Source organism: Panthera uncia (assembly GCF_023721935.1).
Source record: "Panthera uncia isolate 11264 chromosome B2 unlocalized genomic scaffold, Puncia_PCG_1.0 HiC_scaffold_24, whole genome shotgun sequence".
Classification (NCBI taxonomy): Eukaryota; Metazoa; Chordata; class Mammalia; order Carnivora; family Felidae; genus Panthera; species Panthera uncia.
The window spans coordinates 97,624,233-97,768,411 of NW_026057580.1; the positions used below are offsets into that span (position 1 = coordinate 97,624,233).

At 40.3% G+C, this 144,179-nt stretch overlaps 3 protein-coding genes, 1 non-coding gene and 2 pseudogenes across 5 annotated transcripts; 3 read left to right on the forward strand and 3 right to left on the reverse strand.

Moving 5' to 3' along the window:
- Positions 1–44,402: 44,402 nt before the first annotated feature.
- ADAT2 (adenosine deaminase tRNA specific 2) lies at positions 44,403–74,689 on the reverse strand. The gene is made up of 6 exons (XM_049653025.1): positions 74,497–74,689; positions 54,772–54,876; positions 51,632–51,782; positions 50,034–50,140; positions 45,276–45,348; positions 44,403–45,142 (listed from the first exon to the last, which is right to left on the reverse strand). The coding sequence occupies exons 1-6, from the start codon at positions 74,593–74,595 to the stop codon at positions 45,099–45,101; spliced, it is 579 nt and encodes a 192-aa protein (XP_049508982.1). The 5' UTR covers positions 74,596–74,689; the 3' UTR covers positions 44,403–45,098.
- Positions 72,481–74,490, forward strand: LOC125938010 (40S ribosomal protein S21-like; annotated as a pseudogene).
- A 56-nt stretch (positions 74,690–74,745) lies between the features above and the next one.
- Positions 74,746–106,969, forward strand: PEX3 (peroxisomal biogenesis factor 3). 2 transcript variants are annotated; one of them, XM_049653018.1, is made up of 12 exons: positions 74,746–75,073; positions 80,674–80,805; positions 85,037–85,118; positions 91,479–91,522; positions 93,040–93,164; positions 93,558–93,624; positions 93,726–93,780; positions 94,363–94,531; positions 97,192–97,262; positions 99,253–99,375; positions 104,315–104,411; positions 106,756–106,969. In XM_049653018.1, exons 1-12 carry the CDS (start codon positions 75,001–75,003, stop codon positions 106,837–106,839), a joined length of 1,122 nt encoding a protein of 373 aa, XP_049508975.1. In that variant the 5' UTR covers positions 74,746–75,000; the 3' UTR covers positions 106,840–106,969. The 2 variants fall into 2 exon arrangements, with proteins under 2 accessions (XP_049508975.1, XP_049508976.1); XM_049653019.1 differs by lacking the exon at positions 104,315–104,411.
- Positions 106,970–112,666: 5,697 nt separating this feature from the next.
- FUCA2 (alpha-L-fucosidase 2) lies at positions 112,667–132,344 on the reverse strand. The gene is made up of 7 exons (XM_049653009.1): positions 132,015–132,344; positions 128,250–128,437; positions 124,652–124,991; positions 122,086–122,296; positions 121,655–121,842; positions 115,227–115,335; positions 112,667–113,237 (listed from the first exon to the last, which is right to left on the reverse strand). The coding sequence occupies exons 1-7, from the start codon at positions 132,245–132,247 to the stop codon at positions 113,097–113,099; spliced, it is 1,410 nt and encodes a 469-aa protein (XP_049508966.1). The 5' UTR covers positions 132,248–132,344; the 3' UTR covers positions 112,667–113,096.
- LOC125938168 (ceramide glucosyltransferase-like) lies at positions 125,694–126,508 on the forward strand (annotated as a pseudogene).
- On the reverse strand, positions 128,885–129,010 carry LOC125939236 (U6atac minor spliceosomal RNA). Its single transcript, XR_007462988.1, has one exon. It is a non-coding gene; the product is annotated as a U6atac minor spliceosomal RNA (small nuclear RNA).
- Positions 132,345–144,179: the final 11,835 nt, after the last annotated feature.

Below are 144,179 nucleotides of genomic sequence, written 5' to 3' on the forward strand. Positions count from 1 at the left end.
CAATAGTTATCAAGTGCCTACTTAATATGGAGATAGAAAAAAAAAAAAAAAGACACTGTCCCTCCACACAGTCCCTTCTTGGACTGTTGGAGATGACAATCAGACAATTTTGGTAAACTATTGTCAAGGAAATGCTAGAGAAATGTATATGGGATCATGGGAGCCAGAGGAAGGGTACTGATCCCTCCTAGGTGGATGTAGGTGTAGAGATCAGTGGGAATGTCCAAGCTGAGTCAGATGGACAAATAGGATTTGACCAAGCAAATGGGGGCTGGAGGGAGAAAGGAAGATGGTGAGAAGGGCATTCCAAGCAGCAGGGATGGCAGAAAAATAGCAGAAGCACGAAAAACCATGACTGGTGGTGAGAGTCAGACAGACAGGGATTGCTGGAGCACAAAGTACTGAGTAGGGCATAGTAATTCCCATGGCTTCTGTAACATATTACCACAAACATGGTGGCTTAAAACAACATAAATCTATTTTCTTTACAGTCCTGGAGGTCAGAAATCCACACTCAGTCTTACTGAGCTAAAGTCAAGGTGTCAGCCGTGTTGGCTCCTTCCAGAGGCTCCGAGGGAAGAATCTGTTTCCTTGCCTTCGTCTTCTACTGTGGGTCTGCATCTCTTGCCTTGTGGCTCCTTCCTTCATCTTCAAAGCAAATGTCTCCAATTTCTCCTTTTGTCATCATATCACCTTTTCCTGTGACTCTGACTTCCCTCCCATTTCCTTTTTCCTCACTGACCTGCTTGCCTCCCTCTTGAAAGGACCACTGTAATTACCTGAGACTCACACACGTAATTTTAGGATAATTTCCCCATCTCGAGATCCTTAATTTAATCACATCTGCCAAGTCCCTTTGTATAAGGTAATATTCAAAGGTACTAAGGATTGGGACGTGGACATATTTGGCGGGGGGGGGGGGGGCGGGGACTACGATTCACTCTATCACATAAGGAATGGCAGGAAATGAGTTTAGGAAGCAAAAGGGGATCCAGTAAAAGAGGGCACTATAAGCCACATAAGGAGCTTGGATAGAATCCTGTGGTCACTGGGGAACAATTATAGGGTCATAAGCAGGAGAGAAGACAGCACAGTAGAAGCTAGACTGAGGGAGACATGTTGGAAGCAGAAAGACCACTTGGGAGGGTACTGTGAAAACTCATGAGGAATGCTGTTTATGCCCAAAGGTGAAATAGTGGCCCCCACCCACACAGGTCCCTCAGAAAAAGCAGAGGGACATCATATCTGAATCTTTATAAATTCTTATTAAGGGAGTTCTCTCACTTACTTTAGTTGGTACAACACACTGGTACTTGATGATATGATTAATTATCTGAACTGGTTTTATTGACAATTACACAGGGATAACATGTTAAACTAGGACTGTCCCGGGCCAACTGGGCATATAGCTGCCCTCTGTTTGGAGAAGGCACATTGGCCTGAAATGACTTGAATCAATGCTAGTCTGGGTTCTTAGAGAAGTCTTCTAACTCAGTTGAAAAAAATTTTAAAGGCAAAGTCAATTAATAGAGAGGCAGTAATTTTTCCTGGGATTATGACTCACAATTCCAAGTGTTAGATGGTGTTACAAAAAAGCAGCTGAAAGGTTACTTTAAAACAAATGTATTAAGTGATTACATAGAGAGGATTACAATACACAGTTGAAAAAACCAGCTGTTTCATGAGTTCTTGTGATATTTAGGAAATGTTTTCAGAGACAGAATCACATCTGGATTCTAAAAATGCCATGTCTCCAACACCACAGAACTGACCATGATTTGCTCTAGAAAACCATATTAATTACACAAGTGGCTCCAGCACCACAAAAAGCTTGATGTTAAAATTATGCATGAAGAGTTTAAATAAAACTTTAATGAAATATGTGTGAGGATATTAATTTCTAAAGTAATATCTGGTATTTTATGTGTTATTTTTTAATTTTTTTTAATGTTTATTTATTTTTGACAGAGAGAGAGACAGAGCATGAGCAGGGTAGGGGCAGAGAGAGAGGGAGACACAGAATCCGAAGCAGGCTCCAGGCTCTGAGCTGTCAGCACAGAGCTCGACATGGGGCTCGAACTCACAGACCGCGAGATCATGACCTGAGCCGAAGTCGGACGCTCAACCGACTGAGCCACCCAGGTGCCCCTTATGTGTTATTTTAAATATGCATGTGTAACTAATAATTAAAATATAGATAGACATTTGACTACATATCAATTAAATTAGCCACCCTCAAGAAAAATGGTTGAGTTTTGGCAGGGGATGATCTTCTAATTGAAAAAAACAGGGGGCTCTATTCTAAATGCTTATTCCTTCTATTCTAATACACGCAGTATTTTGAGAGTAAATCCTAGACGACTTGATAGATAGGATGTTGAATGAAACAAAAGGATAATTCAGTTGGATTGGTGGTGGTGTTACCAACTGAACTAGTCAATGGCAGTGACATAGGTTTGTAGGGGGTAGATTGGGCAAGGGGATATTAAAGGTCCATCGTTAACCATGTTGAATTTGCGATGTCCCTGGAGGCCTGCAGAAGATTTTGGGATATGGGACTGGTTAAGGAAATAGGGAAGTTTATTTGCATTGGAACTGCAGAAGAAAGACAGCAGCAGAAAACTAGAATAAAAGGGAAGAAGCATACAGACAGAGCATGATGATATAGGAGAGGTCATATGACTATAGGGTTTTATGTTTGGGGAAGGGGAGGTCAACAAAGATACCTAAAATGTATGGCACAGTACCATCAAGTAGCTTCGGGATTTCTAACAGCACCAATCTAAAGGAATTCATGGAAGACATGAGCTAAGACTCCACTAATGTCAAAACCTGATACGGCCAGCACAGGGTACCTGGTAGGCTGGGGCAGAATGAGGCCAAAAGACAGCAGGGGCCCTATCTGTAGGTGTAGGGGATAAGGTGTGCTCAGGCATCTGTGACTTCTCAGTTCTCAAAACAGGTGTGACAAAAGAAATGGGTAGCACACTCACATGCACACACACACACACACACACACACACACACATTTGACAACAAGTTTGATTATTGTTATAGACAGAATGTTTGCCCCCCCCACCACCACCAAATTCATATGTTGAAACCCAGGCCCCCAATATGACTGTATCAGGAGGCAGAACCTTTCAGAAGTGATTAGGTTTAGATGAGATCATGAGCCCCCATGATGGGATTAGTGCCCTTAGAGGAAGAGACACCGGAGGCTCCTCTCATTACCATGTAAGGATACACTGAACAGGCAAAAGTGGACATTTACAAGCCAGGAAGAGGGCCCTCCCCAAGAAACAAATCTGTCAGCACTTTGATCTTGGACTTTCCAACTTCCAGAACTGTGAGAAATAAATGTTGTTTACACCACCCAACCTTTAGTGTTTTGTCGTGGCAGCACAAGATAAGACAACTGTCCTTCAGAGGAATTGTTTGATGAGAGGGATTTCCACTGGCATTCTCAGTGTGTTGAAGCATCCCAGTTGCTAAAGAATGGGGCCAGAAGCTTGTGGTTGTCAGGAGCAAATATAGGTCCACGCCCATCCTCACACCTCTCCACTTCACCATCTGTGAGGCTCAGTGTGATTGATCATTGGGGTGCCCCGCTCCCAGCTCCTCCCCTCCTACCCAGAATTGGGGGAGATCTTGCCCTTGCTGGCTGGTCAGAATCATACAAGCACCAAGACCTGGTTATGGAACTGATTCTCCCTGAGCACTGTCCTGAGGTCACTGGCCCTCCAGACAGGCACAAGCATCTTCTCTTTCCACAAACATCTGTCCTGTTGGGCCTCCAAGTGGGAGGGTGGGCACTTGGTGGCTGCCTGGCTTGGAAAGTACCCATTATGAGCAGTGGGTCATCTTGCATTCCATTAAGCATGTGATTACAGCCAGATGCTGTGGTGATGGGCAGACAACAACTCCCTATAATAACCGTAATTATGATCCTAGTGTTTCTTTAGCTCAACATACTCTGAACTTCTTAAGTCAGAAGAAATTTGGAAGAATTGCTTATTAGGGGCTGCAATCAAATGAAGCTTTTTTTTTTTTTTTTTTTTTTGAGAAGGGGGGAAATTCCTCCCTGACACCTTGGCTTCTGACCAGGCTGCACTGACATCCTGTGGTGTGGTTCTGGAGTCCAAAATGGACTCGGCTCTGGCTCCACACTCCTGCTCTTGTTTCTCTTCCCTGCGCTTTGCTCTGCCCCACTCCCCACTCCCACCCCCTGGTTCCTTCTCAGCTGCTTCTCCTGGCAGGGAGAGAAAAAACAAACACCTGCTTGCCCATCATCTCACATTCCCCCTGCTGTGGGGGCTTGCTGAGAGGGGCACCTCCCCTGCCCACTTGGGTGAAGTTCTTGGAATACCCAGGGAGAGGGGGTCATTCGAAGCTAAAATTGGCTGCTTGCTGTGATGACTAACAGCCACCTGGGCCTGCCATTCTCATGGATCCATCTATTTGTGGAATATGGAGCTGTTTAGGGTGTATTTGTGTACATGCGAAGTCTTTACTTATAGGAGCACATTTAAAAGAGCTGGAAACCCAGTCTGGGAAATGAAAAAATATGTTATATTCATTTTCTAGAGCTGCCATAACAAAAAAAAAACCACACACCGGATGGCTTAAACAAAAGAAATACTCACCTCACAGTTATGGAGGTTAGAAGTCTGAGATCAAGGTGGGGGGTTGGTGGGGCTGGTTCCTGCCCAGGGCTAAGAGGGAAGAATCTGTTCTAGGCCTCTGTCCTTGGATCGTAGACAACTGCCTTCTCCTGTGTATCCTCACATTATCTTCCCTCTGCGTATGTCTTTCTCTTTACATGGCCTTCTTTTTATAATGTTATCTGCCATATTGGAGTAGGGGCCCACTCTGCTCCACTATGACCTCACCTTAAACTTAACTAATTACATCTACAACAACCCTATGTCCAAATAAGGTCAGATTCTGAGGTACTGCAGATTAAGTCTTCAACAAATGAATTTAAGGGGAGACATAATTCAACCCGTAGTAGGTGTTGTGAGCTTACCACATGCCAAGCCTTGTGATGAATTCTGGGGACACACTCTTGAACACGAAAGGCAGTTTCTACCCTCCCAGAGCTTGGTCGAGATTACAAAGAGTAAGAAGGAAAACTACGCAATCAGTAAACGATGCTGCAATAGGGCCCCAGGAGGGACTGTGGGAGAACACGGAGGAGCGCTAAACCCAGCCACGGGACCCAGGGACGCTGCGCCGCGGAAGCAAGGTAGAGGCGGAAGCCTGAAGGACAACAGGAGCCGGCCAGGGAAAAGGTGGAGTGGAGCCTGTGGATATTCCAGGTGGAGAGGACAAAAAGAGGAAAGTCCCAGAGGGGAGAAAGACTGTGGCCAGCAGGGAGAACTAAGAGAATTTCCTCGGGGTTCGAGGATGGCGTGTGAGGGTACATCCTGAGTGTTATGCAGAGGAGGAAAGTGAGTGAAGGCAGAGATGACGCTGGCAGGGGAATGATGCAGGGCCTTGCAAGGCTGCTGAGGAGTCTGGACAGAAACCTGAGGGTACTTGGGAGCCGCTGAAGAATGCCATAGAGGAAAGGACACAATCACACTCTAAGATTTAGAAAAACCCCGTTGGCTGCAGTCTGAAAAGGAGGGGTACAGGGAGGAGGACCACTTACAGGGACATCTCTGTGGTCCAGATGAGAGGTGACCATGAGAGTGGCAAGAGATGGAGCCCCTGGGTCATGATGCTTGCTCATCCTTCACATCCCAGCCAGGCTTTACAGACCTCACAGGCCCCTGCCTTCTCCCAGGGGTCACTTCCCATGTTCGTGTGAATGCTAAATGTCCATCTTCTCAAACAACTTACACGATTACATGGTATTTACCATGTGCCAGGAACTGAATTAGACATATCAACCCATTTATGTATCAACAAATAACTGTGGGGGCACCTGGGTGGCTCAGTCGGTTGAGTGTCTGACTTCAGCTCAGGTCATGATCTCATGGTCCGTGGGTTCGAGCCCCACGTCAGGCTCTGTGCTGACAGCGCGGAGCCTGGAGCCTATTTCAGATTCTGTCTCTTTCTCTCTGCCCCGATCCTGCTTGTGCTCTCTCTGTCTCTAAAATAAATAAACGTTAAAAAGATTTTTTTAAATAAAAAAAATAATAACTGTGAAGCAAGTGTCATTATTATCCCTGTTGTACATAGGGAGACAAGAAGGTCTTGCCCAAGGTCCCCAAGCTAATAGCTAATGGGTGGGAGAGCCATCGTGTAACCCCTGGCTTCAGAGTCCATGCTCTTACTCATGACTTTCTAATCTCTCTTACAAGCAGACTTCCATGTTATCATCACACTCAGTAAAGTGCCTGGCATATAATAGTCCCTCAGTAAATTTGTGTTAAATGAGATATATGCACCCCTATGAGACATATACACCGCTACATTTATTGCAGCATTATTTACAATGGCCAGGATATGGAAGCAACATAAGTGTCCATCAATAAATGAATGGATAAAGAAGATGTGGTAGACGAATATCATGGAATATTACTCAGCCAAAAAAAAAAAAGAGTAAAATCTTCCCTTTCACAACAACATGGATGGACCTAGAGGGTATTATGATAAGTGAAATAAATCAGACATTAAAAAAAAAAACACCACTGTATGATTTCACTTATATGAGGAATCTGAAAACAGAATAACAGAACAAACAAAACAGACTCACTAATACAGAGAACAAAGCAGTGGTTGCCAGAGGGCAGCTGGGCAAAATAAGTGAAGGGAATAAGGAGGTACAAACTCCCAATTATAAAAATAACTCCGTCACGGGGATGAAAAGTACAGTATAGAAGATAGTCAATATTGCAATAATTTTGTGTGGTGACAGATCTGACGATACTTGTGGTGGTGAGCACTGTATAATGAGTAATACTGTCTAATCGCTATATCGTGCACCTAAATGTACCATTGCAACTATACTTCGATTTGGTAGAAAGTTCTTGTTGAACGCATGTTGGCGATGATCAGGTGTATATGGTGAAAATGGCAGGTGGTGGAGGTGAGGGGTGGGAAGTGAAGCCCTTCATTGAGTTAAGGATCCCAAAGGGGAAGCTGTGACCAGGCACTGCAGAGAGAATGAACTAAGAAAATCTCCACCAGAGACCTCCACATGGTGGGGCAATTGGAGCGGCCCGATGGGACACATCTGTTCCCAATCCTCCAGCATCTGGAGCCTCAGCTACCCCTCGGTAGCTCCATGCCACCCGCTGCCCAGGTAAGAATAATAGCAATCTGAAGCTTTTCAGGCCTTACCCCATAACAGCTATTAGCTTTGGACTCTAGGCATTTTTATGAGATCTTAGTTCCAGGCCTTGAGGTTTGGCAAAAAGAGCATATTATTCACACACAAAACAACTGCATTAAAATAGCATTAAGAGTCTGGCTTCCATTGACAAAACCTAGGAAATTCAGAAATGGTGCAAAGCCTGTCCTGAATTCACCCCCACCACCAGGCCTGGGGTTGCTCTTGTTGCCAAACCATTAAGGGCAGAGAGAATGGTCCCCAGTGAGCAGAAGGAGACATGCTGGGGAAATGCAAGGCAGCCCAGGTGAGCAGGGGAAGAGGGAGGAGGAGGACTTGGAGGAAAGGCCATTACAGCAGAGGCCAAGGTCCCTGGGCCAGGCCCATGTCAGGGAGCCTGTATGGTGATGCGGCCACAGACCCTGGCCCCAGAGGCTACTCCTCTGATCCCAGGGTCAGACAAAACTTGTAAGGAGCAGCCTCTGGCTTTTCTAGTCTCGAGACCTCCTTTCTACACACTGCTGCTGCTGAGACATACCCCCCTTTGCCCCATGGAGCAGAAAGCCTCATTGAAATTTCTATCCCTCTATTCATCTTGGACTCAGAGACAGCTAACAGGCAGATACTTTGCTTCTCACTTAATTCCTGGTTTTTTAAGGAATTGAGGAGAAAGGAGCTCGGTCATGGGTGAATAAGCATTAGGAGATCACTGTTAAGAAAATTTGGGAATTTAAATAATTTTGATTTGGGGTTGCATTGACAGGGAGAGAGATGAGGAAAAGAAATTTTCTCCTCTTGGCCAAAAAAGATCTTTGCTCATTTCAGATGAGGTAGAACCATTTATTCTCCCCCCACCCCCGCCTTACAGAGATATCATTGACAAATGAAATTGTAAGACTATTAGAGTGCAGGGCGTGATGATTTGACGTACGTATATATTGTGAAACGGTCTCCTCCAATGAATTGATTAACACAGCCATCACCTCACATATTTACCTTTTTTTTCTCCTTTTTTTTTTTTTTTGGGTGAGAATGTTTTAGTTCTGCTCCCAGCAAATTTCAATTACATAATACAGTGTTATCAATTATAGTCATGGTATTATATATTAGATCCGCACCCCTTATTTATCTTCAATCTAACAGTTTATAGAACTGGTTCTTCAGGTGTGGTTTGGGAAGAAATTTCTGTAAAGTAATCCTAGAATTTCTAGGGCATTTTCAGTAAGAGCTTCCCCCAAGCTTTGAAAAATAGTTAAGTGCAATCCAAGAACTCGAAACTGGACCCAGTTTGTTGTAGATATGGTGAACATAATATAACATCATGGCTTTACTCATCATTCTGATCCAGAATGATGTTAAATTAGTTGACCGAGTTCACACATACAAGTGGTGCAGCTGGAATTGGAACTTTACCTGTTCCGTTTCAGAGGCTGCCCTCCTAACCACCTCTTGAATTCTGCACCCACCACCACCATATTTGTTTAAGCCAGGCTTAGCCATGATCCCACCCCAGACCTGAACCGTCTGTTAAGTCAACTGGGAGGTATCCGGAGCCACAGAGCTCATGATTTTTCTAGAAGTCCTTATCTTAGTTCCAAAAACCCAATTCCCTTATTATGAGGGACAGAAAAAGTCATTGTGTTCATTTCTAAATTGTTCACAATGACTCTAAAAACCATGTCTTTTGGAAAGCACATTCAAGGTTGATTCCATTTACCTCTCTTCTTAAATGTGAAAATTGAGAGGGTTCTATTCTCCCAGGTCAACAGGTGAGCTGGTGACAAAATTCAGTCTTTAGAAAGTGACCTGGAAATCACTTTTCTTTTCTTTTTTTTTCCAACGTTTTTTTTATTTATTTTTGGGACAGAGAGAGACATAGCATGAACGGGGGAGGGGCAGAGAGAGAGGGAGACACAGAATCGGAAACAGGCTCCAGGCTCCGAGCCATCAGCCCGGAGCCCGACGCGGGGCTCGAACTCACGGACCGTGAGATCGTGACCTGGCTGAAGTCGGACGCTTAACCGACTGCGCCACCCAGGCGCCCCTGGAAATCACTTTTCTAATGTGCTATAAAATGTTAACAATTCTGGGTAACCTGACTGAAAATGCTTTGAAACAGCTGGCGGTTGAGAGAAAGTCCTTTCTGTGCCCCTCCTAAACTGTCATTTACCAAAGCAAGAACAACTCTGGCTCTGTCACGGAGTGCTACTATTTAGATGTCACAGCCATGGTTCTGTGACACTCCATCAGAGGGCACTAGTGATACCTCCCTCTTTTTTGTTTGAAAGAGACACATGAGAAATCAGTCAAATAAAATGACTGAGGGTGGAGGGGTGGAGAGGCAGTGTAAACAGGGGCTATAACAAGTTCAGAAGAACACTCAGGACACGGTGACATCAGCAGAACCAGTGACAGACAGCACATGGCAGATTTCTTGCAGAGCTCTAGATAATTCTAGTCTGGCTGCAATCTTTATTTAGCAGTCTTGATGAGCACGTTAAATGTGACTTAACTCTAAGTTTGAATGAAAAGCACAAGTATTCAACATGTTTCTTGGCAACACCGTTTGAAAAAATCATGCATTTGTCTCTAGTTTTGTACTAGAGTTTCTTGGTAGGGACTCTCTTGAATTAAAGCATCCTCTTTACAGGTAGAATTTTAAGTCTTGTTCTTATTCTCCCCATCCCATGGGCCTCCATGCCTGAGCACACGCGCGTGCACACACACACACACACACACACACACACACGTGAGTGCATAGACCCTTCAATCCCAGGTGAGGGTTTTTCTCAGCCTGGGTGTGTGCTGCTGGCCTGAAATCACTGTATTCCCAGCAGACTGAAGCAGTGAAGCCCCATGGGGACAAAGACAGGAGGTGTGAACCCATCTATGTCCCTCTCCCAGTGAATGTTTTCCTTTGATCATGCCCATTGATTCTTTTCCTTGTCTGTTCTCTCCTTGAGCTGTGAGGTCTCAGTGAGGAGAAAATGGTAGAATGAGAGACGCTTGGGTTGCAGAAATAGGGGTGCTGAGAAATAAAAATGATTTATAAGGGTTCACTAGCCTCTGCTCTTTCTCTTTCTCTCCCTCTTGTAGTTCAAAATCCCACAAGTGTGAACACAGTGAAATATGTACCCTTGTCTTATCATTTAATTAGATACAACACCTCAGTTTGAGTCTGGTTGAGTTAGAAAACCTAAGGTTCAGAAATTCAGTTGAGGATGTGGGGGAAAAGCCTGCTGTATAAAGTCACCAGATTCATCCTCCTGGCACTAGAGAAGGAGGACGTCACCTCATGACCAGCTTCTCCTGAAGATTACTAAACCCACACAAACATTTCAGTTCCATGGAAACAGCAGGAATGTGGGTTGGTCTCTGAGCCTGGGAGAGAGAACTGAGCATCCCCCGTTGGTCTGGCCCCACAACCGACTTCCTGTGTTGTCACTTCATACCACAGTCACCACACCACGGGTTCTGCCTTGGGAAACACCGGAGAGAGTGTGTGTATCTTGTAAAAGTTCTCTACTTGACTACAGTGGGTTCGCTGTGTTGCTGCTCAGAGACAGGGGACAGGACGAGATGACTAACCCTGAGATCCTCTGATTGTGTCACACCAGCTGAGTGGCTTCACTCAGGGTCTCTCCTGGGTGGGAGGCTGGCAGAGAAGACCTCCAAAGTCCTTCAACCCTGTGATTCACAGGACTCAGAGTCCTGCATGATATTCCACTGTCAAGGACCATGGAATTGCACGTTTTTATTACTGGAAAGGATGAGACCACTGACGAATGCACTCATGGGGTGTTTTAAATTTTAGGCAGTAGACAAACATGACTTTGTTGTTTCTCTCAGGCAACAAGCTACCTTTCTCAAGATGACAGCAGACCCAGTTAACAGAAGACCCAGATGGCCTCTTCCATCAGAGTAAGAAAAGTTCTGGAAAAAAAAAAGCACAAAGCTTTCCTTTCAAATACCTGAAAATCCGATTGCAAAGTTCTCTTGCCTGTCCCCTCCCCACCGCTGCACACCTGGCTGAATAAAGTAACTCTTCTAGGGAAGGGTATAAGCCAATGCCATTTGACACAACAGATGCCATCGGAAGTGGGAAGGGAGGCGGAGGGCCAGGCTGCTGAGAAGGGGGGGCGCTCTGGATCCAGCACCTTCTGGGGGGCACTCTGGATCCGGCATGAGAGGAGCCGGGGAGGCTGGCAAGCAGAAAGGGAGCTCCAAAGGGACAGGATGGAAGCCATGGATGCGGGAATGTCTACAGGATAATAGAATTACTTTTTTCTCTCTCCAAAAGCAAAGTGATATGAATCTACCAGGAAACGCAGATTTACAACACGGTAGGGACAACTGTTCAGAAGAATTTTTCTCATTTGTCGTAGATTAGTTTGTTGTTCTGACCCTCAAGACATAAAGCTCACTTCGCAGCTAGCACGTGTATGGTCACTGAGTCCGCAGTGTGTGTCCAGCCACTCCTCCGTGCCTCTTCCAGGAGCTGGCCTAGGGCCTGGAACAACACCAGCATTGTTCCTGCCGCCATGGAACTCACACTCTCCACTCACACTCTGCTCACGCTCTGCTCACACTCTGGCAGATGGGCAGCTATCAAGTCAATCAACAGAGGTCAGTCCTCAGAGTGATACATGTCTCAAGAAAAATCAATCATTCGTGTGATGAAGTGATGGGTACAGGGTAGTATTTGATAGGGCAGTTAGTAAAGGCCCCTCCACAGTTATGACATTTGTGCAGAGACATGAGTGAAAAGCAGCCGACCTTGAAGAGTAAGATGTGCATTCCAGGCAGAGGGAACAGAAAGCGCAAAGGCCATGAGGAAAGGAGGTTGGTGTGTGCCAGGAACAGAAGGAAGGCCAGGGCGGCCAGTGGAGGAGAGTGATAGGGAAGGAGAAGGAGAGGAGAGGAGATAGGAGATGTGGCAGGGGCCAGATCACAGTAATTCATAGCAAGGAATGTGGCTTTACTGTTATATGTAATAGGAAAGCAAGGGGGGGTGGGATTTAGGTAGAATAGGCTTATAATTAAACATGTAAACATAGTGTACAAACTAGGTCTTAGCAGGCAATCCCAGAAGCTGTCCGTGTACCTGGGACATGCGTGAATGGTTGCCTAACTGGGGATCACATGTGTACCTGCGATCTCTAGGATGGGCAGATCCACACAGGATTTTTTTGGATCTTGTACGAGACTCCTGTCCTTACAGAGAGGAACTTTCACAACTATACACATTGAACCATGAGTATTCAAATAACATATGTATACTCTGTTTCCTAAACATGCGTGTGGTCCTGAATGATATCCAACTTTAAAATACAATGAATTCCATGTATTGCATACAGTGTTGTCAGTGGCTCTTCTAATCCTTGTCTGGTGAGCATGCCGCGAACACAGCCTGAAAGGGAGACAAGGAAACCTTAGGTCTCACTCCAGACCAGCCCCCATTGTCAGGAGGCCCCCAGGACCCTTGGGAAGAACCAATCTGCCTGCTCTCATCACTGTGACAGAATCACGGGTTATCAGTCATCATTTCAGGACCAGGATTTTTGTCTCCAGACTGTACCTCGCTCATCTCTGACAACATGTTGAAAGTAAAGCGTGCCTCCCTGTCCTCCTCCTGACTTTTAAAACTCACGAAGTTTGCAGTTTGGTTAGGAGCAAAAGTTGCTCAAGATTTTAGGAAGGAGATATTCCTTCACACAGTGGCATGCAGATGGCAAGATCTAAAGGGGCAGAAAAAATATTAAACATAGATCATCATGGAACATACAGAATGAGATTTAACCTTTTTGGATCAAGAGGATTATAAAATTCAGACAGCACAGCAAACGCCAACCAGAGCCCAACTGGCCAGGACTGTGCCATAGCTGTTCGTATTATTCAATTTTGATGGGTCCTGGGCCCCAGGAGACACACCACCTCATGCTCTATTGATTAACAGATGCTGGTTAAAAGGTTACTATGCAGAAAAGTTGGTCCCATCTCTAATCTTGTCTGCCTTGTTCCATCAAGTCAGGGTTGAGGAGAGAGGGCCAGGTAGTTTGCTCTGTCACCTTATCCTGATACCTGATCTCAGGATAGCATTCGATCTGGTATTTGCTATTTGGCTATCTGTCATGAGTCCTGCATCTTAAAGGACTTTAAAGAGAAATACACACACACACACACACACACACACACACACACACACTCACCTAAAAATGTTAAGCTAGAAGAATCTTACTTTCTGTTTTAAATCTTTCAATTTACAGTTAAGGAAATACATCCAGGGTGAATAGTTAATTTTCCGAGGTAGCAACAGAACCAGAATAGGAAGTCACGTTTTCTTCTGCCAAATTCCCCCAAAGCTACCCAAACTGGCTGTGTTATACAGTCCCCCAAGTGTCCAGGCTTGGCGATAGCTGTCCTAATGCTCAGCCACTTGGCATTAAAGCAGGATAGGGATGCCCCCTTAGCGGTCAGAGTAGAACACAAACTCCAAATACAATATTGCCTTTGCCATATTCATCTCATTCCTTCAAATTATGATGATTCCTAATCTATCTTAAGTTAAATTACACAAAACCCTCATCTACACGAAACAGCTCAAGATCAGGAAGTCAGCAAAAGGGCATCTCTAAGGCAAAAATAGCGCCCCTTGTGGCCTACAGTAAAGATGTTGGTGAGTCCCCATGGGCCATTGTTGGTGAATTGGACTCCAGTTTAATAACTTTAACAAGCTTGTCTGAAGGTTTTTCAAGCTCCCAGAAGACTGGGAACAGCAAGCAGATAAAGAGAAAAGAAGCTTCGATGGGCCAGGAGCCACAGGCCAGATCCTGGTAGTTCTAAGGTGCCCCGGAGAGCAAAGCCTGAAACACCACCAAGAAAGCAGACACACTATTCAGAAGGATGATCTCTGGGCTCTCTCCCAAACCTCCTGGGGCCCTGGTACAAATTGTGCCAACGGCTCAGTGCAGCCATTAATGCTTTTAAAGTTATCCCTGATTGAAACATCAAGAAAGGTTTTATTTTGTTCATCATGCTTTGAGGAAACAGCAAAGTGTGACCCATCTTAGCAAGACTGGCAAGGCTCTTATTTAATGTGGCAAGAACTGTTAAGACCATATTGTTTAAAGGGTGTGAACACACAAAGCTCCTCAGCTGTGTAAAATCCCCAGAGGTTTCGTGTGGCTGGGTGCTCCTGATGCTTGATTCTCTTCTCCTTAGCCTCCCCTGAATATCCAGCCCCAGCTGGCCAAGGAGATTGTGTGCTGACTCCTCTATTTTTACAGTAAGGAATGTCGATAACTTGAGAAAACAGCTTCAATTACACTTCACTGAAATTTACAAACGACCTGGACCGTGAGCATGTCCGAGGCAATGCTCATCACAGCTCTGGCTCTATCTGTGGCATTCAGCAAAACCCTGATGGGCAGGCTGATCCTTGCACGGTTTCCATTTAAACCACATACCTTCTGTACACACCATTCTCAACCCCTTCACCCTGAAGAGTGCTTTGTTTGGCACTGAGATTTTTTTTTTTTTTCTTTTCCCAATGTCCGGGACCATACGGTTGGGCTAAAGCATTGTCACAGCTGTTTTGTTAAAGTATGCATCGCTCTCAGGCTCCCTTTACCCACTCCTCCTCACAAATGAATATGTTTTTTATGGTTTCTCCTCATAAAATGTAACTTGGACACCAAAAGAATATTATTTTTAAAATAAAGCCTCTTTAAAAGAAAACACTTTCTCCTGAGGAAATCGTTGCTCTCCACCAAAGTTACAAAACAGCAAAAAGTGGCTCAATGTAACCCTGGGGAGACTGAGGTACGTTTGTTTGTTTGTTTGTTTGTTTGTTTGAAGCTATTTACAAGCAGGGCTGTTGTTCAAACCCTGGTGTCTGGGTCACAAAATCTAAGTGTGTAGGAAAAGCTTCTGTGCCCAAGAGGAGTCTGGCCTGCAACAAGAACGCATCAGCAATTGTTCTAAGGTGGAAGACAGCCTCCAGGGAAGAATGGTATTGAAGAGCTCTCTTCACTATGGCTGTCTCCAAACAAAACCAGTTGCCCAAGATGGCAATCTGTAAGATATCAGAATAAAATAGAAAAAATATGGCACGAACTAATTTGGATTTCCGCATTCAACTCTTTACTTATCTAGCCAAATGTAAACTGGTCTTTTTCCCATCAAAGTGAACAATCTAGTAAAAGAAAAATGTAAAACAAGCAGGAAAAAAAAAAGCCTTCAACAGAATTGGCCTTTTGTTAGGGACTAGTGTCTTCTTTCCCCCTGCCTCTCGCCGAGATGGACACACAAGCAGCCACAACCTAACTGAAACCCTTCCACCAATCCTGCCACCAGCCGAGAGTTTAGCTAAAATACTCATCCCAGTCAACTGGAATTCTGAACAAGTAATGCATGGTTTGGTGCTGTTTACTGGAAATGGGTGAATTATTCCATGATCTAAGTGTTGACCCCTTTAGTTTGCTTTTCCAGCAGCTGTGTTCTTGAGAAAATTGAAAAAAAAAAAAAAATACCAGTACAGGAACTGAAGGCGACTGGGAAACACTGTGAGGCACAAAAGTCAAGGGAAAAGTGTTTTTGAACAGTATTGTGTCACTGCAGCAATCTCAGAACCTGCTCTCTCGGTGGAGATTATTATGACTAACGGAAGCCAATCATGCGTGAGTGAGTGAGTGAGCGAGTGATCACCGCAAGGAAGTGTACAATGAAAGACAATTTCAAGTAAGTCATGATGTTATGCTTCCGAAATTAAACTTCCAGTTAAACATGGTGGAGGAAGGAGGGATTTCATTTTACCTCCTCTCTTAAAACTCACTGAAACAGAGAAATGACCAGGCTTCAAACAAAACTACAGAAGCCCCTGCCAAACAGCTCTAAAGCCCAGACTGAGGTGGCAAAGGAGGCTGAGGGCCATACCCTAGGGCTCAGGCAAAATGCCAATTTGCCAAGTGACAGACCCGAAAGACAAATCCGGCATCCTCGACAGGGCTTCGGGTAAGCTTGTGTGGGCAGTGCCCTGCGAAAGGATGCCTGGCCCAGGGGGTGACTGGAGGGAGCTGGAATCAAGTTCTCACTCTATTCCACAAACAGAGATCAACTCTTTTCCAAAATCACACAAAGACAACATCTGCTCACCAAGTACTGGCCAATGGGGTTACTCTCATCCAAAGTGATGCCTTCTTGGAATTCACACAGGGCCCCGGGTGGGCTAGTGACAGCCCTGTGTCCAGTTAGAGACTGAAGATCCAGGAGTCCGACAGGCCATGGATAAAGGGGAGAATGTCTGAGAAGAACCTGATTCCATCTCCTAGAATGACATTCCAGCCCTGGTGGGGGGGGGGGGGGGGCGGAGAAGGGGGTCTCCCTCTAACTGCTAATTCCTTTCCTTGGAAATATATCTTATTTATTTTCAGGCTCCAAGAAGGAGGGTGGCTCTCAGCCAAGTCCCTGAAATAAAAAATAACCCTGTAGATGCTTCTCTCTCTCTAGGCCAGTAAGCATAAAAAGGACACAGGGAAAGCAGGTGAAGAGCATACATCACAAGAATGCTCTCCTAAGGAAACAAATTCCAACTAGCAAGATTTCTAAAGATAAAAACAAAAAAGGAAGCTCTCTCTTTGCCCCTCCCATGCTCATGTTCTGTCTCTCTCTGTCTCTCAATAATAAATAGACATTTAAAAAATTTTTTTTTTTAAAATGGGTGCCTTGGTGGCTCAGTCGGTTAAGCATCCGACTTCAGCTCGGGTCATGATCTCGCGGTTTGTGGGTTCGAGCCCCACGTCAGGTTCTGTGCTGACAGCTCAGAGCCTGGAGCCTACTTCAGATTCCATCTCTCCCACTCTCTCTACCCCTCCCCTGCTCATGCTCTGTCTCTCTCTGTCTCTCAATAATAAATAGACATTTTTAAAAAATTTAAAAAAACAAAAAGAAAAAAGGAAGCAAGTGTGATGGTTAATTTTATGTGCCAATGTGACTGGGCTAAGAGATGCCCAGATGGCTGGTAAAACATTATTTCTGGGTGTGTCCGTGAGAGTGTTTCCGGGAAAGATTAGCATTTGAATACGTAGACAGGAAGATCCACCCTTACCAGTGTGGGTGGGCATCACCCAGTCTGCTGGGGGCCTGTATAGAACAAAAAGGAGGAGGAAGGAAAAATTTGCTGGTTTTGCTTGAGCTGGGTCATCTATCTTCTCCTGCCCTTGGACATCAGATCTCCTGGTTCTCGGGCCTTCAGACTGACCAGGAGTTACGTCTCTGGCCCCCTGATCCTTGGGGCTTTCGCTCTCAGACTGAATCACCCACTGGCTTTGCTGGCTCCCAACCCTACAGATGGCAGAAAGTGGGACTTCTTGGCCACCATGGGTCCGTTGGTTCCTGTAATAAATCTCATATAGATCTAGATATCTAGATATAGGTACAATCTCTTATTGATCTGTTTCTCTGGAGAACCCCAACCAATACAGAAAGAAAGAAAAGATTTCAAAAATCGTTAGAAAATCATTACCAAAAGTGAACTAAGTAAATAAGCGCATGTCAAATTTTGACCAACGTTCTTACTTGGACATCCAAAGATGTTCATCAATATTCACTCTCATCAAAATGTAGATCCTCCCACATCCATGCTGCCTTTGGATGTTTTCAATCTTCTGAATTGTGGTCATCAGTCGGATGGGGGAAGAAAATGGCTTCTCAATTTTAATTAGCACTTCTCTGATGATTTGTGAAGTCAGGCATGTTTACATATATTCACTGGTCATTTATATTTGGCTGCCCCTCGAAGTATACTCCTGTGCTGGGAAGAATCCTCAGAAGAAATGTGAATGACATTCTCAATTAGGAAAAAACAGACTCAGTGTTTTTGAGGTCAGACTTTGCTGGAATTTTAGCTGTAGAGTCAGCTTGGTCCTTAGGGACAGACTTACTTTTGAGAAAATCTAGAGGGCCAAATTATGTTATGAGGTTTTCTAAATTTGGGGTCAGCCAAAGGCACAGAAAAGAGAAGAAACAGAATCAAAGAAGTCAGAGAAATCTTACTCAGGGTCAGACAAGACAGTCTGCTAAGCTCAGTGATTGGGATAAAGGGATAAAACCAAAAAAAAACCCCTTCATCTACCAAAGTATCCTTGCTAGTGCCTGAAACTTTGAAAGTTATGATTTGGGGGTTATGCTTTGAATCTCTGAAAGTCCACGATCAACCACAAGGTTTTTAAGTACCTACTATGCACTGAACACTGTCCTAGGCTTTGAGAAAATCAAAAGGCACCATAATTCAGCATGGGTTCTGGATCAAACAAAGGTGAGAACATAGCAGGACTTTTGCTCAGAGTCATGACACCAAGGCTTTTCTTTTCAGAAGCAACTTTATTCTTGCCGGCACCACTCAGTTGGGTTCATACCTGAAGAACTGAGCCCCGAATGCCACGTGGCTTAGTTTCTTATGTATTTTTTACTTCTTTGTCTCCCATATATGGTAACACACCAACATGCAGTTTGATTAAGTGGTTTCATGTTACAAGGTTGTGAGGGATGTTGTCAGGTATGCGTATGGCCAGGTTGCCTTCACGTGTTTGTGTTTTTGTTTTTGTTTTTCTTTTCTTTTCTTAGGGAGAGGACACAACCACAAGAGAAAATCCTGGCTCAACTAATGACACAGTGAAAAATGATGGTAAAAATGCCCCATTCAAAAAAAATTGTTTTGAAGAAAGAAAAAGAAACCTTTCCTTACCAACTACTTAGTTGCTTGGAATCGTTTGTACAAAGGCAGGATAAACGATCTCTTCTTTTTATTTGCTAGCTTGTAAAAAATAAAAATAACTACTCAGCCCATAGGAAGCTAGGATAAGTAGAAGAAACAAGGTATTTAAACAGTTTTTGCTTTGGACAAAGTCGATGCTCTGCACATATTAATCCAAGGTACCACACTCAAGACTATTTAAGGAAAGGAACCCTTTGCCATCTCCACAAACTCTGAAATAGCCCCAAGTGTGAGGATTTGCATCAGCTCTTGCTGTTATGCAAATCAGAGAGCGGCTGGTAGGGTGGCCCTGTTTATTTTCGTAAATGTGTGGGTAGGGGAGGGAAAGTGGCTGTTTAAAATTCATTTAAAACTTTTAGTTTCAAATTATCGAACTCTGAAAGAAGGGACTTAGATTTCCCCGGAACAAAATAAAACAAAGTTTACTTCTGAAATATGTCAGGCATAAATACACTTAAACAAAACTCTTTAAAGCCACATTTTTGACTGTTTGAATAAGAGAGTTGAGAATTTTCCTACCAAATGGATAATGTAAGTTCAATTCATCTGCAGACTCAGAACTTATAGGCTCCCATATCAAACCTGCTAGCTCTTTGCCACCACTGTAAAAAGTCATGATTCCCTGACCTCTTCTGGGCCTGACCACTGCTTCTGGAGTTCATATCTGATGCTCTAGGCAACTGTGACTTCCAGAATGGAGTCTTACCTAGGGTTTGTCTCCCACATCTATGACATTCCTCATCCCATCTAGGGTCTAATACCTAGTACTCAATCTTCTTCCAGGGCCCAGGTCACTGCCGAAGGCTCCCATTGGCTGAATTATTAACTGTTAATGCAGATGTACCTCTGAGCCTCTAAATTGCTTCCTCAATGTGTTAGGATCACATAATCGAATCATATTAACTGTCAAGGACTAGTCGTTATGAATGTTAGTATGGAAAAATAAACATACAAGAAGAGCTGAGAAATCAATTAAAAAGCACAACTGTAGGGGCATGTGGGTGGCTCAGTCAGATGAGCATCTGACTTCAGCTCAGGTCATGATCTCAGGGTTCATGAGTTCGAGCCCCACCTCGGGCTTGCTGCTGTCAGCCTGTCAACCTGTCAGTACAGAGCCCACTTCGGATCCTCTGTCTCCCTCCCTCTGCCCCTAGAGAGAGAGGGAGAGAGAGAGAGGAGAGAGAGAGAGCGAGAGTCCTGCTTGCACTCTCGCAAAAACAGTAAAACATTAAAAAAAAAAAAGAAGCATGACTGGGGGAAACTACCTCTACCAGACTATATGGTGCTCTACAGCCTGTCTATCTAAAACGGTCTGGAACTGGCACAGGATTAGGCAAACAGACCAGTGGGGTAGAATAAAAAGTCCCCAAAGAGACCTAAGTACATACGGAAGCTTAGTGTGTGATGAAGGAGGCATCTCAAATTGCTGGAGCAAAGAGAGAGAAAACTGGGCACTTAGTGAAAAGAGATAAAAATCTGTATCTCACATCATACATAAGAAAAAACTTGAAAAGGATCAGGAATCCAAATGTAAGCATTTAAATTATATAAATACTAGAGGGCGCCTGGATGACTCAGTCGGTTAAGCATCTGACTCTTGATTTCAGCTCAGGTCATGATCTCATTGTTCATGAGCTGGAGCCCCACACTGGGCTCTGCACCAACAGCACAGAGCCTGTCTGGGCTCTCTCTCTCTCCCTCTCTCTCTCTCTGTCTCTCCTCTGCTCACACTCTCAATCTCTCTCAAAATAAATAACTAAAACATTAATAAATGAATAAATAAATGATATAAATATGAGGAAAAAACATGGGTGAATTCCTCTTTGATCTTGGTACAAGGAAAGTCTTTCTAACCACAACTTACAATCCAGACAAAATGAAAGAATAGATCAATACATGTGACTACATAAAAATATAAAAACATTTGCATGGCAAAAGCACCATATATACAAAGTCAAAAGACAACCGACACACTGAGAAAAATGTGTGTAACTTATACCATAGACACAGTGCTATACCCTCAATATTTAAAGAATTCTCAGAAAGGAGGGAAATAACCAAAATCAACAGAAGAATGGGAAAAAGACAGGAACAGAAAATTCACTTAAACACATATAGATGGCATTTAAACATGTGAAAAGATATTCAAATAGCTCATAATTAAAGAAACACAAGTTAGAACTACACCATTTCTCACCTATCAGATAAGCAACAATTTTAAAGTATGACAACACATCCTGTTGGCAAGGCTGGGGAAAACAGGCACCGTCATGCATGGCTGGTGGGAATACAAATTGGCACAGCCCTTTGAAAGGGGAACTTGGCAATGACTAACAAAGCAATCCATGGACTTACTTTTCAACTGAGCAATCCCACTTCTAGGAATCTACCCTGAAGATACATCCCCAAAAATACAAAAATACATATGCACAGATTATTCACTGCAGCATTCTGCAGAAAGAGCTTATGTACCCATCCTCTGGACAACAGTTGTATAAACGATAGTACACTCAGGCCATGGAGTATTATGCAGCTATAAAAAGAATGAAAAGGTTCCTATGAACTGGTGTGGTATGCTTACTAGGATATATTGTTAAGTGAAAAAAAAGCAAAATATAAGAGTATCAGTAGGATGCTTCCCTTTGTGGACAAGGAAATAAGAAATTATGCAGGTGTCTTCTCAATAGTGCAGAGAAGAACTAGTGAGATAGAAACAAGGAGTAGGTGGAATGAGTTGGAAAGGATGGGGGAATGAGAACAGGATAGAATGGATGGTAAGGACAGGGGAGTGGCTTTTCTTAGTAAGTCTTTTTATATAGTTTGGACTTTTGGCGACCAGAGTAGTGATTCACTTACTCAGGATATGTAGATAAATAAAATCAGCAAGGATGGGAAAGAGAATCCAATATGGAGTGTGTATCAGTCAGGGTCAAATCAGGAAGTAGAAATCATGCAGTGATTTGAACAGGGAAATTTAATATAAACTCCAACTGTAAAGGTGTAAAGAGAACTCTGAAGAATGCTCTAAGGCAGAGACAGCCTGAGGAATGAACAAACTTGGAAGGGGCCTCTCCCCAAGGGTGAATGAGATTCAGATCTCACTGGAGAGGGTGTGGTAGATGGAGACATTCAGTGAATGCTAAAAATTAGTGGGTTGCCTGGGCCAGAGCAGCTCCACAGTCACCAAGCAAGCAGGAAATACCCTTCTGGGGTGCAGGCAGGCCGAAGCTGGCAGGAAGGAATTGCAGCCAGGGCCGACAAGCCAAAAGCACTCCCCTGGGGTAGATGTGGCCAGGACAACAGACAGGCACACAGAAGGTGTTGGGCTACTGGAAGCCTACTCACCAGAAGAACAGCATGAGGCCCAGGGTGATGTCCATGTTGGGAACGCCACAGTGAGGTGGTCACTGGACTGGGGCCAAGGCTGTGAGCTCACCCAGTGACTATGTGGTCTGGACAAGTAGCTGGGGCAGAGCAGCACTGGATTTTTCCACATGCTGCTGGCAGCCACGTGGTAGGAGTGAGGAGATAACAAAACAGCAGCACAGTAGAGCCGGGAGGAGAAGCACCTTTCACCTATAATGTCCCTCCAGTGCCCTTACCTGGGAAATCATAACATCATGCTCTCTGTGAAGGAGAAATGCTTAATTTCCAGCTCCATCATTGCAGCGTAGGTAACAAAGCGTGAATTTAGGTAAGGGACAATATATTAATAACTGGCAAAGAACACAAACAATAAACCTGACTTCACAGTAACAAATTCCAAGCAATGAGTGCACCTGGTGCCCAGATCTGGGTCTCTGAATACCATTCTCCAACAAAAGGAACCAAGGCTTGGTCATGCCATGGCAGAGCAGAGAATGTACAAGATGAGCCTAGAACATCTTGGGGTGCCAGAAAGTAAGTGTTTTAAAACAAATGATGGGAAACATGTCAAAAGGATCGCAGCCAAACTTGAAGGGGCTCTTTTGGCCAAATAGGGGACAATATGAACAAACAAAATAACCAATGATGTGAATACACCCCACAGAATACAGTAGATATCCATGAGTCCATGCCTATATAAATAAATAATTGGGTAAACAGGGAAGAAGAGAAAGCTATTCTTTACAATGAAAGTCTAACTAATACATGTATAAGTAATGATGGAAAAAGAATGCCACCGTTTTAAAATACTATAGTAATGACAGTTTTCGGCAGGAATTATCGATGAGTGGTAAAAATTCATGGCGAAAGTATTATTAGAAACAGGATATTTACATAGTTGCAAAGTAGTCCCCTAGAAAATACTTACTAATTAAAGAGGAAAATAGTTACTTCATAGTAGGGAAATCTAGCAGATACCACCTTAACCAAATGATCACAGTTAATACCACCAGTCATGTGACAAATCATGTGCCTCTTGGTCTGACCCACAGAGAAGAACACAATATAACTTCCATCGTATTCTTACCAAAAATGCACAACCCCAATTTACTTATGAAGAAACATCAGACAAACCCAAATGAGGGACATTCTGCAAAAATAACTGACTAGTACTTTATTTTAAAGTGTTGAGGTTATGAAAGATGAAAAAAGACTAAGGAATTGTTCTAGATTGAAGGGATGAATCAAGCAAAGTGGCCAGGATGCCAAATGGGAAGAGATGTTCCTCTCAGGGTCGTATGAGTACAGGGCTGGCCGCGAAGGAGACCGAGGAGACAGGACAACTGAATACAGCATGTCACCCTGGGTTAGATCCTGGACATTTATGGAGAAACTGGTGAAATTCACGTAAGGTCTATGGATTATGTAATAGAATTGTATCAATGTTAATGTCCTGATTTGGGTCATTGTGCTGTGGTTATGTAAGTTTTCACATTTGAGGACTCTGGATATACAGGAAATTTTTTGTACTGTTTGTGCAACACTTTTAAGCTTAAAATTAATTTAAAATAAAAAGTTTAAATGTTTTTAATTAAAAAATATTAAAGGGGTGCCTGGGTGGCTCAGTCGGTTAAGAGTCCGACTTCAGCTCAGGTCATGATCTCGCGGTTCGTGAGTTCAAGTCCCACGTCAGGCTCTGTGCTGATAGCTCGGAGCCTGGAGCCTGCTTTGGATTCTGTGTCTCCCTCTCTCTCTTCCCCTCCCCCACTCACATTCTGCCTCTCTGTCTCTCAAAACTAAATAAAACATTTTAAAAAATATATTAAAGACAGAGGTACCTGGGTAGCTCAGTAGGTTGAGCAACCAACACTTGATTTCGGCTGAGGTCATGATCCCAGGGTCATGGGATTGAACCTTGCATTGGGCTCCTCACAGAGCACGGAATCTCTCTCTCTCTCTCTCCCTCTCTCTCTCTTTTTTTTTCCTGCCCCTCACCCCCACTCACATTCTCTCTCTCTTCCTAAAAATAAAGAAGAAAGAAAGAAAGAAAGAAAGAAAGAAAGAAAGAAAGAAAGAAAGAAAGAGAGAGAGAGAGGGAGGGAGGGAGGAAGGAAGGAAGGAGGGAGGGAAGGAAGGAAGGAAGGAAGGAAAGAAGAAAAACTTAAAGGAACCAACAAGGAAGGGTGCAGGCTGCTGGTGAAGAGAGCCTAGCATAATGTCACATATCGGAGCACTTAATAAATCAGGAAATGATAATGTGCGGTAAAAGCATGGGTTTTGGAACCATCCACATGTGAGCTCAGTTCTGACCTTGTTACTTATTAGTTGTGTGATGTCCTAATCTTCCTAAATCTCAGTTTACTCATATGTGAAGTAGGCTGCCATAATAATACCTACTCTATATGATTGCTTTTGATTATTTACATTCCTATCTCTATTATGATTATATTCAATAAACAATATTTGTAGAGAACTTACCTTATAGAATTCTCAGTAGTTGTTAGTGAGGTTATGATCAGCCCCACCAACAACTAGATTATTCCTTGTGAGCAACTAAACGCTGCACACTAAAGGTCCCCTTTAAGACGACTCAGATACCCCACAGACAGTGTCTATAAGGTTTTGATGTACCTCACTGTAAGTAAATCCAATACACGAAATGTTAAACTTATAAAATGGATACATAATAAGTGACTATTTTTATGAAGACATGATTCACAGGGCCTTTTTTTTTTTGGAGCAAATAGCATTTGGTTTACTTTTAATTTTGTAGAAGCAGGTCTATGACATAAAGCAGTTATTTGTACACTGCCTTAAGCAAACTGAGAAAGGGCCACTGCTGAATGGCCTACGGGTGGGGAGAATCTGGCTCACTAATAAGCCTTAAAGGTTGACTCTTTCAAAGGGGTAAAGAGAAGCCAAACTCCCCAGCTTGTCTTTTCTAAGCAGATTCTGAACTACTTAAATGTGATGACATAAATCAAATATTTGAGGTTAAGGATTGCTTGTAGATTCATGCTTTCTCCTTGAATCCATTTTTGAGGTAACTCCAGCATAAATACTGGAGAAGCACAGAAGAAGGTTGAAAATGGCTAAACGTACTCTATTCAGGGCTATTTCAGTGCTAAGTCAAACACTGAAACGTCTGGTGTTTCTAGTAATACATTTATTTTATGAAAAGGATATAAGATCAAGAGGCTTCTGTGGCAACTGCTCCATAAGTAAATAAGGGGTGCAAATCATCATGAGGTATGCCAATCTGCTGTCTTCCAAGTATTTCCAATAATCCTTTAAGTCTAGGAACAAAAGTTAAATTCCTGAATAAATTCTCTTATCTTTAAAATCTGCTCCAAAGTTTCAGAAACCCTAGCTTTTGAATATTAACCAAAAGGAGTTTCCATCCAGTCATCTGGAAACTTTTGCTCAAATTCATGCTAACTTTAACCAAGTTGTTGTAATCGTTCACTGACCCCTTGTTAATTCCTAAGCACTGTGGCGGGGGCCACACTGGTTGTTCTAAAGCGTCTTCATCTCTGAGTCTCATCCAACAGTGCTCCCTTCACTACCTTATGTTGCTAAGATCTAGTATATTTAGAACAAGTGTCATCGAAACCCTTATGCTGGTGTCTCCACCCCCATCCAGTCCCCACCCTGTCCTTCAGCCTTTGTACAAATACTCTCTCCTTCAAGATTCTCCCCTTCACTTGGATGCTCAATCTCATACCCTGATAAGTAAATGTACCATTTACTTTTCTGGTCTTCTTTCAAAATAACATAGGCCTCCCTTATGCTTTCCCTGAATATTTTCTGTACAATTAGCTCTACACTTACTGTTTCCCTGCCTGAATCACTGGCTTATTGTTTAAACCTGCTATCTATCCTCACATCTCCACAGAAATAGCTAGGTTATTAACATCTGTCTTCTCTGTCTCCGTCAATTCTGCCTTTGGTGAACACATCGGGCTCAGTCCTAACTCGAAACCTTTACTCCTCTTGTGGCCCCACCCGAAGTCTTTCCTCTTCTTCATTTATCTCACTCCTACCCATCTTTAAAATTTTTTTTCAAGTTTAATTTTGAGAGAGACAGAGAGAGCGAGCAAGGGAGGGGCAGACAGAGAGGAAGAGAGAGAGGGAGAGAGAGAACCCAAAGCAGGCTCCGTGCTGTCAGCACAGAGTCCGATGCGGGGCTCAAACTCACGAACCACGAGATATGTCCTGAGCTGAAACCAAGAGTCAGATGCTTAACCGACTGAGCCACCCAAGCACCCCTACTCCTACCCATCTTTAAAGGTCCAGCTTGAGCCCCTTTGCATCTGTGAAGTCTCACCAGAATCTCTCTTCTCTGAATTCTTGTAATACTGTCAACAGAACCCATTGCATCCCAGAGGTGCACCTGAATTGTGCTTGGGGAGCTACACAGTCCGCACCACATGCAGTCTTGCCTAGCTGTTCTTTCTTGGCCAAGGTGTGAGTATGTATGCTTCATCATGCCCCTTGGACTCTGTCTCCCAGGAATGCAAATCTGGAATGGAGTGACTGAAGGAGAAAATGGATGGAACTAAACCAGCCAGGCTCTAGAGTCCTGGTAAGCCTGTGTCCTAGTGCACCCCCTGGATCCTGGGAGGTACAAGATTTGGATGGACTTGGCTCTTCACATTTCCTTCGTTTCCGTGAGCTGCACATTTTTCCCCCTTAAGCTGGCCAGAGTAAATATTTCTCCCTTACATCCAAATAAATTCTCCTGTTGCCTTTTATTACTGTTTAATTTGAGGAGAAAGGGGCTAAGTAAGTCTTGTGAACCAATGAGAGAGAAAGTTTCTTAAGGACAGAAACACTGTCTTATGACTCTATGTATCTTACATAAATATTTAACAACTCAACTGCATGGCAATAATATATGAAAATCCTCATCTATAAACAAAGAAACAGGAATAGCCCCCTGAGATCATCTGCATGACTCCATGTTGCAGTTGAAGATCATGCATTCACTCCATAAGCACATTCTGAGTACCAACTATTAACCAAGCACTAAGTTAGGGACAGGAGTCGTGTGCAAGATGAAAAAGACAAAAGACAGGGCACCTTCCCCGGCTCTTCCACTTTGCAGTTTAACTTGTGTCTTATACAATGATACTACCTATTATTAATTTGTACTTCTGAAGCATTTTCAAATACAACACATCATTTGTTATTCCGATTAGATCCGTGGGAAAGCTACTGTTTGGTCATGTGACCAAGATCAAAACCAGGGCTACAATGAGAAGACAAGTCCCTTGTTTTACAGTGATATTCCTTCCCTCTCCCCCACAATGAGAAACATTTCCTTCAGGACACAATTAAATGCTGGTACGATATTTTATTTAATTCCCACATTACATCCAACTCATAGGTTATTCCTTTGTTGTATAAGATAAAGGTAGTTTCTGAGTTTTTGCTAGAGGAAAACAACAAAAGTACTAGCTGACTAGCAAATATTTCTGTAGTGGACACCAATGCATTGCATCAGGCTATCCTGTGATAACACCAGTCAAGACACACACAGTTCCTGCCCTCACTGGGTTTATGGTCTTGTGGGAGAACAGGTAAGTTCCATATATGGGATAGGTGACAGGATGAGAATACAGCACATACTGAAGTTCCTAAACTTTTTATGTTCACAAAGAATCTGAACTGAATTTTTCAGTCTTTGTCAATCATTTGTATCTTGACTGAAACTGATCAGCCTTGGTTGTTCCCTTATTTCAGAGCCAATGTCCCTTCATCTACACAGTATTGCCTCTCTCCAATTTTTCCCCTTTCTTATTTATGGTCTGCCTTCCAAATTCTGAATTTCTAAAGAGATCCCCAACACGTTTCTGACCCATGGGGCATTCATAAAGATCTTGATGGACTGTCAGCAGTCCTCAGAGCTCCATAGAAGATTTGCTTTCAACTTTTTGAAAGCAGAAAGTTGTCTCTGTTATATTGTCAATGCTCTAGGACAGGACTAGGGGGTCAAGAGTCAAAGGGTACACCATGGAATTTCTTATTTAGGAATGCATTTTTGGCAAGCAGCATTTCTGAATATGACCACCTGCTGTTTTGCTTCTAGGGTCAACAGAAGTATATTAAAGTTTTCAACTTTCTTCAAAACGCTTGCCATGAAATTGACTTAATGAAAGGAATAACAATAGTAGCAGCAAGTTACAAAGCAAAACTAGGCTAGGACAGGTCTATTGAAAGAGTAGTTGATGGGATGCCTGGGTGGCTCAGTCAGTTGAGCATCCGACTTCGGCTCAGGTCATGATCTCACAGTCTGTGAGTTCGAGCCCCGCGTCGGGCTCTGTGCTGACAGCTCGGAGCCTGGAGCCTGCTTCGGATTCTGTGTCTCCCTCTGTCTCTGACCCTCCCCTCCTCATGCTCTGTCTCTCTCTCTCAAAAATAAATAAACCTTAAAAAAAATGTTTAAAAAAGAAAGGGCAGTTGATACAAAGACTGGATTTTCTACCAGTTGAGAGTCCACATTTGCCAATTACTAAGATGTACAACTTTCTGGACAATCTTAAAGATGCTACTGTCAACTATGATTTTTGAAAAAGCAATCTGTACAGGGTGTCATCTTCATGTACAGTTACTGCGAATGTAGGCCGACTGGGGCACTGCTAGGATGGTTTGCGAGGGAGAGGAGTAAGAGCATTAAGAGATTCTACACTCAGTACATTCCCAAACTGGCAGGTGAGAGAGATCTGAAAGACTACAAAATGTAGAATGAGGTCAAGCACTGATTTAAAAGTCTATGTATTTCTTTGATCATAATACCTAGCACTTGTTCAGAGAATTTGCTCATGTTAATTACTCCTCACAGCCTCATTCTATAATAGCAACAGCTGCATATTGTCTTCATCGGTGAAGATGCATTAAAAGGGAGTGAAAAAATTGTTCATATCTGTAAAGGAAGTGGAGGCAGAACTGGTTTCTAAATCTTAGGCCATTATTAAAAGCTCCAGCTATGAGAAAAGATAAACCCAGGTTCAAATTCAAGCTCTGTCATTTAACAGCTATGTGACCCTAGGTAAGCCACTTACTTCCCATGTCTCAGGTTCTTCGTCTGTTAAAAAAGAGTATGTGGGGGCGCCTAGGTGGCTCAGTCAGTTGAGCATCTGACTTCAGCTCAGGTCATGATCTCGTGGTTTGAGGGTTTGAGCCCCACATTGGGCTCTGTGCTGACAGCTCAGAGCCTGGACCCTGCTTCAGATTCTGTGTGCCCCTCTCTCTCTGCCCCTTTCTCGCTCATACTCTGTCTCTCTCTCTCTCTCTCAAAAATAAATAAACATTAATTTTTTTTTTAAATATGTGATTGATTGCGAAAATGGGCCCAACTGTGCAGCACTGCCTATACCCATGCCTTTTGCCATGATATTTTCCAGTGCTTCCCCCCCTCCAAGGGATGGGGTGCAGAATTCTGCATCCTTACATTCAGCTACATGACTTGCTTTGACCAATGAGATATTAACAGACGCACTGCAGACAGAAGGTTGAAATGGATTTATGCAATCAGGCTTGTTCAGAGCTTGCAGCTCTGTAATCACCACCAGAACATGCCCAGCCCAGCCCACTGGAGGATAAGAGACAAATGGAGGAGCTGCATTGCCCCATTCATCTGAGCCAGGGCCAGGCGGGATCAGTCTTCAGTCAGCCAAACGCTATGGGTCACGAGCCAGTGCACCAAGATTGGCAGATCTGTTTAGCCAATCGCTCTAGATGTATAAACAATAAACAGTTATTTTTGTATGCCACTGAGCTTTCGTGGGTTTTTGTGATGGAGCATTGCTGTGATAGTAGGTACGTGATATATGATGGCAAAACCTATCACATACGTATTAATTTGAGAAAACACATGTAAATCACTTAGCACAATATCTGGTGATAATAATAACAACAGTAGTGAAAACGTGTGCTATTATTTTGAAGAAACAATACAGAATATGCAAAGGTATTGGCAGTTCATCTGTGGATCCTTCACAGGACGTGTCTCATTGAAATTTTTTTACAAAATCATGCAATTTTACTTCCAGTTTTTGTAAAGAACAAAGCTAATGGTCCAATTATATTTTTTAATCTTATAAGTACCCTAGGATCTATTCTCACAAGAAAAACAGTTCTTTTCCTTCGAGAAGATTCACTTTGTTAAAAAAAATTTTTTTAATACAAAACAAACACATACACACAGGGTAGAAAAAGACATGCAAATTCACTACCTACTGAAAAATGCCAAAGGCTGGCCTCATGAATAAACCCAAGTTTTAGTATTTTGTTCCAGTGAAGGGATGAGCCGGGAACAACAATCACCATCCTTCTGGTTCTTTTCCTACTTGGAATTTAAACCAGAGTTTAAATTCTGCTTCTGCCCCTGACTAGCTCTGTGATCTTGAGCACATTAAACCTTATGAACCTCTATTAATTCACTCCTTACGTGGGAAAAAGAACAGTAACGTCCGAAGTTTGCTGCGAGGATCATGTAACAGGTGCAAAGACTTTACAGCTGTGCCCGGCCTGCAATAAAGACTCAATGAATATTAGCCATTACTGGTTAGTCTAACAAACGAGCAGGTGTTCTGTCAGCTTCATTTCTAACTAGGCTAGACCATACAGAACACTATCTAAGGAAGGTGAGCTTCCAGGCCTTGATTCAAAACAGCCCTTTGGTGTTGAACTACACATACCCAACCTCAGTGTAAATCAAAAACTGAATCTCAGATGTTCCATTCCAATGTGAGCAAAAGTCACTTATGAGAGAGAGGACACGGGGTTCAGACAAATGCCAAGAGCGGTGTTTCTCAGCTGCTTCCAAGCCATCTTCCCCAGCTTCTTATGAGACTCCAAAGCGCCTTCTAACTTCACAGTGTAGTTTTGTCCATTAGCACAGACACACATCAATGCTCTTCACTTAACTAATGAATAGCATGAATAGAGAAGTGACTCGCCCTCCCTTAGACACCAAAATTCCTCCCTTTTTTTCTATTTCTCTTATTAATCTGGTAAAATTAATCATCAGAGCCACAGTGATGCTGCCTTCATCAGGAAGGGAGAATGGGAGAGAACCCTCTCCTTCATGGAGCTACTTTCTCCATACTTTCTCTTACCTTCTCTTTCCCCATATTTTCCTGGTGTCAAAGAGATGGCTACTTCATCCCCTCTGGGCTTTTATGAATGCCTCTCTATTGTGGCCTCCAGAATGGGCTGAAACAGGTCAGGACATTACTTACATTAGCCCCAATGCCACAGTCAGTCAGCCTCACCTCTCTTTCTCATCTTGGACCCTGCTCAGCTATGCTATCCAACCAAGCAGGATGAAGAATGAGCACCAGATGAAAATATGGGCCGAATAATATGCCAGTCCTATAAAATTCATGAAATTTACTGGGCCACCTTATAAAAGTTAACAATACAAACTTTCTCCCATTATCAATTCAATCTGTTGCTCCCACAGAGAAATTTCAGTCCAAAATGCTGCCCCACCCTATTTCCTTTTACTGACTCAGTTCCAGACAGAAGAGGTGGTATTTGGGCCTTCGGGTGGAATCTGGGATTCTTCATCAGCAGCTGCACCCTGGGCCGTCTGCCAGTATAATCGGAGTAGAGCCTTACTTAGCACCTCCAAAGTTTGATTATTTCAACCCCGAGACTCTCATTTCCCTCTTTTTAAGAAATACCTAAGGGTCAACAGAACACATGAGAATATCACAGCACCAGCCTTAATCCCACAGAATTCAGAAGCACAAACAAATTCCCAGTAATAATCTAAACATCAGTTTCCATCTGAGGGCAGTTCCCAAGCAGTAGATTGCATTTCCCAGAGCCCAACACGTTATATGCCAGATGCTTGTTGCTCGTGCCAGCTAGAGACCATTGTAAAGATTTGGTGTTAACCAGGTCTGCAAGGGAGCAAAAGAAGAAAAAGACCTCTTCCTTTTGATTTCAGGATGCCAGTGAATTCATAGCAAGTCCTAGAATTCAGGTCTTGGGAAGTCAGGTTCACAGGGAAAGAGAAATCCTGTATCAAGACATGAATTGTGCCACCGTGTGCTCATTGCCGTGTTTTGCCCGCACAATGGAGCCTGTATACACAAACGGCAAAATAAAAAGATGAAGGATGTTCTACGCACCCATTGAGCCCTGCTGTTGCCAAGAGTAATCAGCAGTGAAACGATAAAGCCATCAGTATTTGAATTTAAATGTTAAAATAATAATAAATCTTATGGTCTCCCTAAGGTTAGTTTATAATAAAAATAACTTCTTGATCCTGGAAAACTTATCTGGTTTCTTTCTTCCTTTCATTCCCCACTTAATGACTGAAGTTACTATTTCCATGGTGGTCTCCAAACCACACTCGGTTTCTCTGCAGATTGGCATGTCACTTCCAACAATTTCACCAGCTGCTTTTTCCTCTCAAGGGGATATGATTAAAATATTAATCCAGTTTCTGGACTAATCTAGCAAGAAAGTTCTATAAATCAATCTCCACACAGCATTTCAGTTGCTCTGAAATATGCAACGTGTCCTCTCTTTTATTTGTTATGCCTCCACAAGAAAGTTAGGTCCTAGCAAAGCACATACAAAATTTCTACCTCTGCCCCTCTACTGCTTCCTGATTTCTCAAACCTGAAAATGGGAAATCGCAAAGCCCACGTCCAAAACGTACGTTTCCAAATGAGAAGAGATGAGCTGGAGGAAAACATAGGGGCTCAAAGTCATGCTTCCCTTGGCTGCCGGGCTATCTGGCAGTGACGGCCCTGGCCCTGGCAAAAGGGCCTGTAGACTGAGGTCTGTACGGTTCAGGAAGCCCAGACAGCATTCTCTTGGTAGCGCTAATTCGCCCGTTTGTCCTGCTGACTGGAAACCATCCAGAACCGCAAAGCCATCACGAAACCGCCTCTGGGCCTAGCATTGGGCTAAATCCTCGCTCTGGAGGAGCTTATGATCTAATTACTATAATTAGAGACCAATTGAGATTAAACTATGTGACACTAAGTAGGAGTTTGAAGAAAACGATCGTTGTGGGCTGGAGGAGTTGGAAAAGGTTTCATGGAGAATGCAGGACTTTGAAGGGAAGAGTAAAATAATGCTTGAGGCTTATGAAGTAGTTAAGATGTGCTTAGGATAAAAGAACACAGCGCAGTGTAGTGGGCTTACCTAAGAAGATCCTTCAAAGCGGCGAGCCGCGTTCCCCTTGGCTTCCTGCCAGCATAGCTTCTCACTAAGAAGATGGGATTTCTCTCAGGTCAAGAAGAAATTTAATCTTTCCTGAAATTGTTTAGCATTTGAATCAGGATGGTGACATTGACCATATAAAAACCCAGCTGACATCCTTAACTTATTTAGCCCTCCAATATAGAAATGTCATTGAGAGAAATGACTTTCTATCAATGCCAGTACAGGCTAGATTAAAAGCTAAAAAAAATAAAACAAAAAAATAAAAGCTGAAAGCACTTTCATGTGGAGTCAGGCTTACTGGTGGAGTGATAGGGCTTTTTCCAAAGGGTATGCAAAGCCGAGAAAGATCATCGGCAATACTTTCTGGGATTAAGATTACAACAAGCAGTAGAATTCCAATTGTTCCATTAATCTAAAAAAAACATACTGTGGGTTCCGGTCCAAGTAGTTAATAAAAATAGCGATACTCTGTTTTATTATTTTCCCTTAATTATTAACTTGGCATTCATCTGTGTATTTTAATTGAACTACGTCCATTAAATGACAAAAGTGTCTCTGGAGGAACAAATGAGTTTATCCAGCTCTCCCCAAGATGAACAACAGAACAGGTGGACAGGGGTGCAAGCATTTTTCAACATGGCAAACCTGATTTTACCAAAAGAAAAACTGTCAAGGTCCATTTTCTCCCTCATGTTTAACTAAATTGCTGATCGAAGCAACTAGCATGGTGGGTTAATTCTGAAATCTTAACTGTAATTATTATGTAAAACTGAAATGTACCTTTATTTCAGTTTCTCTTTTGGGGGAAGATTTTTTTTTTTTTTAATGGAAGAACAACAATCTTATATCATTCCAAGTATCATTTGCAGATCGGGTTTTCCATAAAGTGCAGAGAGGTCTTGCTTAAACCGATCTTACTTATTTATTTGTTTATTTAGAGTGCACGTGCGCATGAGCAGGAAAGGGGCAGAGAGACAGGGAGAATCTCAAGCAGGCTTTATGCTGTCAGCACAGAGCCTGACACGGGGCTTGATCTCATGAACCGTGAGATCATGACCTGAGATGAAACCAAGAGCCCAACGCTTAACCAACTGAGACACCCAGGCACCCCTAAACCGATGTTTCTGAATTGTTTGTCTATACTTCAGCCTAGGAACCGAAAGCAAAGGGGGCTGTGGTAGGAACAAGAGTGGGTGCTGGAAGGTCAGAGGAAGTGCATAACCCAGTCCACTGTGCTCCTTTTAGAGACGCTAGCGTAAGCCTGGAATCTACCACTCACTCCTCCAGTTCTCAATTGTTTATGATCCATCAGAAGTTCCCAGTTAGGCGGACAGGACGTAGTCGCAAAGAAGCTGCTTCTGAGCCACCACCATCTGGGAGTGTGTTTGTTATGCTGACCACAAGCCTAGGACACTTCCAGGGCGGCCACTCCAGTGCTTTCCGGCAAACATACATGATGAATGGTGTGCATGTGCAGACACACACCCATGGGCGTTCCCAGGATCATGCACAATTCCCTGAATGCTGGCTTTAACCACACCCCTTGTCCAAAACAAGAAAGCATGGCAGAATATTCGATGAGAGAGTTAAGAGGGAAAGGCTTGATTCTGCACTAAGGTATGCTTTGAACAAAAAGAAATAATTCATAGATGTCAGCAAATTATTAAGAAAAAAATGAATTAAAACATTTTCAGAGTTGCAACATCATGTTGACAACTGCTGCCTTTGACACTAAGCTGCCTGGGACACCCAGCATCGGTGTCACACGAGTCAACTGCAACTGATCAGTCTCAAGGGCTGCTCTGACTGGTGGCCACCAAGTATGGCAGGTGCCATCATGCTGTCCTTTCTCGGTAGAGAGGGGACCAACATCTAGGACATACGGTATGATGACTAGGAGCACACACTCTGGGGACAGCCTGTCTGAAATCGAGTCCTGGCTTCACATTTTCTGCTCTTCGCTGAGATTATTCACAAATATTTCAATTCTCCTCCTCCTGAGGTAGCTGGTAGATGACATCTCCTGCCACCTTGACATTAGGCATAGCTATGTGCCTTACGTCAGCAGAAATGACGTGTCACTTCTGGGCAAAAGCCAGTCAGACTCCTTACTCAAGAGTGGTCCCAGGTCCCCCAGTGTAGGAATCACCTGGGGGCTTGGTAGAAATGCCAGCGCAGACCTCCTGAATAATAATGTGCATTTAACGAGTTCCTTGGGTCATTCATATGCGCATCAAGTTTGCGAAGCCCTGACTGAAGACATAGAGCATTATTCACTATCTTCTCCTCTCCCACCGCAGTGACTGAGGGCGTTCAACGACATTCCAGATGGTACAGTATAACCTAGACCCCTGGCCTGACTGGAGACAGACAAGTGAAGCATAAAAGAAGTGAAACTTTGTTCTGAGGCACTAAAACCCTGAGGGGTATTACCTTGGCATAACCTAGCCCATTCCAACTGACATCATCACTTAGTACTCTGTGACCCTGGGCAAGTTACATAATATCCCTGTGCCTCAGTTTCCTTGATGTAAAGCAGAGATGATAACCATACTGACTCAGAGGGTTGTTACAAGGATTAATAAGGGAACAGATGAATAGAACCTGGCAAGTTCTAAGTGAATATTAGCTTCTATTATTGACACACTCCGTCCCCCTAGCTCAAATCTGGCCTAGTGATGTAATTTGTCTCCTTACCTCAGTGACCATAGTGTCAAGACGTTTGTTGCCGGCAATGCCCCACCCCAAAACACACACACTCCGGGAACAGGTATGAAATCACACATCAAAAAGAAAGGAAAAATTACCCCCTTCTCAGAGGAAAGTGGATCTTACTCATGATAACTCGGCCCAAGCATCCCTTCCCTGTGTCTTCACATGATTGTCATCTTCTATTCTAACACTGCATATCCTGCCCCTCACCCTCCCACCTACTTTCCAAACCCCACCAGCCTCTCTGGGCCCAGCCTCTCCTCCTTCTCCACGGTCTCTTCCAAATCCTGCTTTCCTATGCAACGTAGAATTTACACATAGTATTTGTCTGTTACATGAAAGGCTTTGTCCTGAGCTCAATGGTGAGTAAAAAACCAAAATTCCTATTAAGTGTTTATTTTTTGTCTTTTCTTCAAACTCAATGTATGTAATTCTAGTACCAAAGGGTTACCAAGCCTGTTACAGAGAAAACTGGGGAAGGCACAGTGATGGGAACGGTATGAAGATAGTTTCTATTTGAGTCTTGGTTTTTTTAAAGGGTCCGGGGTGGGGTGCCTGGGTGGCGCAGTCGGTTAAGCGTCCGACTTCAGCTCAGGTCACGACCTCGCGGTCCGTGAGTTCGAGCCCCGCGTCGGGCTCTGGGCTGATGGCTCAGAGCCTGGAGCCTGCTTCCGATTCTGTTGTCTCCTTCTCTCTCTGCCCCTCCCCCCTTCATGCTCTGTCTCCCTCTGTCTCAAAAATAAATAAACGTTAAAAAAAAAAATTAAAAAAAATAAATAAATAAAGGGTCCGGGGTGCCTGGGTGGCTTAGTTGGTTAAGCATCCGACTCTTGGCTTCAGCTCAGGTCATGACCTCACAGTTTGTGAGATCAAGCCCTGAATCAGGCTCTGTGCTGACAGTGCAGAATCTGCTTGAGAGTCTCTCTCTCTCTCTCTCTCTCTCTCTCTCTCTTTCTGCCTTCTCGTCCCACTTGAGCTCTCTTTCTCTCAAAAATAAATACTTAAAAGGGTCCAACAGATTTCTGCCATTAGAGTAACTCCTTACAGATATTTGGTAATATTTTTAATATCACAATCATAAATAAAATATATATTCTTACCCCACAAAATTGATAAATTGTCTTTTCTCCTTGCCATTCTCTTAAAGTATATGTAAGGAAACAAAATATTCTAAGTCAAGGGCGCCTGGGTGGCTCAGTCAGTTAAGTGTTAGACTTCTGCTTAGTTCATGATCTCATGGTTCATGAGTTCCAGTCCCACGTCAGACTCCACACTGACAGTGTGGAACCTGCCTGGGATTCTCTCTCTCCCTCTCTGCCCCTGCTCCATTTGCACTTTCTCTAACTAAAAATAAATAAACTAAACACACACACACACACACACACACACACACACACACACACAATATCCTAAGTCAAGTAAGTATTTTAGGATCTTGGATTTCTCTTTCATATTTATAAACTGACTTTTTCAAAAAATCATGGTACTAACTTTCTTACAGCATACACAAAAACACCTCAAAATGGATGAAAAACTTAAACGTAAGACAAGAAGCCATCAAAATCCTCAAGGAGAAAGCAGGCAAAAACTTCTTTGACCTTGGCTACAGCAACTTCTTACTCAACACATCTCCAGAGGAAAGGGAAACAAAAGCAAAAATGAACTATTGGGACCTCATCAAAATAAAAAGCTTCTGCACAGCGAAGGAAACAATCAGCAAAACTAAAAGGCAACCAACAGAATGGGAGAAGATATTTCCAAATGACATATCAGATAAAGAGTTTGTATCCAAAATCTATAAAGAACTTATCAAACTCAACATCCAAAAAACAAATAGTCCAGTGAAGAACTGAACAAAAGACATGAACAGACACTTCTCCAAAGAAGACATCCAGATGGCCAACCGACACATGGAAAAATGCTCCACATCACTCATCACCAGGGAAATACAAATCAAAACCACAATGAGATACTACCTCACACCTGTCAGAATGGCTAACATTAACAACTAAGACAACAACAGATCTTGGCAAGGATGCAGAGAAAGAGGATCTCTTTCGCACTGCTGGAGGGAATGCAAACTGGTGCAGCCACTCTGGAAAACAGTATGGAGGTTCCTCAAAAAATTGAAAATAGAACTACCCTATGACCCAGCAATTGCATTACTAGGCATTTACCCACGGGATACAGGAATGCTGTTTCGAAGGGGCACACGCACCCCAATGTTTATAGCAGCACTATTAACAATACCCAAAGTATGGAAAGAACCCAAATGTGCACTGATGGATAAATGGATAAAGAAGATGTGGTATATATATGCAATGGAGTATTACTTGGCAATCAAAAAGAACGAAATCTTGCCACTTGCAAGATTGATGGAACTAGAGGGTATTATGTTCAAGTATCATATGACTTCACTCATATGAGGACTTTAAGACACAGAACAGATGAACATAGGGAAGGGAAGCAAAAATAATATAAAAACAGGGAGGGAGACAAACTATAAGAGACTCTTAAATACAGAGAACAAACTGAGGGTTGCTGGAGGGATTGTGGGAGGGTGGATGGGCTAAATGGGTAAGGGGCATTAAGGAATCTACTCCTGAAATCATTGTTGCACTACATGCTAACTTGGATGTAAATTAAAAAATAAATAAATAATTTTTAAAAAATGGTACTAAAGCAATTAACCACCACTACACAATGAACCACATTATTCAGTTCCAATGTCAGAGAACTGTAACAAGCACCTTAGAGAATGAACCTCAACGTTTTATATCCTCTAGACCAGGGGTAGCAAACATTTTCCTAAAGAGCCAGACATATTTAAATGCTTTAGGCTTTGGGAGCCATAGGTGTCTGTCACCACCACTCAGCTCTGCAATGTAGCACAGAGGCAGCTTCAAACAACACGAAAACAAAAGGGCATGACTGTGTTCTAATAAAACTTAATTTGTGGACACTAAAATTTGAATTTCATACGATGTTCACAGGTCACTACTTTCTTCTTTTGATTTTCCCCCCCAACCATTTCAAAACGTAAAACCATTTTTAACTTGTTAGTGGTACCAAAAGAGGCAGCAGGCTGGGCTTGACCCACGGGCCATATTTTGCTGACTCCTGTTCTAGACTCATAAGTTCATGCTTCTTCAACCACACAACAAATCTCCCTAATAATCATCAACAAGTGGTGTTTAGCTCAATATTCACTTAAAAATAAGGTGTGAAACAATCCCAGGAGCCTGTTTTTATTAGCTCAACCTGAAAAAACATAAGATCCAAAAGATGTCAAACTTTCACCAGAACTTAATGCCAGTCTTATCCATAAAAATAACATCACCCGTCACCCCTTTCTTCACCACACACAATTAACAATTTACGGAATAAGAAAATAGTTGGCAGTTGTCTTCCTAGAAGTCAGTGTAGTCTCACTCCTTTGCCAAAAGGCAGAGAAACCAGTTCTTGATGCCTCTTTTCCCCAAGGCTATTCAAGGCCAGTTGATGCAGAATGACTGAGGACAAGCTTTGGCTTCCACGTGGATTTTTAAGCAGGAACTTTACTACTTTAAAATTTTTTTAATGATTTTTTTAAGAGCCTTGGTTTTTGCTATTTTTACCGACACCCATTTTAAAAGCAGCAGTGCTTAAAACATTTTAAGTCTAGATGTCTCTATGGAAACCTAAGAGAATTCTGCTTTTATGGCCAATGACTACCTACCTAGATTATACATCCTATTGGATCACTACAGGTAATCCTTGAAACCAGAAACATCTCAGACCCGTTTTTCCAGAAATCTCTCTTATCAGATATAGTTAAATTGATCTAAGTATTAGTTTTACTGAGATCAGGAGAGAAAGAAGTTATTTATTTGAGGCTTCCTTTTCATTTTTAGTAAGACGTCCTCACTTAAAATATTCCTGGGGTGCTTAGTTGGCTCAGTCAGAGCATGTGACTCTTGATCTTGGAGTCATGAGTTCAAGCCCCACGTTGGGTATAAATAAATAAATAAATAAAGCTTTAAAAAATAATAAAACATTCTTATTACAAAAAGAATTTTGTGAATTTCAGCAGACATAATAAAAAAGAAAGATTGCAATCAAATAACCTAACAGTTGCTCTGCAATTGAGATCACTGATTTCATCTCCTTCTTTCCACTAATGTCAAATGCATTTTCTTTTACAAATTTAAGTTTCTCAGGGCACCTGGGTGGCTCAGTCGGTTAAGTGCCCAACTTCTATCAGGTCATGATCTTGCAGTTCATGGGTTCGAGCTCCGTGTCAGGCTCTGTGCTGGCAGGTCAGAGCTTGGAGCCTGCTTTGGATTCTGTATCTCCCTTTCTCTGCCCCTCACCCACTCACCCTCTGTCTCTCTCTCTCTCTCTCAAAAATAAACATAAAAAAAAAATTTTAAGTTTCTCTCCTTGGACTGCTTATTCATTGCAAGGGAGGAAAAAAAAATATTATATAGTGTAGAAATCAGGTAATCAAAACTATCCAGGTGACCAAAATTAACATCACCAGTGAGGACTTCATGGCCTTTGGGTGTCTTCAGATGTGATATTCTGAGAATATAACATCACCTAAAACACATAACCTGAATCCAATCATGAGAAGACACCATTATTAAAAAAAGAGAAAGGGCACCTGGGTGGGTCAGTCGGTTAAGCGTCCGACTTCAGCTCAGGTCATGATCTCACAGTCTGTGGGTTCAAGCCCCGCATCAAGTTCTGTGCTGGAGCTTGGAGCCTGCTAAGGATTCTGTATATCCTTCTCTCTCTGTCCCTCCCCAACTTGTGCTCCCTCTCTGTCTCTCAAAAGTAAATAAATAAACATTTAAAAAAAATTTTTTTTAAAGAGAAAAGTTGATAGGGGCAGGGCAGAATGATTTTTAAAATGTCAGTGTCATAAAAGGCCAAGAGAAGCCATGGAAGTGTTCTAGATTCAAATAAGCTGAAGATACATGGCAATTAAATAAGATATCTGACCCTAGAATCTTCCAATATGGTAGGAGAGATGGGGAAAATTCTCTAAAGGACTCTATAGGGTCAACTGACAATATTAGAATACAAACAGTATATTAGATAAAAGTATTATATTAATGTTAAAAAATAGAACTATCCTATGACCCAGCAATTGCACTACTAGGTACTTATCCAAGAGATACAGGTATGCTGTTCTGAAGAGGCACATGCACCCCAATGTTTATAGCAGTGCTATCAACAATAGTCAAAGTATGGAAAGGGCCCAAATGTCTATCAACAGATGAATGGATAAATAAGATGTGGTATATACACATACACACATACATACAATGGAGTATTACTCAGCAATCAGAAAGAGTGAAATCTTGTCATTTGCAACAACATGGATGGAACTAGAAGGCATTATGCTAAGCGAAATTAGAGAAAGACAAGTATCGTATAACTTCACTCATATGTGGAATTTAAGATACAAAACAGATGAACATAAGGGAAGAGAAGCAAAAATAATATAAAAACAGGGAGGAGGACAAAACATAAGAGACTTTTAAGTATAGAGAACAAACTGAGGGTTACTGGAGGGGTTGTGGGTGGGGGGTTGGGCTAAATGGTTAAGGGACATAAGGAAGACACTGGTTGGGATGAGCAGTGAGTGTTAGACATAAGGGATTAATCACTGGAATCTACTCCTGAAAGCATTACTGCACTATATGCTAACTAACTTGGATGTAAATTAAAAAAAAAAAAAGTATTGTATTAATGTTAAATATGCTGAAGCCAATAACTATACTATGATTATATAAGAGAATATCCTATGCTTAGGAAATACAGAAACATTTCAGGACAAAGGGTCATGATGTGTGATGTAACTTTCTACCAAATGGCTCAGAAGAACAATTATATACATTCATACATACATATAGATAGATAAATAGATTGGGAAAGAGTGAGAATAAACACAGCCAATGATAAAGCTAAAGGTATAAATTGTTAAATTATTAGTTGGTAAGTTTGAGATTATTTGCAAATAGAAAACTTAAAGAAAAATTAACAGTTCTTGCCTACGCCTAAGTTGGCATTCTTGGCTATCTGTTTTCCCTCCATAATATTCCAAATGCAACACAGGAAGAGATGCTTTTGCCAAGTAACAAGAAAGTGGAAAGATATTTTAACATAATTTTTTATCAGTGATTGAAGCTTGCCAAAGCATTACACACCATCCGTTCTCTGCCGAGTCCATTGCAAAGACCAACAAACACTGGCTACTCTAGCAACTTAGATGCAATCATTTCCTACTAATTCCTCCAAACAGGGCCTTGATTCTAAAACCTTCTCATATCCTACGACTTCCAGAATCATCCCATGCACAGAACAAGTCTCTCAGCTAGTCTTTTAGACAGGCACTAATGTCAATCAATTGGATTCAATCTTTTGAACTGGACCATCCCAATATTTTAAGCCATGTCTAAGTAGCTGGAGATGTGGAACTCAGGAGGCAGCATTACGTCATCATCTATCCACAACTCTCCACCAATTTGAAACTGCCATCAGAATCCCATAGTCTCAATGTCCATGACCTCACAATGTTCCTATATCAGCACTGGAGGTGCTGACCTCCAACCCGCAATGTGCCATCTAAAATGATTGCTTCCCCAAAAGCAGTAGAGGGAACTATGCCTAAGACCAAAAATATAGGAAAGACTTTTCTATAAGGCCATCACTGGAGACAGAATCAAAAAGGTTATAACCAAAATTAAAATTTCCAGCCATGCTTAGGAATTAGGAAATAACCATTCTCCAAAACACAGTAGAGACAAAATATACATATATTGGTGAGTCTTTTCTATCCTTCCTGGTCCCATTTTATTACTTTCTTGGAACTTTTAGTATTGACTATCTGTAAGTTAAGATACCCATATACTAGTTTTAGATTTGACTTTTTATCCTAGATATTTCCCTTATTATTCATTTTTCTCCAAATTTCAATCAATAAAGTTATTTAACAAATATTTACCAAGAACCTACTTGACAGCCAGACTTACTGTTACTTACTGGTACCAGAGGAAAGATTCCAGGTTTTTTGTCTACAAATAATCCCTGAGAAAACGATGATATGAAGACAGTAAGTGCAATCAAGTCTGCTTGCAGAAAAGCATAAGAAGCCAGAAATGAACCATGACCAACTGCAAAAAGGAATAAACTAGTCAAAGCACTAAAGTTTAATGAGAAGATAATTTTTAAAGTAGGTGAAATTGAAGAGAAGTTACACGTAACATTATTATAAATTTAAAAATCATGCATATTCTTCTCCATCAAATTTCTCAAATGCAGTTAAAAACACACACGTACAAAACCAAACAATTATAAATCTTCTGAAGCATGTAACTGTGATTAGCTGCTACTCTCAGCAATATAAAAATACTTTCACCACAATTACATTCCAGCCTGTAATGTAATTCAAAACAAACAAGTCAGACATCGCTCAAATGGCAGAACCAACAAATACAGATGCTTTGCATCAAGGAAATGAATCCACTGAAGAAATGCAACAGGAGCCTGGAGCTGGGCTTCTGGTGGAACGGTGAGGCCCCCTTCTGGGCAGACGCAGAGCACCCCAGTGTGGTTCCACAGAGCTGTTTTTCCATGGGTGCCAACCCTTAGTGCGGTCAGAAAGTATTGAGTGTCTGGGACTTCCGGCTGGGGAGACCCTTCCCAGGGTTGTGTGCCCATTTTTCAATTTTAGGTTTTAAATTCTAAGTCTGGACTTTTATAAAAAGAAATAACAATTTGATTTCAGAGTAAATAAAGCCATTCTATTTAATCATGCAACCAGCAGTCCCAACACCAAATGGCACACCCATCCCCTGTTCTCTTCTTGTTGCCATGACCCTTAAGACCCTCTAACATACTATATAATCTATCAGGCGTATTATCTGTCTCCCCCTGCTAGAATATCAGCTCCATGAGGGCAGGATTCATCGTTTTGCTCACTGATTTGATGAACAAATGGAGCTTGGCATAGTGTAGCTGCTTGCTAATAAAGAAGGAATTGTCTCATTTCTGCTTTTATCTTTTAAGAAAATATTCATCTTCATCTTCAAAGAAGGCGTAAGTAAGGTTTTATTATAGCAATATGCTATAATTTAAAAATGACACGTACTTGTTTTTAAAAGTATGCATTTTCTCGAACTGCTTTATAAAAGCAAAAAGAAATCAGTTCTGAGGCACACACAATCATAATCTATATGTATACAACTCATAGACAAATTCCAAGAAAGTCACGGGCCCTCATGGCTTCTTGGCCTTTTGGCTAAGATCAAGTGTAGAAAGTCACGGGCCCTCAACACCCTGGGAGGACACAGTGGCTGCAAAGAATGAAGGACCCGATTCTGAAAAGCCAGGCCGAAAGCAGGTGCCCACAGTGTGGCACACTCCAGTCCGGACACATGCCAGGTAACTGGGTCTGGATACACATTCACTGAAACTCAGGACTTTCCTGGCCCAGGCACAATGATTTTGGCAGGAAGAGCATGCACTGCTTACTAATTTCTAAAATTTCAATCTTTATTTTTATCCCCTTCTTACAATGTTCTTTAAGCTTATGGAAAAGCTAACCATTGCCTACAACTGTCAGACTTTTAAAAAGTGCTAATTTGTTCCCTGAACACAGCAAATAATAGGAGATAATTTTCCCAGGGGTTGAGGGCACATATGAACGTATGATTCAATGATGTCAACAACTTTCAGTCCAAGAATGTCGTCAAGGGGCATCAGCCTTCCCTCAGAACAAGTTCAAGGTTTCTGACATTCCTTTTTCCGAACTTTTGATTTTGGTGCTGTGAAAAGAATAGCAAAAAAAAAAAAAAAAAGAGAGAGAGAGAAAATGAAGAGGAGGGCCCATGTCAGACTCTCTTCACACAGCTTTGTCTTAAGTGAGGTTACATCATGTACAGCAAAGGGAAAACTGACCATTTGGATTTTCCTGTTTGTAGAAGGTCTTCAACATTTCCACTGCTTCCTCGGCCCGATATCCAGGAATGCACTGTTGAAATGAGAAGATTGAGGATGAATATTGCCCAATGAAACTGTGGCCTGTATCCCATATAAACAGCAATTGGCAGACAGCAGTGATCCAGGTAAGGAAGTACATTTCCAAGAGAATCGAGTACAGACTCAAACCGCGCTCCAGTCAACTATTATTTCTCAATCAACTACTATTGAAGTTACTAGCTATGTGATCTTGTGTACTGTGCCTCAGCTGCCTCATGCGTACAGTGTAGGTAATTACAGCACTTACCTCAGAAGGGTTTCATGAAGAGTAAATAAGATTACATAAAATAACACCTGTTAAATACCTGACACATCATAAGTGTTTGTTAAGCATCTGCTATGTTTTTCGACCCTTATTCACTGTTGGCCCATCAAGCGTTTGATGCTATAGAGCTACAGTTGGTAGTCCGCAGCTAAAAATGATCAACTAAGTATGATTTTTATATTTTTAAAGGGTTGTAAAAAATTTAAAAAAGAAGAAGAAGGAGGAGGAGGAGGAGGAGGAGGAGGAGATGTGACACAGACGTGAGTGGCTCACAAAGGCTAACATATTTACTATTAGACTCTTTACAGAAAAAAAAGTGTTGATCTTTACTGTAGTGGATGTTTTCAAAAGGATTTAATTGGATCTATCTTTGGTATCTAACTAGAGAGAAAAGATCGATTAAGTGAAAGAATAAGAAATTACGATAATGGTAAGGAGTGAAATTATGTATAAAACACTACATGAGGATGAAACTTGAACTTGCCTTAAAGACAGCAATCATTTAAAGAGGCTGAACACAGCATTTCAGGGAAAGAGTAATAATGAGCTTGGGTTGTGTGAGGAATCCAACTAATGGGGGGTAGGGGGCCTACAGGTAAAGAAATTCAAGAGAGAAAATGAGGTCAAAATATACAGGGCTTTGAAGGTGTGTTACACGAGTTTGAACTCGATATGCTGCATCCTTCTAAGATGCACGAAATGAAAAAATGAACAGAGACTCCATGGAGGCGTACCCGGAAGCAGCCACTGGAGGGGAAGCAGCTAGTGAGTGCCAGCACAAGGGCCTGGCGAGCATGGTCTGCTGCTCAGAATGAACCTCCTTTTCCCTTCTGCCTTCAGTCAGCTCTTACCTGGACCTATGAAGCCTGAATAAACCTTCCCCATCAGAAGAAAACCTTTACGAGTTTAATGTTTTTAGATTGCACATATAAGAAGGATCGTCAGGGGCACCTGGGCTAAGCGTCCAACTCTTGACTTTGTCTCAGATCATGATCTCATGGTTTGTGAATTCAAGCCCCTCGTTGGGCTCTGTGCAGACAATATAGAGCTTGCGTGGGATTCCCTCTCTCCCTCTCTCTCTGCCCCTCCTACTTGTACACACACACACCCTCTCTCTCTCAAAATAAATAAATGAACTTAAAAAAGATCATACAGTATTTGTCTTTCTCTGTTTGATTTCTTTCACTTGGCATAATGCCCTCAAGGTCCATTCATGTTGTCCGAAATGGCAGGATTTCCTTCTTTTTTACGGCTGAATAATATTCTATTGCATATGTATTAAAATATATATATATATTATATATTTATTATATATTATATGTGTGTGTGTGTATACACACACACACACACACACACACACACACACACACACACACATATATACAGAGAGAGAGAGAGAGAGAACATTCTAATTATAGAAGCAAAGAATAGAATGGTAGTTGCCAGGGGTGGAGGGGTGGGGGTTGTGGGGAATGAAGAGACAGTGCAAAGGGTACAAACTTTCAACTATAAGGTAAGTTCTATAAGGTGAGGATCTAAGGAACAGCACAGTGACTATAGTTAACAACACTGTATTGTGTACTTAAAAGCTGTGAAGAGAATAGAGCTTAAACGTTCTGACCATAACAACAAAATGGTAATTATGTGAGGTGAATGGTGTGTTAACTAACTTTATTGTGGTAAACATTTCACAATCTATACGTCTAACAAATCATCTCACTGTACACCTTAAACTTTACACAATGTTATATGTCAATTACATCTCAGTAAAGCTGGGGGGGGAAATATCCCAATAACCTTCCTTTGACCCTGCCCCTCAAGCAAGCTACTACCCTGCTACTACCCTGCTGCTCCCACAGACTCCTGGCCGTCGCTTGTGTGGCTCTCATTTCCTCTTCAATCTCATCCATGCTGGCTTGTGCTCCCAGATCTCCCAAGGGCCCCTACTGACCAAAACACTGGTTTCCTTTCCATTGTCCTCAACTCTCTGCAATGGAAGAGACTACTGAGCATTCTCGCTTCTTTTTAGAGCTCTCTCCTCCTTTGGCTTCTCTGTTCTCACAACCTTCTCAGACCATTCTAACCATGGTGGGTCAGTCCCATTCTCCTCACGCTACACTGTTTGTGCTCCTCAGAGCTCCCACCTCTCCTCATGTTCTCATGAGCACCAAACAAGCACAAAGCACTCTCCCCTCCTGTGAGGTCAAAGCAGTGGTCCTCCACCTTGGCTGCTCAGTGGAATCGACTGGGAACTCTCTTAAGAAAATACTAATATTCCACCTCCTCCACCCTCTCACCTTATACAGTTGGTCTGGGGCAGGGACCTCCCACAGGCACACTTAAAAAGCTCTACAATATGCAGTCTGGGATGAGACTCACTGAGTTACAGATGGAGAAGGAAATTGCATCACTCTAAGATACCAACACAATATTTTCAACTATTCATTATAGCAATAAATTGTGACTTTAATAAAAAGCACACATTCTTATTAAAATAAACTTTTAAAAATGGAGCAGGTACGTATTATAAACAATCACTATCTTCTCTGAAAAGAATAGTTCTGTAGGTCTCCTCTATGAGCTTAATTCAGCTTATAATATAGCATTAAGGGATCTATGATTCTGCAATACAAAAATAGTATCCCACCTCCCACACCCGCCCCCCTACCTGAACCAACCAAATAAAGGAAGAAAACACAGGATCCAGAAGCCTAGGGTGTCAATGCTTCTTTAGAATTTCAAACACTTAAAAACAAAAACAACATAATTTGGCATCAGACCTGGAGATACGGCTTCAAAAAATGGTCACTCCTTTCACTGGGACCAGTTAGTCCAAGTACACACACTATGATCTTATTCTTTGGTTCAGAGAGATCAACTCTGTGCAGAGACGTGTAAGAGAGGACTGTTTGGGCACTCGGCGTCACTGACGTGTTGGAGAGAAATTTTCTACCTATGTCCGATATCCAAGGGCTCATCCTTGTTCTGCCCAGGAGCTTTGAGAAATTCTTTAGATCTTTTTCATAAATGAAGTACAGGGTCAGCAATTTACTTGCAAAGAGTTATGTAAATAAAATCTGAGCTACTAACAGAAGTGATTGGGAAAAATCAAATCACTTTGCACATTATTTTTTATTTTATTTATTTATTAGAGAGAGAGAGAGGATGCAAGTGAGCGAGGGCAGAGAGAGAGAGAGAGAGAGAGAGAGAAGCTGTGCTCATGCTCACCCGAAGTGGGGCCTGTGCTCCCCCAAAGCAGGGCACGAACTCCCCCGAAGTGGGACTCGAGCTCACCCCATGCGGGGCTTGAACTCACGGGCCATGAGGTCATGACCTGAGCCGAAACTGAGCCACCCAGGCACCCTGAAGATTTTTTTAACGGTCAAGCTGATAGTATTATTTATTTTCTGTTGTTCGATTATAATTTCTTTTCCGATGTGATGTTAAAAGTTATCTATTCTCAAATATACAGAAGTCGTTAGGAAAGCTAATGTTCAGCTGGAAAAACTCAAAATAGAATGTTTTCCAAAACTTGTTCTCAGTGGGATTCAGCCAAATTTAGCCCTTCATAGGTACTTGGTATTCTCCTAAGAATATCTGAGGTCTTGTAAGAATATCTGAGGTCTTTGAAGTTAACTGCCCACCATGTCAAGCCTTTGTTAAATACTTTTCATTTTAAAACATAATACTTCAGGATTAACTTTGGAGAAAAAAAAAAAACATCACACCGGTTTATGAAAAACGATATGTATCTACAGGCCAAACTCTGAAATACAAATTCCCACTGCTCATAGCCTTAAACATAAAAACTTGGGGAGAGGTGGCAAGATTAAAGGGAAAGTAGAATTTTTAAGGGAAAACAAAAACAATGTGGATCCTAGGGCCTGGGGGAAATTTCAGTACTGAAAAGGCAGGGGGAACAAATAATGAAAACATAGGTATTAATTGCTACACACCAAAAATAGTACATAGTGATAAAGCAAAATGATTGGCTAAGTGCAAAAATATTGTGTGTGCACTGTAAGTAGCACGTACTGTTACTGACAGAGTCCAAGCTTCTCCTAAACTTGGTACAGCACAGAGCTGGGGACACGCAGAGTGAAAATGCCAACAGTGACCACATCTCCAAACATCCCTGAAGGTGTTGGTAAAGACTGTCAGGAGAGATACCCTGGAAGGTTGGGGACTTTCCTTCTGGAAAGGTTCTGTTAATTAAGAGAGCCAAGCACTTACCTGGAAATGATTACCTGTCATCTTATACTGAGGCATAAATGAACTTGACTAGTGGTCCCAGAGTCTGCCTGGTCCTAGCATGGCTCTTTGGTATACTGACCACACTTGAACAATTCCCAAGCCCATACAGAAATCAAAGGAATGAGAAAGAAAGAGGAAACATTAGCAGGTCATATTACCTGAAATGGTCTCCCAGTATTTGGTAAATCAGCAGAGGCAATATTTAGAACGGAGCCACAACCACCAAATCGTTCGTTCTGACACCCATATACCACCAGCGGAATTTATGGGAAAGAATTAAGGTCCCGAAGCAAATGTGCAGTTCAAGTGCGTACAGTGACAAGACCAGGGTAGGTTTATACCAGCCAGCCGGGAGAGGGAAGTTCAGGCTACTTTTAAAAAGTCAAGCGTAGGCTTAGTCTTAAAAATCAGACAATCCAGTTACACAAAAGAAGGAGGTCTAAAGGATTTAGAAACTAACATCTCACAACTGCAAATAATAAAAACCGAATACATGGTTACTAAATATTCACAGTTTGGTATTCTCTCTAGTCTTTCTTAACCTACTTTCTGTGAATCATTAGGGAACTGGAGCCAGAAAGGAAGTAGGAATTTAATCCAGGGATTTGCACCTTTTAAAAATAGGATTGTTGGTGGCACCTGGGTGGCTCAGTCAGTTGAGCATCCGACTTCGGCTCAGGTCATGATCTCACAGTCCGTGAGTTCCGGCCCCACATCAGGCTCTGTGCTGACAGGTTGGAGCCTGGAGCCTGCTTCGGATTCTGTGTCTCCCTCTCTCTCTGCCCCTCCCCCACTCATGCTCTGCTCTCTCTGTCTCTCAAAAATTAATAAATGTTAAACATTTTTTAAAATAATAATAAAAATAAATAAATACATAAAAATGGGATTGTTCCCTATTCTTTCCCCAAATAAAATACAACATGTGCCCCAATATAAAACAGACTAAGGCTGAGCCGCGCCATAAGGCAGGTTGGGGAGAGGGGCTAAGTAAGGGGACTCTAGTAAGTGGGGGCTAAGTAAGTAAGGGGACTCTAACTCCCCTTTTACAAAGTAAAGACTGTACATACATGTTATCATACTCAAAACCCTCTGTTATTTTTAAAGTGATGAATTTTTTCACACATACATAGCAAAATAAGTACATAAAAATGTGCATGTATGAAATTAAGTTTTTGAACTAGCAAATAATTTTTTAAAGATCTTAGAGACAAACTTGCTACACTCAGTATTTGTGTTGCTTACTATGAAAGACACAATTCAAAGAGTTGTAACTTTTTCATTCCCCATTTATTTATAATTATATTATCATAAGTGATGTGTTTTTTTTTTACCTGGTATTTACTCTGACTTAATACTTTTCATACATTGTAACAGGTACTCATGGCAAAAATAAACAAAAACATATAAACAGAAAGAAAAAATTTAAATCACCTATAATCTATTATCCAAAGGTGCATATTCTTCAGATCTTTCTCTGCACACAGTTCTATAATCTACTTTAATTTGTGATTTATCCTCCCACAGCAGTTTGTTAGCTCTTAGTTCATTTGGTTAACAGTTTTACGTCTATTGACATAAAATGAAGTAATTTTGTTATTTAAAAATCTTTCCTAAATATTTTTTGGCCAAGGGGCACAATATTTTATAACTTGTTTCATAAGTCTGCTTTCACATATTAGAAAGCAGGTTATGTGTCCAGCCATTTTCAAGTTTATAGGAAGGGCCCAAGACATGAACTCACAAAGTCAAAGGATACTCATCAGGCGGAGAGCAGCTGCACACATAATACACGGCTCCACAGTGACATACAGCACGGTGTGTTCAAATACTTCAGAAGGACTCTTGCCACTTTGGTGGCACCAGTCCAGGGCCTGATCGATGGCCACCATTTCTGCATGTCGAGTAGCCTGGAAAAAGAGAGGTGCTTGCATCAACACGTAACTGTGTTTTACAAACACTCAAAAATAAGTACCCAAAATGGGCCTAATGTTTCTGCCAATGTTTTAATGAGTAAGGGTTTCAGGGACACTCTTAGCAGTTGACAATGTATTCCCCGGTTCAAGTACCATAGCTTCACCAATGCAAGACAGCGAATCTGAGATGCCATGTGATTTATGCTATATTTTTATTTAAGTACCTAAGAACTTCAGGGGACGCTCTTTCAATTAAATGCCACGGAGAATAGAAGTCTCAAAACAAAACAAAACAAAAAAAGAGTCCAGGGTTTGTGAATACTCTAGGGGAAGCCTGAAGTCTTCACAAGCACGTGCTCCAATTTCAGATATTTTAAAGGCCACCCCTCACCTAACTCTAAGCGAATCCATATTTAGTTTACTGGAATGTCATCACTTCTATTTTCTTTGGGATGAGATTTAATATTCTGGGAGACTTTAGAGAAAACCAGAGATTTGGTATGAGTCTTGGATACCTCATGGGTGGTAGGAGAATGCAGGGGAAATCACACAGCATTTGGAAATACCCATACTTAACTCTGAATCCTGACTGTGGCCTCACTCATTATGTGGCCTTGGGCAAGTTACATAACTTCTCTAAGCCTTGGGTCCACCATGTGTAAAACAATGTATGCTGGCATGTAAACCTCATAAAACACTGAATTACATGAAGCAGATGTTGCACGCTATATATGTACTCTGCTATGCAGTAATTATTAATAACATTCAAGATGATCACACTTGTCAATAAATTTACGCTGATTGCTAAGAACAAGTCATTGTGCTAAATCCTATGTGAGGTTAAAGAGTCTGTCCTCAACAAGTATAAAATCTGGTGAGGCAAACAGTTGCTAACCTGTGACACAGAGTAGGGTGTGGAAAATGGTGGCACAGTGGCCCAAGGTGCCGTGGAAGCTGGACGCAGGTGGAAGCTATGCTGGTACAGAATTATGAACTCAGAGCTGTAAGGTACTTTAGAGAACTGGTTCCCAAACCTGCCTGCATACCAGACCTAACTGGGGAGCTTAAAAAGTTTCCCCAACTCCAGTGCTTTTTCAAAAATCAAATTCAGGGGTGCCTGGGTGGCTCAGTCGGTTGAGCGCCCGACTTCGGCTCAGGTCATGATCTCACGGTTTGTGAGTTCGAGCCCCGTGTCGGGCTCTGTGCTGACAGCTCAGAGCCTGGAACCTGCTTCGGATTCTGTGTCTCCCTCTCTCTCTGCCCCTCCCCCACTCATGCTCTGTCTCTCTCTCTCTCTCTCTCTCTCTGTCAAAAATAAATAAACATTAAAAAAAAATTTTTTTTTAACTCAAATTCAGAATTACTGAATCAAGTCTCCCCAGAATTCTCTGTAAGTAGCCATTAAACTGAATCACTGCAATCAACCTCTCTGTTAGTATGCGGAGCCAGAAGCTAAGTCAGGACAAGTAGAAAACACACCGCTGGAAGAGGTGATGGCAGTGAAAGGCTGGTGGTAGTATCAGAGCCAAAAGTAGGACTCGGGTCTCCTCATTGGGGGTCAAGAGTTTTTCTATGCTGCTTTATAGGGTAATCTTCTATAGGACACCAAATACCAAGATAAATGCAGGCTAATTTCAAGATACAGAAGAAACCCAGGTCATCGGAGGGATAGATGGATGATGTTAGGGCATTCAAAGTTCTCATGTAAAGATACCATACTGAAGCACAAAATGTAATTAGGGAGATAGGACAATCATTTAAAATACAGAATTCTACTCCCAGACAAGTATCTGTATATTCACTAATTGCTACATTATGCTTATTACTTCTCTTACAAATGTTTTGATAGCCACATAATAATTGCTTTGATGAATCTGGGTTCCTAGTTTGCATGTGCTCTTTTTTGTTTTATTTTTTTTTATGGATATGATGGATAAACTTTAAATTTCCCACAGCACCATTACCAACATCAGCTTGTTCTCTAACTCTCAAGATCAAATAATAAGATCAAAGTCTGTGTGAGTGATGTTATGGTTATAACCTGTCCATGAGTCCAGCTAGTACTTCTTGTCGTCATAAAATTATGACAGGGGCGCCTGGGTGGCTCAGTCGGTTAAGCGCCCAACTTCAGCTCAGGTCATGATCTCACAGTCCATGAGTCCGAGCCCCGCATCAGGCTCTGTGCTGACAGCTCAGAGCCTGGAGCCTGCTTCAGATTCTATGTCTCCCTCTCTCTCTGCCCCTCCCCTGCTCAGGCTCTGTCTCTCTCTGTCTCAAAAATAAATAAAAACATTTAAAATTTTTTTTGTTTTAATCATAAAATTATGACACACTGTTGTGATATCAAGAAGTATTGCCTCAATTCATGAACTCCTCAACCTAAGCACAATAATATAAAGGCACACAAGTTATTAAAGTGTACATGTAGGTTTAGAGACATCAGGTGGTAGACTTTATCCCATGAATTCTCTAATACACAGTTTCCTTTATACAGTCCTTTTATACCTCCAAAGATATAAACTGAAGGTGATTGTTTAATTTACCAGGAGGAATACATTATTTCAAGGTACTAAAAAATGTGATACGAGTTAAATTGATATGTTTTGTAAAGTGGAATTTCCATATATTAGATTTGCTTAAGATGGAGATTAGAGTCATTTCTTTAGTATTGAAGCTCCAATGTAATAAAAGCCCCTCTTGAGTTTCACTCAAGTGTTTACTTGAGTGAACTCCATGACATAGAAAATTAACTGCAAAGATTCTACTGCTCCATTAAGTTTTTCTGAATTTTCCAAATTTTAAAAAACCAACTTTCATAATCAGGAAAAAAAGGCATTCAAAAAAAGAAATGTTAAGAGAAACTACCCTTCCATTGATACCTACAAGTCTCTACACAGACCCATCTTCTCACCAACTGTGATGAAGTTCAGGGCACTCCTACCTTTACCTGGATGTTTGCAATTATACTATTCAATTGACATACGTTTTTGGTTTGATTAACTTCATTTCGTCCCTTCCCCACAACTTCATTGTTGTAGACCATGAGACAGCCAACGGGAACTTCAGTATTTTCTAGGGCTTCTTTGGCCTAAAAGACAAAGTGGAAAATTTAAGATGTAATGCTCAATGCTTGAAAAGACTACAGGAAAGAAATAGATGCAACGTGAACACACACATATAAGCACTGAACAAAGAAATACCACAGAGTTCTCCCTCTCCTCAAATTCAGTTCAGTACTTAGTGCCTTTGTTCTCCATTCTTTCCATATTAAAGGAGACTCAAGAACAAACTCCCTTTACAGGTTCTGAGCCCCCTGGTTTTTTCTTCTCATTGGAAGCAGAAGTGAGCAAAAGACTATTATTGACTCTTGTTCTTAAACTGGCAGGGTCTCTGCAATTTTTCAGAGATCATATGTGTCTGTGTGTGTGTGTGTGTGTACATACATATATATTTGCCAAGGGAAAGAATAACATGTATAAATAATAACATCCATTTCTTGTTGAAATTCTACTTGCTTAATTTTTTTGTTTCTCTAAATAGTATAGAAAATATCCTCTTGAGTTCTAATAGCATAAAAGTAACCAGACTGGATGCCTCTCTGTGCTCACAATTTCTGTTTCAACACAAGAAAAGCCTAAGAGTGCTTTGTGTTAAAATGGCACAACCACTTTGGAGAACACTTTGGAAATTTCTTTAAAAAGTAAACATGCATAGAGCCTATGAACAAATTCCACACCTAAGTATTTATTTAAGAGAAGGGAATATATGTCCAAAAAAAAAAAAAAAAAAAAAAACGTTGTAAAAGAATGCTCAGGAGGAGCCAAGATGGCAGAACAGCATGGAAGCTTTCTGTGTGTCTTGCATCCATGAAATACAACCAGATCAACACTGAACCATCCTACACACCTAGAAAACTGATTGGAGGATCAACACAACAATCTGCACATCCTGAACCACAGAATTCAGCAGGTACGCGGCGTGGAGAGCTGAACTTGGGGAGCAAGAAAACCTGAAAGGTAGGGAACTGCTTTTGTGGGCGGAGAGAGGACAGAGACGGGGAGGCGGGGAGAATATGGGAAAATCACCCTTCCCCAAAAGCAGCGGGAGAGAAAGTGGAAAACTGGAAACAGCCACAGGGACTAAACTAAAAAGGGAGAAAGGAGAAAGGAGAGGGTTTAAATTCCATTAAGACTGTAACAAGGGGAGCACAAAGGCTGCAACTCCGCAGCTCCATACCTGGCGGTGCTCTGGTGGGAAGGGCGAATCCCCAGGAACAAGTGGGGTCCGGGAGGTTCTCAGGGCACACAGGGAAAAGCAGTTCCACTGCTGGAAGGACATTTGGTAGAGACTGTTTAAGCCACCTGGTCCCAGAAGACCCCAGAAGGCGGCCACATTCACTGGTGCTGGGGCAAGGTTGTTAAGGGTGAAGCCTGGTGCCAGATGTGTGTTGTGGTTTTCCATAATCCCTGAGATGCTGCTGCTACACAGTCTCGCGAACATCTGGGATGGGCTGGCACCTGGCCACAGTCTCGGGGCACTGGCAACAACAGGGTCCAGTGGGCGTACCTGTGTACAGCCGATATTCGGCCATTGCTCATTCGGCCATTGCTCGGTGAGACCCTCCTGCAGAGGGGCGGAACGGGTCAAAGCCTCAATCCCTCAGAAGTAGGGGGCCAGGGAAAATGGCCGCATCTGAGACAAGGCTTGGGAGAGAGATGCCACCTGGGGCCTGGTCACGGAGAGTGAAGAACTGGGGAGTGGACGAGAGCTGAAGACGGAGGACGGGTGCGCGAATGCTGATCTGGAAGAACAGACTGGGTAGCTGGTGGCGCCATTTTCACTGCTCCCGCGCATGCACATATGCACCTACCAGCCTCGCAACAATCCACCCCAGTAGGCTAGCAGCGCCATCTAGTGGAGAGCGGAGCTGTTACACTAAGCCCCACTCAACTGGGCCAACATCACTCTTCAAGAACACAAGCCTCACTGCCTACTTAATTTATGGACTATAAAGAGCTACATTGGCTTCTAGGGGCAAACGAAGCAATTTTAGTCCTACTTCAATCTGTGAGCAGGTTCATCTATTCAATTTTCTTTCTTTTTTTTTTTCCTTTTTCTCTTTTACAATTCTTTTCTTTTTCTTGAATACAGAAAGAGAAAAAATTCATTTCTATTTTCAATTTTTATTAAAAATATCTTTCTTTAATTTTGGTTACTATACTTTTTACTTTTGTGTAAATTTTTTCAAATTCTACTTTACTTCCATCATTTTATTTTAGTCTACTTCAGTGTACTCACCTTTTCAAATTCCCAAACAATTTCCTTTTTTTACTTTCTTTTTCTTTTTTCCTCTTTTTCATTTCTTTCCTTTTCTTGAATGCAGAAAGAGAAAAACTTCATTTTTACTTTCAATTTCTATTAAAAATATTTTTATTTAATTTTTATTACTATATTTTTTGCTATTAGGTAAGTTTTTTCAAATTCTATTTTACTTCCATCACTTTATTTTGGTCTACTACAGTGTATTCACTTTTTCAAATTTTCAAACGATTTTTTTTCTTTTCTTTTTTCTCTTTTTTCTCTTTTTCATTTCTTTTCTTTTTTCTTAAATACAGAAAATGAAAAAATTCATATTTATTTTTAATTTTTATTAAAAATATTTTTCGTTAATTTTTTCTACTACATTCTTTACTTTTGTGTATATTTTTTCAAATTCTACTTTACCCCCATCATCTCATTTTAGTCTACTTCAGTGTATTTATTTTTTTCAAATTCTCAAACAATTTCCTTCCCCCTCTTTTTTTCTCTAATCTGTCAAACCACTTCCAAACCCCAACCAAAACACACCTAGGATCTAGCATCATCTATTTGATTTTTGCGTGTGTGTGTTTTTAATTTTTAATTTCAATATTTAATTTTAATTTATTTCAATTTTTCTACCTCATTAATTCCTTTTCTCCCTTCAAAATGACAAAACAAAGGAATTCACCCCCCAAAAAAGAGCACGAAGAAACGACAGCCAGGGATTTAACCAACACAGATACAAGCAAGATGTCTGAACCAGAATCTAGAATCACGATAATAAGAATACTAGCTGGAGTCGAAAATACATTAGAATCCCTTTCTGCAGAGATAAAAGAAGTAAAAAATAGCCAGAATGAAATTAAAAATGCTATAACTGAGGTGCAATCACGGATGGATGCAGCAGCAGCAAGGATGGACGAGGCAGAACAGAGAATCAGCGATATAGAGGACAAACTTATAGAGAATAAGGAAGCAGAAAAACAGAGGGAGATTAAGGCAAAAGAGCACGATTTAAGAATTAGAGAAATCAGTGACTCGTTAAAAAGGAACAACGTAAGAATCATAGGGGTCCCAGAAGAGGAAGAGAGAGAAACAGGGATAGAGGGGTTATGTGAGCAAATGATAGCGGAAAACTTTCCTAACCTGGGGAAAGACACAGATATCAAAATCCAGGAAGCACAGAGGACCCACATTAGGTTCAACAAAAACCGACCATCAACAAGGCATATCATACTCAAATTCACAAAATACTCAGGCAAGGAGAGAATTATGAAAGCAGCAAGGGAAAAAAAGTCCCTAACCTACAAGGGAAGACAGATCAGGTTTGCAGCAGACCTATCCACAGAAACTTGGCAGGCCAGAAGGGAGTGGTGGGATATATTCAGTGTGTTGAATCAGAAAAATATGCAGCCATGAATTCTTTATCCAACAAGGCTGTCATTCAAAATAGAAGGAAAGATGAAAGGTTTCCCAGACAAACAAAAATTAAAGGAGTTTGTGACCACTAAACCAGCCCTGCAAGAAATTTTATGGGGGACTTTCTGAGGGGAGAAGAGATTAAAATATATATATATATATATATATATATATATATATATATATATACATACACCAAAAGCAACAAAAGATTAGAAAGGACCGGAGAACATCACCAGAAATTCCAATTTCACAAGCATCATAATGGCAATAAATTCATATCTTTCAGTACTCACTCTAAACATCAATGGGCTCAATGCTCCAATCAAAAGACATAGGGTAACAGAATGGATAAGACAACAAGATCCATTTATACACTGTTTACAAGAGACCCACTTTACCTAAAGACACCTTCAGATTGAAAATAAGGGGATGGAGAACCATCTATCATGCCAATCGTCAACAAAAGAAAACCAGAGTAGCCATACTTTTATCAGACAATCTAGACTTTAAAAATAAAGACTGTATCAAGGGATGCAGAAGGGCATTATATCATAATCAAGGGATCCATAGACCAAGAAGACCTAACAATTGTAAACATTTATGCACCAAATGTGGGAGAACCCAAATATACAAATCAATTAATGACAAACATAAAGAAACTCATCAACAGTAATACTATAATAGTAGGAGACTTCAACACCCCACTCACAGCAATGGACAGATCATCTAATCAAAAAATCAACAAGGAAACAATGGCTTTGAATGACACACTGGACCAGATGGACTTAACAGATATATTCACAACATTTCATGCTAAAGCAGCAGAATATACATTCTTCTCCAGTGCACATGGAACGTTCTCCAGAAAAGATCATATCATGGGACACAAATCAGCCCTAAGTTAAGTACAAAAAGATCGAGATCATACCGTGCATATTTTCAGACCACAATGCTATGAAACTCGAGATCAACCACAAGAAAAAATTTGGAAAGGTAACAAATACTTGGAGACTGAAGAACATTCTACTAAAGAATGAATGGGCTAACCAAGCAGTTAAAGAGGAAATTAAAATGTATAACGAAGTCAATGAAAATGATAACACCACAACCCAAAACCTCTGGGAAGTAGCAAAGGCAGTCATAAGAGGAAAGTATATGGCAACCCAGGTTTTCCTAAAGAAGGAAGAAAGGTCTCAGATACACAACCTAACCTTACACCTTAAAGAGCTGGAAAAAGAACAGCAAATAAAACCCAAAAACAGCAGAAGACAGGAAATAATAAAGATTAGAACAGAAATTAATGCTATCGAAACCAAAAAAAAAAACAAAAAAACAGTAGAACAGATCAATGAAACCAGAAGCTGGTTCTTTGAAAGAATTAACAAAATTGATAAACCACTAGCCAGTTTGATCAAAAAGAAAAAGGAAAAGACCCAAATAAATAAAATCAAGAATGAAAGAGGAGAGATCACAACCAACACAACAGAAATAAAAACAATAAGAGAATATTAAGAGCCATTATATACCAATAAAATGGTAATCTGGAAGAAATGGACAAATCCCTAGAAACATATACACTACCAAAGCTGAAACAGGTAGATATAGAAAAGTTGAACAGACCCATAACCAGTAAGGAAATCAAATGAGTAATCTGCCAAAAAACAAGAGTCCAGGGCCAGATGGCTTTCCAGGGGAATTCTACCAAACATGTAAGGAAGAGTTTGCACCTATTCTCTTGAAACTGTTCCAAAAAACAGAAGTGGAAGGAAAACTTCCAAACTCTTTCTATGAAGCCAGCATTACCTTGATTCCAAAACCAGACAGAGACCCCACTAAAAAGGAGAACTACAGACCAATTTCCCTGATGAACATGGATGCAAATATCCTCAACAAGATATTAGTCAACCGGATCCAACAATACATTAAAAAAATTATTCACCATGACCAAGTGGGATTTATACCTGGGATGCAGTGCTGGTTTAATATCTGCAAAACAATTAACGCGATTCATCACATCAATAAAAGAAAGGACAAGAACCATATGATCCTCTCAATAGATGCAGAGAAAGCATTTGACAAAATACAGCATCCTTTTTTGATAAAAAACCCCAAGAAAGTAGGGATAGAAGGATCATACCTCGAGATCATAAAAGCCATATGTGAATAACCCAACACTAATATCATCCTCAATGGGGAAAAACTGAGAGCTTTCCCCCTAAGGTTAGGAACAAGACAGGGATGTCCACTCTCGCCACTGTTATTCAACATAGTATTGGAAGTCTTAGCCTCTGCAATCAGACTACTCAAAGAAATAAAAGGCATCCAAATCGGCCAGAAGGAGGTCAAACCTTCACTCTTCGCAGATGACACAATACTCTATATGGAAAACCTAAAAGATTCCACAAAAAAACTGCTAGAACTGATCCATGAATTCACCAAAGTTGCAGGATATAAAATCAACACACAGAAATCGGTTTCATTCCTATACACCAACAATGAAGCGACAGAAAGAGAAATCAAGGAATCGATCCCATTTACAGTTGCACAAAAAACCATAAAATACCTAGGAATAAACCTAACCAAAGAGGTAGAAAATCTATACACTGAAAACTACAGAAAGTTTATGAAAGAAATTGAAGAAGATACAAAAAAAATGGAAAAACATTTCATGCTCGTGGATTGGAAGAACAAATATTGTTAAAATGTTGATACTACCCAAAGCAATCTACATATTCAACGCAATCCCTATCAAAGTAACACCAGCATTCTTCACAGAGCTAGAACAAATAATCCTAAATTTGTATGGAACCAGAAAAGACCCTAATAGCCAAAGCAATCTTGAAAAAGAAAACCAAAGCAGGAGACATCACAATCCTGGACCCCAAGCTGTATTATAAAGCTGTGATCATCAAGACAGTATGGTACTGGCACAAGAACAGACACTCTGATCAATGGAACAGAATAGAGAACCCGGAAATGGACCCACGAATATATGGCCAACTAATCTTTGACAAAGCAGGAAAGAATATCCAATGGAATAAAGACAGTCTCTTCAGCAAGTGGTGCTGGGAAAACTGGACAGCCACATGCAGAAGAATGAACCTGGACCACTTTCTTACACCAGACACAAAAATAAACTCAAAATGGATGAAAGACCTCAATGTAAGACAGAAAGCCATCAAAATCCTCGAGAAGAAAGCAGGCAAAAACCTCTTTCATCTTGGCTGCAGCAACTTCTTACTCAACACGTCTCCGGAGGCAAGGGAAACAAAAGCAAAAATGAACTACTGGGACCTCATCAAAATAAAAAGCTTCTGCACAGCGAAGGAAACAATCAGCAAAACTAAAAGGCAACCGACAGAATGGGAGAAGATATTTGCAAATGACATATCAGATCAAGGGTTAGTATCCAAAATCTATAAAGAACTTAACAAATCCAACACCCAAAAAAACAAATAATCCGTGAAGAAATGGGCAGAAGACATGAACAGACATATCTCCAAGGAAGACATACAGATGGCCAACTGACACATGAAAAAATGCCCCACATCACTCATCATCAGGAAAATACAAATCAAAACCACCATGAGATACCACCGCACATCTGTCAGAATGGCTAACTTTAACAACTCAGGCAACAACAAGTGTTGGTGAGGATGTGGAGAAAGAGGATCTCTTTTGCACTGTTGGTGGCAATGCAAGCTGGTGCAGCCACTCTGGAAAACAGTATGGAGGTTCCCCAAAAAACTAAAAATAGAACTACCCTATGACCCAGCAATTTCACTACTAGGCATTTATCCAAGGGATACAGGTGTGCTGTTTCGAAGGGGCACATGCACCCCCATGTTTATAGCAGCACTATCAACAATAGCCAAAGTATGGAAAGAGCCCAAATGTCCATCGATGGATGAATGATGAATGGATAAAGAAAATGTGATATATATATATATATATATATATATATATATATATGAGTATTACTTGGCCATCAAAAATAATGAAATCTTGCCATTTGCAACTACGTGGATGGAACTGCAGGGTATTATGCTAAGTGAATTTAGTCAGTCAGAGAAAGACAAAAATCATATGACTTCACTCGTATGAGGACTTTAAGAGACAAAACAGATGAACATAAGGGAAGGGAAACAAAAATAATATAAAAACAGGGAGGGGGACAAAACAGAACAGACTCATAAATATGGAGAACAAACTGAGGGTTGCTGGAGGGGTTGTGGGAGGGGAGATGGGCTAAATGGGTAAGGGGCATCAAGGAATCTAGTCTTGAAATCATTATTTCACTATATGCTAACTAATTTGGATGCAAATTTTAAAAAATAAAAAATTTAAAAAAAGAATGTTCATAATAGCTTGATTCATAATACCCAAATCTCGAAACAGCACAGGTGTCCTTTAACAAAAGAATGGATAAACAAACTGTGCCGTAATAACACTATGGAATACTATTGAGCAATGAAAACAAAATGCTAGGGATACACACAACAACATGGGTGAATCTCAGATTTGCTGAGTAAAAGAAGCATACATGCTGTCTGATTCCCTTCGGGTTTAGTACTAGAACAGACAAAACTAAACACCAGTGAGAGCAATTTCTGCACAGGAGGGCATGTGTAGACTGATTGGAAAGGGACACAAGGAACTTTCCCAGGGTGTTCAAAACTATCTTGAAAAGGGTGTGGGTCCCGAAAAACAAATAACCCAGTGAAGAAATGGGCAGAAAACATGAATAGACACTTCTCTAAAGAAGACATCCGGATGGCCAACAGGCACATGAAAAGATGTTCAACGTCGCTCCTCATCAGGGAAATACAAATCAAAACCACACTCAGATACCACCTCACGCCAGTCAGAGTGGCCAAAATGAAGAAATCAGGAGACTATAGATGCTGGAGAGGATGTGGAGAAACGGGAACCCTCTTGCACTGTTGGTGGGAATGCAAATTGGTGCAGCCGCTCTGGAAAGCAGTGTGGAGGTTCCTCAGAAAATTAAAAATAGACCTACCCTATGACCCAGCAATAGCACTGCTAGGAATTTATCCAAGGGATACAGGAGTACTGATGCATAGGGGCACCTGTACCCCAATGTTTATAGCGGCACTCTCAACAATAGCCAAATTATGGAAGGAGCCTAAATGTCCATCAACTGATGAATGGATAAAGAAATTGTGGTTTATATACACAATGGAATACTACGTGGCAATGAGAAAAAATGAAATATGGCCTTTTGTAGCAACATGGATGGAACTGGAGAGTGTGATGCTAAGTGAAATAAGCCATACAGAGAAAGACAGATACCATATGGTTTCACTCTTATGTGGATCCTGAGAAACATAACAGAAATCCATGGGGGAGGGGAGGGAAGAAAAAAAAAAAAAAAAAAAAGAGGTTAGAGTGGGAGAGAGCCAAAGCATAAGAGACTGTTAAAAACTGAGAACAAACTGAGGGTTGATGGGGGGTGGGAGGGAGGGCAGGGTGGGTGATGGGTATTGAGGAGGGCACCTTTTGGGATGAGCACTGGGTGTTGTATGGAAACCAATTTGACAGTAAATTTCATATATTAAAAAAATAAATAAATAAATAAATAAATAAACAAACATTAAAAAAAAAAAAAAAAAAAAGGGTGTGGGTTACATAGATGTTTGCATCAGTCAAAACAGAATAGACCATGCATTTAAGGCCTGTGCATTTTATTGTACATAAGGTACACCTCAATTGAAAAACATAAATTAGAAAAATAAGCTTAAGAATATTTCCACCACCACCACGCTGGAAATGGCAAACCAATGGTTATATTCGCAAAGTCTGCCCCATCACAGGCTTTTTTTTTTTTTTTTTTCCTGTCACTGATTGAACCAGTTGGGGCCCAAGGCAGTTAAAGAGTACTTTTTTGGACAGAGAACAGAAGCAAGCAAGTCATATCTGAGTACTCCCTGATCCTGCCGCTGATAGAGAACAGAGGAAGAACACAACCCTTGAACCTAGAGTACAAGCATTTCCATGTACTGCAGTCAAGAAAATCCAAGTATGGCTGTTTCTAAAAAGGCATGGCATTTATTTTGGCAGGTCTGAAGACACCTTGGAAGACTAGATTACCAATTAAGTGTAGGTATTCACACACAGCATAAAGGATATGTGGTGCAAAGTTGAAGACATTGCTTTAAGACAGCAATGTTCTATCTCCTGCACTACCCCCCTATTCCGGGCTCTGCTTAATTTAAAGTAGCAATAACTTCCCATCATAATGCCAATATGGGTTCCTTAGACACTTCAACCATGCTCAACTGACCCTTACCTTTTCATTGGGTCAATAAAGGTGAAAGGAGAGGCCCACGGGGGTAGGAAACTGTCCCTCTCCTTCCTCCTTCAGCGTGGTGGGATAGAGCCAGGGCCTGCATAGATGTAAGGGCACAGTGTTTGAAGCAGGAAGACTGCATTCTTCAGAACTGTGTCATGAACCACCCACGGGCTGGTTCTGTCTAGTTCTGTAACAATGGTTAAAGCATGCCCAGTTTATGCAAAGTTTTAAAGTCTGAAGAGTTCCAAGGTTTGGTGAATATATACAAATAAATATACAAATGCACCATTGGCTACCAGGGAAAGGAAAGCCAGGGGAGGACTGACAGCTAGGGAAGATGGAGATCCTGAGTACCCATGCAGTTAAGGCAATCAGCACACAAAGAATGTTATTTAAAGTAAGATTGGGGGTAGGGGGCACCTCCGAGGCTCAGTTGGTTGAGCATCTGATTCTTGATTTTGGCTCAGGTCATGATCTCACGGTTCTCAGGGGTTCCCAGGATGGAGCCCCACATCTGGGCTCTGTGCTGACAATACAGAGTCTGTTTGGGATTCTCTCTCTTCCCCCTCTCTCCCCTCCCCCACTCACGCTCCCTCTCTCTCTCAAACTAAATAATTAAACATTAAAAAAATAAACATTTTTTTAAAAAGAAAAAATAAATAAGATTACAAGGCTCCTCGCTGGCTCAGTCAGAAGAACATGAGACTCTTGATCTCAGGGTCATGAGTTCAAGCCCAATGTCGAGTGCAGAGATTACTTAAAATAAAAACTAAAAAAAAAAAAAAAAGGATTAAGAGTACACATAACCTCAGGTACACATGAGAGAGAAATCATTTAATCATCTAACAAACATTTGTTGAAGACCTTGATAGGGAAATTATTTTGGATTATTCAGGTGGCTGTAAATGCAATCACAAGTGTCCTTACAAGAATTAGGCAGAAAGATTTACACTGTTGGCTTTGAAGATGGACGGACGGACGAAGGGGCCATGAACCAAGCAAGGAATGTTGCTCCAAAAGCTGGAAAAGGTAAGAAACATATTCTTCTCTAGAGCCTCCAGAGGGCACAGAGCCCTGCTGACACATTGTGGTTTTAGCCCGATGAAATGAATTTAAAACCAACACCTGGTGTCCAGAACTCTAAGAGAATAAACTTGTGGTGTTTTAAGTTACCAAGTTTGCAGTACTTTGTTACAGAAGCCACAGGAAACTAATACACTCTGTTAAGAAGAAAAGACAGGCTAAAACTGGAAGAAAATATTTGCAAACCACATATCCAACAAAGGTCTATTATCAAGACTATATAAAGAACTCTCAAAGTTCAATGGTAAAAAAAAAAAGAAAAAAGAAAAAAGAAATTCAAACAAAATCCCACTAGAGAATGGGCAAAAATCATCAACAGACACTTCACCAAAGAGGGCATACAGATTGCAAATAAGCACATGAAAAGATACTCCTATCATTAGCCATTAGGAAGATGTAAATTATAACCACAATGAGTTATCACTACCCACCTATCAGGCTGGCTAAAATAAAAAGTAAAAACACCAAATGCTGGCAAGTCTGAGGAGGAACAGGATCACTTATAGACTGCTGGTAGGACTGTAAAATGGTACAGCCACTCTGGAAACTAGTTTGGCAGCTTCTTAAAAAGCAAAACCTGCAGCTAACATATGACCCCGCAATGGCACTCTTAGGCATTCTCCCAAGTAACTGGAAACTTATGTTCATACAGCACATATAGTCATATAGAGACACAAATGTTCACAGGAGTTTTATTCGTAATAGGCAAAAACTGAAAATGACCCAAATGTCCTTCAAAGGATGAACAGTGAAGCAAACGTGTGATATATCCATCCCATGGAATACTACACAGCAATATAAGGAATAAACTACTGATTCACTCAACCCTTGGATGGACCTCAAGGAAATCATGCTGAATGAAAACAACCAAACCCCAGAAGGTTACATAGTCACATATATAAATTCCTGAATGCAAAATCACGGTACAAAGAACAGATTGTGCCTGCCAGGGTTTAAGGGCTTGAGAGGGAATGGTGGTTATAGAGGGTAGCATGAGGGAGCCTAGTGGTGACTGAGCAGTTCTGGTGGCAGGGCAACAAAACGAAACTTGATATAATGTGCACAGAACTACACGTGTACACACAGAGCTGATGAAATCAGAATATGCTCTGCAGATTGCATCAATGTTGTTTTCCTTGTTTCGATATTGCACTCAAGGTATGTAAGATGTTATCACTGAGGAAAGCTGGGTGAAGGGTACATGAGCCTCCCTCCTATACTTTTTGCAACTGCCTGTGAATCTATACTTATTTCAAAAGGAGAAGTTAAAAAAGTAATAATAAAGGTGGAGTAAACTAGAAATAGCTTGTGATGGAGATTAAGGAGAAACGCCTAGTAAGACAGGAGGAAAACCAGGAGTGTCTGGTGTTAAGGAAGATTCCAGAAAAAAACGCACCAAGGACAAAGGTAGGTGACACAGAGGCAATTTTGGTGGAATGATGGAAATGGAAACCAGTGGCTTGAAGAGTGATCTATCTGTGGGTTAAATTTCTAGATTCTAACTATTATAACAAACTGTTACATCTACATAACAAGTGTTCTGATTCTGAGCTTGCAAATGCTAAGAGCTTACAACTTGTTGAAACACTTACTTTGAACCAGAACTATTTTAAGCACTTTATAAGTATTAACACATTTAGTTCACAACTCAGAGACAGATTCAGTGAGCCTCTCCATCTTATAGATGAGTAAACAGAGACATGGGCTAATTAGGGAATTTGCTCATGTGAGAGCCTGGGACCAGGATCCAGGCGGTCTCTTCCATGCATTCATTTCTGCAACAAATATTTATGGAACACCTACCAGGTGTCAGGTTTCTGGCCATTAAGCTTCAAATTTCTACTCTAGTCACCACCAATCAGTTACTTTATCACTTTTGGGGTTCCAAATAGGTCTAGTTCAAGGGATAGAAGGAGAAGGAACCCTTAAGAGAGTGAGACATAGAAAGTTTAAGGATAAAAAAACTGCAAGAGAATAAATGATGGAGGGGGCCGTGTGACCAAGATTTTCTGTAAAACTATCTTCTGAAGAATTCTATGTGTGGCCGTGTAGCTATTTCAAGCATGTAGAAGAGAGTTCGAGACCAAGTGGAGAAGAAGCAGTGGCAGAATACAGAGAGAACCTATGTTTCCCAACGGGGTTCCAAGTCCTGTTCACCTGGAAGGATGCCCGACCGCCGCAGGAGTAGCTGCACAGAGCTGTCCTTCCCTCCACTCAGGCCTCCAGGTGACTGGGCTGTGCCTTTCATTCTTTCCTTCAGCGTTTCTTTTTCCTGTTCCAGCAAACTTACCTCCTTTACTCCATGTCCTACCTCTCAATGTTATCTTCCTATTTGCTTACAGTAATGTGTATTTTGTGAAAAGTCTCCAATTACTGTGCAAATGAGAGAGAAAAACATGAGTGGTGGGAGTATTTAAAAGGGGAAATCACGTTATTGATGAGGAATAGCCCAGCCCACCATAATGAGGGCAAGTAAGTGAGCAGTTGAGAAGGGTGGGTTAAGGAGAAGGTGGTGAGAATAACCCAAAAACCCCACAGAAATGAGTTTAGATGAAATGTTTTTCGATAAAATACATATTTGCTTTGCTGTCAAGTTCAAAACAGACTTAATTCACATAATCTTCAATCCATCCCATCTCCTACTTTCGAACTCTCCCATCAACTCTTCTGTCAAGCCCAATCATTTCTTTACAAATTTGCTTTGTTACTTTTTACCTTGTCCTTTTAACATGCAAAAGTTTTTAATATTTATGTAATTAAAACACATCAATTTTTCTCTTCTGTTTTCTCCCTTTGGTGGTATAAAGAACCATCTTCATTCCAAGTCTTCCAGATTTTCTCCTAACAAACACCAACATTTATTTACCAGTGGCTCCTTTCTGGTTTTAGTCTTCTTATGCTATCTCTTCAATTAGACTTTTACATTTTAAGTTACAAAGCACAGTAATAAGCTAACCAATCTTTGACAAAGCAGGAAAGAATATCCAATGGAATAAAGACAGTCTCTTCAGCGAGTGGTGCTGGGAAAACTGGACAGCTACATGCAGAAGAATGAACCTGAACCACTTTCTCACACCAGACACAAAAATAAACTCAAAATGGATGAAAGACCTCAACATAAGACAGGAAGCTATCAAAATCTTCGAGAAGAAAGCAGGTAAAGACCTCTTTGATCTTGGCCGCAGTAACTTCTTACTCAACACGTCTCCGGAGGCAAGGGAAACAAAAGCAAAAATGAACTACTGGGACCTCATCAAAATAAATAGCTTCTGCACAGCAAAGGAAACAATCAGCAAAACTAAAAGGCAACCGACAGAATGGGAGAAGATATTTGCAAACGACATATCAGATAAAGGGTTAGTATCCAAGATCTATAAAGAACTTATCAAACTCAACACCCAAAAAACAAATAATCCAGTGAAGAAATGGGCAAAAGACATGAATAGACACTTCTCCAAAGAAGACATCCAGATGGCCAACTGACACATGAAAAAATGCTCAACATCACTCATCATCAGGGAAATACAAACCAAAACCACCATGAGATACCACCCCACACCTGTCCGAATGGCTAACATTAACAACTCAGGCAACAGATGTTGGCGAGGATGTGGAGAAAGAGGATCTCTTTTGCACTGTTGGTGGGAAGGCAACCTGGGGCAGCCCTCTGGAAAACAGGATGGAGGTTCCCCAAAAAACTAAAAGTAGAACTACCCTACGACCCAGCAATTGCACAACTAGGCATTTATCCAAGGGATACAGGTGTGCTGTTTCAAAGGGACACATGCACCCCCATGTTTATAGCAGCACTATCAACAATAGCCAAAGTATGGAAAGAGCCCGAATGTCCATCGATGGATGAATAGATAAAGATGTGGTATATATATACAATGGAGTATTATTTGGCAACCAAAAAGAATGAAATCTTGCCATTTGCAACTACGTGGATGGAACTGGAGGGTATTATGCTAAGCGAAATTAGTCAGTCAGAGAAAGACAAATATACAACTTCACTCATATGAGGTCTTCAAGACACAGAACAGATGAACATAGGGGAAGGGAAACAAAAATGATATAAAAACAGGGAAGGGGACAAAACATAAGAGACTTAAATATGGAGAACAAACAGAGGGTTACTGGAGGGTTTGTGGGAGGGGGGGTTGGGCTAAATGGGTAAGGGGCATTAAGAAATCTACTCCTGAAATCATTGTTGCACTATATGCTAACTAATTTGGATGTAAATTTAAAAAATAAAATTTTAAAAAAGTAAATAAAAAATAAATAAACAAAAGCATAGTATTGAATTTCTTTAAAATGACCCAAATCTGTGGGACGCCTGGGTGGCTCAGTTAGTCTGGAGCCTGCTTGGGATCTTCTCTCTCTCTCCCTCTGCCCCTGACCCCCACTTTTGCTCTCTGTCTAAAAAAAACCACACACACAACAAAAAAAAAAGCAAAACAAAAAAACATATCTTTACCATGTTAACTAATTATTTGTGTGTGTTCTCCTTTAGTCTTTGTTTATTTGATGAAAAAAAAGCTTTTATTTATTGAGGATAATATGTCAGGGCTTTACAAACATGATCTCTTTTAATCTACACAACTCTGTGAGCTAGATACTATATAACCATTTTATAGAAGAGGCCTCTGTGGCTGAAAAGATAAGAACCTGTCAAAGTTAGTTGGCTGTCAGTAGCCACTCTGGGGTTTGAACATATGCCTATCCAAACTTTAAACATACCCATATAATATAAAATAATTTGTATTTCTGTTTGCCTAATATTGAATATCACATGTAGCTGTGATAGTTAATGTCATGTTTGTACCTAGTATTCATAATCGTTTCAATAACAGCACATTATTCAACACAGTCATATACCACAATTTAACCATTTCCCTTCATTGGAAGTTTTAAATGCTTCCTAGTCTTCCCTATTACATAGAACCCTGAAATGACAAGGATTGCTTTTATGCTTCCAAACTATTTCCTTAAGATAAATGCCACACAACTGTATTACAAGGTCAAAAGATATGAACATTTATTTTTTGAGGCTGCTAATTACATTATGCCAGCTTGCCTTCCAAAAATGTTGTAATGATTAGACTGGTAGGGTTGTATTGATTTTTGTACAAACTCACTAATTTTAGATGACATTTTTTAAAAAATACATTTTTAAGCTCTCTCAAAACCATTTTCCCTTCTTTTATAACCCAGGCTTATGTTGGTATATTAAAATCACAAACTAGGATAGAAATTTCCTAGTGCAAACACTTTATTTTAAACATGGAGAGAGTAAGACCAAGATCGTCAGAGCCAGACATTCTAGCTATCTGTATTGGCCATATAAATATGTCTACTCTGTACAAAAGTTATGAAAATGCTAGTATCCTACCTATTACATGAATACGGCATATTGCACTTTCAAATTCCTCAGAGCTTAACAGATTTGGCCCTAGATACGTTTCTGGTTTCATCTTAAAACGCTTCTCATAAGTAGTAGTGTACTTTGAATCACCTTATCTTCGAAGTGATTTAAGATTTGAAGTTTCCGTAGTGGGGAGGGGATGATTGGACAAAGAACAAGATTTATGACAAGCACTTCTTCCCCTTTGTTTAAGGCCTGCAAGAACATGTACCGGCCCAAACCACAAGGGCCTCCTTGACCCTGTGTAGGAATAGGTAAACTAGGCAATCCCATCCCCAAGTGCTTATAATCCAACTAAGAGACAAAAATGTCAAGGCCAGAGAGATCTTGGAAACTATTTGGATCCATCTCCTTCTATAGAGTAGGAAGGGAAACCCCAGGGGGAGGCACCAAAAGGTAGTAAAAGGACTTAAGTGTTTAGGCCAGAAGTCTAGAGAATAGTGCAGAGGTATGTGAATGAAATGTCCCAATATATTATGAACAAATGACACTTAAAGGTTAAAGGAAAATAAAGACCCAAAAAATGAAAGGATGAAAAAAAAAAAAAAAAAAACCAACACAGCTCGGATACAGGAGTGGGAATGCTCAATGACTTATTAAAGTCTGCTGTTTCTGAAAACCTCCATTCAGTCCTCTATGGTAGCATCTCGGAAAATCTCCAGACATAAATAGTTTGAAGAGAGCTCATGAAGCAAATGAAAGTAGACAAAAGGGCCCGCAAATTCTGACTTCCTAGCATTCAGGCATCGTCTGCCCTCCAGAGCTCTCACCTACGGAAGGGTGAGAGCTTACTTTAAGATATTTTAGCTTCCTGTGTATATATTATCATCATCCCCCATAAGAAGCTGCCTAAGATATTATTGAAATGATTTGGGGAAGAGTGAAATTTTGATATTGTGAGAAGTAAAGGAGATGGTTCATTTTCAGAAATACTAAATGAAAGCTGGGCTGTCCAGTTAACCTAATAGGTCTACAACCTACTGGAAATATGTGCAACCCTCACCCCCACCCCCAACCCCCTACAATGGAGTCCCAAACCCTTAGACACTTCACTTCCTGGTTCTTCTTCCGCTCTCTGTCTGGTGGACTTATTTTCACAGATTTTGCAATGAACATGTGCCATAGAATAAAGGGAGGAGGGAATGAAAGTCTCTGCCTCATTGCAGGGAATAGGTTTGTCCCAATCAGACTACCTTTTGCCTTAGATGGGCATAGGCAACCTCCAGGAAAGGCTGTAACCTCTGTAGTACTCAGCCAATGAGAAATCAGGGGAGGGACCTGTGTGCTAGGAGATAAATTGCCTGCTGTGACTGTCACCAATGTACCTGTTCATCAGACACCCATGCTTGGTTGATTAAAGCCTTGCTTCACTGTGCTCCGAGTCTTGGCCTCTTTCCTTTGATCAGGTCAGTGGGCTTATTTCTCATAGATGTCAAGCGAAAACTCTTTGTCTCCAACTTAGAGTAATTAGTAACATAAAAGAAGTTCAGGACAAACATCCATATTACAAGTTACAAATTAATTTTTAAATGTGTATGTGAACAATAATCAAAGTATCAGAATGCTATGTATCTTGTAAGTTTAATGGAGGAAATAAATTATGAAATGTGTTCAAAGAATAGGTCCTAAAATCAAGTCAGTGGATCAGGACCAGCAGTACCACATCAGCCAATTTGTGGATGTGGATGTGACATGGAAATGCTCTACCAGCAAGGGCATCATCTAGGCCAAGAGGACCATGTGCCCATCCAGATGAACCTGGCTGAGGTTGACCAGGTGACAAGTAGGTTCAACAACCAGTTTAAAACCTACACTATCTGTGGACCAGTTAACAGGATGGGGGAGTCAGATGACTCCATCCTCCTACTAGCCAAGGCCAACAGCATCGTTTCAGAGAACTTCTGACTGGAGAGGCTCACAGATGGAACATTTGTCATAAATAGCAACCCCCGCAAAAAAAAAAAAAATTCAATGAAATTGAAGTACCAGGAAAACTGTACACAGGAAGGTTAAATACTGTTCTGTGAAACTTTTATTTCAGTTATAGTTATGTGTGAGTTTATTGCGTTGTAATATAAAGTAGACTTTTTTTATTGTGAGTCACTTCCAAAAAAGTATGAGAAACAAGTTTAAAAGAACATTATGTAAGTAACAGAAACAAATGGAGAGATGCTGTAATACATCATGGCTTAGAGAAAAATATTTGGTTGTAATAGAGAATGAATGCAGGGGTAATAGTATGAGTAGAGAACAAAGAATGTACCAAAATCAGCTGCAGTACTAAATTTCCAATGCCAAGCATAGTGTACTCAATAAACATGTATGGAGTGAATTAATTAATAATTATGGAACTAATTAACTATTGGAGACCAGAAGCCACTAAGGATAGAAATATGGGAAAAAAAAAAAAGAATGTAATCAAAAGCATGTATGAAAAAAGATTTTACAGCAGCCTTAGAGAAATGTAAAACTCAAGGGCATTTTACACATGTATATGTGTGCACGTGCATATATTTATATACATATACGTATATAAGCCAACACACACTTTTATCCCTATTAAAGAGCTCACTGGTCCTCGTAAGTATGGGTAAAGCTTAGATTATACACAAATCTGATTAGAGCTCTTCTTAATCAGCAGTCCTGAACGGAGCGAGAGAGGGAAATGAAAAAAAAAAACAGGGCAGTAGCATGGAAGGATGAATGAATGAATGAATGGTAGATATGACTGTACAGGGACTTGTTTTTACCCTGCTCTCTATCAGACACATCCTCAGCGTCCTTTCTCCTACTAGACAGGTTCAAGAGGTCATAAATACACAATAATGTAACTTTCCGGATTTGCGAGTGTGTCTTCGGGGAAAGAAGGGGACGCAGCACGTACATACCAGCAGCAGCTGAATGGGGGTGTTTGGTTCATACTTGATACCAGTGAAAAAAGAAATGATTTTTGTATTTCCTCTCCTCCTTCCCCCACAGCACTGTGCGAATGGACTAAAGAAAACTTCAGGGGAGTAAAGCCAGCAGTTCACCCAGAAATGTGACCGCCATCGAGATTATGGTGACGAGAAAGCACACGCAGGACGTTTGCTTAAATGCCCGGGTCGGGAAGAGGGACCAAAGAAAAGTTCCCACCCACGGCACGCACCGCCTGGGCTCCTCACCATTTGCATCGCTTCCTCCATCCACTTTTCGGTTTCCTCCGCCGTCACCGAGCACCCGGCGCCGCCAGTAGCCGGCGTGGAGGCCGCCTTTGCCTCCATCCTGCACCCGGGCCGTGGTGCTCAGCGCCCGAGGCTGAAGCAACAGCAGCGGAGCGCCGGCAACGGAACGCGGCGGACGCGAGCCGCGGTTTCCAGGGAAGTCGAACGGCGATGCACTCGGGAGCGAATTCTAGACGGACCCGGGGGGCCCGGACCAGTGAGCGGCGACGGCGGCGCGGCGACAGCAGCAGAAAGCGCAGCTGCTCGCCCGTAGTCCACGCCCCCTCCCCGCCCCGGTGACAGTCTCTGCGGAAAGTCGCGTTTGTGATTTCTGGAGAGCACCGAGCGGGACTACGGAGGTGCTGCCTGGTCGTTGGGGCCAAGTGACGAGGAAACGCTTTCCTGGCGAACAGCCCCTCCCCACCCCCGCCGCCCTTAGACAGCCCGCACCTTCAGGGTCTGAAGATGCTGAGCTCTATGTGGAATTTTCTAAAACGTCACAAAAAGAAATGCATCTTCCTGGGCACAGTGCTCGGAGGTGGGTGACAGCGTCCTCGGAAAGGGACATTGGGAGAAGGGGGCGGAAGAGAGGTGACTGTCTTGGAAAATAGAGGCCGGGCGACCATAGTCCCGGATATGTGGAGGGGCTTTCGCTCGCCGGGCGGACGGGGCGCTGGGTGACGAACCCCTAAGGGTCTTCCCGTCTCTGCGGTTGTGGGATTTGTATCTTTTGTCCTGAAGCTGCCCCTTACTCTGTTTCTCTCCTCCCCTTTCTTCTCGCGGACCTTGGGAGAACCCACCACAATTAAGTTTCTGTTTCAAGATAATCATTCTCTTACCGACACATATTTCAAATTGTTTTCCTGGGAGATTCTTCGTTTCTCTTTGGCACTCTCCGTATTTTATTTGGCTTTCATCCTTCGCAGAAGTTTCATAATGTTCTAGGAGAGTTACCTAAAGCCTGCCCTTCCAGCGTTGTTTAAAGTTAGGGGCGCCTGGGCGGCTTAGTGAGTGAGCCTGGAGCCTGCTTGGGATTCTCCCTCTCTCTCTCCGTCTATCCCCCCTCCTCCTCCCTTCCTCTGCCCCTCTCCCCAGCTCGCTTGCGCGGGCTCTCTCTCTGTCTCAATAAAAAAAAAAAAAAAAATTAATTTGAATTTTTGAAAACTGCACAGTTATTCTAAATGACTGGGAGGTATATACTAGACAAACACAAATCAGTGTTTTAGTTCTGTTTCTGCTTCTTTAGAATACAAATTATGCAGTAGGAAATGTTTGAGAGATGTTGTGCCGTCTTCCTGGGGATCTTCAAGGTTGGGATCAGTGCCCATCCAGCTGGTGTAACTGAGTTGCACAGGCTGAGAGGCGATTTGGAAACAGGGAAGATAATCCTGAGAGCCTTTTGCCCCATAGGACAGTCATGCCATAATATGCAGGGACTTGAAGGAGAGAATAAAAAGCCATGTGAGATATAGGAGAAGGAAGCATAGGAATGTTAAGAGGGAATTTTTAGAATTTGACTTTTTGAGCAATTATCACTAACTACATGCTTCGGTTACAGAAGTACTTAAAAACAAGAACAGCAGTTTTCCAAACAATTTGATTGCCTCTCTCTTACTATTAGATTATATTCTATTGCCCCCAAGCAATGTGAAATTAACAATACTTTTAACATCAATAACTCAGATCCGTTGATTCTTGAAAGCTTGAAATCAGCTTGTTGATGGTGAGGAGAGTCTTTTCCTGATCTCTGAGGTGTATCACAAATCACTAAGTTTTTAGGTAAACTTTTACAGCATTCTTTGAGAAATCCTTTACCAATAAGGTATATTTTCCAGTATCTTCAGCCATTAACATCCAATGTACAGAGCTCCCTCAACTTACAATGGGGTTATGACCCAATAAACTCATCGTAAGTCAAAAGTACATTTAATACAACTAACCTACCAAACATCATAGCTTAGCCTAGTCTATCTGAAGAACACTTAACTTTAGGTGACAGTTGGGCAAAAGCCTGTTTTATAATGAAGTGTCAATACCTCATGTAACTTACTGAATACTGTACTGAAAGTGAAAAACAGAATGGTTGAATGAGTACTGAATGATCGTAAGAGTTGTTTACTCTCAGTGGTGGAATGGCTGACTGGGAGTGGGGCTCACTGCCACCCAGCATCACCAGAGAATATTGTACCACATATTTGCTAGCCCAGGAAAAGATCAAAATTCAAAGTATGGATTCTACTGAATGTGTATTACTTTCGTATCATCACGAAGTTGAAATTTTCATAATTCAGGGACTGTATATTTCTCTTATGCCAAGACTACTAAATCTATCTTATTTGTGGAAGTTAAAGACATATGTATGATGGAAGAACTATAAATAAAATATTTTTTGGCACTACTGAAGGAAGGAAAATAATCTCTCTTTAGCAATCTCAGAATAGCGTACCCCTTCAGATTTATGGAATAACCTAATGGTAGATTAGATGTAATGGAACAAGGAGCAAAAGAGTATACTTAAGAGATAGTTATAAATTTTTTGAAAAATCTATTGAGAGCTTTATAATTACAGATTAAGAGGAATGAGAAGGGGTGGGGGAAGTCCACAGGGATAGAAAGAGAAAATAATCCTAGTGTTTTGTATCTTCAAGGGAAAGGTTCTACAACATGTTACATTTCAGTTAACATAAGACATAGTTATCAAGTGCCTGTAGTGTTGAAGGTGATATGATTAGAAATACAAGAGTTACAGATTTTTAATAGTAATAGCTACCATTTGTTGGGTGCCCAGTGGGCACTGTGCTAAGCTCTTCTAGTCAGTGGGCATGACGAGTAGTTATTTTTTTTAAGCTTCTTTGTTTCGAGAGGGAGAGAAAGAGAGAGTAAGCTTGAATGGGAGAAGGGCAGAGAGAGGGAGGGAGGGAGAGAGAGAGAGAGAGAGGGAGAGAGAGAATCCCAAGCAGGATCCACGTTGTCAGCATGGAGCCCAACTCCAGATGCGATCATGACCTGAGCAGAAATCAAGAGTCAGACACTTAACTGACTAAGCTACCCAGGCACCCCAAAACTGAATTTATGATGTGGGAAGACTAGAAGATACTTTGCTTTACCAGGAGTGTTCTGAAAGGAAACCTCAAAACATTTATATTTAGTTTTGAGGTATTTCATGAATGTTTTCGTTATTCATAAATAAAACCATAGCACAGAAGAAATTTTTAAAGCACCTTATAAACCCAGTCTTTCATTTTATGGATGAAAAAATCTAGACACAGAGAGAGGAAGAGTCTTGCTCAAAATTACCTGCCTAGTTGGTGCCACAACCATCAATACCTACTGTCTTCAGGTCAGATTCAGGCAGCCAATCGAGTATATAGATGATCCTGAGCCCCATATTTTAGCTAATGAATTCTCTGTCTTCGTTTTTATTTTCCTAGGGAAAAAAAAATCAGAATATGTTAATTTTAGGAATGAGACCCTGGCTAAATTTCACCATTTATGGGAACTGACTTCAATGCTAACTCAAAATAATAATAATAATAATAATAGGATAACAAATATCCTAATTCTATGTATTTGTTTGCTGGTGTTGCCATAACTAAGTACGACAAACTGAGTGGCTTAAGCAACAGAAATGTATTGTCTCGTAGTTCTGGAGGCCAGAAACCCAAGATCAATGTGTTGGCAGGATTTGTTTCTTCTGAGAGTCATAAGAGAAGGATCTTTTGCAGACCCTTCTCCTTGGTTTGTAGATGGTCATCTCCTCTGTGTCTTTACATCATCTTCCTTCAACACATGTCTGTGTCCAAGTTTCCTCTTTTCAGAATACCAGTCAAGTTCAATTAGAGCCCACCCTAATGACCTTCTTTTAACTTGATTACCTCTATAAAGACCTTATCTCCAAATAAGGTCATATTCTGAAGTAAGGGGACTTCAACATATGAATTGGGAAGGATAGGTGTGATACAGTTCAATCCACAACAATTCATGTTCTTTTAGCTTTCGTTAGAATATACTACACTTATCAAACAAACATGGTAAGTAGTTCCTGAAAAATTTTTATCAGATACTGTTGAGAATCTAATGAAAGCAGTGTACCTTTTCTCCCAGAAAAACACATATGCTAGTCATTTACTGTTATTCCAGAAAATTCTTAGCTACACAGAGGGCATCATTGCAGTGTTTCATTTTACATCGTTACTATTATTTGGGAAATAATAGTAATTTTACACATAACTTTAAGCAATCAGTTGTGCAAATAAAATACAATTCATTGAGAATTAGTTGTTACGTAAGAATTGCCTGTCAAAGAGTTAGTGAAGCATAAGCCAGTTTCTTCATTCTGTTGGTATTATGGCACTATCATCAGTTTATTGAGAAAGGATTACAAGAAAAGTAGTTATGAAGCCACTTATATGACATTTATTTGCTCTTTAAACATAATTACAATGCATTTATTTGCATACAAACATAACAGTCATACTTTATTTCTCATTATTTGCAGGACATACTTTTAATGAACTATTATTTTTTAGAATATATATGTTATCAGTTTATCTATATTTCAGGCTATGTGCTTGCTTTGCAGTTCTTAAAGGGCTGCCTTATCCCCACTTGTGACAAATAGACCAAATCCAATGATTTAGGTCTTGCAAAGTTCTTAGGTTCTTTTTGGCAGATATTGGGGGCCACAGACTGTTGGAGATAGGTGAGGATTAGTTACTCCCTTACAAATTTGTTGCCAGGTTATAATGAAACAAGTTCTAACACACATAAAAGCAATCTATTAGCCAGGATAAATAAAACAGTATCCTAACTACGTTTTATGAGCTTATTGAAGTTCGTGTCCTCTTTTGGTACTGCAACAGAACCGCGCATGAAAGATTAGCCTGAAGCAAATGCAGCAGTATTCCAGTGGTAGGATTCTGTTGGCCATTTGGTTAGCAACTTTGACATTTGGTTAACTCCTTTCACTAAGAAGAATCCACTTAACTAGCAGTTGAGGTTTCAAGGCTAAACCATTCCTAGGGAAGAAGGACTTGGCTAGATTCCTTATATTCTTGCTCAAGTGAGTTTTACTAAAATAGTTTTAGCTAACCCAGTATCTTAAACACCACTGATTTAATCTATGAAAATCCATTTGATATTCATTATGCTAGATAAAAGTTAGGTGAAGTACTTAAACCTTGGAATGTGGCTTTTGGTCAAATGCTAACTAACCACTCTGGAGTGTTCACATTCACAGTTAGGACAATTGACTGCCCCTGGGGCATAGAATAAAATGTGCACATTTGTATCATACTGTCTGTGTTGAAATGTGCTCAGCAAAATTATAGGCCTCATGATCCCACCTATATTTTTATGCTGTAGTGTTGTAATTTAGGAATTTCTGTATCTTCCATCTCTCTTTTCCACTGAAGTTACTATTTCTAGATGTCTGCCTGACAACCTACCTTTCTTGAATTCTTTAAAATTTTTATCTATAAATAAATACATAAATATTTTATCTTAAGTTTAAAAAAAATATGTTGACTGAAGAAAATATGGAAAATACCAAGAAGCAAATAGAAGAAAGAGATCAGCTGCTATCCCACTATTCAATAATGATCATTGTTTATTATATGTTAAAACCCATCTGTTTTTCTATGTATCTACTTATGTTAAAAAGGGAAACATCCAGGATCTTATTTTATAAATCTAGCAATATAATATGAATATTTCCTTGGATTATTAACTATTTTAGCAATGTGGTTTTTAATGGCTACCTAAGATTTCATAAGACTATTGTATGTATAGACTATAATCTATTTAAACAACCCCCTATTGCTGGACACTTAAAATATCTCCAGTTCACTATTAAAGGCACTGCTAGACTTTGTACATTTAATTTGTTTCTGTTTCTTCAGGCCTGGTCCTTATTGGCCATCCGTCCATCATTGGCTGTTAAATGCCAGTCTCCTTTTCCTTCTATTTAGGTCACAATTCTTACACAAGTTTTTTAACTTAGGTTTTTAAACGTTACGATTTTTAGCTTTTCATTGCTATAAGCCTTATAGCAATGAAGCAGGTTTAAAATACTATTTGGAATTTTTAACAGTCTAATTAGATTAATATACTTGCTTGTTTTAAAAAAAATAATTTTAGGAGTATATATCCTGGGAAAATATGGACAGAAGAAAATCAGAGAAATACAAGAAAGAGAGGCTGCAGAATACATTGCTCAAGCACGACGACAGTATCATTTTGAAAGTAACCAGAGGACTTGCAATATGACCGGTAAGGCAAAGAGAAACATTTCTACATGTGTAAAGTTCCTTGATGATTTATACCAATTTGCATACCTCTAGGACCAAAGTTAGAGGAAAAGGCAAAAGAAGAACGATAAGTCTAGCAAATATTTATATGATTTAACTGCAATACATCATTTAACGTGGATTTTAAAAATCAATATAAATGAATACAATATACAGTAAAGGTTCATTGATTTCACTTATTTTTTCATCAAATACTTGAGGTACCCAGTACTGGGAAAACAAAAGGTGAACAATAAAAAACAAAAAAAAATCCCTGACCTTTAGAATTTATATGCTAGTGAGAGTAACAAACGATAATAAAACAAATAAATAACTTCAGGTAGTGATAGCTCCTATAAGGAGAATAAAGCTGTGTGAGAGGTGGGGATTTAAGAAATGGCAATCAGGAGAGTCAGGCCTCCTTGAGAACTACATGATACAGTGGAGGGAGCAATATGCTATGGTGGCAAATGAGTTTGGCACATTCAAGAAATAGCCAAAGGGCTAAGTAGCTAGAGCGGAATGAGCAGTGGGAAGTAAGTCTACAAGGATAGGCCTGATTTCATGGGGCCTCCTATGCTGTAGTAAAGAGTCCTAAGTGTGTTAAATGCACAGTAGGCAACTACAGACCCGTGAGTGTAGCACAGTAGTATATACTACTCAACATGAATTAATGGTAATAATTTAACCCGGAAGCCTACTGGGAGAATGCTGTAACACAGTCAACTGCCCACATTTGAAGAGAACAAGTGTTCTAACTGGAATAACCCTTCAAGAATTAGTTCTCAAATCCATGTCAAACCTCTTTCTTTCTTTTTTTTTTTTTTTTAATGTTTTGAGAGAGAGAGAGACAGAGCAAGAGCAGGGGATGGGCAGAGAGAGAGAGGGAAACATGGAATCTGAGGCAGGCTCCAGGCTCTGAGTTGTCAGCACAGAGCCCGATGCAGGGCTCAAACTCACAAACCGCGAGATCATGACCTGAACCGAAGTCAGACGCTCAACCAACTGAGCCACCCAGGTGCCCCCCTCTTTCTTTTTTATTGGTTAAAACTTTTTCTCTAACACTTCTTTCAAGAACAGCTAATTTAGAAAGAATTTATAAAGGTAGATTCTCTTTGTTTAGTTTTGAAAGTAAAATTTTTTTCCTGCGTTTAAAGGACTTTATTTTTAGTATAATGCTAATACTTCATTCTATAAAGCAAACAGTAATCATAAACACTGTGTGTGATGACAACTCGGATAAAGCACAATGAGTCCGGTTGCCAGTTTTTCCTTGTAATGTCTGTGTCTTTGGGCAACTCTAAATCTCCGTTCTCTTTTCTGTAAAATAATCATCATAAAACCCACTTCATAAATGTTTTGTAGAATGTGATGAAATAATGCATGTAAAGTGCTTGGTGCTTAATAAATACTCTGTAAATAAAATAACTTTTTAAAAATTACATAATTCTTTAAATTGAATAAGGTAGTCTGGAGTCTCAAAATATGTTTCAATTTGACATGGACCCTTGTGTCTGTTTGGGTCCTCTGGGAAACAGATGTGCTAAGATGGGATTAGCTATCAAGAGATAAATTAGGGGAAACAGCTGTGAAGGATAAAGGAATGAGAGCAGAAGGAGGCAAGGAAAGCCTTTAGACCATAGTGCAGGTCTTTCATGTGAATGGAAGGGAGAAGGACGATTGGGTAAAAAAGTCTCAAGTCTACAGCACAGTTTCAAGAAAGTTTTAGCAGGCCAGTGGGAAGTCCTTAAGCCCAAGTTCCCTGGTAGACAAGACCTACAGGAATGGATCTGTGTTAGTATCTCCATGGAGCACTCTCATTGTCTGGGAGTGGTGCGGATCTGGTAATGGACCCAAGAGGGGTGGCAACAGGGGCTGCCAGCCCACCACGCTCCTCCTAGCAGATTTGGATTTGGTGGCACATTTCTATGATCATCACAACCCTCAGATGAATAAATAGCTGCTTAGGTAATTAAAAATAAAATAGGATAGGAGCCAAATATAGGTCCACTGAAAAACTTTCCAAATTAGCTTTCTGGTATGCATTGATAATGGGGTTGCAAATCATATGATTAAGTTTTTATCCTTCTGAATAATATGTAATGGGTATACTAGAAAAATTTAGTAGTTTCAGGTAAATATAGCTGGGTTTTTTTTACCCAAAAAGTTGGCCCCAACTTGACAGATAGCATCTAATGAAATGCTTCTCTGTGTTCTGCCCAGTGGCTTTATCTTCATGATTTTACTAAAGATTTAGGAGAGATGCTTATGAAATTTATACATGACACAGTGCTAGGCTGGGATAAATGAATTGTTCTGCATTAAAAGTCTGTTTTACAGATACAGAATTGTCTAAGTTTGCTTGCAAGCAAGATACATGAATAAAGGTTGGGAATTCTAGTTGAACATAAGCTTGTTATAAACAGTTTGATATGACTTCTAGAAATACTGAATTAATCTTAGACTACAGTAATAAAATTGTGGTTCAGATCAAAGGTAGTTACAGTACACATGCTCTGGAGTAGTTGGAGTACAGGTCCATTTCTGACTCTCACATGTTAAGAATATACAAACTGGAATGTGCCAGAAGAGGCCAAATAAGGATAATAATAAGAGCTAACACTTACCAAGCATTCTCATGTGCAAAGAAGCACTGTTCTAAATCCTTTATATGTCTCAATCAGTCCTTACAACAATTCTATAAGGTAGATCCAATGTTATCCTGAGTTTACAGAGAAAACTGAAGCACTGAGAGGTTAAATAACTTCCTCAGGGTCACACAGATTCATAACTGGTGAAGGGTTGTTTTGTGATTTGTGGTTGGACTGAGGGGTGTTTATCATGGAGACCGGATGGCTAAAGAAAAACATGAATGCTGTATTCAACTAGATACAGAAATATATTTGTTCACTGTTAAAAAAAAAAAAAAAATGCCTGGAAGAGAAGAATTGAATAGGCTTAAAGGGAAAGTAAAAGGCTCTTATCAGGAGAATTGGTGAAGAGACTCTTCTTAAATCATGTTGTTTTACCACATAATCTTTAAACTAGTTCCCTATTAACTCTGTTTTCTGAATGTAGGACTCTAGCCTTGATTTTTCTTGGTAAGGTAGCATCTCGCATTTGAGCTAGGTATATATCAACTACACTAAGAGATAAGCCACCTTTTATGTTGGCTCTGAGCTGCGACTTTAGTTAATGGTCTAAATGACTTAGGCGATTCAATCATACAACTTGAGGAAATATGCTAAAGCTACATAGAGTAGCACTGGAATAAATGTCTAGAGTAGACTAACAGCTAAATTTTCTATAGAAAAAAATAATAATGCATTTTATAATTAACATGTCTTACCTAGTCAAGAAATAAAAATTATACACTGAAGTTTTCCCTTTTAGAATGTGGTATTTGTGATCTCTTGATATTTTTTCATTTTGTTATCATTACTTATTTAGTGTTAGAAACTAATTTTTAATTTGTATATGTGCATTTCTCCAGTATTTCTTACACCATACATAGAGCCATAAATAAACTCTTATAAATTACATGAAGTCTTTTTTCCATGGAGTACTGTCTCTTCACGCAACTCCTTGGGAGTTACAGGCAATAACCATTGGTAAAACCAAAACTACAACTTAGCAGCTCTTAATTCCCGGCCTGACACACTTTTGTCTTGGCTACAATAAGTGCTTATTTGCAATATTTAATAAATAAACTTTTCTAGAATTACAAATAAAATATGAAACAAAAATATAGCTAAAGATAAAAATGTTTTTGATCATTTTATTATATCAGAAATAAATTCATTGTAAAAAACATTTGGAGAGTACAGAAAAGAAGAGGAAAAAGAGACGATTGTTAATAATCCATAGCCCAAAGATCACCACTGTTAACATCTCAGAATAATTCTTCCCATTCTTTCTTGTATGTGTACTTGTTTACATTGCTATGATCATGATATAGATATATATATATATTATATATATATACATATATAATATATATAATCCTGTTCACTTAACATAAGCAGATAAATGATTTATTAGTATATACTCAGTTTTTATTATTCAAAATAATAACAATTGAAAACTCTAGCCTTGACATTCCCTCCCAACCCCTGCTAGTCACTAGTCCTATCGTATAGCCTAAAACAATGTGCATTTCTCATGAAGGCAGTCCTATCACCTGGAACCTATTTTATCTCCTGTTTGCATTACAGTGCTGTCCATGCTTCCAACCCTGAGAGAGGCCTTAATGCAGCAACTCAATTCCGAGAGCCTCACGGCTCTGCTAAAAAACAGGTAAGTGCAAGTTAACATCATTTTTTGTTTATATGGGGGCACTTAAATCTGTAGAATACACTAAAATATTTTTAAAACATCTTTGTTTCCTTATTTTTCTAATTAAAGCTCATAATATATAGACTTGTTTAGAAAAATATTCAGTAACTGTCATTGAATTCATCCTATTTTGTCCTCTACTTTGATGCACAAAGTATTTAGGTCAACAATATTTGCGTGTATTTTGGTTTCCATTTAAATAGATCTTATATCACTTTGACCTTATTCAGAAATTTAATTACTGAGTGCTTATGGAACGTGTTCCTGAACTAGATGTTGTGAAGCTGCTTGAAGAGTTGGTGGTATAATAGGTAAAGCATGTGGACATACATTTTGAACAAGGCATATGAATTTACATTTTATATTATTAACAAAATAAAGTGCAAATATAACATAAGCATACAATAATGACAATTGACCTCACCATGACAGTTTACTGAGCACAAAGCACTTATTTGGAGAGAGAGAGATAGAGAGCAAGTGGGGGAGGGCCAGAGAGAGAGAGAGAGAGAATCCCAAGCAGGCTCTGTGCTGTCAGTGCAGAGCCCTACAGGGGGCTTGAACTCATGAGCCATGAGATCAGGACCTGAGACGAGATCAGGAGTCGGATGCTTAACTGACTGAGCCACCCAGGTGCCCCAGAGAAATAGGTTTTAATTGCCTTAAGTTTTGGTTTTATTGGGGAAGTAAGACAAATGAAATAAGCAAATAGCACTTTTTATAAAAGCAACATAGTAACAGACACAATAAATATAGTAGCATTCTTCCTTCTTGGTTACCGTTTGCTGCAAGACCCTGAATTCCCTATGTTTTAGAGGATTCTGGATAATTAAGATTTCTTTCCCTTTAAGACTTTGCCACCCAAAGAAGGAGTATATGATATAAATTCAAGACATATTGTATTTAGTCTATGGTAAAAAGTAAAAGCAAAATGTGGGAAACCAGAGAATAAAGGGGTTTATTTTTCTGGATAGCCCTGGACAGCTTTCAAGATGAGGTGTCATTCCTCTCTTCTTACTCAGTATAGAGAGAATTTCTTCAGTTCCTAAGGGTTTGTGATAGTTCTCCTTACTCGCTGTTTCCTCTTTTAAGTATCTCAGTGTATTTTTTCTTGGCCTTTCTTTTGATTTGAATTACTGTTTGCAATTTTGGGGGGAAAATGTCCATTTGAAAAATATTTGGATAAACAGGGGTTGAGCCCTTACAAAGTGTGTTTAAATAAGGCCTCCAATCTTATGACTGCTTTTGTATTGGTTTTCAGACAACTTTGGTCTTATAGAAGCCTGTCAGGCAAGTTAAGTTTCTCTTTGAACTAATTATGATAATAATTAACCAGAAATAAGTGATTTGATAATCTTATTCTGTCAGTTTTATAAATCGCAAGTAAACATCCATCAGTGTTTTCAACACTTGGCATTATTATTGAAGATTGATAATGGCCATCACGTTTCATCAGGAAAGAATCTTGGGGGTTTTTTTGTTTTTTTTGTTTTTTTGGTTTTTTTTTAAGACAGAAAGAGCAGGGGAGGAGCAGAAAAAGAGGTCTCTCTCTCAAATCTTAACCAGCACAGGCTTGACCTTAGGACTGTAAGATCATGACCTGAGTTGAAACCAAGAGTCAGACCCTTAACGAGCCACCCAGGTGCCCCAGGATTGGTTTAATTCTTTTTTTTTAAGTTTATTTTTATTTATTTATTTTGAGAGAGAGAGAGAAAAGCAGAGAGAGAGAGAGACAGAACCCTAAGGAGGCTCCACACTATCAGCACAGAGCCTGGACGAGGGGCTCAAACTCATGAATCTTGAGATCATGACCTGAGCCGACATCAAGAGTTGGATGCTTAGCCCACTGAGCACCCCTGGTTTAATTCTTAAACAGATGTTTTAGTGACATTAAAGAGTCTCATATTTAATTTAGGGATGATTTTTATCAAACAACTCATTTGAAAGGAATCATTGCATAAAAAGTACTTTATTCTACATGGATTTGGAATTGGAATCTTTAAAAAAGATAATGTGAAAAAAATTTTTGTTTCACTTTTTGGAAATGCATACATTGTGAAATGGTTACCGCTGTAGAGGCGCCTGGGTGACTCAGTCAGTTAAGCATCTGACTTCGGCTCAGGTCACAATCTCACAGTTTGTGGGGTCGAGCCTCATGACAGACTCTGTCCTGACCGCTCAGAGCCTGGAGCCTGCTTCAGATTCTGTGTCTCCCTCTCTCTCTGCCCCTCCCCCACTTGCACTCTGTCTCTCCCTCTCAGAAATAAATAAACATTAAAAAAAAATTTTTTTTAAAGAAAGAAAAGAAAGGGCAGCCAAGGGAGCCTAACCTGTAGTCTTATGGAGATGGTTAATAGAACATGGCATCTGGAGGGACGAAATAGATCGGGTAGCCAACAAGGGTAATGCTTTATACATGATCAAAAGAGAGCAAGAAAAGATAAGCAGGGGGCTGAGATCTCCCCTTCCCCACAACTGTAATCCCATGCCCAGTTTCCAGAGTTGAGCCTCTTTTCAGACCCAAGACTCACTGACTGAAAAGATGGTTGGGTTCCCAGGGAAAAGATCCCTGCAATATTTCAGCAAGTGTGCGAAGTAATGAGTCCCCCGATATTTTTCTAAAGGGACCTGTGTGCATTTACTCAGAGGGATGTACATTGGAGAAAGAGAAATACCCAGATATGTCTCCCACTTGTGCATGCGCACTCTCTCTCTCTCAAAAATAAATAAGTAAACATTAAAAAAAAAATGGTTACCACAGTCAAGCTAATTAACATATCCATCACCTCACCTAGTTACCATTTTCTTTTTTGTAGTGAGAACTCTAAAGATATACTCTTAGCAATTTCAAGCATACAATGAAATATTATTAACTGTACTCCCCATGCTCTCCAGTAGCTCTCCAGAACTTACTCATCTTATAACTCTAAGTTTAAATCTACTTTTGACATCTAGTGATGGTGATGTCAACATGAAGAAATGTCCTGGGTGACTATAACTCTTCCCCATCTCACCTCAGTCCCCCCAGATAAATATAGTTTGAAGACACATACCTAATTTGCCCCGCCACTAAGTACTTCCTATGTTGAAACTTTTGGAACTGCCGTTTTCTTATGTTGTTTTATTTAGATTTCTTTTTTTTTTTTTTAATTTTTTTTTTTTTAACGTTTATTTATTTTTGAGACAGAGAGAGACAGAGCATGAACAGGGAAGGGGCAGAGAGAGGGGGAGACACAGAACCGGAAGCAGGCTCCAGGCTCCGAGCCATCAGCGCAGAGCCCGACGTAGGGCTCGAACTCTCGGACGGTGAGATCGTGACCCGAGCTGAAGTCGGAGGCTTAACCGACTGAGCCACCCAGGCGCCCCTATTTAGATTTCTATAAAAAGCACTTTGAAATTTTTTTGAAGTGACATTCAAAAGAAAAAGTGGTTTATTTGCATTAAAATACCTGACCTTTGAATTTTGTTTAATTTCCAATCTATTCAGAATATATTCCACCACAAGTCTTGAACATTAGTTTCAGGTTGCAGCGGTACCTTGTAGGATTTACACCATATGTCTTTTCTCTCTTTTTTTTTTTTTTTTAAACTCATTTATCTTTGCTGTTCTTTTTTTAAATTTTTTTTTTTAACGTTTATTTATTTTTGAGACAGAGAGAGACAGAGCATGAATGGGGGAGGGTCAGAGAGAGGGAGACACAGAATCTGAAACTGGCTCCAGGCTCTGAGCTGTCAGCACAGAGCCTGACGCGGGGCTTGAACTCACAGACCACGAGATCATGACCTGAGCCAAAGTCGGCTGCTTAACCGACTGAGCCACCCCGGAGCCCCTACACCATATGTCTTGAACCTGTGTCGTCTAGGGAGGAGATAACTAAAGCTCTAAGGTCAGTTCAGTGGCAAAGAAAGATAAGAAGCTAGTAATATCCCACAATTGTATTGGTAGCTCAACTTATTGAAATGTAAATTTATGTCTGAAATAGTAATAAAGAATATGGGTTTGTAGTTTGTATGTCTTTGTGGGTTTTTTTTTTATTTTATTTTCCTCGGAATTTATTTTTATTGTATTTTACAAAAGTATCAGTCTGTGATAGATTGGAAACAGGAAAGAAAAATAAAACTGGTCCTTCCATATAGGTGGTTTGAGAAGCACTGAACTCCATCTACGTGATAGCTCCACACAGTGGAACACTATGCCAAGGTTAAAAACAGAGAAGAAGAAAATAAAAGAGAGATGGCTATTATTTGTGTACTTCAGTGGAATGATTTCCAGGATTTGATGGGATTTGATGGTATATAGATATATATTTTTTAACAGTAAAGACAAAGGTGTATACTATGTTATTTATCTAAGGGGGCAGATAGGAATCTTTATGCATATTTGCTTATATAAAGCAAAACAACGGTGGGGCACCTGGGTGGCTCAGTCAGTTAAGCATCTAGCTCATGGTTTCGGCTCAGGCCATGATCTCACGGTTCATGGGTTTGAGCCCCATGTTGGGCTCTCTGCTGACAGTATGGAGCCTGCTTGGGATTCTCTCTCTCTCCTTCTCTTTTCTTCCCCAGCCCCACTTGTGCACATGCTCACGTGCTCTCTCTCAAAATAAATAAACTTAAAGCAAAACAATGGTAAGTTAAATTTTTTTAACAGTTGCCTGTGAAGGGGGAGAATAAAGAGGAATAGGAACAGACTTCTTTGAAGGTACATTGCTGTGTGAATTTGACTTTGGAACCATGCAGATATTTTACATATTTATAAAACTGTATTTAGTGTTTGCAAAGCAATGTCAAAAAAGAGATCGTAAAATAAATCAAATTCACCTAAATATGTAGTTGGTGTTCTAACCGCAAAGGGAAATTATGCCAGGTGAACAAACCCTTAAAACTCTTCAGTGTTGCTATTGGTATTCTGAGACTCTTGTGCATAGAGTGAGGGATGAAGCAAATTGGTAATTACATTGGTGTCACTGATTGCTAGTGTGGGGAAAAAAAATACAGATGTAAGATCAAGGAGATGAAGTTAAAAATCCTGTCATCCTAATTTTGAATTGGATGTATCATTATGGTGGCTCAGTCAGTTAAGCATCCAGCATCCACCTCTTGATTTCGGCTTAGGTCATGATCTTGCAGTTCGTGAGTTCAAGTCCCACGTCAGGCTCTGCATGAGTGCAGAGCCTGCTTGGATTCTTTGTCTCTCTCCTCCTTTCTCTGTTGCCCTACAGCACTTGCTCTCTCTCTCAAAATAAATAAATAAACATTTAAAAAAAAGTATCAGTACAAATTCATGACATTTTATCTCTTTGAATATATGTACATGCAAATAAATACATATTTACTAGCTTACTCTACCAGAAAGGCTTAGAAACAGTGATGTCTCCAGTAGCAATGAATATCCTTTTCTTTTTTTTTTTTTAATTTTTTAAATTTATTTTTGAGAGAGAGGGGGCAGACAGAGAATCCCATGCAGGTTCTGCACTGTCAGCACGGAACCTGAAGCAGGGCTCGAGCTCACCCGAAGCGGGACTCAAGCTCATCTGAAGTGGGGCTCGAGCTCACCCGATGTCGGGCTTGAACTCATGAACCCTGAGATCATGACCTGAGCTGAAACTGGATGCTTAACCAACTGAGCCACCCAGGTGCCCCAGCAATGAATATCCTTAATCGAAGATTCCAGTCACAGACTACCATTCTCTGCTGTAAGGAACCAGGACTCTTGGAGAAATGGGTGATGTCAGGTCCATAGCAAGAATTGAACAAGATGAACCCAGAACAGCTTTTCTTGTCAGTAAGCAAGGAAGCTATCAAAGACTAATAGGGTGATGTTAGAAGGATTCAGGAACCAACTTGGATAGTATCCCCAATGGTCAAAGATGGGCAATTTGAACATTAATAAGAATAATAGCTACAGTGGGCTGAAACATCAAATATATATTTAATATATTTAAAGTAACGATACTTTAAAACAAAAAGTTCTTCATTATTTACCTTTGAAGAATTACTGATGTGCTTCGTTATTTGTAAAATGGTAAATAAAGGAAAGAAATAAACGTTATTCTTGATTTTCCTGTATAACTTCACAATACATATATGCATATGCTCAGAAGGAAGATAAAGACTGAAAGGATATATACCAACATACTAGTGAAATGGTTGTTATCTTTGGTTACTGGAATTACAATTGTTCTTTTATTATATTTCATGGGGTTTGTTTCCTGTAGTTATCCTGTAATAAAATATAATTAAATATAAAGCTATGAAGTTTTAAGTTTTCCTTTAGATTACCTGATTACTGTTTTCATATTTTCTGATTTACTTCTTTAGGCCTTCAAACAAGTTAGAAATATGGGAGGATCTAAAGATAATAAGTAAGTCTACCTACTCTATGTGACAGCACATTATTAATATATTTACAAAGGAAATATTTATACTCTATTACATGGATGACTCTTGTTTACCCCACAGAGTTGTTGCCCATATTAAATAATTCTCCCAAAGCGAGTTGATCAATATTTGGTCATAGAAAGTATTCAGTAAATGTTAGTGGTGGTGGTAATATACTGTTGATATTGTTATGGTACGTAAACCTGTCCTAGACTGCATATGCCTACATTAGGTACTGGTGGATGCACTATTACGGTTTGTTTGATATGAAATTTATTGTCAGACTGGTTTCCATACAACACCCAGTGCTCATCCTAACAGATGCCCTCCTCAATGCCCACCACCCACTTTCCCCTCTCCCCCAGCCCCCACCAACCCTCAGTTCTCAGTTTTTAAGAGTCTCTTATGGTTTGGCTCCCTCCCTCTCTAACTTTTTTTCCCCCCTTCCCTTCCCCCCATGGTCTTCTGTTAAGTTTCTTAGGATCCATATAAGAGTGAAAACATGTTTTAAGGGAAGTTTTTACTCTCATCCAGATAGTAACTTTACTTTGACATTGTATGCAAAATTTCATTAGTGATGAAACTTTGAAACAAAGAGCTGCCCTGGGGCCTCTACTTACATATGTGTATATATATATGTACATATACATATATATATATACACACACACACATCTCAGAACTTTATGCCACCAGTTATTCTTACATTTTCCCATCTATTCATCTAATCCTTCTCGACTGAATCATGCTTAAGCTTTACCTATTTAAAAATAAATTAGACCTTTATTCAGCCACCCCTTATATACTACCAAAGACTTCTACATTCCCTTTTCTTCACTCCCACTCATTTTTCCTCCACTCATTGTTTGACACACTACAGCCCGGCGCCCACTTCTGTGTCTCCATCCAAACAGATCTCACAAGCATCAGCGGTAACTTCTGTGTTACTAAATCCACTGGACACTTTCCTCCTTCTAGACCTCTTGGCAACAGCCAATAAACTTATTCTTTCCTCTGTTTCCAACACTCTGTCCTAGGCTGCTGTGAAGCCTAGTCTCTGGGTATCCCCCATCTATACCTTTTTCCAGCCCTTAAATGGGCTCATCCTCCTTTACCTGCATTGCAGTCTGGAGTTCTTCCATACACAGCCCTCTTCTCTTACTCTCAGCTAGCTCCCGGGACCACTCAGAGCTTTGAGGCTGCAACTCTTAGTGTTTCCCAGTCCTTCCTTGTTCTCCTTTCTAAGCTAACAATATATATATAACCTTTCACTTAATATATTGGTTATTGTTTCAATTAAGGGATCATATCTAATTTACATTAAGCAACCAAGTTGTAAGGAAATTATGAATATTTTGAATTGATATATTTTTGTCCTTAAAACATTTACAAATCTATTTTTAAAGTCATGTTGTGAGAAAATAACCATAGAGTTAGTTTGTCATTTTACACATTTGTTTGTTTTCATAATAGTACCAAATGGTTTTCTTTTCTCTGTGAAGGTTTCACAAGAAGTATCGTAGCAGTATACAGTACTTGTATGCTGGTTGTTCTTTTGCGAGTCCAGTTAAACATAATTGGTGGATATATTTACCTGGATAATGCAGCAGTTGGCAAAAATGGCACTGTAAGTTTAATAGACCTTCATAGATACTGCCCTTTTTCCCAAGAGGTTCAAAATTTAACTGAATATTACTTATCTTGATAATTTGTATAAAATATATATTTTCTTTTTTAAACAGTTTATTTATTTATTTTGGAGGGAGAGGGGCAGAGAGAGAGGGAAAGATGGAATCCCAAGCAGGCCCCACACTCAGCCCAGTGGACCCTAAAGCAGGGCTGTATCTCACGACAGCGAGAGTATGACCTGAGCCAACATCAAGAGTCAGACACTTGACTGACTGAACCACCCAGGCTCCCCTCTAAAATACATATCTTATATTTCATGTGATCGTAAACTTTTATATTATTTATTTACTAGTAATATTGGGTGATTTAACCTTATTTCTGTTTTGTACAGACAGTTCTTGCTCCCCCAGATGTCCAACAGCAGTATTTATCAAGTATTCAACACCTCCTTGGAGATGGTAAGATTCTTATTTGTGACCTGGAAACTAATTTTAATTTGTTCATTTGTGTTTTTGAGGAATTCAAAAAGTGAACAAGCCTTTTGTTTTTCTTTTAATAGGCCTGACAGAATTGATCACTGTCATTAAACAAGCTGTGCAGAAGATTTTAGGAAGGTAAGGCATTTTGCTGTGGCTTCTCTAACTTCCTGATTCTGGTGAATAAAAGACAAATTAGAATTGTTCTAGTGAAGCTGGTGATTTGACAAATGGTGGTTTGTGAAATTCTTTGTAACCTAATACAGACACAGCCCTGGGATACTGCGTTGTGAATCCATTTTCTTTGTTAGTGTCAATCTTTTGATACTAAGGGGAAAGGTTTAATGTTTCATTGTTTATTGATTGACTTCCAAACAAACCAGAAACATTTGGGTCAGAGATAAAAGACCTACTTTCAAATCTGCCTCTGAGCCTGTTGTCTTCCATTTATATCAGCAGTATCTATAATTACAGTGGGCTGAAACATCAAATACATATTAAAATATATTCAAAGTGATGATACTTTAAAGATTCTTATGAAATCTGCCACAAGATTTGATGTGGCTCTGAGATAATGACACTGAACTGATGGCTGATTTTGTAATATACGGTAGTGATTTCAGTCAGCGCTTTCAGGTTTGACTAGATCTCAGAGAGCAACCTGTTAAGAAAAGAGTGTATAGCTTCAGTTTATCCTATTTCCCTTTTCTCTGTTTCTAGTGTTTCTCTTAAACATTCTTTGTCCCTCTTGGACTTGGAGCAAAAACTAAAAGAAATCCGAGATCTCGTGGAGCAGCATAAATCTTCTTCTTGGGTTAATAAAGACGGATCCAAATCTTTGTTATGCCATTATATGATGCCAGATGAAGAAACTCCATTAGCAGTTCAGGTGATTAATTCATAACCATGTAACTAAACCAGTTACTCTGAATTTTTTAAAATTTTGTACTATCCCTTGAAATTTAGAATTCTGAGGCTCTTGAAATGTAATTGATTTAAAACCATGTATTTCAGGGGCACCTGGGTGGCTCAGTCAGTTAAGTGTTTACCTCTTAGTTTAGGCTCTGGTCATGATCTCACAGTTGTGTGGGTTTGAGCCCCGCATGGGGCTCTGTGCTGACAGCACAGAGCCTAGTTGGGATTCTCTCTCCTCTCTCTGCCCTTCCCCTACTAGCGCTATCTGTCTCTCTCAAAATAAACAAATAAACTTTAAAAGATAAATAAGTAAAGCCCTGTATCTCATTTACTTCAAACTTCATTAATTTAGAAAACAAACAGCAATTATGACTAATTTCTACTTAGAAACATAATTTTAGATTAGATATTCAGCAGATTTTTATTGAGTATTAGTTATGTGATAGACACCATGATGGATGATTCATATATAAAATGAACAAGACACATATGTTCATTATATTTGGGGAATACAGGAGACAAATTCAGTTCATGTGGCTAAACCGTATTTATAAGAGATGCAGTAACGGAGGATATAGCTGATAGCTGGGGCAAGATCATGAAGAGCTTTGTATGCCAAGATGAAGAGTCCAAACTTCAGTTTATAGACAAAGATCCATTTTAATCAGGCCACTACCACAATTACACAATCTGCTTTTTAAAATGAAGCAGTGATGGCAGTATCAAAATAGACGGAAGGGAGTTCTCGTCATCCAACTGAGAAACACAGAAGGCCTACTCTGACAGTTACCATTTATGGTGTTGCTGCACACTGGTGTGTCCTGGGAAGTTGTGATTTAAATTACTCATAGACGAAGAGTAAGAAAGAGGTGCCTGGGTGGCTCAGTCGCTTGAGCATCTGACTCTTGATTTTCCTCCCAGGTCATGATATGCGCTGGGCATGCAGCTTGCTTGGGCTTCTCTCTCTGCTTCTCCCTCTGCCCCTCCCCAGCTTGTGTGCAAAATAAACAAACAAGAAAAATGTCAAAGATTGCAGGTTATAATATCTCGTTTTTTAATAATTATTGGGTTTTTTTTCATATGTAATTGGGTTATACCCATTCTTTACAGTTAAGAGAAGGATATCTTATTTGACAAACCACAGAGGCTCCTAAGCCATGCCTTAACCTAGAGACTCCATTAGAACAAATATTGCCATGGTTTTCCTTGCCTGCTGTTTTTCCCTCCCCTAGATACCCCAAAGGTAGAACTGTTCGGGTGCTCAGAGACCCTACCTTCATGAGTAGGCCAAATAAAGGTTGCTGCCATTTGAGGGAACCCTGTGACCTACAGGATAGAGGCTAAACTGAACAAACAGAATGGATAGAACAGAATTAATGAAAGAAATAGGAGAAAACTTACTTACAAATTAGAATCTCAAGGACATGCAATGAGAGTATTAAAAAAACTTTCTGGAATGATAAAACAGTTTCCAAATTTTAAAATTCAACAGTGGAGCTAAAAAAAAAAAAAAAAAAAAGATTCAAAAGAATAGTTGAAGAAAGGAATGACAGACCAGATCTTACCTGCACTGAATTAAACCCTGAAACTTTAGATCAAAAGGGCACACAGAGCTCCAGACTAGACTAGACTTGATGAAAAAAGACACACATTTTAATAAAATGTTTTACCAATAAAAGAAAAAAAAAAATGCCAGGCCTCTGCAACCTGAAAAGACAATCGTTTTCATTGTAAATATATTCTAGAAATGTGTTCAAGAGGGGCCAGATAAACAAGGATCTTATAAAGTATAATTTTACTTTGACTCATTTTTTTAGTACAGTTGACACACAATGTTACATTAGTTTCACATGTACAGCATAGAGATTCCACAAATTTATACGTTATGCTGTGTTCACCAGAAGTGTAACTACCTTCTGTCCCCATATATCCCTATGGGAGCATCATTGACTATATTCTTTATGCTGTGCTTTTTATTCCCGTGACCTACTTATTCCGTAACTGGAAGCCTATATCTCACATTGACCTTCACCCATCTTGCCCAACCCCTCACCACCCTCCCCTCAGGCAACCATCAGTTTGTTCCCTATATGGTCTCAGTTTATGTCAGTTTTTTCTCTATAAAGGTCTGATTGTGCTTTTTATTTATTCATTTTTTTATATTCCACATGTGAGGGAAATTATATGGTATTTGTCTTTCTTAGTCTGACTTATTTGACCTAACATAATACCCTCTAGATCCATCTGTGTTGTCTCAGGTGTCACAGTCTCATCCTTTTATGGCTGTGTAATATTCCATTGTGTGTATGTATAGAAATATTGTATGAGCAAATAATTCTATTGGGTATTTATCCAAAGAAAATAAAAACACTAATTTGAAAAGATAATATGCACCCCTATGTTCATTGCAACATTATTTACGAAAACTAAGATACTAACTCATGTTTTAAATAGTACTTACCTGTACACATGAACTTTTACAGTTGTTTTTTTCTCTTAGTTTAACATTTCTTCATTGTTGATAGAACATAGACTTGTAGATTTTCTGAACTCTTGAGGTTTATTAATATGATTACTGTCATCATACCTGTATTAATATTTGAAACCCTAAAGTATGGCATTTTAATTTCACAGGCCTGTGGGCTTTCTCCTAGAGATGTCACCACTATTAAACTACTCAATGAAACCAGAGACATGTTGGAAAGGTATGTATACTACTTGTAACAGAAAACATGTGTTTCTATTTGAATGTACTTATGACCGTTTTTTTAGTTTTTCCTGAACAACATATGCAACATGGTATCTTGTGAAAATTACATTTTGAATCTATTCTCCTGCATTTAGGTAGGATTTCCTAATTCTTTTATTAAGGTAATGAGAAAAATGGATTTGTTTCAAGATGCCCATGCCTTCCTCACCCACTTCTTAGGCTAGAGAATCTGAAATACTAGTTGAGGGACTGGAAGATAGTTAGCATTTATATTTTGAAAAAAAGCTTTCAGAGGTGATTCTGGTAGACCCAGTATGTAAGGAAATGTTTAACAACTAGCATTTAAAAACAAAACAGAACAGAAACTGAAATTGTAGCTGCAGCCGTTCTGACTACCAACTTGAAATCACTTGATACTGACTTGAGGAGTTGGGGAGTTGGGGAGAAATGCACTTGTGAGCTGCAGGTAGCCAGCTCCAGCTAATCCTCATGGTACCACATGTGTACATGTGCTGATCTATGTACACTTCCCCCCCCCCCCCCCCGCCACACACGCACACTTTGAGTGATAAAAATCTCACATCTTCCCTAAATTGAGTATTACTATTTTAAGTCACCCAGAACACAGCTAGGGTGTTAACAATGGAGAAAGCACCAGACTATGCATTAGGAGACTGGAAGACCTAGATTGAAGATGGACTTTCCTGTTTGTTAGCTATTCAGCCTCGGTGGAGCCACTTAACTCTTCGAGGTGGTTTTATCACTGGAGAATCTGGAAATTTCTTTTATCCTAAGGATAATTTAAGACCACTTTCTCCAGTTCTGTTTCCTGAGGAAATTATATCCTCTGCTTCTAAGATATTTTCATAATGTGATGAAAATCAACAAATTTAAAGGTTAACTCAGACTTTCTACGATCGCCTTCTCCACATTTTTTCTTTTGTCTTTCTTCTTTTTTTCACATTTTTTCTTACTCAGGTTTTCACCACCTCATTCCACGAAGTTTTAGAAAAGGTCATCAGTGATCTTTTGCCAAAACTGATCAACCTGTGATGTTCACCTTTTTTAACTTTTCTCTGATGATTAACACTGTTGATTAAGCCTTTCTTGAAATTCTTTTCTCGTGTGGCTTCCATAAGTGTCATTTCCTGATTTCTCTCCCTGTATTCAGATTATTTCTTCTAGTTTCCTCTATGTCCGTCTTTCTTGTAAACATTCATTTTCCAAGGTATTTGTTCTTATTTCATCCTCAGCTGCCCTAAGCAATTTCATACACGGCTTTAACTACTGTCTGTATGCTGATAATTCCCAGATGGATAGCCCCTAGCCCACCACTCCCATGAGCTGGTCTGGTTTAAGATTTCTGCATTTCAAAGATCAAACTAATCTGTTGAAGTAGGCATTTTCTAACTTTAATAGCATATGTATATTATTCTTTATATCAAAGAGGTTTTGTGAGATACTAACGTAGCATAACAAAAAGAGCTTGAACTTTAAAAACAGAAAGGCCTGGGTTCAAATTCTAGCTCCCCACTTACTAATTATATATACCTTTGGACAAATTTCTTCATCCCTAAGTATCCAGTTTCTCACCTGTACATGATGCCAAAATTTTCTGAGGTGTCATGATAGAATATGTGAAGCAAACCAGTATCTGTGACTATAAGATGATTCTTCTTCAGGAGTTCCTTGAAGAGAAGTAATACTGTTACTGAAATTCTTGAAAACACATTGTACAAAATGCTGAATAATAAAAGAAAATCTGGCAAAATGGATGCAAATTCTCGTTTTGTTGTGCTAAATAATAAGCTTCCTTTTTATGCTTAATTTTTAAAGATTAACCCCTTGATATATTCTTAACAGCGTTTTAGGCTATAAAAAGTAGGTTGTGACTAGAAAGGCTGTCAAAGATAACAACATACTTATTGAATTTATTTCCTTTTCCACTGAGAATCTAAAACGCAATCTATCCTTTTTTTGTGTAGTCCAGATTTTAGTACAGTTTTGAATACATGTTTAAACCGAGGTTTTAGCAGACTGCTAGACAACATGGCTGAGTTCTTTCGACCTACTGAACAGGAACTGCAACGTAGCAACTCCATGAGTAGGTAAGATGACATAAAATGTTGTGAGTAATGAAGGCTCTAACAAAGGAGTGCTTTGGATGTGTTTTTGTTCCAGGTAATAAAAAAATCATAGAGGATAAATTTGATTGATCATTTTCAACAAATTAAACTCCTAAACTAATGACTCCTTCATTAGTAGAAACTCCTTCTGAATTCAGTATTGAAAACCTCATTTCTTCCCAAAATTTTGCCACCATATAGAAATACTTAGGTTGTCAAGCTGTCTTTCTGCAGGCCAAATCCCAATTCTTAAGATTGTTGGGTTTTTTTTTTAACTCTTTAGAATATAAAACTGAAAACATATTTAAGTACTGCAAGCCATAATTGGCCTACGTAATTCAGTAGTTTGGCCATTATGATAAGCAGGCATTCTTGTTATAGATTCCTATTTCATGAATTATCTCCTACTTTTACAACAACATAATGTATTCATTTTTAGCTCTTCTTGTAAGATTGGGAGTATTTAGTGTAATTGTTAGTAATTTTAATCATAATTATTTCTAAGTCATGCATTCATTCTGCTAAAATGTATCATATGGTTTTATTATATCCTTTTCTCAGCATGAGTACCTTGGCTCTCCTATTAGAATTTATACTCTTTAATAACCTGCTTTGAAGTTTTTTTATATTAAACTCAGAAAATAATAGCTACTAAATCAATGTTAACTGACTATAAATTGGTCCATTAAAATTAAGATAAACAGTAAGTGATATGAAGTATGTATGTGCAATATCCAATTCAATTCTTAAATACATAGGGCAAGAAATTATTCATTTCTTTGGAACTCTTCTTTATTGTATAAAAAGAATAATTTCCAATTAGCATTGAAGATTTGGAATGCTTACAGCCATAAAATGTATTTTCTGAGACAACTTAAATATCACCCTAAAATCTTTTTTAGGAACTCTTTTAAGTGATACAAAAATAAATTTCAGCCCCTATATACTTCCCTAAATCAAGGTGCTCTGATTAATAAAACTTCACTATAATCTCTACCTACCTAGCAAGGTATTAGTTATTTCCTGAGTAGTGATAAAGAATTATAACAGTTGTTTTACACAAGTACTTGATTTTATACACTGAAGAGTTATAAAAAATGTGTTATAACCACAAAGCCATTGTAGTCTTCTTGTTTGAACTCCCTGTAGTACTCACTACTGTACTTTCCTGTACAACCTACATTTTTCACCTAGAACGGGAATCGTATTCCTCAGTTATATTTTAAGCCTCCTCACAAAGTCAGAAACTATTTTATGCCCTTTCATATTTTGTTACATACTCTAAGTATTCAGTAGATATTTCCTAGCTTAAGTTTTTTTCTTTTCTATATCAATAACCTACTTTATACTCCATGACTTAATACTAGAAATATTTTCATTATGCCTACTGTTATTCCTATTGTTTAACATGTTGTGAAAGTTCTAGCCATTACAATAAGCCAAGAAAAAATATTTCCAATTATCGGTAAAGAGACAAAATATCATTAATTATGCGTACTCCAATTAATGCTGCAGAACCCTCAGTTGATTCAAGAGAATCAACTGAAAAGTGATGCTAACTAATAAAAACAAATTATATATGGGTGTATGTATTATATATGTGTATACAGTAAAACCCTGGATTGCAAGTAACTTGTTCTGAGAATGTTCCGCAAGATGAGCAAACATTTCTAATAAATTTTAACTTGATAAACGAGAGATGGTACGTGACACTGAATGTCACATGATCACAGCTGAGCCAATGGTTCTTGAAATTCATTTTGATATGTGAGTGCTTTGGATTACAAGCATGTTTCCGGAACAAATTATGCTTGCAAACTAAGGTTTTACTGTATTCTTGCATATACTACATATAGTATATGCACATAATATATTCAAGAAATGATTAGAAAAGTAAGCGATAAGTATACTTTCCCTATAAAATATATAAGGTGCGATTATTAGAATAATCTGTTATTCATAATAGATAAACCATTGAGAGAGGATGTAAAATCCAGAAACAGTCTCAAAAATATACAGGAGGATATTAGTACATGATGAAAGTGAGGAAGAGATGTGTTATTTAGCAAATGATAGTAAGACAGATTAGTCATTTTACAACGACTGATGTAAATTAATAATAATAATAATAAAGTTAGACTCTTTGGTACCACACAGATAGCCAAAAAAAATTCAAGAGGCTTAAACAATAAAAACATAAATGAATATGGAGCACCTGGGTGGTTCAGTTGGTTAAGTGTCTTACTTCAGCTCAGATCATGATCTCACGGTTCATGAATTCGAGCCCCACATTGGGCTCTGTGCTGACAGCTGGGGCCTGGAGTCTGCTTCAGATTCTTTGTCTCCCTCTCTATCTGTCCCTCCCCTGGTTTCTCTCTCTCAAAAATAAATAAACATAAAAAACATAAATGAACAGATGAATATTTGTCAGAGCTCAAGATGGAGAAAGCTCTTCTAAGAATGAAAGTAAAGAACTTTACAAAAGAAAATGATAGGTGTGGCTGTAAAACTTTAAACTTACAGATCAAACAGGTTTTATTAGTTTTATACTGCTATTGAATGCAAATGATATGTTGGTGGAAATGTTTGCAAACTGTGTATATTATACAAAGAGGTTAATAGCATTATGGACATATCAGTTAAGGAAAGAAACACACAAAGAAGAAATGGCCATAGACATGAACTCAGAAGAGAGGAGACAGAGATGCCAGTTTGTCCATTCATCTGGCATCTATTTGTTGAACAACTACTATGTATCAAGCACTGAACTAGGTCTCTGTCCTCATGGATCTTACAGTCTAGTAGGAGAAATAGACAAACAGGTGTACAAACTATGATAAGTATTAGAAGGAAAAGAACATTGAACATGTAATAAAAGTATTTGAACAAACATGGAATGCCATGCAGTTCCCCTGAGGAAATTATTTGAACTGAGAATTAAAAGATGAGCATTAAATATGGCCTTGGACTAGAGCGAGGCAGTTGACATTTAGGGCAGAAGCCACAGGGCAAAGACTTTGAAAAGTGGAGGACCGAGGTACACTTGAGGACCTGGAAGAAGCTGGTGTGGTAGCTGAACAGATGGAACTAGGAGAAGGGTGATGTGAGACCAAGTTGGAGAATTCAGCACATACAGATTATGGTTGTCAGCTTGAGAATGCTGGGAAGCCACTAGAGAAGTGGCAGGAGAGTGATATGATGGGACTTACATTATAGAATCACTTAGATTGCTTTATGGAGAAGGAAACTTTACCAAGTGCTGGGATAAAATACAGTTAGTAAAATAGCCACTGTACCTAACCTCACAGACCTTGTACGGTAGTGGTGTCTTCAGTTTCTAATGAAGAAAAAGTAATATACAAAGAGAGACATCAAACATGTAAACAAAAACATGACATTCTGAAAAATGCTACCAAGAAGGAGAATAATGCCTAATTTTCTCAGGAATACATAAATCTCTGCACTCCTGTTTTCTTTTTATCCATTGCCTCAAATCTCAGCATAGAACACTGGTTAGATTAGCATATGGTTACACAGCATAGCTTCAGCATTTTCATGATGTTTGAAAGGAAATTTCTGGGGTAGCCTGAGGTGTGAAGTATTATGTTTAACATAATAAACCTGAGTATAACTCACATAAAAATTATTTCATATTTGTTTCCAAAGTGTTTCATCATTTAACAGTCATTGTATCACACATAATCACACCAACATTTATTCATTTATTCACCCAACTTATTGTAAGTGATTGTTGAGCACTTACAAGTAAGGTCACTGCTATAGTCCAGACAAAAGAAAATGCTTAGCCTTGACTAGGTTTGACAATGGGGAGAAGTAGACACACTTAAGAAATTTTAGGATGGGGTGCCTGAGTGGCTCAGTCGGCTAAGCATCCGACTTCAGCTCAGGTCATGATCTCACGGCTCGTGAGTTTGAGCCCCGCGTCGGGCTCTGTGCTGACAGCTCAGAGCCTGGAGGCTGCTTCAGATTCTGTGTCTCCCTCTCTCTCTGCCCCTTTCCCACTCACACTCTGTCTCTTTCTCTCAAAAATAAATAAACATTGAAAAAAAAACTTTTTTAAGAAATTTTAGGATACTCTGGGGTGCCTGGGTGGCTCAGTTGGTTAAGCATCTGACTTGGTTTTGGCTCAGGTCATGATCTCACAGTTGTGAGATTGAACCCCGTGTCAGGCTCTGCACTGACAGTGAGCAGCCTGCTTGGGATTCTCTGTATCCTTCTCTCTGCCCCTCCCCCACTTGTGTTTGTTTTCTCTCTCCCTCTCTCTCTCTCTTTCAAAAATAAACATTAAAAATTTTTTAATAAGTGAATAAATAAATTGTCACAGCTAGAGGATGAATTACTTTTTATAATCATTAAAAAGTAGATTAAAACTTTGGTGAAGAACTTTTAATAAGATGGAAAATGTTCATAACTTTAATAGAAATACAAAACAATATTGCTGGGAAGTTAGAGTCTTGTGTTTAAAAAAACAAACAAAAGGGGACCCCGTGTGGCTCAGTCAGTTGAGTGACTCTAGATTTCAGCTCAGGTCATGATCTCACAGTTCCCAGGATCGAGTCCCACGTCCGGGCTCTGCACTGACAGCACAGAGTCTGCTTGGGATTCTCTCTCTCCCTCTCTTTGTCCCTCCCATACTAAGGCACATGTTCAGTCTCGCTCTGTCTCAAAAATAAATAAGCTTTTTTTAAAAAGCACAGATATGTATAAAAATTACTGGAAGAAGTTAACCATGATGTCAGTTGCAGTTGTTATTTCTAAGGGGTAGAATTATGCATGGTTTTTATTTTCTTCTTAATACATTTTGTGAATACTCTTCAGTTACTATATTGCGTTATAATTAAAATGTTAAGATCCTGTAAGATAATTTCAGAAAATAATTATTACTATGATGATTTTTCAGTCTTTCCAGTGTCAGCCTGCCATTAGCTAAGATAATTCCAATAGTAAATGGACAGATCCATTCAGTTTGCAGTGAAACACCTAGTCATTTTGTTCAGGTAAGAAGAAAGCTTGGAGGTATTATTTAAAAACATTGTATTTTTGGTTGTGGTTATATTGGTCTGACATAAAATTACATTTCTCTCCTGTGGTATTTGTTCAAAGAAACCAAAACTTAAATCACATGTAGAGTGTGGCAGAATGCCCCATGAGAACAAAAATACAGCAAATTTATGAGGTTGGGAATACCTTTCCCCATATTCTAGTCCAACACCAGTTAGACTACATTTTACATACATTCTGGTTGGCATGAAACTATGTTAGTAATAAGATTGAGTTATGAGACTGTGATCTAGTTCCTCAAATTTTGAGGAAAACTAAAAAATTGTCTTGGAGAAGTAAAGCATTTTAGTATTAATCAATATGACTATTAAGAATGCACCAATAATCTGCTCATGAAAAGTTCCGTAGACAGTACTACCTAAAACTCAATCCTTCCTTAGAAAACCATTTTGGAATGCATTAAGTAAGGCAAATATTATTGAAATAAGAACTCTGGACCCACACAGTTTTTCTGGGTCACCTGCAACCAAGTTGCAATACTTTTAGAAGACTAAGACTTGTATTAGAATTAGAAACTTGTTTGCAATACACCTCAATTCCAAACTACTGCAGAAATGTACAGGGAGGAGACTGCAGGCTAAGCGTAAAGCTGGCATCTTCTTGGTACCATGTGTCTCAGACGAGTTAGATTATCTTCTGTGTACTTTCTGCTTGGCAACATGAAAAGAACTAAGACTACAGATTGTTTCTTTCTCTATATGGTGTCGTTACTGTGTCCTTTACGTGCTTATTTTGCCTCACTGTTCTCTTCAGTTGTCTTTGTCATCTCTGTCACCCATGACAGGCATTCATATTGCAGAAGGAAGAGGGAGTAAGGCTAATCTCATTTCGCTTAACTTAAGCTCAGATTTTATTAAAAACTTAGTTTAAAATTTTTAATTTCATATTAAATTAATTTTCACATGCATATCACTGTGAGAAAAAAGTTTGTGACTTTTGGCACTTAAACCTTAACTTCACCTTTCTCCAGTTTCGTAAGAGTCTGGCTTCATCTGTAGGCTATTCGTCTTGGCAGGCCAGTGGGAAATACAACCAGGCAAAATACACCACCTGCAGCTTGAAGGCTTAAGTAATTTATGTACCACAGTAATTAAAATCTGTGTAATTGATAATGAAAGCAAAAGAGATCAATCTAATAAAAATACCATTGATATTAATGTTCAAAGATTTTTAGTGTGACTGAATGTAGGTTATATACTACACTATTGATTGACGAGTTCTTTTAAGCATAATCTCTATGTTAACTCATATTTAACTATAAAATGCCAAGTTGTCTTTAGAGACTTTAACCATGAATTTGTTGAGGTCAAGACTGGTCTAAAGTTCACTTGAGTTTTCTGATACTTAAGAAACAGAGAACACAAAGCATAGATTCATTTTTCATTTACTGTTTCTCTGATGCCCAGAGAGGCACTTAAATGTTTCTGTGTCATAGATCTTTTCACAATCTGGTGAAGCCTATGGACCCCTTCTCAGAATAATGTGTGTAAATGCATATCATAAAATACATAGGTTTTAAAGAAAACCAATTAATTACATACAGTTTTCAAAATACTTTTTAAAATCAATTTTATGAAGTAGCAGTATTGCCTCTTTGTTCATGCATTAAATAACAAGATGTAATGGCAGTTCGTGTATCTTCCACAATTATCATATGATGTGACAATGTCTTATTTCCACTGAAGACAAATGCATAGCATGTTCCTGCTGTCACAGTTGTCAATTTCATAATTGAAAGAAGTGCTAGATTTTAAAGGTTAATGAAAATAAAAATGTAATTCTTGTTTTTACATTCACAAATCCGTTAAGAACCCTTGTTCTGAAGTATGTGTATGTAGTTTATGTTTGTGTATGCAGAACCCATGACATGCTACATACATTCTAGGTTAGATCTTCTAAAAAGTAACATACCTTACAACCATGTTATGTCAGCTTCCAGCCAGGGTACCTTTACACTTGTATCGTTAGTACTGTAATCATTTATGGAACAAATACTTATCCAGCACATGGCATACACAAGTCCGTTTGAAGACTGTTCTGGGTCTTCTTCTCGGAGTCACACTGAATACTTACCACACCCACCATTCCTCATACAAGAACCTAAGCAAGAGGTATCTCCTAGAATTTCTTATGCGAAAAAATATTCCTTGCATTAAGTGATTTTCTTTTTGGCCTTACTGCCACAAAACTTAAAGCTAAATTTATTGCTTGATTGCAGAAATGGATTTAAATTATCCACACTTGTTACAAACTGTCATGTTTTATTGTCATCTTTGCTAGGATCTGTTGATGATGGAGCAAGTGAAAGACTTCGCTGCTAATGTGTATGAAGCTTTTAGCACTCCTCAACAACTGGAGAAATGATTTCTTTTCCTTCAAGAAAAACTACAATGGAATTCATTTACTTTTAAAAATACACTGAATGAATCAACTATATATAGGGTAATGATTTGTTACCGAAATGCCTAATAAAAATATATTCTTAATCAAAGTCTTCATTTCATAATAAAATAGATTTATTTGGCATCTTAATCTATTTTTTTAAAGTCATCAACAGACTAGTTTTTGTGAGCATATCTGAGTATACACAGTGCAGACATCAGAATTGTTAATACTTTGTTTACACCATGGATATTAGTTCCAAACTGACAAAAAACTAATGTAGATACTTTTTTTATATATATATATAATATGAAATGTAGTATACATTGACATTTATACAGAGGAAAAATCTGTTTGAGAAATAGCTGTGAAGTTTAGAAAATGTACTATTTAATCATAAAGTTCACTGGACTATAATATACATGAATGAATCAGACTTTTCTCCTGTTACTCTTCAAAGGAATAAGTTATTTACGTTAGATAAACCTGATGAAGGACATTTCTTTTTATGGAAACCAGTGAATTTAACAACCATGATCAGTAATTTTTCGTTACCATTGTTAACAATCCTTAGAAAATTACGTATTTGATTTAGAGGCTGAAATTGTGCTGTTGTTGTTACTCAGCGGCTATTTTTAGCTATAGTTTCAGCATTTGTATGTAAATAATTTTAACTTACTTTGTATTGATTTTGAGCACAGTAAATATCTTATTGCAATAAAATATTTTAGTAAAATATGGTTTTGTTGAGTTAATACTTTACAGCCATTAATTTATTTGTCCTATAGCATTTTTGCTGTTACTTTGGGAGAATATGCTAGTTTTCGAGTTTTATTTTAACTAGTAATATAATTGATGCTTTAGTTTTTCTGTTTAGAAAAAATGAATAGCATTCCCTTCTGAAGAGAAACAATTCATCGTCTCTAGTAAATCTATATTCTGTATTTATAATTAAGGGTAATTAGGCAGAAATAAATGAATTGTTGCATGTCATTAGTGTATTAGATATATTTTCGGTAACATAAGAATATTGTCAGTGACATCGCTTTATGTTCCTCCAACAGAGGAACAATGTTTAAAAAAATGTAATGTCTACAATGTTTAAAAAAAGAAAGAAACAGATGTAAAAGTGTTGCAGATAGCAAATATTTCTCTTCCAAATTTGACAGAAAATAGTGATGTTATTTTCTAATAGGGTGGAGGAAAAACTGCATTTTGGAAAATTAGTGAATGTGTATGTAATAGGGCCTGCATCTCTTGCAGCAGTATTAACCCAGGATTTCATCCAAGGAATATTTGAGACTGAACAGGTGTGGCCTTGTTAAAAAAAAAAAAAAAAAAAAAAAAAAAAAAAAAAAAAAAAAAAAAAAGGATCGTATTCTGATCAGCTGACAATTTTCACCTGGAGTCACCTGCGTCTGTGGCGCCGTGGCAGTTGAAGAGATGATCAGGTAAAACCCACATGCATTTGAAGCTAACTGGCCTTAGATATTACAAATGTGTCTTCAGCTAGTACAATAGGACCCCTCTTGTCTGGGACCTAATAGTTTGGTTAATACAAAGGTCACTTAAATAAAGCAGAGTATCTATCACACACAAAAAAACTTATTCTTAGATATTTTAACTTAAAATATAAATATTCTTTAGTTGCCACTTATTTAATCTAGGGACCAGGTCTTTTCTACCTTTTTCATATGGGTCTGCTTTGAGGCACCCTCTAACTCCTTCTTGTGCAGATCACATGCACTACATTCCATTATATAATTGTGAGCCACCGATACAGAATCCTTGTAGGTTTTTGCTATATTTTCCTCCAATCTTTTAGAACTGTTTTGCCCACAATTAGCCAATATCTTTAAATTTTAAAACAGCAACACACTTTTTTTTTTTTTAAGATTTTATTTTTAAGTAGTCTCTACCCCCAACATGGGGCTCACGCTCACAACCCTGAGATCAGAAGTCTCATGCTCCACCAACTGAGCCAGCCAGGCGCCCCTAAAAAAACAACACTTTTATCGAGTCTTTTCAAAGTTCAGCTTAGTTTTCACAGAAACTACAGCTCTTCGCACTCACGTCATCAGTTTATATACTCATGATAACAAGTTCAACTGGCATAATCAGTTTGGTAACTATTAATTTCTTAGAGCCGATGTAACAAATTATTGCTAATTGGGTGACTTAACAGAAATTTCTCTTCTCACCATTCTTGATTTTGGACGTCCAAAATCAAGGTATCAGCAGGGCCATGCTCCCTCTGAAGGCTCTAGGGAAGACTGTTCAATCCTTTCTTGACTCTCCCAGCCTCTGGTGGCCCAGGTGTCCCTTAGCTTGTAGCAGCAAATTTAGTCTCTGCCTCTGTCTTCACATGGCCTTCTCTGTGTGTCTGTGCTCTTTCTCTCATAAGAATACTCTCACTTAGGACCCACCCACGTACAGTATGACCTTGTTTCAATACTTAACTTTCGTTACATCTGCAAAGACGCCATTTCCAAGTAAGATCACCTTCTGAGCTTCTAGGCAGACGTGAATTGTCGAAGAATACTCTTCAGCCCCTATAGTAACAAACTCTACGCAACTTGGTAAACGCAGATTGCAGCAAGTGGAAATCAAAGCGAAGGGTGCACCAGATAGACGCCTACTAACTGAAAGCCTGCAGCCTGCCCTAGGCACCTCCTTTTCTGAGGAGATGAAGAGCATCAGTTTATCCCGTGAATTGGTTACATGGAGATTACTTAAAACTGCTTCTATTTTTTCTCCTTCAAACTTGTATAAATGTGTCTGTTACTGTGTATATATAAAAATTTTACATGAGCACTTATTTTATTTGCTTGGAAGATTTTATCTAACCAGATCTTTCACTTGCAAAATTGAACAGAAGATAAAACATCTGTCTTGTCTTCTGTTGTCCTGATTCATATTTATTTGAATAGCCTGAACTTTTACAGTAATTGTGTTGCTTGTATATGACACCGATGAGAAAATGAGATAGAATCTTACTAAAGTGATATCCATATTTAAAATATCAACATCTAGAGGCACCTGGGCAGCTCAGTTGGTGAAGCATCTGACTTCAGCTCAGGTCATGATCTCACCGTTCATGAGTTCGAGCCCCACGAACTGGTGGGGTTCGGTGCTGACGGTGTGGAACCTGGAGCCTGCTTTGAATTCCCCTCTCTCTGCCCCTCCCCTGCTCACAAACACTCTGTCTCTCTGTCTCTCAAAAATAAACATTAAAAAATTTTGTTTTAATATCAATATCTAGACTATTCAGTCTACTAACGTAGTTTGGTTTGCCTTCAATATTTCTCCAGTCATTAAAGGAAAATCAGAGGTTACCGAAATTCAATTCAGGGCATTTTGTACCTATTTAATAATGCTGGGAAAAGGATTATTTGATTGGAGGATAAAAACTATTGGCTTAAAATAGTTAATGAGAGATCTGATTTTTAATTATCCTTACTATAATTCTTGCCCTCATACTACAGATAATTCCAAGAATTTGCTGGAATAGTTTTAAATCCTTATTATGAAACCCCATTGTAGTACATTTTACACATAAGCAAGATATGCCTTAAATAAATTTAAATTTGGGGTCATATTTTTTCTTAGAGTTGGGTTAAAAGCATTTTATCAGCACCTTAGAATGCTGAACTGTATTTTGTCATGTAGCTCCTTCATAGCTACTGAGTCACCAAACCCTATAATTTGCTTAAATATTTGTTTTTCCCGTTTCGTATCAATTTGTAAAGGTAAAGATGGACAGGATAGGAATTTAAGTGGTTGACAGGCTTCAGTCTCAGAATTACTTTCTTCAAACAAACAAATGACCCCACTTTTATGATAAGATTCTTGTAACACTGTTTCCTTGGCTTTGGTTGGGTTTTACTCCTGTTTTGGTTTTTCTTAGTCTAGTGTTTGGGATCATATAAATCTGTCCAAGTTGGATCTTGAATAAAATATTAATTGGGATTTAGAACTATTAACATATTTATGTAAATAGCATGGTTTTGAAAATTTGGTAGTTTTAGGAACTTCAACAATGAGTAATTTTTTAAAAGGTTTTCAACTTTAGCATGATTTTAGGGAATAAATATGAATAGTATTCTTTTTCATTCTCTACCTGAAGCATTTTTTGGAAACAGATGTCTGCATTTGATTAATGTGACCAAATGAAACCTACAGTACTACAAATAAAGATCTGGCCATATTAAACTTCTTTTGTTGAGGAGAGCGACTTTCTCTAATCAGTGTTTCTTTAAATTTACATCAAAATCTGTATTGCTGCTTCATTATTTTGCTTCATTCTTAGGGAAGATTTGAGTAGAATTCCTAATTATCAACTAGGTTTTCAACTTCAATTTGCTTGAAGACAAATGTAGGAAACATATTCATTAATTAAAAAAAAAAATTGTGGGGGGGGGGGGCGCCTGGGTGGCTCAGTTGGTTAAGCATCTGGCTTCAGCTCAGGTCATGATCCCACAGTCCATGGGTTTGAGCCCCGCATCGGGCTCTGTGCTGACAGCTCAAGAGCCTTGAGCCTGCTTCAGATTCTGTGTCTCCCTCTCTCCGCCCCTCCCCGACTCATGCTCTGTCTCTATCTCTCTCAAAAATAAATAAACATTAAAAAAATTTTTATTTTTTTTAAATTTTTTTAATGTTTATTTACCTTTGAGAGAGACAGAGACAGAATGCAAGTGGGTTAGGGGCAGAGAGAGAGGGAGACAGATCTGAAGCAGGATCCAGGCTCCAAGCTGTCAGCACAGAGCCCAACGCGGGGCTCAAACTCGCGCTGTGAGATCATGACCTGAGCTGAAGTCAGCCGCTCAACCGACTGAGCCACTCAAGCGCCCAAAACATATATATTAATTTAAATTGGAGCTCATATGAGCTCACCTACAAAAATTGGCCCATAGGTCCAATCCCACACCCCCTCAAAAAACCTGAAAGAATATGTACTAAAATCGTAATAATGGTGATCTAAACAATGACTTTAATTTTTTTTTTAATGTTGATTTATTTTTGAGACAGAGACAGAGTGGGGAGGGGCAGAAAGAGAGAGGGAGACACAGAATCCAAAACAGGCTCCAGGCTCTGAACTGTCAGCACAGAGCCCAACACGGGGCTTGAACTGCAAGATTATGACCTGAGCTGACGTCGGCAGCTTAACCGTCTGAGCCACCCAGGCGCCCCTAGTATGTTTTAAAATACCTACAGTAAACCTATATCAGTTTTATTACCAAGAGGGGAAAAAACCTTTTTTTTTTTAATTTTTTTATTTTAACGTTTTATTTTTGAGACAGGGAGAGACAGAGCATGAACAGGGGAGGGTCAGAGAGAGAGTGAGACACAGAATCTGAAACAGGCTCCAGGCTCTGAGCTGTCAGGACAGAGCCCGACGCGGGGCTCGAACTCACGGACCGCGAGATCATGACCTGAGCCAAAGTTGGCCGCTTAACCGACTGAGCCACCCAGGCACCCCGAAAAAAAAAACTTTTTTATGAAAAGACAATTACTATGAGCACTGGAAGTATGTATTAGGCCAAATTTATTATATCTCTGCCACCTGTATTAGTCTGCTAGGGCCACCATAACAAAATACTACAGACTGGGTGGCTTAAAGCACAGTAATTTATTTTCTTACAATCCTGAAAGCTGAGAGCCCAGTGTGTCTGCAGGTTGGGTTTGTCTCAAGGCCTCTCTCCTTGGCTGGCCGATGGTGCTTCTCCCTGTGTCCTCACATGGCCTTTCCTCTGTGTGCTTGCATCAGTGGCATCTCTTTCTCTTCTCATAAAGACGCCAGTCGTATAGATTAGGCTCTTACTCTTATGACTTTATTTAACCTTAGTTACCTCTTCAAAGGCTCTGTCTTCAAATACAGTCACATTGAGGGCTAGGGCTTCAACATAGGAATTTGAGACACACTTCAGGAGACATAATTCAGTCCTTACCACCACCAGTTCCTAGCTACCATAAAACAAAAATTTCCACCTCTTAATCACACATGGAAATAAATTCAATGTGAAGAGACTTCAATGGCAAAGTACACTGGAGAGGTAAAACAATTATATGGGTAATTTAGGAACAAACATAAGCAGTAAGAGGGGAAAGGGCCTGAATTGCCTAAATATTTGACTTTCCTTGACCAATTTTACATTTGCTTTCTCCATGTGCTACAATTATAGAAACCTGATATTTTCTAGTCTTCGATGTACCCGCAGCATAAACTACTCTGCTGAAAATTAGATCACATTAGTTAGTGCTAGAGCCCAGCCCCATTTACAGGGCATCTGATCAAAGGTTAGACGTGGCAGTTCTACCAGTATGCCATTTGGCTTCAAAGACGTCCAGTTAAGTGGCTGTCCGTGTCCCAGTAGTTTAATCTGAAATTAAAAACATACACAGAAATGTCTTCACATGTATCTCTTTGACTCACCCACTTTATTGCGAAAGAGTGGCTGGTATTTCTTTAAAACACTGTAGACAAGAAACTCAGCTTTTGCTTTTATTTAGTGGTTCACAAGTTATTTTAACCTTTGGTCCAAATGAGTGCATACATGCGTCTTACTCCTACATTCCTGTCAAGTAAAAGTGTCCAAGAGTTGGAAGAGAAGAACTGTAAAGGCTGAATAGTGTTAGAGTAGGGAAAACACTGAAGAGAGGACCAGGGAAAATGACTCTGGACCAATGTGCCCAATGTAAGACTTGCATAGTTCTTGCATAGAATGTCCCTTATCTAGGAAGCTACCCTTTCTCCCCAGGTTTTCCAGTAACTGATCAACAATACATAAGTCTGATCAATTACTACTGTAATTATTTTATATCCTTACTCTTATACTAAATGGGTTTAAATAGGTTTTCTACATGTCTATGGTTATTTTGAACGAGAAAACTTTGCCTATCATGTGGAACAACACAAAAACAAAACCCATGAACTTTTAAGATTATAGTATTAATGGGGCCAGACAAAATACAGATAAAATAAAAAGATGATGTCATACCCAGGCCACTAAGCTGTAATTAAACATCAAATGTGAACTCCCATCTTCCTTTCTGCCAGATCAACCACAGTGTTAGAAATGAAATGTGGACAGGGTGCCTGGGTGGCTCAGTCAGTTAAGCGGCCAACTTCAGCTCAGGTCATGATCTCGTGGTCTGTGAGTTCGAGCCCCGCGTCGGGCTCTGTGCTGACAGCTCAGAGCCTGGAGCCTGTTTTGGATTCTGTGTTTCCCTCTCTCTGACCCTCCCCTGTTCATGTTCTGTCTCTCTCTGTCTCAAAAATAAAATAAACGTTAAAAAAAAAAAGAAATGAAATGTGGAAAGATGATACAAGGAGAAGCATACGGACAATCTACGTCCAAGGAAATTGTTTCTTAAAAACAAGCTATAAAATACGTCAAAATGAACTCAATGCCAGATCTGTTGCCTACAACTGTTAGATTAACTTCCTCCAGATTTTTTTAATGACCTTAAAATAGTACGACTACAACATCTTACTTTTATTCTGATGTATTCTGGGATGGGATGTCTGGGAAAGAACCTGAGTTTGCTTTACTCATTTATTTATTTATAAATTCCAGAGTCATTTTGGATGCTTCCAGAACTTGAACAACATAAAATAACCGTAAAAAAGAATATCTATTTTACATTGATACGCATGGAGATAGCTGTATTTTAAGTTTAGTTTTCTGGGAAATGAAAGAAAATTTTCAAAGGTTTGGCCAAACATTGCCACTGATGAAGTTCATTTTAAAATTACAGGTATCCCCTACAGTCAGTGTTATGCCATTTCACTTTTATAAAAGGCCTAGAGTAGTACCTATTTTGTAACTGAAAGAAATCTAAAGAGGACTTTCACTTTTACAAAAAAAAAAAAAGTGAAAAGTAAAAATAGCATTTAGTGTTTGTTTTGCAGAGAGCCGTTTTAGAGGCAGTGCACACCCCAACAGCAGCAAGTGGTAACTCCAAGTTCCTTCCTATACTCAGCATTTCAGCATCAAGCCGCCATAGCTTTGAACTGAGTCTGTGAGCATCTGTGCTTTGTCTCCATTCAATTTGTGCATCCGTTAGCAAGATGTGTTCTAAGGGATCAGAAGAGCTCTTCTAAGAGAGGTTACTGTGGGGGTCTAGGACTGTTCAAACAAATTTCCACATAAATTAATGGTAATTGCTTCTTTGCTTGACACCATTTCAGCTTATGAAAGATTTCATAGGAATGCTCTTTCGGATGTAGTGGGAGAAAACCCATACTCTCATGAGGTATAAATGGAACATACGTAAGGCTCTCCTTGAAGTTAAAAGTTTCATTCTGTTTTTCCCTAGGATATGCTAGTTAGCAATTTAAAGACTTAATAAAGATAAAATCTCCTTACCTCTGTTGCCCCCAGGGTAGCGATGGGTTGGCCAAGAAACAGATGTCTTGATGTGGGCCATTTAAGATATATGGCGTAGACCAACTTTTGTTTAGGTTTGGATGTGTACCTGGTTAAAAAGAGGAAAAGAGCATAGTGGTATTCCTCATGTGTTAGGTTTGGGATTATTTTTACAGAGATACTTTCATGCAGTAAATATTTACCCATGTCTTCGTTAATAGAAGGAAAAAATAGCTCCATGGTAGAGTAAAAAGCACCCAAAGAGGGTTCCCAATTCCAGTGTGTCTTTGGGGGGCTGGAGAGGGGGTTCCTCAGCCCCAACAAGCAATTCTCCAACACCAGCTGGGTGTCCTACAATTCAACTTAATTCTGACACTATCTACGTGGAGATGGTGTCAGATTCCACAGGTCAAGGATTCAGTCCTACAAGACTGCTTGCCTGCACCACTCAACTTCAGACACCAATCACAAGTCCAAGGTATCACCTGGTCTTCTAACCCACCAGCTATAGATGGGAGGTTCCAACAACCTTTTCCCTGGGTTCAATTAATTTTCTACAGCAGCTCACAAAACTCACACAAACATTTTACTTACTGGCATACCAGTCTATTATAACAGGATAAAACTCAGGAACAGCCGAAGGGAAGAGACGCATAGGGCAAGGTATGGGGAAAGGGCATGGAGCTTCCATGAACTTTCCAGGTACACCCCTCTCCCAACAACGCTGAAGCTCTCCAAACCCCATGCTTTTGGGTTTTATGGAGGCTTCATTACATGGTTATGATTGATTAAATCACTAGTCATTGGTGACTGATTCAACCTTCAGCCTCTCTCCTCCTGGAGGGAGGGACTGAAAGTCTCCAGGCAACCAGCCTCACCCTCGGTGAAGTGGAAAAGTCACCTCATTAACATAACAAAAGACATCTGTATAGTTCTCATCACTCAGGAGATTCCAAGAGTTTAAGGAGCTCTGTGCCAGAAATGGAGACAAGACCAAATATATACTTGTTATCATAAATCATAATATCATAGCACCTCCCTCCCCCACTTCCCCTATACCAAAAAGAACAGAGACTTCCCTTTTTTTTTTTTAACGTTTATTTATTTTTGAGACAGAGAGAGACAAAGCATGAACGGGGGAGGGGCAGAGAGAGGGAGACACAGAATCGGAAGCAGACTCCAGGCTCTGAGCCATCAGCCCAGAGCCAGACGCAGGGCTCAAACTCACGGACCGCGAGATCGTGACCTGAGCTGAAGTCGGATGCTTAATCGACTGAGCCACCCAGGCGCCCCAGAGACTTTTCTAATATTACTCTTCATCAGACTGTTCCCATGGAGTTGGAAATAGGAGGGAATTATGAGCAAAGAAGGTAAGACGCAGGAGTAAATGGCTTTCCACCTGCTGATTCAAATCTTCATACTCCCTCATCAAAAAGTCAGTATGTGTCAATGCTGGGCCAAGTACTGACGCTGGTGTTAGGGATACAACAGAAAGCAAAACACTTAATTCTTATTCTTATGGAACTTAGACTAGAGTGACGAAGACTCTATTCAACAATCACACAAATAATGTCAAAGTGTGAGTTTTGATAAGCACAATGAAAGAACAGTAAATTGAAATGTTATAACAAAGGGACCTCTTAGATTAGACCATCAGCGGGGTGCCTGTGTGGCTCGGTCAGTAATGCCTCCAACTCTTGACTTCAGCTCTGTAAGAAATAAGCCCACTGACCGAATCAAAGGACGGGCACAGAGACTCTGAGCACAGTGAAGCGAGGCTCTAATCAACATTCTTGCAAGAGCGGGTGTCTGATGGACAGGCACACCCGGAGCAGTTACAGCAGGCAATTTATCTCCTAGCATGAAGTCCCTCCCCTGATTCCTCATTTGGCTGAGTACTACAGAGGTTACAGCCTTACCCGGAAGTCAGCTATGCCCACGTAAGGCAAAAACTAGTCTTTTTGTACAAACGTACATTCCTTGAGGTGACGCAGAGACTTCAGTTCTTTGGCACATGCCCATTACAAAACCCGTGAAGACTAAGCCCGCGAAATGGCGAGGGGAAGAAGAATCAGGAAGTGAAGTGAAGTTTGGGACTCCATTGGGGGGGTACATATTTCCAATAGGTTGTAAACCTATTGGTAACTCTATAGCACAGCTTTTATTTGGTATTTCTCAAAACAAATCATTTCATTTACTTCTCATAGGCTCAGGCCATGACCTCACAGTGGTTTTGTAGGTTTGAGCCTTACATTGGGCTCCGTGCTAACAGCGCAGAGCCTGCTTGGAATTCTCTCCCTCTCTCTCTCTGCGCCCTCCCTCACTCGCACTCTATCTTTCTCTCTCAAAATAAATATTTTAAAAAAATGTTTTAAATTAAAAAAAGATTAGACCATGAGCAGAAGCCTAAGAAAATGACATTTCATCTGAGACTTAGAGGATGAATGAGAAAAAAGGAGAAAAGGTAAGAGTAAGCTCTACACAAAACAGAACTCACTCATTCTTAGTTTTTCAACGTTTATTGAAATCTTAAAATGCTAATCACTGTTTTAGAGCTGGAGATGCAGCATTGAACACAGTCCCTGTCCTTATGGAGCTTATGTGGTAGTGGAAAAAATTAGAATAAGCACGTGATGATTAAGTCCTATGGGGAAAACTGAAGCCAGGTGAGGACAGAGCATGCAAGGTTGGCAAGGAGGGATGTGGTTGTTATTTTAAATCTAATAGTCCACCTTTGAGGAGGTGGCATTGAGGAGACCTGAAGAATGTGAGGAAGAGCATGTTGAGTATCCAGAGGAAGAGAGAACAGCAAGCAGGAGTATGCTTGGCCTGCTGACATGGCAACAAGAAGGGCAGGAGAGAAAGTGAGGGAAAGCATGATGGCGGATAAGATCAGAGACAGCAAGGAGCCAGTTTTTATAGGACCTTAGAAGCCTCTACAAGATCTGTCTCGTTCTCTGAGACCGGAAGCCATTGGAGGAATTTGAGCGTAGTAGTGACATAACCTGGCTTTATTATTTCAAAGGTTTTGTGGCAGAAAGATGAAAGGGGCAAGGATGGATGTAAACAGATCAGTCAAAGAAGCTTATAATCCAGGGGAGACACAATAGAGACTAAAAGAATGAGACATGGTCAGATTCTAGATATACTTCAAAGAGAAAAATGATACTTGCTGACGGATTGGCCGTGAAATATAAAAGGAGAGTTGAAGACTCCCAAGATTTTTGGCCTCACAACCACCTAAAAGGATGAAGCTGTCATTATTGAGTTTGTGTAGACTGCTTGGAGCTAGTTTAGAGCAAAATTTTAAAATTAGGACCTCAGTTTTAGACATAACAGGTTTAAGGTATTTATACTTCCAGGTGGAGATGTTGACCAGGAAAGCGAATGTAAGTCTGGAGCTCAAGAAAAGGTCGGCACTGAAGAGGTCATCGGTATGGCATCTAAGGCTGTGAAAATGGATGTGACTGCCTGGGGAATAAAGATAAAGAGGAGGAACAGAAGCCCAAGGACTAAGCCCCAGGCACTTCAGGGTATAATGGTTGGGAACTGGGGGTAGAATCAGCAAAAGACACTAGGAAGGAGCAGCCAACAAGCACAGATGGCGTCAACAGAGTCACATGCTGCCATAAACTCAGAAAACGGACCACGAAGTCACTCTGGATTTGGTGAAGGACGAGTTATGGAGGGCTTGGATAACAGCGATCTTCTGAAGTGTGGGGGCGGAAGCCTGACCAGAGTGGGTGCAAGAGAAAACTGGAGCAAGATATTGAAGATAGCCAGTTTAAAAAAAAAACTTTTAACATGTTTTACTATCAAAGAAATGAGAGAAACAGGGAGGTGGCTGGAAATCTAAGGGTCAAAAGAGTACTTTTTTAGGATGAAAGAAATAACACGTTTGAATGCTGGCAGGAAGGGTCTAATAAAGAGGGAAAGTTGAAGATAAGGAGCAAAGGAGAGAACTGCTAGAAAAATATCCTCGAGTGGATAATTTGGGATGGGACCCAGGACACAAGGGTTGACCTTAAAGCCAAAAGAAAAATAATCTGGTATTGTGTGTGTATGTGTGTCTGTGTATTTCTAGTCACATTTTAGCTACCCATGGGCAGGCATGGAATGAGCAGAGCTAAATTTAACCAGAGTTGAGTTTTTAATCAAAGTCAAGTGAGTATGACAGAGAAACAGTGTATGTCATGGAGTGACAAGCCACAGAATCTGACCTGGATAAGGAAAAGGGCTGAGGAACAGGAAAAAAGTGAGGGGGTCACAGATTGGTATCATCAGTGGATTACAGATCCTTTCAGAAGCCGAAGTGCTATGTGGAGTGAGCTGAAATTTAAAAGGTGGTTGGGAGTGGCTCAGTCGGTTGAGCGTTGGACTTCGGCTCAGGTCATGATCTCACAGTCTGTGAGTTCGAGCCCCGTGTCGGGCTCTGTGCTGACAGCTCAGAGCCTGGAGCCTGCTTCGGATTCTATGTCTCCCTCCCCCACTCATGCTCTGTCTCAAAAATAAATAAAAACATTAAAAAAAATTTGTTTTAAAAAGGTGTTTGGGAGACAGCATAATGCTTCAAACTGAGATCATGGAATAAGTGCAATTATTGGTAATACAGGATCTAAGGCGTGACCCCGAAAGGAGGTAGCAAAGGTAGAACACACAAGATGCTCAGAAGAGAGAGTACAAGAACTCAGGGGGCGGCAAATTTTTAAAAATGTGAATATAGGTATTCAAATCACTAAGAGTGATGTTAAGAGTAGTTCTGGGGACAGTGATCACGAGCTAGGGCTGAAATCCTGAAGGATTCTAAGGACCTGGGAGTCTACAGATGACTGGGGCAAGGACAGCAGCGTGCCTCGTAGGCTGAAGAACTCCTGCTGTGAGGGGTGAGCAGGGCCACATGGGGTTTGGGGTTGGTGCGGTCAGCAGGAGACAGACAAGGGGGCTTCACGGACCTTATTAAATATTTTGGCTGTTATTTTTATTTATTGAGATAAAATTTCATGGAATAATAGTTGATGATTGTGAAATCCATGACCAGACCCCCTTGTCAAATATATGCCCAGATGCAAATCCCAAAACCAGATTTAAACTAGTCTCTGTAAAATGAAGGACTGGTACTGGGTTCCAACTATGGCTTCTCCCGCACATTCTAAAATTCTACAATGAGTTGCTTCTGTCTAGATTGCTTTACTTTATTTTCTTCGATGAGTTGACAATTAGTTTTAAGTCATAAGTAAAGTCAAAGAAGATTTAGTCTAATTTTTGGTTTATACTTGATCAGGTTGTATTCACCTGGTGACAACAACGGGTGAATTTTTAGAGCTTCCCTATACTACTCTTATTTATATGCGTTAAGACCCAACATCAGGAACCATCATATTTGCAGAATGTGATTCAGATACTCATTGGCATGTGGTACCTTCCAACGTGCAGACATAAGCAAAGCTTTTAAAGAAGATTCTAGTTAAGAGAAAAATAAGCAAGTTAAAATAATTAAATTTTTTTTTTTTCAGTTTGTTTATTTGAGAGAGACAGAGGCAGCATGAGTGCGGAAGGGACAGAGAGAGGACAGAGAGAAAAATCCCAAGCAGGCTCCCCGTGGACAGCACAGAGCCTGATCCGGGCTCGAACTCATGAAACCGCGAGATCATGACCTGTGCCAAAACCAAGAGTCAGACACTGAACTGACTGAGCCACCCAGGTGCCTCTAAAATAATTAATTATAAAGAAACTTCAGGTTTAGGGGCACCTGGGTGGCTCGGTCGGTTAGTCATCTGACTTCGGCCCAGGTCATGATCTCACACTTCGTGAGTTGGAGGCCCACATCGGGTAGCGGGCTATCAACACAGTGCCTGCTTCGGATCCTCTGTCTCCCTCTCTCTTTGCCCCTCCCCTGCTCATGCTCTCTCTTCCTCAAAAATAAGTAAACATTTTTTTAAAAACTTAAAAAAAAACTTCAGGTTTAGATTTATTAGAATAATATGAACATATTATCAGTTTTTTATCAATTAAAATAATGCTGTTATTTGGGCTGATTTTAAATTTTTTTGGCACCTCTTCCTTGCTAATTTCATATGATGGAACATCTGCAGAAATAAGAATTAAATGACTAAATCAAAGTCTTCCTTTCGGATTAACCACTCAGCATCTTTCATTTTTCTGAATGGCTTATGATTTTTATAAGAGCTGACTATTTTTCACTAAAATTTGCCCACTCTTAGGAAGTTTCTAGATAGGATTTAAGCTTGACTGGATAAACAATAAGTGTTCAAACACATGCTGATTTCTTCTAGAGTAAATAACTTGGAAAGTGCTTTGTATAACAGGCATGCATCCAATTTCCTTTTAATCCTACTTTTCTCTTTGTATCTCAGAAATTTTAAATGCTTTCCCCCATCAAATAGTACTTGGTAACAAGAATAACTTACCACACGTCTGGGGTGACGTCACTCTGGGACCTCCAAGGGTAGGTTTCATAAATAGCTTCTCCATTGACTTTTAGCCAGGTCCCCATTTGCCTCAGTCGCTCCTCAAAAATTACAGGAATTGTGCCATCATATGTGGGCCCAATATTCATCAAAAGATTTCCTCCACATGAAACTGTCTCTACAAGTTCCTAAAAAATTAAGAATAAAGTTCTTAGGGAGATGAAACGATTCCATTGCCAATGTGTTAATAATATGTTGTATTTGTGTGCTTACACACTCATATGTAACCACTGTCCAGAAGAACAAACACAGCAAATAGAATAATGTCCTGTGTTACAGGCCCCTGAGCTCTACAAATTATACAAAGTAATCCTCACACATCCACACAATTGAGAATATTACCTTAATAGTCACCTAACATTTTACTGTACCTTCACTAGTTCTTCGATTGTAAGATAGTCACTGAGTCTGGCATCTCTCCTGTAACCCCAGGAAAACTTGTCTATTGTCATGCAATTTTCCCATTTATGAGGCAGAAGATGTCCTGGGTGGTAACGATCACTGCAGGTGTAATAGCCGCCATGCTTACAGATGGTACCGAATCCCCAACGGTCATTGGTGACGACTGTGTCCCGAACGGGGCTGAAATATAATTTTTTTAATAAAAAATAAAACAGTTTACATGAAAGGAAATGTCCCTGAAAAGAAGTCTAACTGAAATCCACTCCTGAAAAATCATCATAGCATACTAGCATAATGCAAAGCCCATAGTTTTGAAGTCAGACCTGGGTTGGTTGCAATCCTGGCTCAGTCACTTTCTAAGCTCCCCGCCCCAGAGTCAGTGACCTAACTCCTCTGAATAATCTCCTCATCTGTTATTAGATCAGAAATAATTTATGTAGGGGTGCTGGGGTGGCTCAGTCAGTCAAGTGTCCAACTTTGGCTCAGATCATGGTCTGGCAGTTTGTGGGTTTGAGGCCCACATCAGCTCAGAGTCTGGAGCCTGCTTCAGATCCTGTGTCTCCCTCTCTCTCTACCCCTCCCCCACTCACGCTCTCTGTCTCTCAAAAGTGAATAAACGTTAAAAAAAAAAATTTTAAAGAGAGAATTTATGTAAAACACCTAGTCCTATCCCAGTACCCAGCACATACAGCACTTAAAAGAGTACCACACTGTTATCTGAAGCTCCTTCTCCCATGTATTATGAATGATAGCCAGAATTGAGTTTACACTCAAAAAAAAATAAGAAAGGGGGGGGACTTCCGGGTGGCTCAGTTGGTTGAGCATCCGACTTTGGCTCAAGTCACCATCTCACGGCTCGTGGGAACGAGCCCTGCGTCGGGCTCTGTGCTGACAGCTCAGAGCCTGGAGCCTGCTTCAGATACTATCTCCCTCTCTCTGTTCCTCCCCAGTTCACACTCTCTCTCTCTCTCAAAAATAAACATTAAAAAAATTTTTTTAAAAACATTCTTCTCGGGGCGCCTGGGTGGCGCAGTCGGTTAAGCGTCCGACTTCAGCCAGGTCACGATCTCGCGGTCCGTGGGTTCGAGCCCCGCGTCAGGCTCTGGGCTGATGGCTCGGAGCCTGGAGCCTGTTTCCGATTCTGTGTCTCCCTCTCTCTCTGCCCCTCCCCCGTTCATGCTCTGTCTCTCTCTGTCCCAAAAATAAATTAAAAAACGTTGAAAAAAAAAAATTTAAAAAAAAAAAACATTCTTCTCACCTATAACTGAATATAGCCTTTCTATTACAATTGTGCCTGATGTTGAAAATCTCTGGGAAGTTAACTTGCCATCACTGTGGCATGAAATAATATCCACCATGATATTATCATGATTTACAAATTGAAGTGGATGGTTCCCAGTCTTTCCCCTTGGACATACCTGGGCAGACTGCTGCCTTAAGTATCAAGAGCTCTCCAGAGTATCTGTATGCACACCCCTTGTGTGTCCAGGGAACACAAGTACAACACTCCCTGATTTCATACCACAACACCGAGTATTTTCTAGTTACAAATATAAATTTGGTCACAAGGTTCAAGCCTAACAGGAGCTCAGCCAGAACCCCCTGTTCTAATGGGGCAGTCTGGAACATGCTAAAAAGCAACAGGTGGTGCTGATGCGGGAAAAAGAGGAGGCAGATAAGGGTGACAGTGACTGAGCAGCAAAGATATCAAAGGAGAAGATGAAAAGAAGCAATTAGAGGAATTGACAAGCACATAATCACAAACAGTGATGAACTGTTGTCTCAGAAGGGGAAAGGGGGGGACCCACAAATTAACATCTTCAAAGTTCTTGATTCTGTGATTTTATCTTTTTTTTTCAGTGATTTCAAATTTTTAGTGGTTTTTAGTGATTTCAAAATCAGATTTGAGTTGTATTTGGCTCCTGATTTGTAAGTCTTGATTACTGACTGATTACTTTGAGTAAAAATTGATATATCTAGGGGCACCTGGATAGCTCAGTCAGTTAAGTATCTGACTTCGGCTTAGGTCATGATCTCATGGTTTGTGAGTTTGAGCCCCACATTGGGCTCTCTGCTGTCAGCACAGAGCCCACTTCAGATCCTCTGTCCCCCTCTCTCTGCCTCTCTCTTTCTCTCAAAAATAAACATTAAAAAGACCTGGGGCGCCTGGGTGGTTCAGTCAGTTAAGCATCCGACTTCAGCTCAGGTCACGATCTCGCGGTCCGTGAGTTCGAGCCCCGCGTCGGGCTCTGGGCTGATGGCTCACAGCCTGGAGCCTGCTTCTGATTCTGTGTCTCCCTCTCTCTCTGCCCCTCCCCCGTTCATGCTCTGTCTCTCTCTGTCTCAAAAATAAATAAAACGTCAAAAAAAAAATTAAAAAAAAAAAAAACCTGATATATCTAATAAGCGTTATTTACAATGATTTCCCCCTGACTCACACCATAGATAAGCCCAAAAGGGAATATTTCACAAAGCAAGGGAACACATTTATGAGGGACATTTTGGGTCACCATGGCGATCTAATAGCACATACACCTTTGGTTATACAGCCAGGCTAAGAAGACCGTGCTGTTCCAGTAGTCATCAGGGGCATCTCCATCACCATCCGACCACAGGACCTCCGGCTGATACTTGTTCACTAGCTCGTAGAGTTCTGGCAGCGTCTTAGAAACTGGAAATTGTTGCTGATGGAATGACCTGGACTTATCCTCAAGGAAGAGTGGATGAAACCATTCAAAGAGGGAATAGTACAGTCCAAAGCGAAGGTCAGTCCTGTTCCTAATAGCTGCCTCAAGCTCCTTGACAAGGTCCCTCTTGGGCCCCACATCCACCGCATTCCAGTTCCATGAATGCTTTGAGCCCCACAAGGTAAAGCCTGCACAATTATAGTAAGAGTCTTTGTAAGAATGTGAATCTGCTTTAGGACATTTCCACCTATACAAATACCAAAAGAGTGCATGTGACATACAAAAACTTCTACAACAACTGCTTTGTGGAACTTTTTTTCATGGCACATATTCTGCTTTTATATGAGAAACAAATGAGAATCTAAACCAGGTGGAACCAAGGTTTTTTTAAGTAACGTTCTGGGTACCCCTGAAGTCTCCATAATCTCATCTAGCTCCTATATTTTTCCTCTTAGAATATAAGCTTCTTGGGGTGGCTCAGTCGGGTAAGAGTCCATCTCTTGATTTCAGCTCGGGTCATGATCTCACAATTCGTAAGATTGAGCCCCAGATCAGGATTCACATCTGGATTCCCTCTCTCCCTCTCTCTCTCTCTCTCTCTCACTCTCTCTACCTCTCCCCAACTCATGCTTGCTCTCTCTGTCTCAAAATAAATTAATTAATTTTAAAAAAGCTTCTAAAACTGTTCACTCTTGTCAAAGGTGTTTGTGGTAAGCTTCAAAGCAGCAATATTTAAAGTCCTATTCAAAATGTTTCAAATCGACAGGCTCTAACACCAGACAGTACTGAAACCACATGGATCTTCATCACCACCTAAGCTCACATAAAGATCTTCCTGCCTAAGCAACCTCAGTGGGACTTTTTCCAAAAAGCAATGAAAACATCTGAAAATGGGAGTCCTAGAAAGTTTACAAATGTCGGCTTCAGTATCTGTCCTCACAGTATGATTAAAAGTATTTTGTTTTGCCCTGTGTAGCAGACAGACAGGGCTTTGCTGCCACATCAGAACAGGTATATTTTGGAACTTCCCATACAAGGTGCTATGTCTCTGCCAATGTGACTGGCTTCAAATGTGCGACAGGAATGTCTTGTTCAATGAGAAAGGATGTGTTAGATCAAGCAGAAGGGCTTATAGCTTTTCCTCAATACATTGCTGAAGATTACTTGATGGCCAAAGCCATAGCTGACCGAGGTTAGAAGTTTGCAAAGTCCACTCAGGTTGCAATGCAAAACTCTGGCTCTTACTCAATTTCCCAGTTTCAATCCAGAATGATCAGATGGACCAAACTGCAAACTAACGTGCTTCCTGCTACAGTAATTCGTGAGCCAATTTCGGAGTGTTTTGTTGCCAGTTTAATTATTGGATGGGCAGCCCACCATGTATTCAGGTGGGATATTATGGTGTTTTCAAGTGTCATTGCCTGGCATGGTTTATATCTGACTACATTCAACTCAGGGCTGTCCAGGGTGGCACACAGTGTTTTTCAAAACTCGATTATGCAGTAGCCTGGTTCATCTGTGAATCCATGACAATATACATTTTTTTTTTTTGTCGGCATTATGGGACCCTACTATAAGATGGAGAACTGATTGCTACAGATTGCACCGTAGAGGCACAGCAGAGGAGTTTCTAGATGTGTAACTATAGCTTTGTGACTGTACATAAAGGAAAAAAGAGAAGTATTATAAATTATGTTTATATAAATGCTTTGAAAGATCTAAAAAAGACGCTATTTTTGTTTTGTTTTTAAAACAAAATGTTTTAAAATAAAATGCACACTATGTAATTCTTTGTGCCATACGGCCTAGAGGGTTCCTAGACATCAGGAAATCAACAACATGTTCACAAGCAAATACACTTTCTAAATACCCACCTCCGTAGGAGAAACATCTATAGGAGAAAATCATTAAGCCACCTGAATGTGGCCAAAGGGAAAAGTATTCTAAGATAATTACAGATTTTTGGTTTTGGTTCTTCCCTCTTATTTCCCTCCCCACCCCTGTGGAAAATACTGAGGCATAATTTCTTATGCCAAGGCAAAAATGGTCATAGCAAAGGCAATCATCAAATGAATTAACATGTGGTTGCGACAGTAACAATTTGTTGACGCTTCCTTGATCTTTTGGATACTGGAATGGTAATGGGTGGAAACTATCCTATTAATGTAAGACCACTGTGACGGATAATTTTATGTGTCAACTTGACTGGACCACAGGGTCATGACCTGAGACAAAATCAAGAGTTGTACACTTAGCAGACTGAGCCACACAGGTACCCCGAGATTAACATCTAAATAGGTAGACTGATTTAAAAAATTAATTAAAAAAAAAAAAAATAGGGGCGCCCTCATGGCTCAGTCATTTGAGTGTCTAACTTCAGCTCAGGTCATGATTTCATGGTTCATGGGTTCAAGTCCTACGTCCAGCTCTGTGCTGACAGCTCAGAGCCTGGAGCCTGCTTTGGATTCTGTGTCTCCCTCTCTCTCTGCCCCTGCCCTGATTGCATTCTCTCTCTCTCTCTCTCTCTCAAAATAAAATAAAATATTAATAAAAAATGTAAATAGATAGACTGAGTAAAGCAGATTGCTCTCCCCAGTGTGGGTGGGCCTCAGCCAATCCATTAAAGACCTAAACAGAATAAGAGGCTAGGTAAGAATTCCCTCTCAGCCTGTCTGAGCTCACACCTTCTCCTGCCTTTGGACTCAGACTACAACTATACCACCGGCTCTCCTGGGTCCAGACTTTTCAGCCTCCGTAACTAGAGGAGCCAGTTTCTTCTAACAAATCTCTTTTTATATATCAGACTTCCAATTGGTTCTGTTTCTCTGAAGAACCTTGACTCATACACCGTGTTTCCTTTCAGGTGTTCTTCCACCATCTCTGTCATTTATGGGCACCATTACAGTTCCATAATCCTTTTCCCTCCAGGTGACCTGTGTCGCTTTTGTCACCAACAAATTGCCCATCATTTGGCTATCTAGGGGTTGGCCAAAAGTGCAGCAAGGTGTTGGTAATGACACAAGACTACAGCAGTACAATCCCCATGGTGGTGGAGCCTTCCCAGAATGCATTACAGAGGTGCAGTGAAAGGGAAGAAGGCAAATTTAATCAAAAACTTTGTGCTGCGACGCACACCTCACTTCAAATAGCTTCAAAAGACATCTTGGAAATACTTTTAAATATGCACATAACAAAATACGATCATTTTCCTTTCTTTGTGTGGTTTTTATGTGTGTGTGTGGGGGGGGGGGATGATCTTTCTATAAACCCAATGCCTCTCAACTGGATGAAATATATGGTCCCTTAAATTACAGGCAAATGTCAGTAGCCACTTGACTACTGCTCCTAAAACTGATTTGATGTGTTTTAGTTTCTTCTTCCAAAAGAACTACTTACTCTACATTTCATAACTATCGCCAGTGTTTGTAAATGTTACACTTCTTTACCTTCATGATGTTTGGAAGTTAAGACAGTGTATTTGGCACCAGAAGCCTGAAAAACATCTGCCCAGTAGCTCGCATTAAAAAACTGTGCTGTAAATAGTGGTCCAAAATCCTCATATTTGAAATCAGGACGGTAATTATCTTCCATAAACTTCACATACATCGGTATCTTTTTCTCTTGCCAATACCACCTAAAGGAAGGAGGAGAGAACACATAAATAGCATACGCATAAACCCAGCTCCCTTTACGGATTCCCCCTTACTCGAGTGTTACCCAGATTCTTTCTCCCTTCCCCATCAGTTTGACTTTGCCTTAAAGAAAGCTTATGTAAACTTTCTGCATTTTTCACCTGCCCCTCTGTGAAATCCCCTCGGCTCATAAATTAGAACATTCTAGACAACCCGGCCACCTATTTGCTCTTAATTCTTCATTATTTATTTATTTATTTATTTATAGACAGGAAGCAGGATTTATTGGTGGGCATGAATGGGAAAGGGCAGTGCTGAGGTTCTCATGAGTGCAGAGCCTGCCATTTGTCCAAGGGGCCACGATTAGGGATGTATTTGACCCCACAGCCATCTGGGATGAGCCGCTTTTCAGCCACCATGTCTTCAAATTTGTCCGCATTAAACTTAGTAAGAAACGCTGGTTAGATGCCACGAAGTAGGTGGCAATGCCTTAACCATATGCGTGTTGTCAGGCCCGAGGGCCTCTTCCATCCTTGTCAAGGGGAGTGCTAACCTTCTCTCCTTTCATACAACACTTAATTCTTCATTTTTAAATCACAAGGTGTAGTCTGTACCTGTAGATAGTTAGTCCTTTGCAACACAAGTGCCAGCCTTCAAGAGGAAGACCACATGCCTAAAACAACATGAATCTTTTGTATTCACCAGCAAAGAACAAGTGGGGGAGTTGGCAATGGTAAAATTAAGAAGATGCTATTATTTTAATATATTGACTCAGCCTTTAAGAATTCCTTGTATGCATTCATTCTGAGCAAGGCCTTCCTGCCTTTGGACAAGGTTGTGTGAAGCAATGCCTGGCTGCCATCCGGTGACATGAAGGGACAAGTCAACAGGCTGAGGACCACAGAAATAGGTTTGTTCTTTGATTGTATCAATGAGACAACTGCCTCTAAGTTTCTCATTATTTGGTGTAATGAGCCCCTATTATTACATCATATATTTGGGGTTTCTGTACCTTGAAGTGAAAGCTTCCTAACTGATCCATGATGAATTTTTGCTTTTTTTTTTAATTTTTGCCTTTTAAATTGAACTATAAACGACGAACTGGGACAGTCAGAAAGTTGAACATAGATAAGAGATTTCTACTTTCTCCCAGCACTGTTTAATTTGAGCCTGCATTCTCTACTATAGTCTCGAGTTACTTTTCAAATTTCATACTAATAGAGGTGAAAAGAGGCACTTACTGTAAAGAGTCCATCATTTATATCTGGATTTGAATTGCCATTAAGGACAGTCAGATATATTCATCTCTACCATTGACTGTCCCGAGTCAAATTGGAGGGCAGAGCAGAGGTTTAGAGGGAACACAAAGGGAAACCACAGGTAATTAAAGAATCTTCTACAGGCTTAAGGTACTTCCAGACCATCCGAAATATATTCTAGTTAGGTTTCTTTTTTTTGTTTTTAATGTTTATTCATTTTTGAGACAGAGCACAAGCGGGGGAGGGGCAGGGAGAGAGGGAGACACAGAACCTGAAACCTGAGCCGTCAGCACAGAGCCTGACACAGGGCTCGAACTCACACCCATGAGATCATGACCTGAGCTGAAGTTGGTCCTTTAACCGACTGAGCCATCCAGGTGCCCCACATCCTGGTTAGTTTTATATGAGCAGTATCTTTATTCTTCTAAGTCAAAACAAACAATTCTGTGTGTGTTTGTAGAAAATGAAAAGTTAACCACTGCAAAGAGCAATATGACTCAAAACTAGGTATTTTTGGTAGAGCATCAAATCCTCTTCCAGCACCAGATATATATTTACCAAACACTCCTGGGTGAACAAAATGATAAAGTATAAATTATTACATCTTAATATGAGAGGAAGAAAATCGGTTAGTTTATACTAATCTGAAACATTTCAGAAATAAACTCAAAATGTCTTACAGCACAAAACTTACAAAGATATATAATATCCTGAAGTAAATGTATCTGGTAATACACAATATGGGGAAAAGGAGTCCCTTGTGTTACCAGCAGATTTCAAAAGAGTATATGAATAGCACTCTGTAGCTTACAATGTTCTTTTACATCAATCGGCCTAACTTAATAAGAAAGGTTACTGCTTGGGGCGCCTGGTGGCTCAGTCGGTTAAGCCTCTGGCTCTTGATTTCAGCTCAGGTTATGATCTCAGGGTTCATGAGATCAAGCCCCAAGCTGGACTCCGCACTTGCAGGGGGGAGGCTGCTTGGGATTCTGTCTCTCTCTCTTTCTCTCTCTGTCTCTCTCTGCTCTCCATCTCTCTCTAAGTACACGGAGTAGCACTTAATGCATACTTGTTGAAGTCCTTCAATGAACCGGGGTTCTAATTATTGAGCATTATGAAAAAGCAGCAAAGGAAAAGACTAATAAATAAATAAATAATAAAAGAAAGAAATAAACTGGGGCGCCTGGGTGGCTTGGTCGGTTAAGCGTCTGACTTCGGCTCAGGTCACTATCTCACAGTCCGTGGGTTCGAGCCCCGCGTCGGGCTCTGTGCTGACCACTCAGAGCCTGGAGCCTGTTTCAGATTCTGTGTCTCCCTCTCTCTGTGACCCTCCCCCGTTCATGCTCTGTCTCTCTCTGTCTCAAAAATAAATAAACGTTAAAAAAAAAAAAAAAAAGAAAGAAAGAAAAAAAAAAAGAAAGAAATAAACTTAAAAAGTCAAGCTCTTTGTTGAAAGTGGTACAATGTTAATATAATATATAGTTTATACTCTACTGTACTACATATTGTATATATTAAATTTGATGCATACTAGGTATACAGTATAAAATAGAGGTAAATACTCATTTATTCTCTTATGGAATACATTATATATGTGTGCAGCACTTTATGTGTATGTATTTGACAACACTTCTATCTTGAAGAACTTAACACCGAAGTACTTACTCAGGAAAGGTATGTGAAACAGTTCAAAGTTGTAAGAGACGACATGCACATTTTTACATAGATCTCAAGGTAAAATCTAAAGAGCAATTTTTTTTGTGCAGCACTTTTTACAGAATAGTCTATTAATAATAAGGGAGTTTTTTTAGGGTAACATTCTGGAACTTTTTTTTTAATTCCTAGAGCCACACAGGGTAACATTTTAACATTAAAGGGCCAGTGCCTGTCCGAATGAACGTAACTTTCACATACGCACAATGTGTGTTTTAACCGTGCTGTAGGGCAGAACCGTGTTGGGACCTCGAGTGGGTCTCCACCGACACCACTTTAGGCCCAAGACCCACACAACTGCACGAGGATCTGCCGCTTGAGCGGCTCGGCGGTTAGAACGTGATCATTAGGGCTGGGGCCCTGCGACCGCCGAGAAGCCGAGCGGCCGGCGCTGCCCGACGACTCCCGCGGCCGCACGGAGGAAAAGTCCACGTTAGTCCAAGTAGACACAGCGAATTACACAGTCAACACCCGGAAGTGCCGCTGCAACGGCGGCGGGCGAAGGGGACCCGGGACCAGGCAAGCAGGCAGGGGCCGCGGGCTGGGCGGCGGCTGCAGGCCCGGGGCCGAAGGCGGAGTCGGGGCCGACGGAGGGGGGCGCGCTCACCAGAACCACTCGCTCCCGAAACTGGGCACGGAGAACACCCCCCAGTGGACGAAGATGCCGAACTTGGCCTGGTCGAACCAGGCGGGCAGCGGCCGGGCGTCCAGGGACTTCCAGGTGGGGTCGAAGCGCGGCGCGCGGTAGGCGGCGCGGGGTGCGGGCGGCAGCAGCAACAGCAGGAGCAGCGGGAGCGCCAGCCCGAGCGCGGGGAGCGCGGGAGGCGCCGGGGGGCGCATGTCCGCACGCCGCCCTCCGCCCCGTCGGCCGCTCTGCGTGCTCGTTCTTCCGCGGCTCCCGCTAAGTAAGCGCGGCCTCTGTCACCTGACCTCGCTGTCTGGAAGAAGGCGCCCTCCCCACTAGGCGTGGGAGTGGCTGCGGTCCCGGGCGGTCCGCACACCCCAGGAGGGCTGCATCGCTCCAGTGCGAAACTCACGTGGCCAGAAGTAGCCCTCAGCCGGCCCCGAGGCTGCTTAGCTAAGGCTCCTTGGGGGGCAAAGGAGTCAAGCTCAGGGACCTGTGGGATCGCCTATTTGCTGGAAAAGCTCAACCCCCACGGACTTTCCGTGACCGTCCCTGTGGAACCCTGCACGCGGAGGCCGAGGCAGGAGCCTCGACAGGGTCATCCAGTGCCTTCCAGGTCCAACCACCAGAAACAATCCGGATCATTCTCAGCCTCTGATCCACCCCCCAAACTTCTGAGTGTGTTACGGCTGTGGCTGTCAACCTGGAGCCTGTGTCATGTGAAATCCCAACAGTTTCCAGTTCAGTTAGGGGCCCCAGAATTTGCATTTCTAACCCAGTCCTAGATGTTACTGATGTTGCTGGCCCGGATCACCAAATTTTGGGAACCACTGCATCCGAGAACAAGGCTCCAGTGGCATGAACGTTTAAGAAATCTGCAGGCTTGGGAAAAGCAGCCCAAAACTTGGAATGATTAATCAAGGGACAACATCACAAGGGATAACATCTTCCTTCCGTAAATGATTTTAGAATAAAACCAGAATCCTTTCTCCTCCTACCCCTCTTAACCATGAATGGGCCAGTTCAAAGGTCATCTCCTCCCAGCTTTCTGTCACCACCTCCCCTCCCAAATGTTTTACTACTTCCTGTGTGTTAACGTCTTACTCCAACCACTACTATAGGATTCCGTTGATCATTTTGTAATTAGGAGGACACAGATATTCCCCATTAGGCCGTGAGCTTCCAGAGGATGGGTGTGGCAACCATTTCTGTAGTCCTTGAATTTAAAGCAAAGCCTGGGGGCACCTGGGGCGATCAGTGGATTAAGCCTCCAACTTCAGCTCAGGTCACAATCTCATGTGTTAGAGCCCCACATCCGGCTCTGTGCTGACAGCTCAGAGCCTGGAGCCTGCTTCAGATTCTGTCTCCCTCTCTCTGCCCCTCCCCCCCAAAATAAATAAACATTAAAATAAATAAATAAATAAATAAAATAAAGCAACGCCTGGCATGGAGCAGCCTTAACGCATACTTCTTGAGGTCCTTCAATGAACTGGGGTTCTAATTATTGAGCATTATGAAAAAACAGAGAAGGAAATGATACTAACCTATCTCTGCAAAGACACGGGAGCAGCACCCCAGGGAAAAGGGCAGTGAGCCTCTTGGTGCCGTGTTAATGGCTCCCCAGGATCACAGCTTCCCCATGAGGGCCCCCAGTCTTCCCAGGGTGAAGGGCTCCTGGAAGAGAGGGTTCAGGGAACCTGCTGCATATGCACTACCAGTTACAATAACCTCAGTTAGTGATAAAGTAGGGTGATAATTTCTATTATTCTAGGGGCAGAGGGCAGACTTCCTCAAGATGGGCCACTGTGGCCCGAAGATTATTCTGAGTTGAAGGCAATAGAGACCCTAGGGGACTCGAGAGAAACTTTTGCCCCTCCCTAAACTACATAATTGGGGATCTTTCTCAGAATAAGGGTTATTAGCTGAGATAAACGTTATCTGAGTGACCCATCTGTCTGGCAGGTCAGACTTCTAATTACCAAACAGATGCTTCTTACTGCCCTGTGAAGAAGTGCGCTTCTTTCCTCTAAAGTCCCAGACCACTGCCCCCTTCTCCTTGGTACAGAATGACATATATGCTTAATTTCGCCTGACTCTGGAATTTCTGTGTCTGTGTGGATTCTCCATACAAACACTATTAAACTCAGTTTTCTGCTATTAACCTGTCTGTCAATCTGCTCCTTGGTCCAGTTAGACGCACCTTGAGGGGACAGGAATTCTTGCTCCCTGACCTCTGGCATAGTCAGTAGGACACTTTAACTCGCTGGGCATAGCTCACCCTGATACTGCTGCAGCTGAGGGACCCTGGGGCATCTGACATAGAGCCAGCAGAAGGTAAGATTTCTTACCGTGTCAGCCTCCCAGAACCTCTATCTATGGAGGGCAATGGAGCAAGATGGTCAGAGTCCTTTTTCGAAGTCTAGATTAGCAGGAGAAAATATTTGTGCAACCAGTCTCTTGGGTCTGGCGACTCTTTGGTTAAATTTGCTAGAATACTGTTTGGTTACTGGTCCACTTCCTCCCAGAGATGGTCTTTGTTTTCCTTTGTTGTGTCTTTTATCTTGCTTGTCATCTGTTGCTAAGGGACATCTTGGAAGTTAAAGCTGCAAAATTAGTGGGCATAGATTGAACACTTAAAAGCTGTTAGAGCACTCGCCACCTCAAGAAGACTCCCGTGGTAGGATATATTGGCCACAGAATGACACTAGATCTATATTGACACTAGATCACCCGCCAACTTCAAGAAAACTTCCATCCAATGAGGTCCATGATAAAGCAACATATAATCCCAACCATGTGGCATATCCCTCCTAGGTATTAGTTTGGATCCAAGGTATTAGTTTGGATCCAAGGCTTAGCTAAAGCTGTTAGACTTTTCCATTAGTCTTGTTCTATGTCCTGAGAGCTTGGCTTTGTGACCAGCAAGAATATTCTCTTTGGTCTCTGCTATCTGGAGAGTGTACTTACCCACAGGTACTTACCAGGGTGTACCTTCATGGCTAGTTGAATAGACTGGGGATCCAAGAATCTCTCTCTCTCTCTCTCTCTCTCTCTCTCTCTCTCTCTCTCTCTGGCTGTGCCAGCTCTTAGGGGTGTTTATCATAAGAGATTCTAGCTCATAGGAACTTTTGTCGCCTCAACCTTTGTTGCTTGGTAGTGCTAGAAAGTCTCATTCTACAAGCATCTGTATGGTTGTTGTAGACTCTGGGTCTAAAGTTCTCTCTTGTCCAGCAAGAGAGTGGGCACAGAATTAAAATGCAAGAGATGGCTAATGTCTGGGAAAAGACAAGAGCCCTGTATAAGGGTCCTTGCTCCATATTTATTAAGATCAGAAGGCTTACAAACGTGATGGGCATGCACAAAGAGACAATGAATCTGTGAACATTAACTCGTGGGCATGAGGGAAAGGGGGTTTTGAAGATATATGGTGTTAGGGGTTTGGGTCAATATAAACCAAAATCCTGGCACCGGGCAGATGGATGTTAACAGCAGACATGAGGCTCCACTTCTGTGCATCTTAGCCAGCCTGAGGGATAAGACAGATAAAGCCTGTAACTGCAGGGGTGCCCGGGTGGCTCAGTCGGTTGAGCGTCCGACTTCGGCTCAGGTCATGATCTCACAGTCCGTGAGTTCGAGCCCCGCATCGGGCTCTGGGCTGACAGCTCAGAGCCTGGAGCCTGCTTCGGATTCTGTGTCTCCCTCTCTCTCTGTCCCTCCCCAACTCATGCTCTGTCTCTCTCTGTCTCAGAAATAAATAAACATTAAAAAAAAAAAAAAAAAAAGCCTGTAACTGCAGGGTCACCAAGGCATCTTCCTTTTGCTAATTAGCTCCACTCTGGGCAGCTTCACCCTGCAGTGACCTATAGCCCTATTTACCTGTTTTACCTAATTTGGCCCTTCGTTCCTGTGAAAGCAGCTTTCTTCTATAGCACTAAATTGGAGGGCGTTTTCTACCTGAATACCTAATCTTTCTTACCTCATATACCTTTGTATTGGGGCCTTTACCCCCGCTTCTATCCTGGGGGCCTTTGCCCCCCCATCCACTCTATCCTTATTTGCCTAATCTTATTCACCCAAGTTTGGGTGTGAGCATCCTATGACTTTGTGATTCTTTATGCCTTGTTAACCCATCAGTGCAGGCTCAAGGAATTCCTAAACTTATTCCCCACATACGGTGTCACAGATTAATGGGTCTGAGGCTAGAGGCATCTCACATTTTCGTGGGAGACCAAAGACACCATTTTCAGTAGATCATCCTCACTGCCTATGCAGTGAAGGCCTTTGCTTTCTTAAAATAAACTTTTGGATCATGAGGCCCTCTTTGGACACCTCTTGCATATCTTGTTTAGCCATTAAGAGCCTCATTGGTTTGAGTTGCTATTAATAGATGCTATTTGCCAATGGCTGGCTGATGGATCATTTAAATTGGCGCTCTCTCTCTCTCTATATATATATATATATATATGATTTTTTATACATATCACCTGCCTATTTTAACTTCCTTTTCCTATAAAATTTACAAAGATTACTCTGGCCTAATCTCTAGATTCTAAGTATATAAGTTGCTCACATAAATGTTGAAAGCCAGAAAATAACTTTAACAAAAGCATCCAAGACTGGCAATAAGGCTTGCTTTGCTCTTACCTTCCAGGATTCTATAATCAGGCTCTGCCTGCTTTAGACATTCCTACACGATGTCAGTTACCAGTGTATCCTAGACCCCCGATCCCACCACCATGAAAAAAATCTGTGTCTCCTGGACTGCAGCAGATCTTTTAAATTATAAAGCCATTTTACCTCTACTTTCAAAAGATCACACCAAATTAGAGACTAATTAGAGAGATTATTTTACTATATTCACAACCTTCCCTTCACTGAGGAAATAGACGACCAAAATTTCTCCAAGGTCCTCCTAAACATGGTCTGCAATATTCAGGGGCTATTAGAAGCCAAGGTTAAATTGTGTGCCCAGAAAAAAAGGCTTTTGTTAAAAATGCTTTATACAGATTTTACAGAGGCATAAATATTTTGGTTCCCATTGTAGTTAAAATTCTCCCTGATATAAAGAAGCAAATTCAGTTAAAAAAAGATGGGCCAATCCCTTGATAGTCAGGCTGTAATCCAGGTCTTTGGGGAATTAGGAACAGCTGTCTTTATTTTACAACTCTATAAAACCAGAAATACAACTCTAGAAACAAGTTAAAGCCCACCTATCTTTACCAATCTCAAACCTTGCCTATTCTTCTCAAAACGTTTGTGGATATTATAAAAGATGAGGATATTGGAACAAAATTGTTCTGTACTTTAAGTCGTTTTTTGTTTGTTGTTGTTGTTGTTGTTGTTGTTTTAATTTTTTTTTAATGTTTATTTATTTATTTTTTTGAGACAGAGAGAGACAGAGCATGAATGGGGGAGGGTCAGAGAGAGGGAGACACAGAATCAGAAACAGGCTCCAGGCTCTGAGCTGTCAGCACAGAGCCCGACGCGGGGCTCAAACTCACAGACTGTGAGATCATGACCTGAGCTGAAGTCGGCTGCTTAACCGACTGAGCCACCCAGGCGCCCCAAAATTGTTCTGTATTTTAAAAAACAAAAAAAGTAAATTTTAAATAACAATTACCTAGAAACTCAAGAAAAAAGTTTTTACATTCTTTCTCTGTCCCTTGAAATGATAATTCGTTATCATGTCTTTGAAATGTAAATACAGCCCACAATCTCTTGAGACTGAAGAAAAAAAACAGAGAAAAGTATCTTAAAATTGGGCCTGCAATGTCTTCTCCACAAATATTAGTAGAAACAAAATTAAGATCTTGTATACATCTTGTCTGTGTATTGTGTGTGTGTGTGTGTGTCCACGTATGCTGTAAACATACGTAAAAAACGTGAGATATTTTTTCTACCTCTGGATGGTATTGCTAAAATTAATTTGTAAAACAGCTTTATTTAGTTGGTTTGAAGGCACACACTTGTAAGGATTGAGCATTCTAAAACTCAGAAAGATAGAAACTAACCCAAATGTCTTTCGAGTTCACATGATCCGTGAAAATATTCAATATTAAAGCTAATTTAAGGTTGTTGGTTTAATTAAAATAGACATATCTTTAGAGTTATCAGCATTAAATATAAAAGTTTTATTCTGCTCTTGTTTATTAAAAGTCACATAAGTTCAGGGCACCTGGGTGACTCAGTGGGTTAAGGGTCCAACTCTTGGTTTCTGCCTAGGTCATGATCTCATGGTTTGTGAGATCAGCCCCGAGTCAGGCACCTCGCTGACAGCATGTAGCCTACTTAGCATTCCCTCTCTCCTTCTCTCTCTCTGTCCCTCCCTGACGTGCATGCATGCACACACACTCTCTCTCAACATAAACTTTTTTTTTTTAAAGTCACATAAGTTCATAGTATCTCTGTTGCAAAATTTGTCCAAAAAACAAAACAAAACAAAACAATATAATGGTTGACTTTGTCTAATGCCTCATGAAGTTTCATAGGTGGTCTAAACATAGTTGCAAGTAAATTAAAAATGTAAAAAAGATAAAATAATGAATATATGTTTATCTATTTTTGTCTTATAAAGAAACTAAAGACAAATTTGAGTCTGTTAGTAAATGTGTTTTATGCTTTATTGAAAGATTGTACTGGGGCACGTGAGCCTTGTGTCGGGCCCTGCATTGATAGTCTGGAGCCTGCTTGGGATTCCCTCTCTCCCTCTCTCTTTCCCCCTCCCCAGTTCACATGCACACGTGCTCTTTCTCTCTCTCTCTCTAAATAATCAACATTAAAAAAAAGATGGTTCTATAAAAACGTTTCTAAAAATTATGAAATGTATTAATAAATTTGTCAATCTAAAGAATTCTGCTCACAGTTCACAGTTGCTTATTACATAGTTTTCACTAGCTATTAAGGTTGCTAAGCATTAAGAATTCTAATAAATGTAATTATGACTACTAGAAATAATAAGGGAAACAACTCTATGCAAGAAAAGTAAGATACATGTTTTTGGTAAGAAAAGGTATGAGGAATAAAAATATATATTTGTTGAGGGGGAAAAAATAGTTTTGTCCTAAAGTAAGGCTGGTTATTTTAAAGAGGGAAAATTTAGGACAAAATCTAAATGTATTTAAAAAAATTGTTGTAGGTTTATGGAGAAAGAATCTTTGGAAAGAAATGTGTGCTCAGTACTGGCTAAGATTAGGATAATTCAAGGGAACCTGGGTGACTAGTCGGTTAAGCATCTCTTTTTTTTTTTTAATCTTTATTTATTTTTGAGAGACAGGGCATGAGCGGGCGAGGGGCAGATAGAGAGGGAGACACAGAATCTGAAGCAGGCTCCAGGCTCTGAGCTGTCAACAGAGCCCAATGTGGGGCTAGAACCCATGAACGACAAATTCATGACCTGAGTTAAAGTCTGACGCTTAAAGGACTGTACCACCCAGGCACCCCAAGCATCTGACTCTTGATTTAAACTCAGGATTCTGTCTGCCCTCCCCCACAACCACCTCCCTACTCCAAAATAAGTAAATAAACTTAAAAAAAAGATTAGGATAATTTAAGTGAGTAAATGAGTTTTAACATCAAAAGTACACTGGTACAAAGTTTTGTTTTCTCTTTGTTATATGTACAGAGTTTTCTTGAACCACTGGTCTGCTCTTCATAAAAAATTGTAAACAAAAGTTTTTCTTTACCATTTAAGGATTTTTTTTTTAGGCAGACAGTGATTCTACATTTGCCAAAATAATTCCTATATTTATTAGCTCTTTGATTACTTAGTTTTTTTCTTTAAATCCTTTCATATATATAATATTTTATTTATTTATTTATTTAATGTTTTATTTATTTTTGAGAGATAGAAACAGAGTGTGAGCAGGGGAGGGGCAGAAAGAGAGGGAGACACAGAATCTGAGGCAGGCTCCAGCCTCCGAGCTGTCAGCACAGAGCCCGACGCAGGACTTGAACTCATGGAGCTGTGAGACCATGACCTGAGCCGAAGCTGGATGCTCAACCGACTGAGCCACCCAGGTGCTCCTGCTCTTTGATTACTTAAGAATATTAGCCTTAATATTAAAGGAACTAAATTTTGCTCACAACTATGTGACCTTTGCCTTTGAAATCTTTCCTTGTCACTTTGGTTAAATAGATAATTAAATATTGTTTCATAATGATCCGTAATCCCATTTAATCAAATGTTCAAACCTTTTGATATTTTTTTATATATATGTCCCAAAATCAAATTCTAACATGGAGTCTGTTAACCACAATCTAGCTGAAACTTTCCAGCGAGCCCCTGGAACATTCCAAAAAAAAATTTTTATGAGAAATTAAACTAATGAGACTTATTTGGTATGTTAAATTACATGGGAAATATTGTCAAATACGTGATATTAAACTCTCTTTTATAATATTCATATAGATATGTTATTAAAATAAGTTTCAAAAAATTATATGAAACATCTAGAAATCTGATGTCCTGCTTGTGTTATTATCTTGAAGTGCTGTATGTCACAAAAATAACCAAATTTCCTTGTCAACTGCATCGTAATGAACTCTAATGAGATCTTTAACCATGGCCATTTTTAAGTCTTCTATCATTTACAGTTATACTTTCACTAAGATGCCTTTGTAAGTTTCCTGCAAATGTGCTTCATCTTCAGTGAGACTCGTGAAAAAGCAAAACAAAACCTTTGCATACAGGTTTCTGATAATCTTAGATCATAAAACTGAACTAGGTAAAAATTTCCAGAACTAGTAGAAAAACCGGATTCAATCAGAACAAGAATTAATAACATGGGGCGGGGGAGGGGCAAATAAATTGAGGCAGATAATCTTACTTTTTATGACTTCTTATTTGAAACATTGCTGACATTTTTTAAAGTGTTTTTGTTTTTTCCAGATTTAAGAAAAAATTTCATCTTAAGCTAACTGATTTACAGCAATTAGATAAAATATACCTTTGTGGACAAATGGAAACATTTATCTTTTCTCTCTACCTGAACCCTCCAGAATTCAGAAACTCTCAGTGAGTATTCTTATATTTTTGTGGCAATCTATTTATTTACATAAGTCCAGTTAAGAATTTGTTCTCTTTATGACAGGACACAATTGGAAACACTGGTTATATTACCAGGGCTTTGACTGGAATGTTCTATTTGAGAAAGACATGCATAGACTCAGATCTGACCAGACAACTTTAGGTAGCTAATGTTGACTTTATGGAGCCAATAAAGCCTCTTGGAAATATCAGCCTGATACTTTGCTTACAGAGTTCCCAGCAGCCTTACCAAGTGAGTAGAGATCACTTCCAGGCAGGAGCAGGAATCCCATGTTTGGCGGACCTTAAGTAGAGAGGAATTCAGGGGCGCCTGGGTGGCTGGCTCAGTCAGTTAAGTGTCTGACTTCGGCTCAGGTCTTGATCTTGCAGTTCATGGATTTGAGCCCCGCATCGGGCTCTGTGCTGACAACTCAGAGCCTGGAGCCTGCTTCAGATTCTGTGTCTCCTTCTGTCTCTGCCCCTCCTCCACTTGCACTCTGTCTCTGTCTCTGTCTCTCTCTCTCTCAAAAATAAATAAGAACATTAAAAACCAATTTTTTTTTTTAAAGAAGAGAGGAATTCATCCCCATTCAAAGATCTTACAACAAGATCTGATAGCAAGTGTTTGGCTTGGCTTCTAGTTTCAAGAGACTATTAAAAGTTCAATCTAGAGATCTAATGAAAAGTTCCAGCAAAGCAAGCTTTTATTATTATTTTTTTTTATTTGAGAGAGAGAGACAGAGTATGCAAGCAGGGGAGACAGAGAGAGAGAGAATCTTAAGCAGGCATCACATTCAACATGGAGCCCAACCCCACAACCCCAGGATCATGACTTGAGCCAAGAGTCAGGCACTCAACCGACTGAGCCACCCAGATGCTCCAGGCAAAGCAGGTTTTAAACAGTCTGTATGGTCAACCATTATTCTTGCTGCATGTATGTAAGGAATCAGGCCAAGTTCTTTCTTAAAACTAAAATTATTTTGCAAACAAATTATTGATAATTTGACTATTTTGGTGAAAAATGATAAAAATGATTATAGAGAAAAAAGTGTTTCAAAAACACATCCTTGTAGATATTCCATTTTAATACTACTCAGTATAAACTAGACTAGAAATCCTGGATTTCTTCTAGTGTCCTCCAGTGGCTGGCTACAACTCTCCAAACTAGCATTCGGCATTTTTTCCCACCTTTCTGACTTGGAATCATTTGAAAACTAAAACTGCCCTTTTCCCAAAAGCCCTACAAACTAAATATAAATGACATGATGTAAACTTCCGAGAAATTGCCATAACAGCTCATGAATAGACAATCTTCATGCCTGTTGCTCAAAGAACATTAGAGACATTTGATCTACAAACCAGCTCTGTCGGATTGCCAGCACCTGCCCTCACTCTATCTGAAGATCCTTGAATCTGACACTTACAAGCTTCCTCCACTGGTTCCCCTAACAACTCAGAAACTGGCTTAACAGTTGATCCAGCCATTAGCCGGTGTTTTTCTTTTGTTTCCATAGAAATGCCTCTTACTTAACATGTGATTATTGAACCATAGGCCTAACTTTGAGAATACACCTGAAATGAGTTTGACCAAACTAACCTACTGCCAGGACTAGCAGACTAGTCCAATGCGATGAAACAACCTACCGGCTCAAATTTTAATGTGTGAAACTTTAGGGAAGTTACAGTTCAGAAACCGTAGAGGCTGCAGCCAGGTGGCCCCAAGATGAATCACTGTGGCATGAAGATTATTCTGAGCTGAAAGCAACTGAGATCCTGCAGGCTCAAGACGCACTTTTGCCCCTCCCTTAACTGCCTAGAAAAATCTAAATTGAGGGGCTGCTGTGCTCCGCTGAGCCTATGTCTCTGAGCTGTCTGCTGCAATGAGCTTCCTCAAAAGTTTACCGCATCCCTGGGGTGCCAGGGGGGGCTCAGTCAGTCTGTTGAGCATCTGACTTCGGCTCAGGTCATGATCTCACCGTTGGTGAGTTGGAGCCCCGTGCTGGGCTCTGTGCAGACAGCTCAGAGCCTGAAACCTGCTTCAGATTCTGTCTCTCCCTCACTCTCTCTGCCCCTCCCCTGCTCATGCTCTGTCTCTCTCCCCCTCAAAAATAAATAACATTAAAAACATTTTTTTTTTTTTTTCAGTTTACTGAAGCCCCGGTCAGCAGAGGGGCTCCAGCAGCAATAGTCAGATTCCTCAGGCTGGGGAAGGGCCTCTGCATTAGCACCCCTGACAACTTAGGTGGCTCTAATTAGGATTCTCACTGGAATACTCCACCGTTAGTGTGCATGTGGTATCCAGGGACCTAAAAGTCTATCCACCATGAGCATTTGTATGTTACAGTGAATGCCAAATTGGGAGAAGAATCAAAAGAATCTGTTGCTGATGAAGAAGAAGACAGTGATGAGGACACTGAACCTATTGCTGAATTTAGATTTGTGCCTCATGATAAACCGGGTTGGAGGCAGCGTTCACTGCAATGTGTGAATGCCAGGCTTCGTGTCCAGATCCTGAGGATGAAGATTCAGGTGATTATGAGGAAGAATATAATGTAGAAGCACATGAGCAAGGGCAGGGGACATCCCTACATTTTATATCTATGAAGGAGGATTATCCCAGGAGCACCCGGTGGCTCAGTCAGTTGGGCGTCCGACTTCGGCTCAGGTCATGATCTCACAGTTTGTGAGTTCGAGCCCCAAGTCGGGCTCTGTGCTGACAGTTCAGAGCCTGGAGCCTGCTTCAGATTCTGTGTCTCTCCCTCTCTCTGCTCCTGCTCATGCTCTGTCTCTCTCTATCTCTCAATAATAAATAAATATGTGTTAAAAAAAAAAAAAAAGATTATCCCATATAACAGCAGAAGGCCAAGCTACATTGGAGAGATTAGAAGGAAGTCTTTCTCAGTCTGTGCAGCCCATATAACATGGCTGGAGCATGGACAGAAGATTCAATAAGAGATTATAAAGATGGGATGGAGGTAGATACTACACCAACAGTTGTTGGCCTGTTTGGAGATGCAAATACTCATCACTGAAAATGATTTATGCTGCTTTGGAATTGTCATAAATATAGAAGAAAACTTGGTGCCTCTTCCACTGTGGAGTGGATGTTGATGAAAGTCTTT

Bases quoted from the DNA above. Each gene is read 5' to 3' on its own strand.
- ADAT2 (XM_049653025.1), bottom strand. From the start codon at position 74,595: ATGGAGGCAAAGGCGGCCTCCACGCCGGCTACTGGCGGCGCCGGGTGC. The intron at 51,783-54,771 runs GTATGTCAATTG...CTCTTTTTCCAG, and splicing joins AAGTTAATCAAACCAAAAAC to GCTACTCGACATGCAGAAAT. The intron at 50,141-51,631 runs GTATCCTTTGAC...ATTCTTTCCCAT, and splicing joins AGCTGCTCTCCGCCTGATGA to AAATTCCGCTGGTGGTATAT.
- PEX3 (XM_049653018.1), top strand. From the start codon at position 75,001: ATGCTGAGCTCTATGTGGAATTTTCTAAAACGTCACAAAAAGAAATGC. The intron at 93,781-94,362 runs GTAAGGCATTTT...CTCTGTTTCTAG, and splicing joins GTGCAGAAGATTTTAGGAAG to TGTTTCTCTTAAACATTCTT. The intron at 97,263-99,252 runs GTATGTATACTA...TTTTTTGTGTAG, and splicing joins ACCAGAGACATGTTGGAAAG to TCCAGATTTTAGTACAGTTT.
- FUCA2 (XM_049653009.1), bottom strand. From the start codon at position 132,247: ATGCGCCCCCCGGCGCCTCCCGCGCTCCCCGCGCTCGGGCTGGCGCTC. The intron at 121,843-122,085 runs GTACAGTAAAAT...TTAATTTTTTAG, and splicing joins CAATCGAAGAACTAGTGAAG to GAACTTGTAGAGACAGTTTC. The intron at 113,238-115,226 runs GTAAGGAGATTT...TTTTAATTTCAG, and splicing joins CTACCCTGGGGGCAACAGAG to ATTAAACTACTGGGACACGG.